This window comes from Mercenaria mercenaria, chromosome 5 (assembly GCF_021730395.1).
Source record: "Mercenaria mercenaria strain notata chromosome 5, MADL_Memer_1, whole genome shotgun sequence".
Lineage (NCBI taxonomy): Eukaryota > Metazoa > Mollusca > Bivalvia > Venerida > Veneridae > Mercenaria > Mercenaria mercenaria.
Genome location: NC_069365.1, coordinates 4,217,042 through 4,361,220, shown reverse-complemented (window position 1 = coordinate 4,361,220; position 144,179 = coordinate 4,217,042). Strand labels below are relative to the sequence as shown.

General features: G+C 34.9%; 5 protein-coding genes across 7 annotated transcripts; 3 read left to right on the top strand and 2 right to left on the bottom strand.

The window, feature by feature from the left end:
- The first annotated feature begins 10,008 nt into the window (after positions 1–10,008).
- On the top strand, positions 10,009–20,520 carry LOC123556304 (probable G-protein coupled receptor No18). The gene is made up of 2 exons (XM_045346907.2): positions 10,009–10,224; positions 18,944–20,520. The coding sequence occupies exon 2, from the start codon at positions 18,998–19,000 to the stop codon at positions 20,219–20,221; it is 1,224 nt and encodes a 407-aa protein (XP_045202842.2). The 5' UTR covers positions 10,009–10,224; positions 18,944–18,997; the 3' UTR covers positions 20,222–20,520.
- Positions 20,521–52,716: 32,196 nt separating this feature from the next.
- On the top strand, positions 52,717–63,361 carry LOC123556301 (metalloproteinase inhibitor 2-like). The gene is made up of 5 exons (XM_045346906.2): positions 52,717–53,891; positions 54,244–54,341; positions 54,707–54,812; positions 61,887–62,023; positions 63,217–63,361. Exons 1-5 carry the CDS (start codon positions 53,777–53,779, stop codon positions 63,235–63,237), a joined length of 477 nt encoding a protein of 158 aa, XP_045202841.2. The 5' UTR covers positions 52,717–53,776; the 3' UTR covers positions 63,238–63,361.
- A 1,115-nt stretch (positions 63,362–64,476) lies between these two features.
- Positions 64,477–104,759, bottom strand: LOC128556838 (uncharacterized). 3 transcript variants are annotated; one of them, XM_053542534.1, is made up of 12 exons: positions 104,623–104,759; positions 94,502–94,654; positions 93,917–94,135; positions 93,376–93,576; positions 82,495–82,749; positions 82,112–82,312; positions 81,326–81,469; positions 81,042–81,179; positions 69,339–69,473; positions 68,969–69,104; positions 68,549–68,652; positions 64,477–67,067 (listed from the first exon to the last, which is right to left on the bottom strand). In XM_053542534.1, the coding sequence occupies exons 2-12, from the start codon at positions 94,521–94,523 to the stop codon at positions 67,024–67,026; spliced, it is 1,599 nt and encodes a 532-aa protein (XP_053398509.1). In that variant the 5' UTR covers positions 94,524–94,654; positions 104,623–104,759; the 3' UTR covers positions 64,477–67,023. The 3 variants fall into 3 exon arrangements, with proteins under 3 accessions (XP_053398509.1, XP_053398510.1, XP_053398511.1); XM_053542535.1 differs by having other exon boundaries at positions 68,969–69,101; XM_053542536.1 differs by having other exon boundaries at positions 69,348–69,473.
- Positions 104,760–113,034: 8,275 nt separating this feature from the next.
- Positions 113,035–116,235, bottom strand: LOC128557435 (uncharacterized). Its single transcript, XM_053544807.1, has 4 exons — positions 116,156–116,235; positions 114,632–114,865; positions 114,099–114,190; positions 113,035–113,245 (listed from the first exon to the last, which is right to left on the bottom strand). The coding sequence occupies exons 2-4, from the start codon at positions 114,860–114,862 to the stop codon at positions 113,050–113,052; spliced, it is 519 nt and encodes a 172-aa protein (XP_053400782.1). The 5' UTR covers positions 114,863–114,865; positions 116,156–116,235; the 3' UTR covers positions 113,035–113,049.
- A 17,240-nt stretch (positions 116,236–133,475) lies between these two features.
- LOC123558750 (metalloproteinase inhibitor 2-like) lies at positions 133,476–142,637 on the top strand. Its single transcript, XM_053544806.1, has 5 exons — positions 133,476–133,642; positions 139,237–139,334; positions 139,564–139,657; positions 142,190–142,323; positions 142,519–142,637. Exons 1-5 carry the CDS (start codon positions 133,528–133,530, stop codon positions 142,546–142,548), a joined length of 471 nt encoding a protein of 156 aa, XP_053400781.1. The 5' UTR covers positions 133,476–133,527; the 3' UTR covers positions 142,549–142,637.
- Positions 142,638–144,179: the final 1,542 nt, after the last annotated feature.

The following is a 144,179-nucleotide window of genomic DNA, read 5'->3' as shown; positions in this document are numbered from 1 at the left end:
TATTGTAGCCACAACTTAGCATCTTGTGGCCACAAGTAAGTAAATTGTGGCCACGAGTTATTATATTGTGGCCACAACTTAGTAAATTGTGGCCACAATATAATAACTTGTGGCCACGACTTAGATTAGCCAATCGAAACGACCGTTTTATCCTTGCCGCTGTATAGAAAGGGTAGGGACAGAGTGCGAAATGGACGCGCACAAAAGTGTCTACGTCCCAGCAAAGGGTTAGACAGGAATGGAAGATAGATAGATAGGATGGATGGATGTATGGATGGATGGACAGACGGACGGACGGACGGATTGGATGGTACCTACCTACCTATTTATTTGTCTGTCCATCCGTCCGTCTATTTATCTTCCATTCCTGTCTAACCTTTTGCAGGGACGTAGACACTTCTGTGCGCGTCCATTTCGTATGCTTGTTGATTTCTGCCATAATGGAAGATAGATAGACGGACGGACGGACAGACAAATAAATAGGTAGGTAGGTAGGTAGGTAGGTACCATCCAATCCGTTCGTACGTCCATCCATCCATCTTCCATTCCTGTCTAACTCTTTGCTGGGACGTAGACACTTGTGCGCGTCCATTTCGCACTCTGTCCCTACACTTTCTATACAGCGGCAAAGATAAAGCGGTGGTTTCGATTTGCTAATCTAAGTCGTGGCCACGAATTATTATATTGTGGCCACAACTTAAAAAATTGTGGCCACAATTTACTAAGTTGTGGCCACAATATAAAAACTCGTGGCCACAATTTACAAGGCTGGGCCACAATTTACTAAGTTGTGGCCACAATATAATCAGTCGTGGCCACAATTTGCTAAGTTGTGTCCACAATATAATAACTTGTGACCACAATTCATAAGTTCTGGCCACAATTTAATAAGTCGTGTCCACAATTTACTAAATTGTGGCCACGATTTATTAAGTTGTGCCCACAATTTAATCGTGGAAAATTTGTGGCCACAACTTAGTAAATTTGTGGCCACAATTTACTAAGTTGTGGCCACGATTTATTAAGTTGTGGCCACAACTTAGTAAACTGTGGCCATAATTTCCTAAGTTGTGGCCACAATATAAATAAAGTGTTGCGGATGTCACCTTTGTGCCACCGCAGAGGCTAGTATCATAACTTTCGGAATATCTTTCGAACGAGGACCGTTTCACTATGATCTTGCGTATGATTCATTTCGTTAAAATTAAGAAGTGGATTTGTTTTACTGAAAAAATCTTAGATAAATTACCTTGAATTTTCTTGTAACTATATAACAGGTGTAGAACACTCTTAAATAGTTAAGATAGTCTTAAACAAGATGGCGACATCAAATGAAATTACTGGCCAATAACAGAGCGTTTTACAAACTGCAGATGCAACAACTATGTCCAAAATAGGAATGATTTCTCTTTAATTATAATACCCTTAAACAATACTTAATGCAAGACGGGGATGATACGTGTCCATATGAGAAAATAACTAACGATATGCTCTCGATTCTCTTTAATTATAGCACGCTTATACCTCACTGTCTGCTTTATCTGGATACATTACAAGTGGGAAAGTCACGAAAGTGCATGTTATTATAATTAAAAGAAGGAAGTATCTGAAGGTGTTCTATTATAAAAAAAAATGTTATCAAATAATCACGATTGATAAATAGTAATAACAACGCAGTATTGATATAATTGTCAATTTTCTGTAAATATATCATGTCTGTATGTCAAATTTGGTACTGACACACGCAATTATCAATCTATTCTCTTATTCATTCATTCTAATGTTTATTAATATCATGCTGATTTTTATTGGCAACAGAATAATCAGAATAATGTAACGAAGACTGAGGGACAAAATAATAGCTTACAAATATTAGCAAGACAAATGCTTAAAGATGTCCTGAATTGGCTGGCAGCATAACTGCAAATTTCCAGAAAACCTCCCCCAAAAGCCTTGTACCCTGAGTCTGTTCCTCATACACTTTTGGTAATAATTAACAGGTGAACAGGTGTGAGCTTGTACTATCCCTGTATAATGTAAAAATTATAGGGAAAAAGCTACAGACATTGTTTGCTTAAGGTAGTTCTGCACGTTTGATAAACCGGAAGTGGTGGCGTAACGTCATTTATCCGGAAAACGTAGAATAAAGCCTGGATTCGGCCTACGGAAATGAAAATCAATTTATGAATTAATTGAATTCTGTGAGTAAATTTAATACAATGGCACTGTTGTTATATTTCTAAAGTCAAAATATGATAGTAAAACATACGGCACGTTAAAAAAAATTCAAAATAATGTGTTAAAATTAGCGTGAAATGTCCGGTTCACTTTAATCATGGTCAAATATCTCAAAAATAAGCACACGGACCTATACATTTTATTTCACCAAATTATAGTCAATATGTTTATTAACAACCATGGGAAGTTTCATCAAAATCTACATTTTATAAAAAATTCTATTCGCGAAAATGTTATGAAAGTTATGATTTTCCCATAGACTCCCATTATGAAATATTGCATGAGGTCCAAATTTTTCAAAGCAGTCTAGCAAAAAATCAAGCACACGACCCTATCTTTTTTATTTGCTGAATTTTCTAGGTATATTCTGAAGTTTTGAAAAATCAGAGTTTAATCAAATTCTACATTGTAGAAAAAAATTCGAACCAAACGTGCAGAACTACCTTAAGCGAAGATGCACGGTAGCAACATGGCAACGCGAAAATGCAGAAACTATTCAAACCAACGCGAAGATAAGAAAGCTATGAATAGCAACGCGAAAATACTTAAGATTTTGATTATAAACGCAAAATACATTGTACCTATTCTTACTATAGAGCAAACGCGGCGAAAATGTACCACGATATCCCTTGAAAATGTTTGCAATTAGGACGCAACAACACAAACGTACAAAGCAAAGTCAAGCTTAAATAGTTCTCTGATTATAATTGTTTTATGTATTACAGTAAGATTATGACTAAATATTTTATCTTATATACACGAAGAGCATGGACATGTTTCAGAAAGAAATTATAAATGACTATTTACGCACTTACTTGGACCTAGTAAACGGCCCGCTGATTGCTTACGGCCCCTTTAACGGCCGCCTGATTGCTTACGGCCCCTTTAACGATTGAATTGTGTATGTTTCAGTATTGTTAAGAGATTGTCTCGAAATTTTAAATTTATATCATCTGGTCGGTCATGTAGGTATAACAACTAATGGTATTAAGGAGTGTCAAGTGTGTCAGATTGCTTTTGGGGGTAATAAACTAGAAAAAACATTCGACAACATCTGGGCTTCAGCTGTATGAAGAACATCTGTCGTACTAAAGTCTGTCCCATCCCATCGGTTAACATCAACTTGGATGCACGGTGACAAAACTGGAGCAGCTATCGGTAAAGTAAATAGCGTTAGTTAAACTACAAAAAAGTCACCCTCGAGAATTTCAAGGATTTTTCTCTAAGTACTCGAATTGCTAAATGAATGCCACATATATTTTTCCAACGGCAGCTCACTGTTGTAAAAGGTCGGCCGCCATTGGCGTTTACTCTCTAAAAAGGAGGAGAACATGAATGTTCACGTGAATTACTTGGGGAGCCACTCAAAATGGATTTAAAAATGAATAATCGTCGTTTTGTACTGAAATACCTTGAAAGCTCAACAGATTGAACAGTTCGTATATTCAAAACAAATTTCAAATGCGAGGAAGACAAATTTACTCACATGCAACTTTCAAATTCCAAGTTAACTGTATGCTGTATCCCAAGGTCCGATTTAGATTTCTACAAATTATCAATTCCCAATTTATTTTTCCAGTCCAATCGGAATACAACTTCATTTTTTGTTCAATGTCAAACAACTACACTCAGTAAGTGGCTCCGGCACTCTAGATGATATTCAGGCACCAATTGCACCATACATATGAAACAATGCGTTGATTACACCATTTTTCATACGCATGGCTCAAAAAATAACCTGTATTCTACGATTTAAAAAATCCTTCCTTCCCATTGAATGTATTTCAAAGAATTATCCTCGATATATCACCCTTTCCAAAATTAATTTCCATAAAACTACTGCTTTGAAAACACACTACACTTTTCTATCGCGTCCGATTTGAAAGTGACATCACAAATGACATAAAACTGAATGACGTCACAGTAGACTTGCCTTAAGTAGTGTTCATCTAATCAGTGGCGTACGCTTCTATAAGGCACGACAGGCCTGGGCCTGCAGATATCAGAGAAAACGAAAAATAAAAATGCTAAATAAGCAATAAAAATGGAATGGTAAGGTGGGTAAGGCTATAGGAGCTTATGATAACCTAAAAATCCGTATTGAACATGTAATTAGAGCTTATTAATTTTATTTCCATGATTGATAAAAACAGATACCAGTAGTTTAACTATTCTCTCGCTCGTATACCACGGCCCCGCAAAATATCGCCCTGCAACTTTGTTAATGTCGGAAAATAGACATTGCTTGCAGCTTGTAGTTAACATTTTATAAGCGCTTTTTAACCCTGCACTAAATATTTTGGCACCAAATTTGAAAATGGCATCATCGGGTCCGCCTTATCCTGACCAATGAGAGAAGAGAGATGATTAGGGCCTAATTACGACGCATATGAACGAAAAAAATGTTTTATTTGCCCACAAAGCAGGCAAAACTAAAATCTATTTCCATTGAAGGGATTTCAATCTGGAATCCTTTTTAGGCGTAAATGGACGCATTACCAAAAGTAGGTCATTTTGTGAAACATGTTTTAATCGGCAAAACACTACACGGTAAACAATCCTTCTATGTTTATAAAAAGAAAATGTTAAAAATATTAGAATGATCCTTAAATCACTTAAACTAGAATTTGTATAATTTGATTTGATACAAATAGGGGCCACACTTGTAAGTCTGCATTATTGTGCAACTTTTAAAAAATATGAATACAATCTCATAATTCTAACATTGAAGTTAAATTGAGAGGGCGCCGGTGCTGATAGAAAATTGTGTCAGAGAAGGTTCCCATACCGGGTGGAGGGAGTAAGGGAGATCCTGTGAGGCAAAGAGGCAAAATTTTGTCGACTGCATGTGAGAGGGATCCCGTGCATTAGCGAAATCGAAAGAGTTTTTAAGGAAACGTGATGAAAAAAAAAAAAAAAAAAAAAAAAAAAACACATGAAGTGTATTTGTGTATTTAAAAATAAGATGGGATCAACGGCTTCACATCTGAGATACTAGATCGTGACTAACAGCAAAGCATAGTTCTCTCCGTCTGCATTCCATCTTCGTTTGAACTTGTGACAACTGATAAAACAAATTTAACGATAAAAAAGCAAAGGTATATGGCTACGTCTTCCCGTGGTTCAGATTTATCTTTTATGCACAAACTTTTGTTCAGGACGAAAAGCCAGCTACGCCCTTGCCAACTATAAATCCGTAATGTTCAGAGCGTGAATCGCGGGTCAAATGCTATAGAGCCAGATCGATTTAGAATGTAGATCTACATCATTTAAACATCTCTAAGGGTTTTGAAAGTTGACAAGAATTTATAATTCTATAGTTTTAATATTGCCAATTTTTGTCCTGTGTAAATACCGCTCTAAAGTCACAATTTCGAAAAATTTTAATTTTACCAAAATGTTTAAATGGAGCCGAAATTTTGTTTTTATGGTAAAAAGGTAAGCTTAACTATGCGCGGTCCAGGTAAGCTTAACTATGCGCGGATCCAGAGGGGGGTGGTCTGGTAGTCCGGACCCCTTGGAAAGTACTAAAAAAAGGAAAGAAGAGAAGAAGGAAAGATAATGATTTTTCGAAAAGGCAACATTTGGGACCGCATTCAAAGTGTATTCACGTGGAGCGCTAATTCATATTTATGTTAATTATCTCAAAGATATGAATAATTCTACCTTTTAATTTAACAGGTGAGCTCATAAAAATGTGAAAATAAGGGGTATATTGTATATACAATGGCAATGGAAAAGATGTTATTAAATGCTTCTAAAACGTCCCAGAATGCAGGAAATGAAGCGCTGAATTTCAAAATATACAGGGGGTAGTATGCCCCGCTATTTCCTCTTTTAGCCTGTTTAACAAATACTTATTGACAACTCTTTATTTGTAAACGGCTAACATCCACATGAATAACCTCAAATTATTAAATATATAAACAGACACGCTTGCCATGGTAAGGGTTCGGTCGGAACACCACTTGAGAAAAATGGCTCGATCCGCGTATGATGTATACGCACGGTGTTCCGGTAGGGCCATCGCCTCATAACGTATGTGAGCTCGAAGCAACGTCAGAACGAGACTACGATGTTTAAAAGTCGAAACCACGAAACTATGATGCTGAAAGTCGAAATCATTTTGTATTTTCACCATCGTGGTTTCGCGGTTTCGACTTTCCACTATCGTAGTTTCGAGTTTTCATCTTCGTATATTCGAGTTTTCACCATCATACATTCGACTTTTCATCATTGTATTTTGGACTTTTCATCATTGTAGGTTCGGCTTTTCATCATCAAAGTCTCAACTTTCAACATCGTGTACCGCTTTCCTGATACCCATGCAAACCGGTTTACGAGGTTGAACGTAATCGGGTTCTTTTGAATATGAAGGATAATTTTTGTACATGCATTAATATGAAATTTTTTTTGTAGATATTTCGACCTTCATGAATTATAGACTGAATAGAACTATAAAACTTATGTATCTAAAGTCACATTTACGAACCAACATTACACATACAGTGGTAATCCGTGTATTTACTTCACAACAGCGGGTGTTAAAAGTCGCCCAGACTTCATCTCAGTGTTGTTATATTTTCTGGTCCTTCGGGATCATTGATTTCAACTCATTTAGATTTGAAGATTATATACTGCTTAAGCCGGTGCTAGGGGGCGTGGGCAGTGTTGCATTTTCCATTACTGCTCATGAACAGACTCAATCAAACCGAGTCTGCAATTTTCACTGTTTGCATTATTCTCGGTGCTTCCGAGGGATCTACTTTCCAGATTTTATTATCTCTCAATGATTTCAAAAAGAGGGCAATCTTTATATAATATAAGAAAGCAAGTTATAAAACACAAATGAGTAATATTTTTGCAAGAACTTAAGCATGACAGTTACTATCATAATAATGAACTTGCCGGCTACCTTGACTTACATATCCATATCTTACATCCCGAAAATAAGCCAATTTATCGTAGTTACTAAAAAATTAGCTGATGAAAGTTCTGCAAAAATGTTGTAGGGCCTAATGACAATTTTTAAATCTTAATTCAAAACAGACGTTAAGATATCGGGTTGTTTTCACGTACATTTCAATTTATTACGATTATGTCATGCTAAAATCTCGTATATGTGCGATAATTTAAGTACAGGCCTAACCGATAATGCTATTTTTACTTAAAGCACGTGTTGTCATGAAAAAAGGATTGCTTTGTATATCCTAAACGTTAAGAAACGAGATTTTTGACGCCGGCAGACGATTTGTGTATTCAGTATTTATTTTAGAATTTTATAAAAAAAAAGATTAAATGACAAAGTTATCAAGACAAACTTCATGATAAAAATATCACGTAACTGATATCCGCTATTTAATTCGGAACTATAAATACCAGTGTTTCTTCCACTATGTCAATTGGTTTATCCCAGAAATCGGGAATCTTGTTCGTATTCTGTTCATGAGAATGTTCAAAGCGCTATCATCTAAGACATGTCTTTTTATTGATATGCAGGTAGATCTAGGCAAGTTATATTTAAGTATTTTTAAAAAATAAAAACAATTCATAACGCAAATGCTGGCGACCCAGATACGCATGAGGGAAAATTAAGCTGGGCATGAGAAAGGGTAAGATATTCTACCTTTTTCTGCTTTACGGGTAACATTAATCTTAAAATCGACCCAAATTTAGGGAAGCTCTTAAAACATTTTGATCTACTAACGATTAATACTCAAACATCAAAAATATGTTTAAATTACTCTGTAACACAGAAAGTTAAACATGCCAACTGTTCCCCGTATCATCTTTTATTAATAACATTTGTTTGAATTCATAAAACAACAGTGAGACTTTTTTAGCAATACAGAGTGAACTCGGCCCGAGTTTTATTTTCTAATACATTTAAACGTCGATAATTTTGAGTTGTCCCCTAAAAAAAGTATTACAGGGCGCCGCCATATTGTTTATATACAAGAAGCGACGCGACGTCATTTAGCATTACGGTCTATGGAGAAAAATACAAAATTGAACATATCAACTTCAAAAAAAAATTTTTTTGAAAAATGAAAAAAGTGCCTAGAGATATGGGTCTGCGCTATATAAAAACATATTTTAGGGCATCATAACGCATATCATAATTTTAGAAATGATGTTAACCAGATAGGTGGGACAGACTTTAGTACATAATGTATTTGAAACCATATAATCTTTTATGTTTCTCCCGTTCTTTTTACCATCATCCATACAATGTGGTAGTGCTCGTGGAGGGTACTTGACCAGGTCATTAGCTTGAAATATTATTTTAACGTCTCCTTAGATCCATAAGTAGCTCTTCTGGTCATTGTACTCTTGCAAGTGTGTTAGTGAAAACGGCTAGACGCATTCGCGTCCCCTATATCCAGCTATAAAAAACATGATTCTAATCTGCATGGCTATATGATGTATAGTATGCTACCTTCTATAACATGCAGCAATGACTGTTGCATACAACATAATTCGCTCTCTGGACATATACATGAATCGAACTTGTGTCCTTCTGGTCATGGCAACAGGGTATATCCCAGTATCTATTTATGGTTGAGTTAGTATATTCGTTACGTATACAGTTATGCTATATGTAGCCTTTTACCTTTCCTATACATGCAGAAATAAAGGTTAATTTATAATATAGGTCTGTTTGTCTGAACGCCAAGGGATATATTCCTCCATAAATGGTTTGCTTCTTTTGGTATATATATTATGAACAGGGGTATGTAACTTATAGCATGCTACCGAAATATACAGGCATACATGTATCGCAGAATAAATTAGCTACATTTTGTTTGTATTTTCGCTCTCTTCGCTAATATGAGAATCGAACTTTGTCCCTCTTTTCATGGCCAAAGGATGTGTCCCGTTTATAGGTATGGTTGTGTAGGTATGTCCGTAACCTATACGGGCACGTTACATTCATCATACAGGCCTCAATAAGGGTAATATACACAAGAAAGTATGCTACACTGGGCATTATGCTTTCCGAACATATACGGGGAACTACTTTTTGTAAATTCTGTTGTAAAGGGGTATTTTTTTGTTGGGTTTAACGTCGCACCGACACAACTGTAGGTCTGTGGCGACTTTCAAGCTTGATGGTGGAGGAAGAACCGGGTACCCCTTCGTGCATTATTCATCACGACCTGGGTTTGAACCCCCGACCTTCCGTAAACCAGCTGGATGGCTTCCTCATATAAAGAATTCAACGCCCCGAGTGAGGCTAGAACCTACATCGGTGAGGGGCAAGTGATTCAAAGTAAGCGACCACTCGGCGACGGAGGCCCCGAGGTATAGTTGAGAAGGGTATATCATCTACCTACACTGGTACGTAATATATTTTTGCACTCCAGCCAAATACGGGATCAGACTTTTGTCCTTTAGTCAAAAACTACAGTGTTTATCTCGCTATTGATAGTATGGTTTGGTAGGTATATCCCTGAAATTCACTGTTTGTGATACATAGCATGCTATACTTCCAATAAATGTAACAACATGGTAATATGCAATTTACCAAGGCTATTTAACTCACTCGCTATTTTTGTTCTCCAGTGATATACGGGAATCGAACGTTTGTCAAAAGCCTTTACTTACGCGGGTATGTAATATATTGCATGCTACTCTCTTTAAAACCTATGTAAAGGGTAAAATCTATAACTGATACAGTTTTATCTTGATTCATGATAAACAGTTTTATCTTGATTCATTATAAAAGAAAGGACTCATTATTTGCTTTATACGAAAATATTTTCACTTGTGCAAAAACGTAATGTGTCTTATTTTCCCATGAATTAAAACATAAACAAAATATCATTAAGGAGCATCAAAATAGAAGACGCTATGGCGATGGGGAAGTTTTAAATATCCAACCAACGTTTACATCAGTGAGTTGTAAACATAGAATTTGTATGATATAAGGTAGAGGAGTTTAACAAAGTTTATAACAGAAAAGAGGAAGACTGTACAAACAAGGTAATATTTTTGTTTAGTTATTTGTCTCATTTTATTTCGTCTTAAATTGTGCTTGGTTGATACAACGTTTTAATGAATTTTATTTATGACAGAAGTAGTGAAACATTTATGTAAAGAAGTAAAACGTTTGAATTCAATTCTTTTGTACATTTGAGTATATGCTCTATTTAAACATGCCCATTAAACCATCCAGCTAGTGTCCACACTATCAATAAGTATTTCATGATTTAATTAACAGTTTAAACGTAAGTTTTTGAACACTGGTTTTAAGGAAAGATTGTTAAGTGCGATAATAAAGTTTGAAAAAGTCCATTTACTTTTACTTCATAGATACTTTTGTCATATATTTTTATCGCAAGCGGTCTAAACCCGCTCTGTAATGACATACGAAAAACAAAGAATGTTTCGATACACCCGTAGTGAATGTTTTTTTTTATCTTATTTTTATCATACATATATAAGAGACGTTTGTATTTTAGCAACATTAAGACTGCGTAATCGGTCAACTTCCGGGTCCGATCTTGCTAATGAAAAATTGATTTGTTATTTCCTTTCAAAGGAAGTTGATGCTTAACAACGTAATGAAGAAATGGTTGAGTCATAACTGAATTCGGCAGCTTGTGATATCAAATATATGTAATATTTTATAGACAAAAATTGATTTGTGCACTTCGTACGTCTTTTCTGTGTGAAAAAGGGTAACGAGTTTAAATGATAGGAGAGCTAAAGAAACATTTTTTATTAAAAAAGCTGCATAAATACAACCTTTTTCGATCTTGCTGAGAAAAACTATACAAAAAGAGAAGAGAAAAATCGATGTGTTGGAGCCGTTGATTATGTTTTTGTCTCTATCCACTGATAATTGTTAATGTTTTAATAGCATCTAAACGAAAACGTATTTAATAGTTTCCTAGGTTGATTAACAAAGCCCTTTATTAAATAAACTAACGTTTGCTTAGAGAATAGGCGCATATGTACACAAACATCAGTCCCTCTCTGCAACTTTTTCCAGGCTTTCTCATATTGAAGTCTGTTTCAAGGGTTTAATTCTCATAGATAAACGATAAAGCATTACAGAATAATTGGAATGTTTTTTTTTCAAAATCAGAAGTTAAATCTACTCACACGAAATGTATAGCGATGTAAACAACGAGTAATTAACATACCCGGGAAATGGTTGAGAACAGACTTTACATGTAGCATTTACATTTACATGTCGTGTACTTACTATATCATTTTTTATCATGCCAATACTATAGCAACTGTCTGTTAAAGTCTGTCTGAGAAAAGCAGGCTTTCTCAGGTCAGTGACTTGAGAACACTTTACACTGTTTAAACCTATGATTAAATCCAAGGACATCAGATTGGGGCCATTTAGCATTTAAAAATTATTACGCCTCATACGACACTGAAAAAGGTCTTTAAAATCCCAAAATATAAAAAAGCGGAAAAAAACAACAAATGCTAACCTTGTGTTTTGTAACCACATCTCTGTTTTGCTGAACACGAAAGAATAATTTCAAATCTGTTCCAAGTGAAATTTTATCCAAAATTCAGTTGCTAGACGGACACCCATTCTCACCAAGCAAACGTTTGAAGTGAATTAAATACACACGCCATAACGCCGCTTGGCAGAAAAAATAGGCAGTACCGTTTCATCTACCGTTGTTTTCATTCCATGAAAGTTCATTCCAGATGCAATAGTCCATGATGTAAATGCAGAGAGCTAAAGGGGCAGTAAACATTTTTTCTGAGCTTCTCGGCCTAGAGTCGCCTACCTAACTTTCAAACCTCACACGAAAGTCTGTAACCACACACCTGAAATAAAGATACTGCAACATTAACATCACTATATGTCTACCGTTACAAACCATTGCAATACATCTCTAATATCTAGTCTCTGTTTACAAGACCTGGTCGCGGAAACTGATGACGAGAAAAGCTAAATTTGCCAATTAAATTTTTAAATCGCTGCAGAAAATTCCCTGCAAAGGATAGCCCCAATTGCTACACTGTTCCATACTCCAGTAACACTGTAAAATCTGAAAATAAGCTCAAATATATGTGCCATCCGTACCGTTTTTTCACTATTTCAGTTTTCCTGAGGCCCCTGCTAAAATGATAACCCCACTTTAAGCTAGCTGAGAGGAAGCATGTATACGCTCCTTCAAGTCATTACGTCATACTATCAAGATCAAGGCTACTCAGCTGATTTTCTTTAAATAAGTGAAACTCAATTCTAGCCGCTGAAACTTCAATTCTAGCAATATCCTGGCCAATTCGACACTAACAGCTGAAAACTGTTTACTGTCTCCTTAAGGGAGACAAAAGTGATCCCAATAGTATGACATTTGCTGTTTATTTTGTAATTTAATCAATTCTGACCAAAAGAAACCCAATTTCATACATATCCAACATATGCTGTTGAAAAAGTTTGACAACTGGAATACATCATGTATGCAAAAAATCTACCAGGAACGCGTACCGAAATTAACTAGTAACATTATAGTTTCATTTAAGGCCCATTGCATATAAAAATGAGGTCTCAACCATGTTTTTAGTATCTAGATATGTTCAGCTGCCAAGCTGGCTGAATATTATAGCAATTTTAAGTCACTGGTACTGTGCTGGACCTACTCCAGGAAGCTACAAGCACATGCATGAGCACCATATGTCACCGTCTTAACGTTTCACAAAATACCACTACCTGCTAATTTGTCTATTCCAAGACACTAAATGGTGTCTATTTGAAGATAATTATCTGCACTGTGATATTTAGCTATGATGTACATGACTTTCAACCCATAGAACTGACTGCATCAGACCACGAGTCTATGTTAAGACCTCAATTTGATAATGATCACTTTCCGCGAGTGATGAAATATGAGAAAAACGTTACTTTTGAGACAAACCTTTCAAAACCTATCTATATCAGGGGAAAAGATGTCATTCTCTAAACTTTGTGTGCTGTGACTGGAGTCTATGTTATATGCAATATGTACATAAATTCTAAAAATGAAACGAACAAAGAAATACTGATCAGAGGACATACTGCCGAAAGTAAACCCCCCAGGTCTGTTCCACAGTCCGAGCCGCTATTTTGCTGTTAAAAGCTTACTGAATTAATAGAAATCAATGAATTTGCATTTAAATGCCTTATCTGACGACTCTAATGTCACAGTAAGCATATGTTTAAGTAAAATGGTGTCATAACAAATATATTTCATTATATCGGCTCGGAAAACACTGTAAAACTGACTTTCATGTCTGAATCGCGGTTATCTCCCCTTAGTTATTGCTCTTAAAACTCTCATTTTGCTTCAAAATGATCTTTAAAACTCATATTGCTTCACAAATCATACTGAAAAACCTCTAAGACATCGAATAAATGCACATGGAAGAACTTACAAATTTTCAAGATTTGCTCTTAAGGAGGCATTAAAAAAGTTTTCTGAGCTTCTCGGCCAGAGTCGCCTACCTAACTTTCAAAACCTCACACAAAAGTCTGTAATCACACACTGAAATAAAGATACTGCAACATAACATCACTGTATGTCTACCGTTACAAACCATCTGCAATACATCTCTAATATCTAGTTTTCTGTTTACAAGACCTGAAATTTTTTGCTCTCCCGGTCGCGGAAACTGATGATGAAAAAAGCTAAATTTGCCAATTTTTAAATCGCTGCAGAAAATTCCCTGCAAATGATAGCCCCAATTGCTACACTGTTCCATACTCAGTAACACTGTAAAATCTGAAAATAAGCTCAAATATATGTGCCATCCGTACCGTTTTTTCACTATTCCAGTTTTCCTGAGGCCCCTGCTAAAATGACAACCCCACTTTAAGCTAGCTCAGAGGAAGCATGTATACGCTCCTGCAAGTCATTACTATCAAGATCAAGGCTACTCAACTGATTTCCTTTAAATAAGTGAAACTCAATTCTAGCCGCTGAAACTTCAATTCTAGCAATTGTTATTATTTAGAAGTTAAGAATATGCACTTCGTTCCGTAAATTGCCTCTTATTTGTAAATTTCACCCTGGCCAATTCGACACTAACAGCTGAAAACTGTTTACTGCCTCTAAAATCCTGAACAAACGCTTTGGTTTGCATGAGTCATTTTCCGTTTCTACGAGCGTTTCCGTTATAAAAACATTTTTGTGGTAATTGCAAATATGGTAGGCATACGCTATACATTATTGGCACGGTCTCACATACCTATTAAGAGCGCGTTTATAAAAATATTGGCGTAAATGTCTTTTAGCAGTTATTCTAAAAAACAAGATGGCGTCATTTTTAAGAAAAAAAAAAGAAGTCCGGCAAAACAGCAAAATTTGGTCCACCCCTATTTTTGCACTTCATTTCGCATAATGGTAGGATAAAAGTTGTTTAAAAAATTAACAAGCCTCGCTCCTTCCAGGGACCATATCTAGCCTCGTCTGAGAAACCCTTTCTCAAAAGACAGTAACCTGTTATTCTCTATATATCAGTGTATATCATCACTTGACATTTTGCACAGATTCTGTCGTTAAAAAACCGGTCCATATTTTGTGCTATATGACCGGTCTGTATTCACATACTTACTGTTACATCGAAAACAATTTTCTATATTTACGGTGATGTAAATAAAGTGACTGTACAGTTTTAAACAATGTAGTGTAAACAGAAAAAAAGATGGTTTTTTTTCGATAAAACTATTTGTTCGTGGTATCAAAATACCAACATGTCAAATGCCATTTTTTTACCATATACTTACCTGTTGATGTGACCTTTTAACAACCACACCCCGGTTAGCTATAGAAATATGTAAAATCACCATATGACCAACCTTTTTGGGCAGAAAAAACACCACAAAATAAAATTTGCCTTGACTTCAGATGTGACTAGGAATAGATTACCCATCTTAATAAGCATGTGCTGAAAAAACTTAAATCACATATCACATATTTGATAACACTGTTAATTTACGCAAGTATGTGCATCCTGTTTGCAGTTTTATCACAGCATGATACGGATATGCATTCATATAACTACAGAATTATGTAAGAAACGTGACAATCACTGAATTAAAATGAACTGAAGAATAGTAGTGAAATGTTTAAGCTTCGGTCATTCTGTCGTGATTTCATTTGTTCGAACGCACCTAAGATAACGACTGTGCTTCCTGAAGTGAAAATAAGGGTATATTAGAAATCTATAACAAGCCATGTTGGGTATTATTGTCCAATTTCTTTTGAAATATCAATACAATCTGTAAAAATATCCCTTGGAAGCATAGAATGTAACCCAAAAAGAATAAAAACAGACTCGGTTTGACTGAATCTAATCATGAGAGGTAATAAAATGTTCAACACCAAAATCATATTTGTTCCTATAGTCAAACATTTGTTTAGCTAAATTATTCCCTCTAAGTTCTGAACGTTCCATTGCCAATAAAATCTATAAGAAGACCTTGGAAAGCATGAAATGCCACCAAGCAAATAGTAGCAGACTCGATTTTATTGAGTCTGTTCAAGAGGAGTAATGGAATGTTCAACCCCCCCTCATATCACATAGCACAGGCTTAATCCAAATTCTATTGCACAGATGTTGAGTTGACTCCATGATCTCAGAGGACCAGAAAATATAACAACACCGAATTTAAGTATTGGACGACTTGCCGATTAACGGTTAGACTTTTCGTAACACTTGTTCTCAAAATGAAGAAAAGTGTCATCCAAATTTAATTACTTGACAGTGGTGTAACTGTTAGATGTTTGATCTCTTTACATTTACATCTTTCATGTCATTTGGGTGCTTTTTGATTTTAACAGATTCTGAACTATTTTCTCAAAATATGAACATTTCAATTTCCACTTTCAGCCTAAACCTGAAGACATAAAATTATTCCTCCCACCATTTCCTTTTTATGAAGAGAAATATTTAAACCATAAAACTGTTTTAATAATGTTTTCTGCTCTTTCCCTTCGGGTTAATTCATTTTAGAAATATATGTCTGTGTCAACATTAAAACGGTTTTGTTTTTCGTCAGTTACCCATTTTTTTTCTCGGTCAGACAAAAGTTGTACGGTAGTCTTTCCTGCACTTTCATGATGTTTCCTTTTACATATAGCAGACTTTAAGGTGTAACTAGTGATGATAATCGGACAGCATAATGATAATCGATTAATCGGATATAATCGGAAGGCCTTCCGAGCGATTAATCGGAAAATAATCGGACATCAGCATATATTTAGCAGGAGTAATCTAATTTGTGTGTGAAGTTTTAGCCCTTGTATGCAGATATCAATGTGGCTAATTAAAAAGTATCTTTAATTTATTGAGGTAAACTGTAGCATATTTATATGATTTGCACCCGAAAGTCTGTGGGACTATCAGGAGTCCCTGAGCAACTGACCATGCTGTCAGACCTAAAACACCTCAAAATACGTTATTTTTGTCACTATTTGTACATTTTATTATTAATTAAAACTTCAATGCCCTCAAAATTTTATTTCTAATTTTCTATTTATAACTATTTCTTGTTTATAAAAATATACATGTACAGTTGTATATCAAAAATATCTAGAAGCACAATGCTGACTGAAATTATGAATTAAATCAAAATAAATTACGAAAGTGAGTGGGGTACCATTATTTGCGGTCTTTATGGCATAATCGGCAAACTACACTCCCCAATTTTGATTTTATTTCACTGCTGCACCTTCACATATCTTGTAGAATCCGAACTACTTCCACACTGGTGGTATAATCTTCCCTGGATAGGGTATATAGCTTTGATTGCTTTATTATTTTGATCGAACGCAGTATGCTTTGCCTCCGTTTTGAACAGTGGAAAAGAAGTGAAACTAAAGAAGAAATACCACCAAAAAGATGCGTAACTCCCGAATAGGCTTTAAACTTTCCTACAATTTGTAAGTGCCAAATAATCGATTATGCAAGTTCATAATCGATGTCGGCGACTTTGGCTCATTAAATGATCGACAATCGATTGTCGGCGACAATTGGGACATCTATAGGTGTAACAGCTAGGGTGAATTTTATTGCATTGTTGTATCTCGACTTGGTTTATTGTATATCTTACTGACATATAACGACTGCGAGGTACATTTGTGATACATGTTTGTGGTGTTTCCTTTCAAATAAACTCATGAAAATCAAAGCTACTTGGAAAATCCGTGTGTCAACGACAGGCAGTGTTCGAAAGTATTTAAAAGAAGTAAAAGAAGCTGAATGATTTGAAAATAAAAATGGTATTTTGTATATCCCTTCTTATGTGTAGTAAAATATCATCGGATGTAAGTTTTGTTGCAGTTTTCAGTACAAATAATCAAATAAAGACTAAATTATCCATTAAAGACTAAAACAGTGTGTATTTATAATTCTAATATACTTGTCTCTGTTAAAATACTCTTACGTTAGGATGACGTCACGTTAACGTTCGGTGACGTCAAAGCTTTTGTTGCGATCAAGAAAGACCGCTTCTACATTTTATCTGCTGTTTTAGATGCATATTAGAATCGAAATAGATTTATAGCAAAAGAGTGTTTTAACACTTTTTATACACTCGGGCGGTAATACGTCGTACAAATAATTTCACTCGGGCTGCGCCCTCGTGCAATTATTACGCCCGACGTATAACCGCCCATCGTGCATAAATAGTGTTAAAGCACTCTTTTGCTATAAATTATTTCTTAAATAAGCAAGGGCAGGCGGTGAAAATGCATTCATTTTGAAAGAATATTTCAGACGGTGAATGTTTTGCAAAAAATATATTTGTTATTCTGTAAGTAAGAATTCCGAATATGTCAGGTTTTTTCCAGTACTTTTCAAAATGATTAGCAGCAACTTCAGCTACCATCAGTACTTTGAGCGCTTTGATGTAGAGGAGGACCGAACAGTGTTTATTTTTAAATATCGTTATCATAAGTGACTAACTGACAAAAATCAAGATACCTAGTTAACGTAATTGAATATGTAAATGGCAGTAGTTGGCAATAACAGGTATTGAAACATTCGTCATTAGCGATTTAGACCGCTTGCGATAAAGATATACGACAAAAGTACATCCTATATCTGAGAAGAAAAAAGTAACTATGGTATAAATGAAGTGCATACCTGTAATAGTGCAGTTGAAAATGAGTGAAGGAATTTCGATATCATTACTGTTTACCAAAGGACAATTGTCATGCTTTCGGTAGATTAGGCATGCATACATGAATACAGGTTAAGGTAATTACTTGAGAAAAAGTAAAATGATAACTTTAATCTTATATGCTGACATGCGATTCAAACTTTAATCTTATAGCTGACATGCGATTCAAACTTTAATCTTATATGCTTACATGCGATTCAGTCGGATTTTATGCTGACCTGTTAAAACACTTAAAATGTGTTAAATGTTTATTGTCTTTTTTGTTTTAGATCTTAATTAAATAAGGAAATAAGCCATCTTCTCATGCAAATTAAAGGGAGATAAACCTACTTGTAATATCGATTTATGCTTACAAAATAGTTTCCAGTGTAAATCTTTGCAAGAAGAAAATCAGTATGTACGAGTAGATTTATTTCCGATATTACTGTTTTATAGTTTTATTTTACGTACACGGTCATACGAGACTAAAATAGATAAACAATATGATACCAGTAGCGAACTTTTAGGTGATGCACTCGTGATAGAGATAAATTTTACGGTGTATTGTTTCTTTTATTTCAGGTTCAAAATAGACATACATATGTAGAGGCATTGCTTTGAAATCTATGCGTCAAAATGGTTAACGAAAGCTTAACAACCACTGCTGCAGGGGCACTAACGGTAAACGATACCAGTGGATTTGACAAAACGGCAGTAGTTCAAAGGCTGAATGATGAAATGGCACACTTGATGATCCCAGCTACAGTCTACATTTCTGTTTTGATGGTCTTAGGTCTTGTTGGAAACTGTATGGTGTGTTATTATTATGGATTTAAGACAAGACGAACAACAAACAGTTTCTTCATTGTAGTTCTTGCTTTATATGATATAACGGTATGTGCATTTTGTATGCCTACAGAAATAGCTGATATAGAACTGTTTTACACGTTTGAAAACAATGTAGCATGTAAGATCCTTAGGTTTGTGAACTATCTGGCAGGTATCGGATCTATTCTGACCTTAATTGCTATAGCTACGGACCGGTTTAAAAAGATATGCAAGGTGACGGCCCCTCAAATGACTATGAAAACAGCAAAAGTGATAGGCTCAGTTGTTTTCGGGGCAGCACTCTTGTTGTCATGGCCTTCCTTGATTATTTATGGTTCTATTAAAGTAAATATTCCCACAGATCTTGACATTGAATTAAAAGGTTCTGATTGTACTTCTACGAAAGACAGGCAATACAGAAAGTATGTATGGGCATTCAATATCGTACACTTCGTGATGTTTTTTGCCTGTTCCATAGTTCTGATAGTGTTGTATTCTATTATTGGGAAAACAATATATCAACACCAGAAAGGTATGAGACAATATGGAAGTGGAAATAAGACTGCTTCTTCATCAAATGAAACGTCTTTTAGCACAAGTTCTGCCAGAGACGACAGTAAACTGGAAGATAATCACGATTCAAATAGAAATACCAACGGCCAAACAAGTGACAAGGCTACTGAATCGAAATCTCAGAAGGCAAACAGGGAGATATCAAGGAAATCAACGGTTAAAAGCAAGGACAAGTGTAAGACAATCGACAGTGAAACAATTAAACTAACAATTATTATGATCGTTGTGACCGTGGTATTTATAGTTAGTTTTCTACCGTATCTGTCTTTAACCGTTTGGAGGGTGTATAAAGGGAAACATGAGGCGGAGTTCTTGTCGGGTGGAGGTCTAGTTGGTTTCAAAATTGGCTCAAGATCTTTTCTACTTAACAATACATTGAATCCCTGGATATACGGCATCTTTAATAGCAACTTTCGCCGTTTCTTCTTTGGATGGTTACATTGCAAAAGATCTCCCTGATTCATTTTAACTATTCCTTATTCTGACGCTTACTGATACCTTCCTTTAGTGCGGAAGACAGTTATAATCAATACAAAATGTGTCAATTACGTCTGCTGCCTATATAATATATATGTACATACATTTGTATTCACATAATGTCGTGAGATATAAACGTAATTATTTACAAATTCCTAAAGGTTTAAGTCTTCATTTTAAATGTTAAAAATCGCCTTTGAAGGCACTGGACTCCAGATTACGGCTAAAATGATATTTCTTTAAAACTGAAGTTTGGTGACTTAATAAACATTGGAATATAAGGTTTTGTTTCTCACTGTAACTATTTTCAAAATGATAAATCAAGAAATAGATGTTGAGTCAGGAACCGAAACCGGGTTTTATCAGCAATAAAAACATTCCTGTTATACTTCATACACCTCACAGGAATTCGTACTCAACGACAGTTTATATAAAAAACAAAGAAAAATATCAAACAGGGAATGCCACGCACCAAAAACGTAGCCTCCTCAAAACGAAACCCCCAGCACGCAGACGCGTGCACCACACACACACACACACACACACACACACACAAACACCCAAAGCCAACACATAAGGACAAAACGAACAACACACACGCACACAAAGCCAACACATAAGACGAAACGAACAAACAAAGGAACACAGTGGGGCACCGCCTTGGAACAGTCAGTGGCAAAAACACCACTGGGGAGCTTAAACCGGTTTATGGTGCACCTAACCTCACTCTTACCCCCACCATGTTCCAAAGACATGGGACAGTGTAAATAAAAGTAATCCCCTCCAGGTGAATCTCTTACACACGTAATGGAAACAAAAAGGCATGGCATGTAAAACACAAAAAAGCTCGTGTATAAATATATAAAAAACAAACCTTAAGAACCAAAAACGTATGTACTCAATGCCTTTTCAGAAGACAGAGCAACAAGAGAAACACCCTTAAGGGCCCGACGAAACAGGCCAGAAGACAAATATCAAAACAGTTCAGTCCTGGTAGGATTTAAAAACTGCTTATCATAGAGTCCTCCCCCTCTTCCGTCAGACGCAATCAAAGAGGGAAGCGTAGTGTCCAACTGTAAACGGGTTTGAACACTAAACATGCGGTATGTCTCAAAACAGTTGGGTCGTAACCTCTTTTAATAAAACGTTTGATAATCTTTCCAAATACATTTGGAAAATTACCGTGACCCAAGATCTTACGAAGTTTGTAAACCACATCCCCATAAAAAACGGGTTTAGAAATACCTTCTCGCAGAAGTGTCTTTAAATTACTATTGGATTTTAAAACTAAATCAGAATTACGATAATAAAATTTAGCAAAATATTTACGCAATTTGTAATAACGGTAGCCTTGCTGAAGAAGTTTACCTGTAATATATTGATTACGTTCATTGAAATGCTTGACATGACTACACGCTCTGGCAAACCGAATTAATTGAGAAATATATACCCCATAAGATGTAGCCTGAGGTACATCCCCATCCAAATGGGGAAAATTTACAATACTAAAATTAAAATCATCCCTCTTGTCATAAATTTTGGTATGTACAAAATTGTCATAAATAGAGAGATGTAAATCTAAAAATGAAGCATCAGTATCCGAATTGTTAGTTTTAATTAACTGAAGCTCCCTAGGATAAATAGTACCCACCAATTGACCAAAAAACGGATTATCCATATTAAGAATATCATCTAGATAGCGTGATGTATTATTAAATGCCGTTATAATATCTGCCTGCGTATCTGGAGAGAGGCTCAACATAAAGTCTCTTTCATAACAATATAAAAACAAATCTGCGACAAGGGGTGCACAATTTGTTCCCATGGGAATACCAACAACTTGTCTAAAAACTGCATTCCCAAACCTGATGTAAATGTTGTTCAATAAAAAGGAAAGGGCTTTACAAACTTCGTCACAGGTCCACATTGTATAATGTTTAATAATATTGTTAGTAAAAAAAAGCTTTATCAAAATTGCAAGCAATAAATGTAGCATTCTCTCTGGCAAAAGTCTTTTGAATTAAGGCAGTTAATTTGTCATTTATTAAGTTATGTGATAAAGTGGTATACAAAGTAGAAAAATCGTATGTACTAACTGTAGATACCTTGTAATTATTAATTTTCAACTTATCCAGGATTTCACCATTCAGGATTAAAGTGTCTTTGTCTTAATTTAGGCAGTTTATCATCCATAGCAAATGACAATTGCTCATCCATTAAATGGAAAGAAATTGTAAAAAAACAAACCCATCATTATTCTCATGTGTGTTCCATATCAAATAATCTATCAGTTATTGTAGCAATAATTTCCTAAAATGATCTTAAAATTATTAGTTAACTTCCCTTACACTTGCAAAATTGAGTGAAAAATGAAAACTGTTTATGATACAATGTCAAAGTTTTGTCATAACATAGACAATAAGGATACATTCATATGCGTATGATTTACCTTACCGCTCTACTTCAGATGTTTTGTCAGCTTATTTTTTTAATACAATTAACTCTAACAATCCGGTTTGAAATTAAACAAAGAAGGCTGAAAACAGTCAATTATTATACAACAATTCACTGTTCTGACGTCACAAGTATTACGTCATAGCGTTAAACGGCATAGCGGCGCGCTGGAAAAGAAACAAATTCAAAACGGGCAAATATTTAATGAATGGCGTCAAGGATTTACTTTAAAGTCCTTGGTAACGTGTTAGAATCGAAAAAAATATATCTCATTTAGTGATTTGCTCTTGAATAAAATCATTGTTTGTCGTTCAGATTCATGCGTATTATTATATCACTCGGGCTGCGCCCTCGTGAAATAATTCCTTTGCATCTGAACTCCAATGATTTATTCAGCGAAAAACCACCAAATAAAATTTTGGTTGTAAAAATGTCGCATTTATAAACAGCTGATGTAATACATGACAAGTACGATTACCAAAGGTGTAATTATTTTGATCTGTTATACCTATGCCTACAGTGGGTTTAACATGAACGGGTGAAGTCATTGGCATCGTGCAAAGCCAGCTTTTGGTATAGTTGCAAACGTTTTGTTCCTAATCTTGATATGTATTCCATCTATACACTTTTCATTTAACTATCTATGAAGAATTGATGTACGAGTTTGTAAACCGACATTGAAGACACACATTTTTAGGAAAATTTCCACAAATTCTGGCGAAATCCTGGATAGATTTAGAATTAATAATTACAAGGCGTCTTCAGTCAGTACATACGATTTTCGTACCTTGTATTCCATTTTACTACGTAACTTAATAAATGAAAATGTTTTGGGAATGCAGTTTTACACCAAGTAATTGGTATTCCCATGAGAACTAATTGTGCAGCCCTTATCACAGATTTGTTTTTATATTGTTATGAAAAGAGATTTTATGTTGGGCCTTTCTCCAGATACACAGGCAGACATTATTGCTGCATTTAATAATACATCTCGCAATCTTTTATTTTATATTATATTTATAAATATATTAATATTTATAGTCCGTTGTTTTTATTTTTGCTCAGTTGGTAGGTACTATTTATCCCCGGGAGCTGCAGTTAAATAAAACTAACAACTCGGATACTACTGCTTCTCTCTATTTACGACAATTTTATACATACCAAAATTTATGACAAGAGGGTATTTTAATTTTAGTAAATTTCCCCCATTTGGATGGGGATGTACCACAGGCTACATCTTAAATGGGATATATATATTTCTCAGTTAAAGCCCACCCACTCAGCTCAATAGGGCGAGCGTCGGTCTACGGATCGCGGGGTCGTGAGTTCGATTCCTGGCCGGGGCGTATGTTCTTCGTGACGATTTAATAAAAGACATTGTGTCTGAAATCATTCGCCCTCCACCTCTGATTTATGTGGGGAAGTTTATACTGGTACAGAATCCAGGAACACTGAATAGATGTGCACTTCTAAAAGTTCAAAATGACATTCTTCAATCCCTGGATCAAAGCGAAATCACAATTTTGGTAATGCTTGATTTATCAGCTGCGTTTGATACGGCCGATCATGAAACGTTGCTAAAACGCTTGGCAAAGGACTTCGGGATCATTGGCAAACCACTACAGTGGATGACTTCTTATCTGAATGACCGCTACCAAACAGTCTCAGTAAATGGCGAACTGTCTACTCCATTCCACATGAAATACAGTGTACCACAAGGATCTGTCCTAGGACCGAAAAACTACATCATGTACACAAAATCCGTTGGTTCAATCTGCAGAAGCCATGGACTGGATCATCACTTTTATGCCGATGACTCACAACTATACTTGTCGTTTAAGCCAAAGAATATTTCCTACCAACATGAAGCCCTATCTCGAATTGAAATCTGTCTCAACGACGTAGTCTCTTGGATGCATCAGAACATGCTGAAGCTCAATACTGACAAAACTGAGGTCATTTTGTTTCACACAAATCACACAAAAATACCCGAAGATATCTGCGTGAAAGTATGACCCTCTCAGATTAAACCTTCAATTTATGTGAACAATCTAGGTGCTAGAATGGATTCAAACATGGTCATGACACAGCATGTTAACTCTCTTTGTAGAGCTAGTTATGCACAACTCCGGCAAATAGGCCACGTCAGGCCACTATGGGGAATCACATGATCAAAATAATATCTAAACCAAAGTTATGTTTTGAAGAATATGAATACATTTCCTGTCATGATAAGATATGAAATTTAAACATAGCCTATCATGTGACTAATTAAATTGTTAAATTATCATGTAGTTGATAATAATGATAGATATCCAGTAATTACAAACACTAGGAAAATAATAAGTATCCGTTTCTTGAAGTGTTCCAGATAATCAGAAGGTGATTGTGATTGAAATCGTTGTAGTTTTAGGATACATATATGTTGGCATATGATAGGCTATATTTTAGATTTTCAGCAAAAGATTCTTCAATATTATCCCATATTATTCATAAATTTATTTTGGTTTAGAGATTATTTTGATTATGTGATTCCCCGCAGTGAGGCAGTACACCACAACTGATGCTACCAAGTCTCTTGTGAACTCTCTGGTTACATCGAAAGTAGACTACCGTAACTCGCTGTTTTATGGAATTTCCAAAGCCACACTGCAAAAGGTTCAATGTGTACAAAACACAGCGGCCCGCATCATAACCAAGACTCCACGATACGATCACATCACGCCGGTATTGAAGGAGTTCCATTGGCTTCCGGTTCAGCACCGCATTGAGTTTAAAATCTTGACACTCACATATAAAGCCATGCACAGTGAATCTCCCAAGTACATTGTCGATATACTGGACATGTACAAGCCTCGTAGAGACTTAAGGTCGGAAAGTGGCCCTGTGTCTTTGGTTGTACCGAGGAGTCGAACAGTAAAGTGTGGTGACAGAGGTTTCAAGCTTGCAGCTCCAAAGCTTTGGAATGCCCTCCCAGCAAGCATCAGAGATTCAATGTCACTGTCCGCATTTAAAAAATCTTTGAAAATGCATCTCTTTCGCACATGTTATATAAAATAAAAAAAAAAATGAAATACTGTTGAAATATAAGTGTGGTATAATAATAGGTTACCTGCCGACGTTACATGACTGAAATACTGTTGAAAAAACGGCGTTAAACTTCCAAAACAAACAAACAAACATTTCTCAGTTAATTCGGTTTGCAAGACCGTGTAGTTATGCTGACGATTTCAATGAGCGTGATCAATACATTACAAATAAGGTTCGTCAACGGGGCTACCGTTATTATAAATTATATTACTACTTTGCTAAATTTTACTATCGTAATTCAGATTTGGTTTTAAAATACAATAGCAATTTAAAGACACTTCTGCTAGAAGGTATATTAAAACCAGTCTTTATGGGTATATGGTTTACAAACTTCGTAAGGTTTTGGTTCATGGCAATTTTCCAAATGTATTTAGTAAAATTATTAAACGTTTTATTAAAAGAAATTATGATCCAACTGTTTTGAGACACACCACATGTTTGGTGCACAGCCTTTTTACAGTTGGACGCTACGCTTTCCTCTTAGATTGTATCTGACGGAACAGTTGGAGGACCCTATGATAGGTTAGTGAAAGCCTAATAGTTTATGATAGCGGTAACCTTTCCTGTAACTTGTAACTAAAACCGATTTCAATAACCTAATTCCTCTAACATTGAGGAAACTCGTTCAAATAATGGAGCGCAGTTAGCCCATGCTTGTCTATATGTTTATTGCCAAATTTAACGGAAATGTCATTTAGTTCATATAGATGATCGCAGTTCAACAAGATGTGAAGGTGAGATGGCGAACTACCATTCCTGTGGAAGACACGTAGGGTGGACGTACCACTGTGACATTATCAAAGCGTTACACATTTTGAATAAATACTAACCTTTACATTCCCTGACGGTGCTCTTCATATCTTTAAACATAAACAGCCAGGGCTCTACCCGTACAACAGCGTACTATCACCCCTGTGTTGAAGCTTCATTTACTTCATAAAATACCAAACCTATAAAGCCCTACACGGTTATTTTCAAGCTTGTACGAAGAATATGACATAAGTATACTAACCGGCCAGGAATCAGGATTGTGAATACTGCGCGATTAGTTCTAAAGGCTAGAATCGTGGGGCTTTGTTCACACTGCTCCAAGGCTATCTCTCATTCAAGATCAGAGATACCGCTTTACTGAGTGATATGAAAACCCCATATGTTTTTGTTTTAAACTTTTCGCAAATTCGCCTTTTATGTTAAGGTTAAGGTTATGCCGCCACAATTATATATCATTTGGCAAATTTCTAGCTTTTCATGGTAGAGGAAGTCCCGAGCTGCCCCTCAGATACCTGGGTAGAACTACCGACCTTCCCAAGCCAGCTGGTTAGCAAACCTAACAGAATTCTATGTTTCGAACACAGCGATGAGGAACAAGTAATTCGGAATCAACGGCGTTAACTACTCCGTCACGGAGAGCTGAATGTCAACTGTAATGAATGTTTCAAAGCAGAGATGCAAGGAATACTTTATAGGTGTAGTGTAATAATAGAAATATATAACAATGCAATGGTGAAGATCTAGTGTACAGCTTTTGACGTAGTTATAAGCTTAATATGTTCATTAATATGCAAATATATATGTAAATATATGATCCTAGATTACTTCAGTGGTTAATGGTACATTGTATTACATACCTTATGGTAACATATGGTTTACCATATAGATCGGATCACAAGCCGTAGTAATTAAAGATATCCATAGACCATCTTTCGATAATTTATTTTATCTTTAATATTTACTTCTTATCTAGAAAATCCTCATCAAAATGTATTTAAAGATTTACTAAATATATAGAGGATATTTGTTTGTTTTGAGTGAATATGGAATATATCTCACTGAGAAGTGAGAAAATTTCAAATATTTTCACTAGCGTGAAAATTTTCTCACTTCGAGGTGAGATATATTCCATATTCACTCAAAACAAACAAATTTTCTTTTTATTTTATGCTCAATTACGTTGAGAAATGTATTTTGCAACTGTTTTAATCTCAGCGTGGGAAACACACGCGCGTAAACAGACATGACGTCAGACGTGCTGTGACGTTATAAAGACGCATGCAACATAAAGTTCCATTTTGTTTTATATTTTACTGCATAACGGTATGAAATTCTCTTTAAGTAAAATAATTGGAATCGAGAAATATACTATAAAGTGCGACTATAATTTTAATCCTGTTTTAAGCAAATAATTTAAAATTCATACATAAGGTATGAGGGGGCGGAGCTCATATCTCTCACAGTGTGAAAATATAGATTTCATATTTTCACAGTGTGAGCGATGAGATACGAAAATATTTAACTGATAGAATACAGTATTTCATTAGTTAGCATAAAATAAATCAATATATTGTCTCTGTAGACATTGATTAAAAATCTAATATCATGCAGTAACAGTTTATTGTTGAAAATCACTTCCAGGTGGCAGTAAACGTTTATACAATATACATGTTTAAACTGTGTAATATGTTATTTTAAACCTAATGCTTAGTACTGTGTGCATATATATATATATATATATATATATATATATATATATATGCAGATTTATTCTGTCGTGCCGCTAGAAAATTGAGAGAAAAAAAAACAACACTAAAGATGTACGGTTGCTGTCTGCTTTCGTATGTGCAAACAATAATTAACAAGCAAATTCGATGAATTGGTATCCCCCGCCGAAAGGGTTTGTGGTGAGGAATGGCAAAAAAATATATCCGGCAAAAAGTTAAGGATGTTAATATTAAAGAAGCAAATAATTTCATTAGTCAAAATCAATTTAACAGAACACAAATGTTTAATTAAAGAGTACATAATAAATGTATGATACTTTGATCCTGACTAAAGAATTTATTTTGAATGGGATATGCTTACTGTAATAAGCTTAGCTTTTAAAATTAAATGCAGTTAATTGAAATATGAGCTTATAGTTTAACTGGAACGAAATATTGTCTTTGAGTGGTTTGGCACCAGGTGTTGTTGTTTAACATGTACATTTGAACTTAAAAAAACAGATGTCCTTATGGGAACACTGGTAAGATATCTTGAACATGACTGAAAAAGGAATGTAAATATATATATGTATATATATTTATTTTTTAAGGGTGTGGGGGTGCGGGGGAATGGGAGAGGAAACAAAATTTCACATGTTGATTATAAATATTGATGGAAAATTAAAAATGAAAAACAAGAGGGTCATGATGACCCTGGATCGCTCACCAGAGTAATATGAGCTACATGTTTCTAATGTCAAACTGATGATTTTTAGAAATTTTTTGGAAGATTTTCCGATGTACAATCAAGTAACCCCTGGGGCGGGGCCAATTTTACCCCGGGGGTCATGATTTGAACATAGTTTGTAGAAGTCTACTAGGAAATGTTACATATCAAATATCTAAGATCTAGGCCTTCTAGTTTATTTTTAGCAAATTTATGAAGATTTCTCTATGTACAATCAAGTAACCACTGGGGCTGGGTCAATTTGACCCTGGGGGGGGGGGGTCAAGATTTGAACCAGTTTTGTAGAGGTCCACTAGGCAATGCTACATGTCAAATATCTAAGCTCTAGGCCTTCTGGTTTATTTTTAGAAAATTTTGAAGATTTTTCTATGTACAATCAAGTAACCCCATGGGGCGGGGTCAATTTGACCACGGGGGTCATGATTTGAACAAATTTTGTAGAAGTCTACTAGGCAATGCTACATGTCAAATATCTAAGATCTAGGCCTTCTAGTTTATTTTTAGAAATTTTTTGAAGATTTTCCTATGTAAAATTAAGTGACCCCTGGAGCGGGGTCAACTTTGACCCAGGGGTAATGATTTGAACAATTTTGTAGAGGTCCACTAGGCAATGCTACATGTGAAATATCTAAGCTCTAGGCCTTCTGGTTTATTTTAAGAAATTTTTTAATGATTTTCCTAAGTAAAATCAAGTGACACCTGGGGCGGGGTCAATTTTGACCCAAGAGGTCATAATTTGAACAAATTTTGTAGAGGTCCACTAGGCAATGCTACATGTGAAATATCTAAGCTCTAGGCCTTCTGGTTTATTTTTAGAAAATTTTGAAGATTTTTCTATGTACAATGAAGTAACCCCATGGGGCGGGGTCATTTTGACCCTGGGGGTCATGATTTGAACAAATTTTGTAGAAGTCTATTTTGCAATGCTACATGTCAAATATCTAAGATCTAGGCCTTCTGGTTTATTTTTAGAAAACTTTTGAAGATTTTCCTATGTAAAATCAAGTGACCCCTGAAGCGGGTCAATTTTGACCCCGGGGGTCATGATTTGAACAAATTTTGTAGAGGTCCACTAGGCAATGCTACATGTGAAATATCTAAGCTCTAGGCCTTCTGGTTTATTTTTAGAAGATTTTTGAAGATTTTCCTATGTAAAATCAAGTGACCCCTGGGGCGGGGTCAATTTTTACCCCGGGGTCACCCCGGGTGACCAAGGCAAGTGGGCGACCAGGTGTGGGTGCGCAACTTCACATGTTTATAATAAATGTTCACAGAAAAGAATGAAAGAAATTTAATGAAATTCTGCCAAATGGCAAGTTTGTTATGTACAAATATGTGGATTTTTAGACAATTAAAGGGCAATAACTCTGCAGTTACAAAAGAAATCCATACGAAATTGTGTGTGCACAACCACATTATAGTGCTCTAAATTCTGTTAAAGTTTCATAGTTCAAGGTCAAATATATCAAAAGTTATGATGCAGAAATTGCCATATTTATAGTACCCTATATAGTTAACACTAGAAACTTCTAAGGGCCATAACTCTGGTGTTACTTGGGCAATCTGACTGAAACTTGACGGGCCACAAGAACTCATAGTGGTGAACAGGTACATGAAGTTTTAAATAAATATTCCCAACCATTTCCTAGATATGGCTCCGGACGGACGAACGGACGGAAGGACGGATGGACGGACGGAAAGACGGACGGAAGGACGGACGGACGGACGGACAACGCCAAAACTATATCCCTCCGACTTTCGTCGGGGGATAAAAATAAAGAGTGCATTCTTTAGAGGCCTTCTGAGCACACCAAACACAGACAGAGCCGCACGCCGCATATATACATATACACTATTATGTTGACAAAAACTACATGTAGTAACTGTTGCCATTTCCAAATATGAATTTTTGGGTTTTGTTTATCTTTAAGCCTTAGCCAATACAGCGATCAGAAAAGAAGAAGATATATAAAACATATATATGTACTGTTTCAAAAGTAATAGAGTACACAGCAATAAAAAAAACAACAACAACGATAATCAAAAGTAATATATTTAGTGTATATTTTATTTATCTATTTATTTACAGAACTTAAAACAGAGAACTCAAGCTCGGTGATACGAATGTCTTTTAAGGTTTGAAACATCATTTCTAGTTTTAAACTCATTTCAGTTATATTCTGTTACATTTTAATTGTTACATTTTTTGTTTAGGTCATTGTGAATATCCTTGCTTAGTTACCATGTAAATGCAGAAATATTGTTAAGTTCTAGCATGGAGGTAATATATCTCTATATTACCTCCACATTGGGGTACGGAGAGCGGTAACAGTTAAAGAATGACGGTGGCACCGGCGAGCCGGTTGGGGTTAGGTACGGAAGGGGGTAACCCCTAATGTTAGATGTGTCAGGGCGTGTCTGCCTCTAAATGTTTGAAATATATATATAAAATGGTGGCCTCTGCTTCAAATTTTGAGGTACGGGAGTTAACCCCCTCCTGACATTAAAGTCACAGGGTCTTTCCCTTGTCATTTTTGTGCCCCTCCCCCCATGAGTGATGGGGGCATATAGATTTGCTCTTGTCCGTGAGTCCGTCCGTCCGAAGTTCGTGGCACGCCTAGCTCAAAAAGTATTTGATATAAATTAATGAAACCTTGCATGAGTCTTTATCGTGATATGAACTTGCACACCTCCTATTTTTCGTCTGGCTCCGCCCCCTAATTTTAGAGTTATGGCCCCTGAAATAGTCAAAAATGCACATTTTCACCTTGTGACACGCCTAGCTCAAAAGTATTTGATACAGATTGATGAAACCTTGCATGAGTCTTAATCATGATATGATCTTGCGCACCTCCTATTTTTCATCTGTGTGAATAAGTTAATCTTCATTGAGGCCCACGTATATACGTAATTATTTTTTCATTTGTACAGGCCCGGGTCCTGGGCCGGGGCCGATGGCCGTGCTATCTCACCCCCCCCCCCCCCCCCCCCAAACCCCAAACCCCAACCCCAAAAGTGTCCTGTACTAGTCAAAGTGCACCCAACCAAACTCTTTTGGCACATTCTAGTTGAAATATAGGTATGAAATGGTGGCCTCTGCTGCATTATCTTCCAAAATTTGAGAAGCGTTAAGGGGTTATGCCCTCCTATTCAGGGGATCAGTGTATCCTCACGGACATTTTTGAAATATAGGAACAAAATAATGGCCTCTGATACATTTTTGGGTCTAAATTGTGAAAAAAAGTATTATACCTTTGCCAAAATAGTTTGGTTGGGTGCAACTATGACGAGTACAGGACACGTTGGGGTTTGTGGGGGGGGGGGGGGGGGGGGAATGGCACGGCCATCGGCCCCGGCCCAGGACCCGGGCCTGTACAAATAGAAAAGCAATAATGTATATACGTGGGCCTCAATGAAGATTAACTTATTCGCACGGGATACCCAACCCCCGTATCTCAAAATTTGGGCTCAAAAATGCAGCAAAGGCCACCATTTTATACATATTTTTCAAACCTTTAAAGACAGAAACGTCGTGACCCACATAACATGAGGGGTTACCCCCTTCCGTACCTAACCCCACCCGGCTCGTCGATGCCGCCTTCATTCTTTAAATGTTGCTGCTTCCCGCACCCCAATGAAATATTTCCAGAACCAGGTCAGTTATACATACACTTCGTATTACTCTACATCTGAAAAGAATTTGTCACGAAAACACGACAACATGAAAACTCGACAAATAATGTATTTGTTGTGTTGTCGTGTCGATGGGACGAAAACACGACAGCACGAAAACACGACAAATACCTAATTTGTCGTGGTTTCGTGTTGTCGTGTTTTCGCCCCGCCGACACGAAAACACGACAAATAAAGGGCGCCGACACGACATATTTATACCCGCCAACATGAAAACTCGACAGATAAATCTGTTGTGTCGGCGCCTTTTAAACGTCGAGTTTTCGCGTAAACTTTTTTGTGTTTCCGCCCCGCCGACACGACAACACGAAAACTCGATAAATTAGGTTTTTGTCGAGTTTTCGTGTTGTCGTGTTTTCGCCCCGCCAACACGAAAATGGCAGAAATCAGCCACCATACACCTTATAGACCACTTAAGAGGTCTATAACAATTCCAGACCTGTCCCACCTTTACTGTAAATGACGAAAAATCTCAAGTACCTGTTGCGGGAATCGAAGCCCAGTCGCTCGGATGATAGTCCAATGCTCTAACCGCTAAAACAAATTGTCGACACACTTACGCAATTGTCAGAGATTAAATTTAAAGTTATGTGTAAGCGACCGAAACAATGCAGTGGAATCATGAGAAATCCGTGCCTGTCATTTAAAGTGAACGCGTGACTGACTCCGTAAATATAGTATCACTTGTTTCAAAATAAAGTACGTTTAGGAGGACAATGCTTCATGAAACAGGACATTATATTTTACAAAGAAAAATAATGACAATGATATAATTGCAAAAAATACAAACAACACAAATTTCGACCAGTTAATGCGGAAGATAAATTTAGAAAATAGCCCAGTTTAATGATCATAATACATCCCAAACGTGTCCGAAATAAGATTGACAGTTTAAAGACATTTAAAGGCAGTTTTTAGGTAGTGGTAATTGGTGGGAAACTGGTCAAAGTATATTTCTTGTTTTGTGAAAAAATATTAACAGTTGACATTTTATGCCTTTTTAAATATCATAAGATATTTTGCACAGTACAAAGTTTTGTCGACCTTTCATTCATGAAAACTGTCAGTTTCCTGGATTCTATACTTGTATCTACATCCACTAGTATCTGACAACTTCTTCACGTAAATCAGATGTGGAGGACCAGAACGACTTTATACTATATAATATTTTTTTTCAAATCGTTGCCATGCCATTACCAAGAAGACTGAAGGCTTTAATATCTTCCCGATCGTGTGCGCGCAGTTTTTAGCACATTTTGTTGTTTCTTCTTGGCGTATGCCTAATCACGGTATATTATGATAGCATTTCTTGTGATAATGTAATGATAAATCTATATCCATACCTTTTTGTACGGCAATGTTTCTTTAGGCAGCAAATAAAAGAACTCAATAAACTTAAAAGTTTCTTATAATAATTATGAAAAATAAGAGCTGTCACTGTTGGTAACAAATGCCCCCGAACTAGGCCCAACAGTTGTATGCGCAAATAATCATATATCATTTTGTGACCTTGGCCATGCCCTAAGAGGCCTCAGTCTTAAACGTGACACATCTCTTCAATATGGTTAACATTTGTGTCCAATTATTTTCAAATCCCTTGATTAATGGCAGAGTTATTGACCAGACAAGAAACACCTTTGACTTCTAAGTATGACCTTGACCTTGGAGCTAGAGGTCTTGGTCCCGCGCATGACCTCTCATCTCATTATATGGAACATTTATGCTATGTCATTTCAAAATCCCGTTGTCAATGGGAAAGTTATATATGGACCTGACAAGAAACAAACCATGTAAACATTGTGAACTAGACCTTGGAGCTAGGGGTCTTGGTCTTGCTCAAGACACGTCGTCTTAATATGAGGAACATTTATGCCAAGTATTTTCAAAATCCCTTAATAAATGAAAGGGTTATGAGCCGGACACGAAACATACCCTGTTTACCTTTGACTTGAAAGTGTGACCTTGACCTTGGGAGCTAGGGATCTGGGTCTTGAGCATGACAAATCGTCTCATTATGATAAACATATATGCTAAGTTGTTTCAAAATCCCTTTATGGATGGAAGACTTACATCCCGGACAAGAATTTACCGGACGCATACACGGACGGAGGACGGTGCGATTTTTATATGTCAATCTTGGGGACAAAAGTTATAAAATACCATTCGCGTCAAATTCTGACTGACTAGACACACATTGATGAAAGAGACTATAATCTTCCGAATATTTCCAAAATATGCACGGATTTTTCATGCAAAACAGAATGTCATGTCATAGTTGCTGACAAATATATTTACAGTTGCTAAGCCCTATATTAATAGTATCCGATAAATTGTAGCACATATTGTCTTGTTCCCTTTTCTAACTATTTGTTTTTAATCATACATACACTTTCCAAACGTTCTTCAAATCCGAAACCAATCTGGACTAGATATGGTGCTATTTTAAACATTTTTCAAATTTTCTGTAATCCTAAAATCTCTTTCAAAAGAACATGATTTTGTAAAGAAAGGAATACTTGTTCAGCAGACCCAAGGGCTATTTTTGCATATTTTTGTCAGTTTTAAGCTGGTACTTCTGCTATTTTATTGAGTTTCACATAATAGAATTTAATCAAACTCTGTACATACCTTTGGTTATGTATACCTAATCTAAAACAAAAAGAAAATTGATAGGTCACCATATTAGATTTCGCTTAAATCAAATTACAACGAGGTGGGGTGTGGCGGGCATTTATACAACGCAGGTTGGTACGAAATACTCTTTCAGTGTTTGAGCAAATGACTTAGAAATATATATATTAAATTATCAAACGGCAGATTTCTTTAATAAGCGGATTTTAAGGTGTTTCGGAAGCATTTTGATGGCATAGAACGATGAAAGTTTCCGCCCTTTTTTAACAAAACCTGCAGTTTACGATTGTACGGTACGGGATTAGAAACAGCTGTGACTCAATGCAGAGTTTGAGCGCTGGTATAAATAACAGACTCCAGTATATGTCGGATTGAAGCAGTTTGAACTAAAAGTACTTTAAATGTATATATTTTGTAACCATGGTGATACTTACCCTAACCTTTAGTCAGTATATTATACATTTTGTACATTAAATGCATGCGAACATATAATAATTTGCCGTACGCGACATTAGATAATCACTTCCGGGCATGCGCAGAAGACCGCACCAAGTCTGCAGTGAGCTATAGCGAAACCAAATTGGCACGGTGTTGGGGTAAATATCGTCCCGTCCGGAAAAACTGTAGCGAGTGCCTTTAAAGACCAGTGAGGTGATTTGAAAACCTCGCTCGCTCGGTTCACAAATCAGCCACAGGTCTACTGGCACCAGATCAGAAGGAAAATGCCTCTGTACACGTTATACCCTACCCACTGGCACCAGATCAGAAGGAAAATGCCTCCGTACGTGTTATACCATACCCCTGGGTATTCTATAAGAACCATGGTCATGAACGGGAAAGTGCACTAACCCGTTTCAATCGTACATTTCTCAACTTAAATGCACAGTTCGGTGAATAGGTACCTAGTATATTGAACAAGCGATAATTTATCTTCCATCGTGCACCAGTCACATTATCTCAATATTCCATATTGCTGAGATTATCAACATATTTTATGCTTTCGTCAACGTTACAGAAAAAACTTGCTTGACCTTCCCTAATGAACATCCGGTCTAGAGGTCACGGCAGTGTGCACAAGTTTGGCGAAATGTAAACAAAGAAAAACAGAATCTAAAAAAAATCACAATTTTACACTAAAACTCAAAATGATGAATGTAATTCATCTTGTATATGATCTTTAATTTGAAATCGTACATTGGTCTGCATCTGTTCTGTTTATTTTATTCATTTTGCACATTTTTGCAGCATTTTCACATTTTAGCGAACACGTGTAGTAAAATGACGATTGACATACATTTTCACAACAGCCAATCAGAATGGTTTTGTAATCTAGAACGGAACTTCACCAGGGAAGTTCAAGCAAGTTTTTTGTGTAACGTTGAAATAACTGTAAACTTCGCGTTGTTTTTCTAAGATAAGATGTATTGAAAAAATGTGACCGGTACACAATGGAAGATAAATTACCACTTGTTTGATATCCATAGTACACATTTACCGAACTGCGTGTTTTAGGTATGAAATGCGCGATTGAAACGGGTTAGTATATTTTCTCGTTCATGACCATGGTTCTTATAGAATACCTAGGGTTAGGGAATAACACGTAAGGAAGCATTTTCTTTCTGATCTGGTGCCAGTGACCCTACCCCTAGGTATTCTGTTAGAACCATGGTCATGAACGGGAAAATATACTAACTCATTTCAATCGCGCATTTCATACCTAAAACATACAGTTCGGTAAATGTGTACTATGGATATTAAACAAGTGGTAATTTATCCACCATTGTGTACCGGTCACATTTCTTCAATGCTTCTTATCTTAGAAAAGCAACCCGTAGTTTATAGATTTTTCAACGTTACACACGAAACTTGCTTGAACTTCCCTTGTGAAGTTCCGGCCTAGATTACAAAATCATTCTGATTGGCTGATGTGAAAATGTATGTAAGTCGTCATTTTACAACACGTTTACGATAAAATGTGTATATGCAGCAATAAAATGTGCAATAAAATAAATAGAACAGATGTATACCAATGTACGATTTCAAATTCAAAATCATATTCAAGATGAATTTCATTCATCATTTCGAATTTTATCGTAAAACTGTGAATACTTTGCATTCTGTTTGTGTTTGTTTACATTTCGCCTAACATGTGCACGCTGCCGTGACCTCTAGACCGGATGTTCATTAGGGGAGTTCACGCAAGTTTTTTCTGTAGCGTTGACGAAAGCATGAAATATGTGGAGCTCCTCTGCACTATGGAATATTGAGATGTGACTGGTGCACGATGGAAGATCAATTATCGCTTGTTCAATATACTAGGTACCCATTCACCGAACTGCTCGTTTTAGATGAAAAATGTACGATTGAATTGGATTAGTGTTTTTTTCCCGTTCATGACCATGGTTCTTATAGAATACCTAGGGGTAGGGTATAACATGTAGAGAGGCGTTTTCTTTCTGGTCTGGTGCCAGTGCACAGGTCTATAAACACAATGCAGGCCTATTCCTCGAACAATAACTATTACATACACGATGTTTATAGTAAAGATATTAAAACGCTGCTTTGAAATTAAAGGATAAAACAACCAGAGAATTTCCACGAGTTATATTATCATAGACACGAAGATTAACACCTGGGTAATAACTGAAATGCATGTTACGAACATACCCTCTAATATACATAACAATCTATTGTTGAGCAAAAGAAATCACTTTTTAGTGGCATTTGAGCCGTAAACGAAGACGATAAATAAATGAGTGTTACAAGAGCTATTGAAAAAGGATCTACTTTAATTGTTCACATGTATCAGTTGATACATTCACTCGTAACATAAAAGCTAACTGATTGGTACATGATAGAGTATCACATATCTCTATGCATTACGACAACATGGTCCGAAGTTAACTATTCCGAAACCGGTCCAATGGACCGGCGAAGCTTAAGATCCAACATTAAAGATTGAAACAACCTCTTCCCTAAAAAGGAAGAATGAGTTCATGCACTTCGTAATTCGTTAATTTTACTCTTAACTTGTGACGCAATGTTTCACTTAAAAGAATGTCTTTAAGACCAGCGGGTCTTCGGACTGGATGCCCTTCTTACTGACGGACATTCGCACGATTGTCAACTAGGATCTACAATGCAATATTGACTTGTGGACTAGCTGGTCTTCGGATAAGCGGGCCTTCAAATAAACGATAGACTGGGTCTTTGTTCAGTGTTGATTTTCAAACTAGGTGTGGGATTTTAAGTCCTATTATCTAAAATGTAGGTTCTAAATTGTACATTTGTTTCGTCTCTCCTAAGGAACTGCCGTTCTTCAGAGGCCATCACCTTCGTAAACGTGTCTAAATGACTAAATGACGTAGATAAAGGTAATAGAGTCATGTCAAGTCAAAGATTTTATTTGCATAAACATGTATAATGTTCACCGCCATACACACAATGTGGCGGTTCTAAATGATGGTAGATTACCCAGAAAAGCATGATACATGGTACGAATAGTAATTTTAGATAGTACATATAATATTATATATACAACATACAAATCTTGCAAAGACATGAATATTTCTTTCAGACACAATATTAAATCGACAGTTTAGTGGCAAGTTAATACTTATCAATTTGTCTCGTTTCTCTTAAGAGTAGCTATACATATAAATAAAATTTCGTTGTTTTAGTGCAAAATACTTTTCAAAGAAATTTAACTGTTTGTATCATCAATCAATGACAATTAATTTTAGTTTTGGGGGTTTAATACTATTGTCAAAGCTGAATGGTGTTTTATTCCCCGTAGCTTCGTCGAATTAAAAACCGAAAATACAACGTCACTAAATGCTTAAAAAATGGATTTTCTGCAGGGCCCACGATAAACTCAGTGGTGTTTATGTTTTTTATTATTTTTCGTCTCTACATAATAAACTACTCATTTCTTGGCTAGGGAATACACTTAAAAAAACCTTAAAAAGGTTGGGCGAAAAATAATGAAAAGCATCAAAATAAATGAATGTTTCAAAGGTATCAGCTGTTAATACAGACAAAAGTATCAATAATTATGACATCTAACATATTTTTAAAACATATTGTAATAGACCCTTTAAATTTAATTATTAATACATATAACATCATGTATATTACAAATACTTTAAAAGATATTTTTTTAAAAACATATAAAATACAAAGATTTTAAAGGGAAACATTACCAGTATGGTCAATATTTTGGGCGACCTAACTATACTTTTAACAGTTACATACTTTTTACATTTACATCATTTCAAATTTTTTGTAATGTATAACATGTATATAAGTAATACAAAACATAAATGACAACCTTATGTGTAAACAAGTCCCCCTTTGTTTCCTCTTTCTATGAATTGACCTCAACAAACACACTTTTTTTTGCAGAAACTGTATTAACTGTGTGAAATGTTAAGATCCAAATATTATGCAAGGTTTAAAAGAATGGGCGGCGTTCGTAGATACCCATTACAAAAACAAGCGCCAATTCAAGAATCAAAAGAACGCGCACAGATGAATAAACCGTATTCAAAAAACCCCTTTAAAACAAATCAATCCGGAAAAGCATAATAAATGAAAACAAAGAAATAAATACCTGACCAAAACAATCCAAACAAATTTTAAAAAACCCAGTAAAAAATATGACAGCTCCCAAAAGCATGTCACTATAGCTGATCATTGTTCTGCACAGAATACTAGTCATTGACCACCCTTTAAACCAATGCGAAAAAATTTATTGGCTGTTAACCAAGTAACATTTAAAAAAATAATGCATAAAAAAAAAGCATAAAAATGCTGAACACATTTAAAATTACTTTAAAAGCCCAGAAAATTTGTAGCTGTAAATGTTTAAAGAACCATAAATTAAAAAAAAATATTAAATTTTAATAAAAAAAAATAATGGCATGTTTCATTCTCCCTCCCCCGGAAAATGATGTCCCACTTTCAATCTAAAAATTTTTTTTTAATTTTTAAACAAAAATTTAATTATATTTAAAATTTTTTCCAATACTTAAGTAAATAAAAATACAAAAAGCAAAAATCATAATAAAAAGTCTCTTAATTCTTTTTTATATTAAAACAAACCACTGTGCTTTGTTCATCTGAATGCTGCATTATTCAATTTTTTAAAAAAATTTTGTGTTTTTTATATGTAAAAAAAATAAAAAAAAAAAAAATAAATCCTCTTTCCCCCTGCTCGAAAATTTTGTGCCTCAAATTCCTTAATACCCCAAAAGCTTCGCTTTGGCTTGAATAAAACTTTTTTTTCAAAATTTTAAAGTATTATCTTATATTTAGACTAGCTTAACTTTTTAATTATCTAAAAGTGTATATTTTTTTGTCACAATTTAAACTTAACTTAACTTTAAAATTCTGAGTTTTGATTAAAAATTCTGTCATTGTTTAATCACTAAAATAGTAATTTCATCCCCGTTCAATTTTTTTCACACTTATTTCTCACTGTTCCATAATCTTTTTTCTATTTTCCTATGCAGTATTTAAAACCCTGATTCGAGTATTTGGGTTTTTTAACTTTGTTTATTATCAAGGTTCTAAAGTGATCTGTTATGTGATAGTCTTTCTTCCATTCAGGCTTTTTAAGTGTTTTTTGGGGTCTTTTGGAGGTGGTTTTTGGTGGTTTTTTTAAAGTCAATTTTCTGTTTCTGTTTTTGTTTCTTTTTTTGTTTAGTTCAGTATTCCCTTTTTGGCATACACTATATGTTGTCCCTCCTTTGTTATCTAATCTTTTTTCTTTTGTTTCTTTTTCTGCGAAATTACATCTGCGCTATTTTGTTTGTCTGCCCTAGCATCCTTATTTCTAATCGATAAGAACCTCGTTTTCTACAACAGTGTTGTTTACTGCTGCACTTTCTTCTATTTCAAATGTTTCTACTCTTCATTTTCTTTTCAGATGTAGGCGTCCCACCATGAGTTGTGGGTGCACAAACTCAGTTCTGATTTCAGACTCACTGTCTGTTTTGTTCTACCAGTACCCTCTTTTTCTGTTATTCAATCATTTTATTCTTTCAGAGCTGCTTCTTTGTTTCTTTCCCTAGGCAAAGGGAATAGGCTTTACATACTATCATTTTTCTTATTTTTTTTCTTCTTTGTTCTCTTTTTGGGATCACTGTCTGTGGTTCCAATGAGTGTAGCTTTTTTCTATGTAGCACTTTTGTTGTTCCATTTTTGATGTAACTTCATAAAGGGGGAATTGAATTTTGGTTGCCTGTTACTATTTTCGGTTGTTCTTCAAATTTGTCTGCAATTTTGTTAGCCCTTCATTGCTGTTTTTTAAACAACGTTAATCTTTGAAGCCTTGCAGCTTGTCTTAGGTTCCTTTTGTCTTTCACGAGTTTGTTTGCAAAGAAAATCACTATTTTCTTGAGGTCTCGGTGTTTTTAAAGTTTTTCTCTATTCAGTTGTCGTTTGTTTCGTAATTTCTTCTTTGGGCAGTTTCAAAAACAGAATCTAGGGTAATTTTGGTGTTCGTCCAAAAAAAAGTTGAAAAGGGGAAATTTGGTACTTTCATGTTTAGTAATTTGTCGCGTAAAAAGTGATGGTAAGGTTTTTTCCAGTTGGCTTCTTATGGGATTAACGTTCCTAACATATTAAAAGTGTTTTTTGTTCTTTGGGAAAATTTCCCGTTTCCGTAGGGGGTAATTTTGCGCCCTTATTTTTTATTCCAGGGTTCCTATTTCTTTTGATAATTGTAGAACAAAATTTTCCTTGGTCTGAATGATTCGTGTGGTACCCCATAATGGAAAATAAAAATTTTCGTAGAAGGTTCTGCTGTTGTTTTGCAGTTTTTTTTTGTAAAATTGCAGAGTGTTTGTAAAATGGTCTTTTTAAACTAGAATATTTGCTTGCCCCCTTTAGTGGTTTCAACTGTAGAAAGCCCTAAAAAACAAGTTTAAAGGGAAAGTATGAAAACTTTTTCAAGCGGAGCACGTTGTGTATCAGATTTTCTACGAAGGCATCTGTCACAATTTTTTTCACCCATTTTTCACAATCTGCAGCCATACAAGGGCAGAAGAATCTATCTCTCAAAGAGCCATTTTTTCTGTCTCTGCCGGGGTGTCCAATTTCATTATGTAAACCCAATAATGCAGTCTTTCTATATATTTCAGGAAGAACTAACTGTAAAATCTTTTCTTCATTGATGGAAATTTCCCAGTAAAGCACACCTCTAATAATTTTGAAACTGTTGAAACTTTTCTTCATAATACTGTCTTCTTTTGTGAAATATTTCATACGTGGAATTCTTTTATCAATTGTAGCTGTGACCATTTTCCTATGTGTTTGTCTTCTCTCTGACTTTTTCTAATTTCTCTCATTTCAACTTGCGCTAAAGGTTTTCTGGTGAATCTGTTGCCTCGATGTTTTAATAGATGCTGATGGAAATGTTCTAGGTAAGGATTGTCTTGTATACAACTACAGATGGCTTTAACTGTCTCATTAGTTAGCTTCACATATTCTCCTTGTTCATCTGTTGCTTTTTCATGAGGGTAACGTGACATGGCATCTGCATCAACATTTTTGTGACCTGGACGGTAGATGATGTCAAAATCATAAGCAGCTAATGCGGATGACCATCTTTGACCGGTAGCATCTAACTTTGCGCTTGTCAATATATGGGTCAGCGGATTATTGTCAGTATATACAGTGAAATGATTTCCTGTTAAGTAGTCACTGAATTTGTCTGTAATTGCCCACTTCAGTGCTAAAAATTCAAGTTTGAAAGCTGGGTAATTCTTTTCAGACTTTGTCAAACTTCTGCTTGCATAGGAGATTACTCTATTTGTTTTTTCATGTTTCTAATAAAGAACAGCTCCAAGTCCTTTTCCACAAGCGTCCGTGTGAATCTCGAATGGTTTGGTAAAATCCGGGTAAGCTAAGATTGGAGGTGATGTCAAAATTTCTTTCAAGTGTTCAAATGTCTTTTGCTCTGTTTGTGTCCATTTCCATTCTTTCTGTTTGGCTTTATTGTTTTTCTTGGAAGATGTTGGAGGAAGAAGTTCATTCAGAGGCTAAGTGGTCTTTGAGAAGTCTTTAACATACCGCCTGTAGTATCCAGCAAAAGCAAGAAACGAACGGAGTGAATCAGCATTTGTCGGTACTGGCCAATTTTTAACTTTTTCTATTTTTTCGGGATCTGTTTCTACTCCAAATTCACTGACAATATGTCCAAGAAATTTGATTTTTTTGTGTAGAAAATAGCACTGTCTGCAGAGGTTTCAGGTTACATTTTTGTATTTTGTTAAAAACTAGATCCAGTCTTTCTAGTGTTGTTCAAACTGTTCAAAAAGATTATCAGGTCGTCGAGGTAAATTACACAGATCTTCCTGTTATAATCACCCAGACATTCCTCCATTAACCTCTGATATGTTGCTGGCGAGTTACAAAGACCAAAAGGCATGGTGTTGAAAATGAAAAAACCAAGGCTTCCAACCGTAAACGCTGTACGTTCTTTGTGTGTTTTTCAATAGGTACTTGGTTATAACCACTCTTCATGTCAATGACGCTAAAATATTTGGACGACCTAGACAATCAAATACTCCTCAATACGTGGTAATGCTTAGGCGTCTTTTATTGTCCGTTTATTTAACATTCTATAGTCTGTAAACATTCTAAGTTTCCCGTTCTTCTTTCGTACTAATACTATGTTTGATGCCCAGGAGACTTGACTTTGATATGACGCCACTAGCTAGTAAACTGTTCAAGGTGTGCTCTGACTTGTCTATCATAGCTGGTGGGATAGGGACCGATGACATTGTTTGAAAGGAGTATCATTAACCAGATCAATTCGATGTTTCATCTTATCACATTTGCCTATATCTGTATCGTCTTTTGAAAATAATTTCAAATGTTTTCTCTAATGGGTTGTGTATCTGTTTTGTTCATCTTCAGAAAGTTCAAAACTCAATATGTATTTCTTCGAAGCTTTGGATTTGTGTTCTTTTTTCCTAGTTTTTCGAATACAGTTCATCTATGGTCACTGGCTGGATTTCAAAGTATTTCTTTAGGAGAGATGGTTTACGGGAATTTGTAGTAATGTTGGATATGTTGACGAGCAGTTCATTATTTTTCTTGTAACTGTAGTGAATAACTGACGGTGTAATGTCAACAAAGTTCGGTAAGCTAGTATCTTCAGTTTCTTGAAGTATTGTACGGGTGTCATGAAAGTAAAGTTTTTTATCTGTGTATCCTTGATTTTGACAGACTGGTTTGGACCGATAACTATCATACTTGGTTCGGCTGATCTGACTATAGCAATTCTGTCCTTGTTGCGTTTAAGTTCTCTTGCTGTAATGCAAAACCCCGGGAAATTTGCAAGATACCATGGTGTATGTAAATTTTTACACTGTAGAAGTAGTTCATTCAAATGTTTGTGCCTAAAAGTGCTGGTGTTTTGAACTGTATTTGGTTTCTGGGGTTATCGGGAAATTTAAACATTGTTGTTCTGAAGATTTTGGAATTCCAAATTTTGAAAGTGTCGCTTCAATGTAGCCTAAATACGGTAATTCACTTCCATCGGCACTTCTACTCTTAAGATTTCTGTAAGTGGTCTAATAGGTAACTGTTCAAGTGTTCATCATAAAAAGTTTTGCTGATACTGTTTAATGCAACTTCCACTATCTATCAAAAGCTGTGGTTTCAATGTTGTTGTTTCTTAATATTAGCTTCTGTTGATGTTCCAAACTAATTTAGGATTTTCTGTATTGTTTTCTTTAGTGCCTTTTATTCGACCCCGCAATTGAGGCACTTAGAAGTTTGGGCAGTTCCTTGCTATGTGTCCCTTTTTGTTGCAACTGTAGCATAGCATAGCATAGCATGTAGGTAGCATATTCTGTGCACCAGTTGGACGAGTTGGTTGGTACTGTCCACGACCTCTACCTCTATCGTTAAAAGTTCCTCTACCTCTATCACCATAACTTTGTCTGTATCCGCGACTAAATCCTCTATGCTGATATGCTGAACCATAATATTGTTGTTGTTGTTCTGTGTGTTGTTCTTTCTCTTTTTCTAGCTTCTCTATCCTGGCATTCATTTTCTGTAGTAACTCTTTGACTTCCCCTAGTTCTGACTTCTGTTCCATCTTCATCGCCACATTACACCTAGCTTTACTGTCTTTCTCTTTCTCTTCATTCATGCTACACTCTATTTTTTCTATAGTTCTATCTTGAATTTGTCATAGTCTTTCCTGTCTCAAATTTGTAGTTAGATGCTTGTTTAAGGCTACTTCTCAACCCTTTGTTTACAGAACATTTTCAAATTTCTTTGTGTGCTATCAAAGCTTTTAAACTCGACGCCTGTGAGAAAATATCTTCAACTCTAGCTGCATACATTGTAACTGTTTCATTTTGTCCTTGAGTGCAGGCAAAAAAATTTTCGAAGTATTGATTCTCCAGTTTCTAACATGGAGTATGTAGCACTGAATTTCTTAATAATATCTGTCAATGATGCATGGATTCCTAGTCGTCGTAAGATGTTGGCAGCTTCTCCTTTGCATGATCGTCGTATTCCGTTCAATATTTGTTGTTCTGTGTACATGTCTTCAACCATTAAACAATTCACTTCATACTGTCAAGTGAGAAAAATCACTTTTCCTTTATCAGGTTCTCCATAAAAGACAGAAATTCTAGGCACAGATGTACTCTTAGTCTTATCTTTGTCTGGCTTGTGATCTACTTCTGAGATGTAGAATTTCATGAAGTGTTCAAGATCCTCGCCTTTTTCTATCTTAGTAGGTGCTTTCATTTTTAGATCTTGAAATGCTCCAAGCAATTTCAAGTCTTCCTCCGTAACATCTTCTTTCTTCACTTCCTTCGACATCTTGTATTCCATTCACTATCTTTATTCAGTTATGTATAAGTATTCACTTCAAAGTTTCTATTGTTGTCTATGCCGGTAATAAATTTGACTTTTCCAAATTAAAAGTTCAAACACTTTTTTCAAAGTGTAACAACTGATTTGACTTTTCACAGAAATAAAAAGTTCAAATATAATTCTCTTTCTTCCTTCAAAACTTTAAAGTTCAACTTTCAATTAAGTTACTTCAAGTTCAATTTCAAATTTCTATCTTGTTATTTCTCTATTTCATCCAATCCCGCTGATGGAGTAATTCAAAACTGAAATATTGTACAAAATATTTCAATTCATTCAACCATGTACCAAGTTCAACGAGTATCTGTACACAAATTAAACTAAGTCTATCTGTGCACTATTTCAAGCAAAGTCTATCTGTGTACTATTTCAGACAAAGTCTATCTATTTCAAACAAAGTCTTTCTATTTCAAACAAAGTTTCTATGTGTACTAATTCAAAGCAAAGTCTTTATATGTGCACTAATTCAATGTAAAGTCTCTATGTGCACTAATTCAAAAATGTCTATGTACACTAATGGCTATGTGCACTAATTAAAATAAGTCTTTATGTGCACTAATTTCAGAAGTCTAACCCTCTCCTCTTCCAAGTCTTTGAGATATTTCACTAATACTGTGTAATTTCAATTCAAATTTCAATCTACTCTGTATCCGTTGAAGTTATTTCAATGTTGAACAACTTTATTTCACTTCATTCAATTCAAATTCATTCTATCCAAGTCTATGTTGAAGTTTCTTCAAAATTCACGAAGTTCATATTTCAACAAATTATCTCCCTTTATCATCAATATCTGCCGTATTTCTCACCTGAAATCTATCGATCCTTTCTCATTCATATAATTGCAAGTATTTCAATTATTCAGTAGTGTTGACGCTCTTTTTTAAATTCAAATTCAAGTTTCAAATGTTAAACCAAAAATGTCTAGCTTAAGCATTAGGCTTTCTCACAATTTACTCTTCAGTGTCTAAGTATAATTCAAAACAATGGAATTATATTTAAACTATTTCTTTAAAAAATATTTCAAAGTTCATGACGACTTTCAATTCACACTTTTAAGTTGTACAATGTTGATAAACCTGTAGGCTTTCACATATAATTGTAATATTCAATTCAATTCAATCCAGTATATTCTACATGTAATACTGTATATGCTAAGTCGACAGAAACGCGACGGCCGTTTAATTATTTCACTTTCACTATGATATTTTTATTTCACATTGTCTGTTCAATTCAATTCAATTCTGTGATTAAATTCAATTCAATTCTCGTTTCCATTCAATTCAGTTCTCTGTTTCAATTCAATTCAGTTCCGTGATTCTTCACTATAAATTCTAAGTACTAAACTAAACCTTTAAAAATCTAAATGTACGAGAAATTATAAAGTTCCGAAATCAATTGAAATTTCAGCAATAGAAATTAATTTCAGACTTTCAGTTCCTTTTTCTGACAAATGAATTTTTCAAAAGTCAGCTATGGTACATAAACGGACAAAATCCACTATGTGTGTTTTATTTCTAACTATTTTACCTCTGTCTGTTCTGTACTTTAATCTTTATCTGTACCTTTAATCTTTATCTGTTTCCTAAAAACATTTTATGATATACAAATATCTGCTATCTGTAATTCTGTAAATCTGTAAATTTGCTATCTTTTCTCTCTATCTCTGAAATTAACAAATACATGTATGCACTGTGTAATACAGCTGCGTGTTAGTCAAAAATATAGGTCACTAATGTCAAACTTATTTTCTGAAAATGAATATCTGACAACCCTGTCCCCATGACTTCAGAACCAAAAAACACAAACTGAGATGAGGTCAGAACCTCAGAACCAATCAAAATCTACAACCTTTTTATATAGTAAACTTTATGAAGGTCAACTGAACTACATTCCAATGCACAAAATGTAAACAAAACACTGAACCACTGAATAAATTCACTGAGAGCTTAAAACACTGAAAATCTGAGCTGTAATTGCTGTCTACATTGAACTGCTAATTAATGAAGAGTAAGAATAGATAAAAATGAAGGAAATGTTATGAACGATATTAAATTAAAAAAAAGGAGACTTTTACATGCAGAGTACCTCCACCATGTTATTTAAAATTGTGATTTCTCTCCATACCTTACAATTTCACACTAAAAAAATTACAGCCCTGGGTCACTGCCTTACTTGAATGACTTAGAAATTACTTTTAAATAACTGCACAACTTACTGTTTAACACTTTACTGTTACTGATCAATCTATCTGTTACAAAAATATGCTAGCAGGGGTTTAACTCCCGGGATCAAGCTATTAAAAAAAAGTGAACTTGTGACAAGCCTTTCAAAACAGTATTTCTTACTGAATGTGACAACGGAACTTAATAACGGACAACCTCACTGTTAAATACTGTAATATTCAATAAATTAAATTTCTGTAAAACTGTTTATACTATGTTAAAAATGACACAAAATTTGTGACCCAGTGTGTGGAAAAATTTATATTTAGGGCTCCCAACAGTTGATACAGCACTATAACACATTTTTCTGGTACATGCCCACTAGGCAATTGTCCTAATCACACAATCAAAATGTTTACAGAGTTCCACAAAACGTCACCAATGATGTTCTTCTCCCGACGGCGAAATACGTCTCCAGATAAAGCGTAAAAAGAAAATTGTTTGTTTCCGGTATCCCGACCTACCCTAAATTTTTGGCCCGACCCTAAATGTTTTTATGGCCTTGTAGAATATTTTTTTCAACTTTTTAACAAAAAGATGCAAAACTGCACTTTTTATGCTTAAAACATGGCCAGTGATGTTAGAAATCAACTTACTGATGCTCTAAAGGGGATAACCCCCTTATTTGGGAATAATTTTTTGACAAAAAAAATTTAAATTTTCCCAAAAAATCTCCCTTAATTAAAAAATTTCCAAAAAAAAAAATTTCCGACCTACCTACCCTAATTTTTTTGAGCATGTTACCCGGGAAAAAAAGAATTTTTTTTAGGCCTAAACGATCCTAGCGACTATTGTACACCACACTTCCACAATACACACGTCACCACGATTCCATAGTACCACGATTAACGATTCGACAGTACCACGATCCACGACTACCATGCTTCCACAACACAAAGATCTACCACGCTTCCACAACACCACATGCCATCGTTCTACACTACCATTCCACATCCACGGCGGGTTTTTTACGTTGGGCGCCAATCTAGCAGGGCCACACGACTGAACTCAGTGGTAGTTTACTAGATGTTTATTACTTTTCTGTCCATCATACAATAATACAAACAAACATCATTCTCTTGGATAAAGAATTACACTTGAAAAAACTGTAATAGAGTGTTGGGTCTGAAAAATACTGTAAGCATCAAAATAAATGAATGATATCAAAGGATATCTTGCTGAAAATCATCAGACAAAAAAATGTCAATAATTATGACATCTAAAATACTTTTAAAACTACTTGTAATAGACCCCCTTAATTAATTACTTAATCACATATTAACATCATGTTATATTACAAATACATTACAAGATATCCTTTAAAACATATAAAATACAAAGATCTCAATGGTTTAAAACTTACACAGCCTAGTGGTCAATATATCTGGCAGAACCTAAACATATCACATATTAACAGATACATACTTTATCACATCTTACATCATATTCTATATTTACGTACATGTATAACATGTATATAAGTAATACAAAACATAACATGACATACCTTATGTGTAACACAAGTACCCCTTTGTTTCCTACATTCTAATGATATCTGACCTCACAAAACACATGTTCTCTGTGCAGCACGTATTAAATGTGCTGTAATGTTAAGATCCAAACTTCTGCCACACACAAAAACTTGCTTTAACTTCCCTTGTGAAGTTCCGGTCTAGATTACAAAATCATTCTGATTGGCTGATGTGAAAATGTATGTAAGTCGTCATTTTACAACACGTGTACGATAAAATGTGTATATGCAGCAATAAAATGTGCAATAAAATAAATAGAACAGATGTACACCAATGTACGATTTCAAATTCAAAATCATATTCAAAAAAGAATTTCATTTATCATTTTGAATTTTATCGTAAAACTGTGAATACTTTGCATTTTGTTTGTGTTTGTTTACATTTCGCCTAACAGGTGCACGCTGCCGTGACCTCTAGACCGGATGTTCATTAGGGGGGTTCACGCAAGTTTTTTTTTGTAGCATTGACGAAAGCATGAAAAATTTTGGAGCTCCTCTGCACTATGGAATATTGAGATGTGATGGCGCACGATGGAAGATCAATTATCACTGTTCAATATACTAGGTACCCATTCACCGAATTTCTCGTTTTAGATGAAAAATGTACGATTGAATTGGATTAGGGTTTTTTTTCCCGTTCATGACCATGGTTCTTATAGAATACCTAGGGGTAGGGTATAACATGTAGAGAGGCATTTTCTTTCTGGTCTGGTGCCAGTGCACAGGTCTATAAACACAATTTCAGGCCTATTCCTCGAACAATAACTATTACATACACGATGTTTTTAGTAAAGATATTTAAAACGTGCTTTGAAATTAAAGGATAAAAAACCCAGTATACAGAGAATTTCCACGAGTTTATATTATCACAGACACGAAGATTAACACCTGGGTAATAACTGAAATGCATGTTACGAACATACCCTCTAATATACATAACAATCTATTGTTGAGCAAAAGAAATCACTTTTCATTTGAGCCGTAACGAAGACGATAAATAAATGAGTGGTTACAAGAGCTATTGAAAAAGGATCTACTTTAATTGTTCACATGTATCAGTTGATACATTCACTCGTAACATAAAGCTAACTGATTGGTACATGATAGAAATATCACCCCTATCTCTATGCATTACGACAACATGGTCCGAAGTTAACTATTCCGAAACCGGTCAATGGGACCGGGGAAGCTTAAGATCCACATTAAAGACTGAAACAACCTCTTCCCTAAAAGGAAGAATGAGTTCATGCACTTCGTAATTCGTTAATTTTACTCTTAACTTGTGACGCAATGTTTCACTTAAAAGAATTTCTTTAAAACCAGCGGGTCTTCGAACGGATGCCCTTCTTACTGACGGACATTCCACGATTGTCAACTAGGTCTACAATGCAATATTGACTTGTTGGACTAGCGGTCTTCGGATAAGCGGGCCTTCAAATAAAACGATAGACTGGGTCTTTGTTCAGTTTTTGATTTTCAAACTAGGTGTGGGATTTTAAGTCCTATTATCTAAAATGTAGGTTCTAAATTGTACATTTGTTTTGTCTCTCCTAAGGAACTGCCGTTCTTCAGAGGCCATCACCTTTGTAAACGTGTCTAAATGACTAAATGACGGTAGATAAAGGTAATTTGAGTCATGTCAAGTCAAAGTTTTTATTTGCATAAACATGTATAATGTTCACCGCCATACACACAGTGTGGCGGAGATTACCCAGAAAAGCATGATACATGGTACGAATAGTAATTTTAGTTGTACATATATATTAATATACAACATACAAATCTTGCAAGACTGAATATTTCTTTCAGACATAATATTAAATCGACAGTTAGTGGCAAGTTAATACTTATCAATTTGTCTCGTTTCTCTTAAGAGTAGCTATACATATAAATAAAATTTCGTTGTTTTAGTGCAAAATACTTTTCAAAGAAATTTAAACTGTCTATGTATACATCAATGCAATGGCCAACTTAATTTAGTGTTGTGGCATATACTATTGTGCAAAGCTGAATGGTGCTTTATTGCCGTAGCCTCGTCGAATGAAACCGAAAATACGACTGTCATTCGATAGCTTGAAAACGGGACTACTTTTAGTAATGATAGTTTCTACCGGGAAAAATGGTATTTAAGCGCCTTTGCGTGTCGTAGCATAAAACCACGTGACCGATGCTGTAGTACAGTCACACACTTGGATCTAAATTTCATATTTAAAACCATGAACAATTTCTTCATATTTTTGTAAACAAATTTATATATGTTTACAATTTAAAATAGTAGACACTGTATAGATATATAGATAAATACAGTGTAAATGTGTTCCACCATAAAACAGCTGGCTGATGTTTTAACAATCAGCTGTTTCTGTATGACATTTAATTATGAATATATCTGTCAGGATTGTAGGCTTGTCAAATGATTCCAGACTATTTCAATTAGTTTCACACTCTGTCTGTTTCTCTAATGGCTTAACGTCCCATGAATTTATTTCAATATCTGTTATCAAATGGTCATGTGCAGGCAATATTTAGGTTCGTTATCCTATTGGAATCGATAGCCATCTTAGTATGTTCTTTGTATAAGCGTCAGTAATATATCTTTCAGTATAGAATTTTGGAAATGAGCAAATGCATTGCTCCGAATCCTGAATCCCCTACAAAATAAATGAATTTTTGTGAAGACTTAGTTTTCATGTCGTCGTTTTCTAGTAATAACATATATTCGAAAAGTTTATATGATGTAAAAACAAGAGACCACCCGAATAGAAAAAAAAAAGTGTAATTTAGTGAAAGATTTATTATGAACACTTAGATTCAGTAAAGTATATTTTGTACAATTTCAATTGTATGGAACTATTGATATAAATTTTCGTGTTTTATATTTGGGAAATATATGTAAGAGGGGTTAATTCAGTAGAATATGACTTGAAATAATGTGAACATTAGAAATATATTCGAATTATATTGATATCATTCGAACATATGTCACCATATGTGTATATTTGTTGTTTACTCCATGAAAATAAAGTAAATTTTTAAACGTGTATATTAAAAAGTTCACAACTTTCTATTTTTAAAAGACTGTAGAAGATCATTTGGAAAATCAGAATGCAGTAAGCAAAGAAACTCTATTACAAAGATGTTGAACGGACTCCATGATCCCAAAGACCAGACAGAAATATATCGACACTGAATCAAATCCGATCTTCTTTCATATCTTTAAAAGTTAACATTCGAAAAAGAATGCTTTCCATTGCCTTTACCTTTATTCTAGCACCTAATAAATGATAAAGAAAATGTGAGCTGTATCGTTTTCAAATATGATTGTTAACTTTAAAATGAATATTCTAGTCATTTAAACACGCTTGAAAGCTTCATTAACAGCAACAAAATATGAATATCTAACAATGCCAACGAAGGAAAATGCGCAGCCTTATATCTTTTAAAGATACAAATTCTTTTTACTTTAAATATCTTGTCTATTTAATTATTGACATCTGACTCGGAATAAACGAAGATAGTGAAAGTCAATATTGAATAAAATAGTTTTAGAAGTGTTTCCACATGTTACATCAGTTACGTGTATTCTAAGCGCTAAATAAGTTAATAACATTAGCTCTATGACCATAATTAATCTGATATTTATACGATTATTGTCCATCTGGTGCCAGAACCTCTCATATCTCTCACTTTATTGTTGACAAAGAGTGGAATACATATAGCCCTTTCAGCTTTAGCTATTTCTTTGGACAAGAACTGACAAATTTTTACTTCAACCTAAATACATGTGATATGTACAAGAAAGTGTTATTTTGCGTCTTTTACATTAGCTTGTTTTACGATGTCGTTAATTCTTGTTCGTGCCTGCCAATGACGGTGCCAGAAAAGTACTGTAGGGCAGATTTTGGTAAGTCTGGTTTATTTTATATTACAATGAAATGCAGTAAAATTACTTCTTTTGAAGCTTTGTAAACCGTTATTCTTTCTCTAAGATGTACAGCAATGTACAGATTCTATAACTCAAAATCAAATTTCTGTTGTCTAATGCTATCCGTATCTTAAATTTATTGAATGTTACAGATAATTTTCCATTTCCCGCATATTTTGTTTTGTACCTACACACTATGATTAATTAAGTTTGAGGTCATAAGATTTAGGGGCATAACTGCCCGAAACTCATTTGATCCACTTCTATCAGATACGAATAAAGGGAAATAAATGCTATGTACGTGTATAATTTAAATTATTTCACATTGAAGTGATGAAGGTGAGGGTTCTTAGTAATTTGAAGAACCCAAGCGGGGAGCAAGGTTTTGATGCTTTCTACAGGATAAAGATAAAGGGAGTTCCTTGGAAGGTAACTAGTTTATAAATTTGGAGAAATATCATACGAGTGACATGATCAGAACTTTTTCTTATGTACTAGCTCTAGTAGTAAATAAATAATCTTATTTACATTTATTTTTACCATGATCCTGAAAAGTGTTAAGGTTCATGGACTTAATTGATAAATATTTTTCTATTAGACTACTGTAAATATAGATAATACAGAAACTACTTTCACATACCATTTTAGAATTGCTATTGTACGAGTAGATAAACAATAAGGATCTTAAGAGTGTTCAAACCTTTTTGTGTTGCTTATTTGACTACAATTGTTAAATTGTGCTACAATTTCATCGATTTTGATATTTAAAATCATTAACCTTTGGTTATTTGCAGTTTAACTTTGAAAATGATGTTTCTGACATGAAGAGGGTGTACACAGCCTCCAACAGTGCTTTGTGTGGTGTATACCTTCAGAAAAGAAAAAGATATCTAATTTCAGGTAAAGAACTCTGATTTTAATTAAAGTAGTTTACGTGAAAAGTTTTCCTGAAACGTGGATCTAAATCTGCAACGAATGAAAGTGTGGGAAAATATGACGCTGTTTAAGTAATGAATATTCAAGTAGACATTGCCAAACTATGTACATGCAGTGTAGTAAATTACAGCAATTGAGCTACCATAAGATAACATAAGATAAGATACTTGATATGATATGATATTGACCTTATCTGTGTGAACATATAAATGTGTGAACATATAAACCTAATTACATATAATATCTACTAGACTCAGTACGCTTCTAGGTCATCAAAAAGTATTATACAGAAAATATGAATCGTGTTACATTACATGAACAGTTATTTATTTATTATTTATACAACCATAAACCGTAGATGATGAATAACACAGATATTAAAAGTAATAAAGCAAGATACAAAAACATGCATAATGTCATGTCAAAGCACATATTTACCAAAACAAGTGAAGCAGTCCATTCCCACAAACGTTTATGTATATAGCACAATAGTAAGTTGTTTACAATAATGTATACACGTATCAACTGGTTAAGTCAATGTTTCCTGGTTGGAAATGTTATATGCAACTTTGAACTTGAAGCTGCTGAAATCGAACGCATGTTTCAATCATTCGACCGCTCACAGTAGTAGAATGTGCAGGCAATTGTTTACGTTAAGGTACCTCTGCAAGTTTGAAATAAATATTGATCTACAACGTGTTTATAAATTCATATTTTTAAAGGGTTAGCTCTTACTTAATCTGAAGGAAAGTCATCCAGTAAAAAGAGGTTCGTGGTCATGATTTTTTTTGTCAGACCGATTAAAAGCATTGGTCCTACAATCAATTTTTACATTGGAAATATGTGGGAAAATCGCATTACGAGATTTGATAATTCGAATGTGATGGATATTATCCTTTAACCCACAGGGGTCCGTCACATGAGTGGATTGAGTTTAATGACTTATTTTTGAGTCCTAGAGCCATAATTATGAAAACACCCACCATACTAATATAACTACTCCCTAGACAATGGTTTTAACCCCCCAGATACTATGTTTTCAACTACTTTCTTTATACGGCCAGGAAACAAATATTATCAGCTATTTTCCCATTCATTGCCTTAAATTATTCAAATGAATCAAGTTTTAAAACTACTTCAACACATTTTCATATATTCATCTGTGTTTCGACAATCAGACATCGCATCGAACAATACACAAGCGAATCCTAAGTCTGACAACATCGCGTAACAACGAATCAAGCTAAGCAGTCAGTAAATAAAATCTGAAAAGTAGATCCCTCGGAAGCACCGAGAACAAGGCAAACAGTGAAAATTGCAGACTCGGTTTGATCGAGACTGTTCATGAGCAGTAATGGAAAATGCAACACTGCCCACACCCCTAGCACCGGCTTAAGCAGAATTCAATCTTTAAATCCAAATGAGTTGAAATCAATGATCCCGAAGGACCAGAAAATATAACAACACTGAGATGAAGTCGGGGCGACTTTTTACAGCCGCCACACAGCACTTAACACTTAAAGACAACATTCTGGACCTTCCGCGTTCAAAGCAACCATATAAAGAAAGTAGTTGGAAACATAGCCTCTGAGTGGTTAAATCCTTGTAAAGGGAGTAGTTATATTAGTATGGGTGAACCAACATCTCATTATTTAAAACAGTGTCATCAAATAATAATTGGTGATAAGAAAAAGTTTTGCCGCAATGCTTAAAATACTCATGCGATTCTATCATCAGAATGATTTGTTGTGATTACACGTTATCCTATTAGCTATTCAGCAAGAAGGCAGTAGGTATTGTTTTGCTAAATCTCTTAGGCGTAAAAAAGACTCCTATCAAATACAGTTTCTGAGTATCCACACATGATTTGTCCATTCTAAAATGTTGATCAAATTGCCAATCAAAATTATACTGGATTCGAGTGAATTTCAACTTTTTGTATAGATGGAAAGAATTAAGTTCTCTTTAATACCTTCCCTCAGTCCATCAGTCCATGTTGTGCATAAATTACCTTGAGACAGAAAATGGGTAAAATCATGTGATAAAAATTGAACAAGTCTGTTGTCTAGTCTGTTTGTGCATTTTAAGACAAACATAGCAATGGAACTATATGCATGTGTTTGTAAAATAAATTCTGACTTTTGTAAAATACATGCTTTCGAGTTTATTAAGGGTTCAAGCATTTGACATCCGCACATTCACTTATTCCAAAAGTTATGTAAAGCCAGAGACATAAAATAGTTTATGTTTTTCCTGCTTTTTACCCTTAACTTGTAAGAAATAAAGTGTTGTTGATTTTAAGAAATGGTATACTAGTATTGCTTCTATCAGCTATGTAAAATGAACACATTTTTTTTGGCGGAAAAGGGGTACGCACATGGAACCCCTATGGAAAAATAATCCTACTAGTAAAGAGCTTACAAACTCTCCATCCAAAAAAAAACATGCATTAAATGCTAACTTTTTATTATTTTCAAGTAGAGCTGAAATACAAGAATATTATGATAGTGTTTATAGATCTTTTCTTTTCTGATTTGTTTAATGGGTATCATCAGATTTATTTATATAAAAAAATGAACATGGTAATGCGTTTATTGTTATGACTGGCAGAATCAAAAGTATGTCTTTCCTTATCTACCAACGTTAAATGTTAACACAAAGAACAACAGAAACTGCAAAATTTAGTCATTGAATTTACAAGTGAATAGGGTCATCAGTGGATGATGGGTTTCCTGGCATCTGGCGAAATTGCATTGAAAGTTTACAGACACTATAATATATAGATCATGGGTATCTAATGTACTGGTGAGGTGTTTGCAGTGTTTTCCATATATTAGAGATAGTACCTAATTTTTCAAAATCATAGGTATGAAGTTAAAAAGCTTTGCAATGAAGGCAAATGTCCATATATTTCTTAAAAATAGATATATTGTTAGTATCTTAACGAGAAGCGTAAAGTTATGAGCATTTAATATTTTCATGTAAAAGAAATTTTTGTGATCAAGGAAATATAACACTTCTTGAACATGGAGAGCAGAAACATCAAAGGGACATAATATAGTCAATATTTTCTAATTGGGTGCATTTGATTTAACATTCAGCTGTTATCTGGATTGCTAAATAATCATCCATGATACTGTGTGCTAAAAATATAGAACATCTGAAACATTAAAGCTCCAACCGGGACTCGAACCCAGGACCTCTCACACCTAAGGCAGACACTCTACCACTTCCCTATAAAGAGTAGCTATAGCTAGGTAGTTTTAGTGCACCTTATACATTACGTGAATTGGGACAATTTGTGACAGTAACATCATAATCTGTGTACTCCGGATACGGCGTATTCGCTTTGTTACCTAACGGCAATTTTCGTGTAAAGAAAAAATATAATCCAATGTTGCCAACGTTTCAATCGGTCAAAAGTGCCCAAATTTCTCTGACGTGTTTTTTAGAGTATGAACTTAATAACTGGTAGTACCAGTGAAATATAACTTACACTGAATCTTTCATATTTGCCTTTTTAGCAGCTGGCGAACGGCAAGGGCAGTAAGCTTTGTCCAAACATAAGCAATCATTTTACCAGTTTTAGAGGATTTTAATTGATTGGAAACTACAGTTACAAACTAAATACCTTTCTACAACACATGAAGTCATTAGCATTCGCTGTCAATCAGTATTTTGACTAAGATTGACTGTCATTCATTCATTCCAATGATTCATTGAAAGAGTCTGTTGTTTACATTTTTTATCGTAACCCGTGCACTTGTAAAAACCAGCCCTGTTACGGTCTCTTCATATATAATGATTTCTATTCTAAACTACATGAGAGTATGTAGTGCGATAAAATCCCAGGAGAGACACTTTGTTAATGTGGCTAGGGCACTGGATTGTCTAGGATACAAACTTAGCCAACACATTAGTTCTTATACACTAGGCATAATAAAGAACCGAGGACTCTTTTCTCTAGAAGTATAGTTAAACTGTCAGGTTTTCTTGTATCCGCCTGATGTCACTTCAGCTTTTGTGCATCTCTCATTGCTTGTAAATATTACAATATAGCCTGTCCCGATAAACATACATATAGATATATTGGAGTCAGGTTTTTAGTGGCTGTCATGTATTTTGGAAAAGTGTCATTATGCAGAGATAGTACCTAAGTTTTTCAGATCATAGGTATGAAGATAAAAAGCTTTACAACGAAGACAAATGTCCATATATTTCTCATAAATAGATATATTGACAATATTTCAACCAGACGCGAAGAGATATGACTTACGAGCATTTAATATTTTCATGTAAAAGAAAATTTTGTGATCAAGGAAATGTAACTCTTCTTGAACTTGGAGAGCAGAAACATCAAAGGGACATAATATAGCGAATATTTTCTCCCTGGGTGCATTTGATTTAACATTCAGCTGTGATCTGGATTTCTAAATAATGATCCATGATACTGTGTGCTAAAAATATAGAACAACTGGAACAGTCTGTAAACAGCAAAAATATGCTGTAGCAGAATGAAAATTGTTAAGCTCTAACTGGGACTCGAACCCAGGACCTCTCACACCTAAAGCAGACAACTCTACCACTTCCCTATAACATCAGTAGCTATAGCTAGGCAGTTCAAGTGCACCGATTACATTACGTGAACTGGAACAGTTTTGTGGCAATAACACATAATCGGCCTACTCCGGATTATCGTCGTATTCGCTTTGTTACCTAACGGCAATTTTCGTGTAAAGAAAAAATATAATCTAATGCTGCAAACGTTTTAATCGGTCAAAACTGCCCAAATTTCTCTGACGTGGTTTTTAGAGTATGAACTTACTAACTGGTAGTACCAGTGAAATATAACTTACACTGAATCTTATATATTTTCCTTTTTAGCAGCTGGCGAATGGCAAAGACAGTGGGCTTTGTCCAAATATAATCAAGTACTTTACCAGTTTCGAGAGGATATCAATTGATAGGAAATTACAGTTACAAACTAAATACCTTTCTGCAACACATGGAGTCATTAGCATTCACTGTCAATCAGTAGTATGACTAAGATCGACGAACATTCATTCATTCAAATAATTTATAGACAGAGTCCATTGTCTACATTTTTAATCGTAACCGGTGCGCTTGTAAAAACCACTTTTTTTAAAAATAGAAGAATGCGAAGAGCTATGGTACGGTCTCTACATTATTCCTTTAATATTTAAGGATATTTGGTTCTTTTATGTAATTTCAAGCCTTTTTGGTATGTTTTGGCAGTGCTTGTTGATTCTTGTGACAAGGTTTTTTTTCTCTTCAGATCGCTCCTCGCCCGGTCCAAAAATAGGTGAAATCCAAAAAAAAATATTTTTATTTTTATTTCGCTCGCTCGCTCCTATTTTTTTGGGGAAAATTCCGATGACCAAGAAATTAATTTGATGTGTCCTAATAAACAAATAATATTCATCTTTTTATATCCCACGAATTTGAAAATGAAAATGAAACTTATGTTAAAGCAGGACAAGAATAAACACCATTTCTAGGGATTTTTTTTAAAAGTTCGTATATTTGCCTTACGTACCACCCACGTTGACAAGCAACAAATTGGTAAATAATTAGTTGATAAGAGGCAAGTGAATGAAATTCCAGAAACACTTGCTCAAAAAATAAACACAAATCTGAATATAAAATGGCTTCCAATGCATAATAGAAAAAGGATGACACTGAAAAATTAAATGATTTGAGCCGCGCCATGAGAAAACCAACATAGTGCGTTTCTGACCAGCATCCGCGCAGTCTCGTCCATGCCTTTCGCTAACGGTTTCTCTAATTGCAAAAGGCTCTGAAAGCAAACATCATTGATCCTAACCAGACTGCGCGGATGCACAGGCTGGTCTTGATCCATGCTGGTCGCAGAGCCACTACGTTGGTTTTCTCATGGCGTGGCTCATTAGTGTCATGCGTAATCAAATTCATGGGACATAAATATATTTTAGACGTAAATATTTTTTTTATTATTAATGGTTACATTCTTTTCAGTACCTGATGCACTATGTTTACTAGGTAAATCTCTGTGATTTATATGGAAGTGGAATACTGTCTGAATGTGAAAGATGTACAAGTTTAAAATTGTACATCTTTGAGATAATTAGTGTTGTACAACTAGAACCTACCGTCTGTTGAGGCCTTAAATAGATTTTGATTCGAAGCAGCACGCTGTTGTACCAAGCATATATAATAATCGGCATCTGTATCTAAGTAATAACAACGAGGATGGCTAGTTTACGCGGATTTATTTCAGATTGCTTGTGAAACAAGTTATATGGCTTAAATAAATCATTCTCCACATTTCGTGTCTGGCTGTATCGACGCCACAAGTGTTTGAGAGGATAGGATTCTTTTTTTTCTACACAGTGCCACGCGAACGATCTATTGGTACTATTATGTAAAATCTTTGATATGTCTTAATCAGTGTTCACATAGGCCCCTGATCACATACGTATGATACAGTATTCGAGAAGGCCCCTCACCAATATTTTATGATATAATATTCAAGGAGGCCACACACCAATATTTTATGATACAGTATTCATTGAGGCCACTCACCAATATTTTATGATACAGTATTCGAGGAGGCCCCTCACCAATATTTCATGATACAGTATTTAAGGAGGCCCCTCACCAATATTTTATGATACAGTATTCGAGGAGGCCCCTCACCAATATTTCATGATACAGTATTTAAGGAGGCCCCTCACCAATATGTTATGATACAGTATTCATTGAGGCCCATCACTAATATTTTATGATACAGTATTCATGGAGGCCCCCTCACCAATATTTCATGATATAGTATTCATGGAGGCCCCTCACCAATATTTTATGATACAGCATTATTATTATTATTATTATAATATTATATATAATAATATAATAATATTTTATGATACAGTATTCATGTAATTACTAAACAACTATCTGTAACTAACTTGATAACTTTTAAAAGATTGTATTTTAACATATAAAGATATGCTAGAAAAATGAAACAATTGTTTGTTACAGGACGTGTCGACAAGGAAGCTGGGATAATGAGAATGAACTCATGCTTGTCAATAGCAGAGAGAACAAGACTTGTACGATCAACAAAAAGGTTGAAAAACAATCCACCAAATTGTGCAATATTGACAGCTCCTGATAAGGTATTGAAGTATGATTTTTAACGTGTAATCAATCCTTTAATGAGGATACCTAACTTAGTACAGCTCCTGATCAGGTATTGAAGTATGTTTTTTAACGTGTAATATCCTTTAATGAGAATACCTAACTTAGTACAGCTCCTAATCAGGCATTGAAGTATGTTTTAACGTGTAATAACCTTTAATGAGGATACCTAACTTAGTACAGCTCCTAATCAGGTATTGAAGTATGTTTTTAATGTGTAATATCCTTTAATTAGGATACCTAACTTAGTACAGCTTCTAATTAGATATTGAAGTATGTTTTTAATGTGTAATATCCTTTAATGAGGATACATAACTACCAGCTCCTAATCAGGTATTGAAGTATGTTTTTTAACGTGTAATATCCTTTCATGAGCATACCAAACTTAGTACAGCTCCTAATCAGGTACTGAAGTATGTTTTTAGCGTGTAATATCCTGTAATGAGGGTACCTAACTTAGTACAGCTCCTGATCAGGTATTGAAGTATGTTTTTTAACGTGTAATATCATTTAATGAGGATACCTAACTTAGTACAGCTCCTGATCAGGTATTGAAGTATGTTTTTTAACGTGTAATATCATTTAATGAGGGTACCTAACTTAGTACAGCTCCTGATCAGGTATTGAAGTATGTTTTTTAACGTGTAATATCATTTAATGAGGATACCTAACTTAGTACAGCTCCTGATCAGGTATTGAAGTATGTTTTTAGCGTGTAATATCCTGTAATGAGGATACCTAACTTAGTACAGCTCCTGATCAGGTACTGAAGTATGTTTTTAACGTGTAATATCTTTTAATGAGGATACCTAACTTAGTACAGCTCCTAATCAGGTATTGAAGTATGTTTTTAACGTGTAATATCCTTTAATGAGGATACCTAACTTAGTACAGAGTTAAACCGTTTGCCCATGGAAGTAAACTTTCAACAGGAACCTTTCCATTTTTTACAACAATTTAAGTCATTAAGATATTTTTTTTAATTTCATAAAAATTCATGTAATTGATTTAAAGTTTATTGAGCAAAAAAAAAACAACACTTGTGTATTCTATTACCTTCATTCTATATATGTTTCTTCATTGAGAGCTACAGAATTATATACTAACATTTTCGTAGAATCTTGGAGTTTTAATGGCTAAGTTAAATCACTGTTACTGTTTTATTTTTCAGTTTCTGCCTGGACCTTCTTAATAATTTCATCAGCAGCCCGTCCGGAAAAACAACATTTTATCCATATTGTAGCCAATATAACGCCTTAATAAATTGTATTGCAGAATAATTCTTTGTTGAGTTATCAAAACGCCGCTAAACCATGTGTTGTAGAAATATGCTGTATACTAATGATGTTCCTATTCTCGCCGATGAAGTCGAAAAGTCCTTACCAAAGTTTCAAATTTGGGGACATTGATTCTTACCACAAATAATCGATTCGAGCAGCTAATTATGTTGAACAATTAAAATCCAGTTTCACATTAGACTTTTTCTAATACCTTCGGCTAATCAGCGCTCACATCTTTTCGCGCTTTATTCATTTTTCAAAATGTCTGCTCTTTAAAATGGAGAAGACCGATGTATGACGAAGCGTACCATTACATAAGCGTGTACCATTTCAGTGCGAAGTGTACCAAATATGAAATATATAGCATTGTTTTCTGTAGTGGAATCGCCCGAGCTCGCCTTTGCCCGAAAAAAAATGACTGGAGGGGCATCTTGGATCTTTCCCTATCAACAGATGCTGGGAAATTCGCTTAATTAAGTCGTTTCAGTGTTACTCTAAACCCAACAAAATAAAATAGATAACCACTGTTCCTGTTTTTGAGTTTCTTTTTATTTAATTGAATGAATATGCAAAAGGTTTTTGTTTGTTTCATTTTAACGTCAAAATATATTTCATCGGCGGTGAATGTCACATGCAATATTTTCACGAGGGATTTAATGATTTGATCTTACACGTTAAAAAACATTTTTCCTTTTTATTTATTATTTTCAGTGGTTTTAATTAAATTTTATCGATTTTATTCTTCCGTGTCTATAAAATGTCTATCCAATACGTGCATTGTCCCTGTAAAATTACCAGATATATGTTTCAGATTTGATATTTGAATGTTAATTGAAAAATTGTGTTGCGTTTCTCGTCGCACCGACACAATTTAGGTCATATGGCGACTTTCCAGCTTTGATGGCGGAGGAAGACCCTAGGTGCCCCTCCGTACATCTTTTCATTATGGATGGGCATCTGGGTAGAACCATCGATCTCCCATAAGCTAGATGGATGGTTTCTTCACAGTAGATTTCAACGCCCCGAGTGAGGCTCGAACCCATATTGGTGAGGGACAGTTTGACGCGGACTGCTGACTACGGACTGCGGACTTACAGTAGGGGTTTTCTCAAAATATTTAAAGGTCCGATAGAAGGAAAACGAACTTAATATGTAGTGTTTGTTTCTGTTATTTACATGCATAGTAACTTTTGCTTCCACTGTAAAAAGCAATGTATTGTGAAATTATCCGTTACCGTACAGTTCTCTGCTAATCCAATACATGTGTTTGAAAATATATTAAACTTATGAAATATCAATTTATTTATTTTTTCTAGAAATCAGATCTTGAAATTCCGCAGAAATAATACCATGTACCCAATCCACCTAATTAATATATTTCAAAATAGCATAGTCCTTAAATGGTATAAAGTGTCATAGATATTTTGGTAAAATTCCATTTCTGATTAACCCGCATGCCAGGTTATTCCAACTAGTTGCAGCCAGTGGTTAAAGTGTCGAGGAAATAGATGTGATATGTTAGATCATGAAAGATGACACACTATAAAGATTTCTGTTATTTTTATGTTACAAAACAAACATAACTGATGAAATAATATACAAACTCCGATAGTCTGATATAGCAACAAAAATATGGCAAAAAGATCGAAAAATTATTAACACAGTTATTTAAGGTAGATCTGCACGATTGATTAACCGGAAGTGATGGCCTAACGTCAAGGTTGGATTCGACGTACCGAAATGAAAATCATTTTATGAATTAATGGCAACCTGTGACTAAGTGTATTTCATCGGTAATATTACTTTTTTTCTAAAGTTATAAGTATGATATTACAGCATTTGACACTTTAAGTGATTCAAAATAATGTGAAATGTGTGCTGTTCACTTTAATCATGGTAAAATATTTCAAAAATAAGCACGGGATCCTATAGATTTTATTTCACCACATTATAAAACACGTGTTTATTTACAACTGTGAGAAATTTCATTCAAATCTACATTGTAGAAAAATTTCAATTTACGAAAATGTTATGAAAGGTATGATTTTCCGATAGACTTCCATTATGAAAAGTTGCGTGAGGTCCAAAGTTTTCAAATCAGTCTAGCGAAAAATCAAGCTTACGACCATATCCTTTTTATTTGCTGAAATTTTTAGTGTATTATGAAATTTTGAGTTCAGAGTTTAATCAAATTCCACATTTTAGGAAATATTCGATTCGAACGTGCAGAACTACCTTAACAATTTCCATAACAATATTTAAACAAATGATATATTTTAAATATTGATGAAATATAATTTATTGATGCCTTCCTTATAATTTCAAATATGAGTGTGAGTGTGAGACGACGAAAAATAATAACAATATAATAAATATAACAATTTAAAGTAATTATAGTCATTATATAATGAAATACAAAAAATGGCTAACGAACATACACAGATTAATCGTACATGTTTATTTCTGCATCAAAATGCATTCAAAATTACGTAAAAATAAATACAAATAATAAGTCAATTATATCAATAAAATTACCATTTAAAAAAAATGGTAATGATGATGAGGATGAGGATGTAAACGTTAAATGATTTAACTGATGAAAAAGATGGTGATTAAAGATACGGATATGATAATGTTTACGAGATTCCGTTAACGATAAAAGTTTTCAGTAATAATTATGAAAATATTGATATACATTTATACTAGGTAGGAAGTTCTTTCAAACAATTTCTTTCTCAAACCTTTATGAAGAGACTGATCTTGAAACTCTCTAAGCTGGAAAACGTAAACACCATTTAATGGTAAATACCATGTTCTCTCTGTTTTCCAACTTTAGTCCCTCAGAATACTGCATATGTCAACTTCAATAGTTTCAGAAATTACCCAAGTACTAGAAATAAACATTGTAACACTCAGTTTTATTTAACGCATTCCTTCCCTCTACCATCAACAAGTGAAATCAGCTACCTATAGAGAGAAAAACACAGGCAGTCTTGAAATATTTAAGAGTGATCTCAATTCTCACAACACTGAAGTACCTTCATACCATTATCATGACACTCGAAAGTCTAAAATCTCTCATTCACGACTCAGAACCAGCTGTGCTATTTTCAAGGAACATCTATTTCAAAACATCTTATTGAGGATACATTAAAATTGAAGATTCATGTCATGTATTCCTGAACTATCATTTTTTTCTCATACGCCAGCTTAGCAAAACACAACAGTTACTCTATCAACATTGCTCTTCTGGTATCCCGGTCTAAGCGATGACACAACTGTCAAAATATTCAAATGTGTGCATGAATACAAATCTAACACTGAACAGTTTGAACAAATATAAACTATCTGACATGACATAGTAAAAACCTCACTGGCAACAAAATTATCTTAAAAAGCCTGCGTCTCTGACAAAAATATGACCATCAGAATATACTTCTACTTCCACTCTTACTTTTCGTTCCCTACCTATTTTCTTGTTTGTTGCACTCATTCTGTCCAAAAATATATTACATGATAATGATTTAAAGTCTTTTGACTTTCTACTTAAACATGATGATATATTGTTGTTAGTAATGAATGTATGTATATATAAATTGAAATAAATATTGTTTAAACTTATCATAATATAAAATAGATATCATTATGCACGGGACACTGTTTCATCTGGATTATATATTCATCTTCCGTCTACTTATTCACACAACACTTTCATAAGTTCTGAGTTCGGAGTAGTACATCTCTGAAAGAGAAACATAATATTTTAATCGAAATGATGGGCTTATCCAGAATTTGAATGAATACCCTGTTGGACTGACTTTATACAGCGGGCAACAATGTGCTTCTTTACGTGAATAATAAATTACCTTTACAATGACAAAGGACTAATCAATGATTCATTTATGATAAACATATATGTGTGTGTGTTTGTGTGTGTGCGTGCGTGCGTGTGTGCGCGCGCGTTTGTGTGTGTGTGTGTGATATCAGCATATTGTATTCTATATTTAGTCGCTATTCTGTCATTTTTGATGGTACGATGACTAATAACCTGTAAGACTCCTTGGTGGTTTTCTCCTAAATCCTACAAAAACGGCGAGAGGGAGTGGAATTTTGTCTTGCAGCTTGCTTAGTTGTGCCCTAAAAAGGCTCTTGGTGCTCCGCCTTCAGACAAGTTGTTGAGGACATTGATATAACTATACCCTAGACTTTTTATATGTTTTACTTTATATGATACGGTATTTTGTCACTTATGTTAGAGAAATTCTCATTGGGAGGGGGTGGGGTATTTTATTTACTTGTTTTGTCTAACTTGTTGAAAATAGGGTAAATTTGAGATTGGAATGTCGTAAACCTGATTAAACCCCAAGTTATCGGCCGTTCCAAGGCAAAGCCTCTATTTTCAACTTGTTTTTGTCTGTGTCGTTTCTTTGTGTTGCGTATGTTGTCTTGTTTGTTTTGGCGTTTCTTTCCTCTGTCTTCTCCCACTCCAACGCCCCTTCCATTTGCACCACCTTGTAATTGCACTCCCTTTTCTCCTTTTACTATTAGTGCGTTATCGTGCCAACCCACTCTGTTGTTTGTCTTGCTTGTATGCTCTTTGTGTGTATAAGTGTGCATGCGTACGTGCGAGCGTGCGTGCGTGTGTGTGTGTGTGTGTTTGTTAGGCGGTGCCCAACTGTGTTGTTTTTCTTGCTTGTCAGTTTGTTAGTTTTTCGTGTGTGTGTTTTCGTGTGTTTGCGCTGCTGTAGTGTTATGGTGCAGGGAGACTAGACTGCGTGTTAGGAGCATGGATTTCCCTGTTTAATATTCATCCTTGCTTTTTCCCCTTTGCACCAACACCCAACCCTTTTGTTAACCCCTTACCCCGTATTTGGGGTGCTCTGTACTTCTTGGAAATCTACCTTAACTTTTTATTATTTACCAATATCGACCTGACAAATCCAATGTTAAGATTAACCTTCTGTCCTTTACTGTTGCCTTCTTGTCACAACGTCGCTCGTGTCTATGTTCATGAGCATTTTACAGACGTCCATAACATTGCGTTGCTAGTATTTTCATATCAGTAACTAATATATATACTTCTATCAAATTTATATGCTAGTATAGTTATCATGAAATAAAAGTAAATAACGTTTGTGCCTGTAACAGTTTACGTTGACGAGACGGTACGTTTTCTAAATTCCCCATTAAGTGAATTTTTATAAAAAAAATCTATATATTTACCCTGGTTTCCGTCCACGCGGTTATGATCTAATGTATTGTACTCGCTTTCATTTCGAGCTCCACTACGAGAATCTGGATTTGAAGAGACATTTTGGTCTGTCATTCTGAAATATAAAAAATATTTACCAAGAACAATCGGAAAGTATTGTCTTACTTTACAAACGGACGACAAATCGGTATTGATGAGAGATATCGTAATATGTCTAATATTATATGACTCTGATATAGGTACCTTCCGCATGGCTTTACATATCTTCTCCTTCACATTTTCTCATAAGGACTTATAGAATTTAGTTAAATCTAATACGTTATTCTAAAGATTGGCGACATTAAGACGTGTACAATAATACTACTATAAGAACAAGAACTATTCCTTACAAATTACTGACCCAATCATTTCATTCAGTACAAATTTCTTACCTTATCGATCTCCTTTTCCGAATGATGATAACACTAATAATGAGAGTCAGTGCAATGAACACAACAGCAGCAACAACGGAACCGATGATAAGGCCAACAGTAAATGACGGTCCCTGTTGCTCGTTTGATTGTGCTGCTGAAATGGGGAAGAGTTGAAGCTTGTGATGCTTAATAAATCATTATATGTGATTTCTAAATAGGTTAAATCATTCATGCAAAGCATTTGTTCAAATGATTAGATGAATAATGGCATAGTCTCTATACGTCCTAATTTCATTCATCACATACGTTCTATTATTTCAGAAGTAAACATATATGCACACAACCTCAAACATTCTTATCTAAATCCCACTTTAGATCTAAGAAATACCGTATATACAATGCGGAGAAATCCATCCGGACTGACATTCTCCAGGGCAGCTTCCTGTGTATTTACTGCAAGTCGCGTTTAAACAATGTCCACATGTTGATTCACAATTCGGTCCCCGTTGGTTTTCGGGACATTCTGCAGAACAAACGAAATGCTTCTGTTTGAATTAAATTAATTTATACCAAACGTTTTGCTGACAACCTATTAAGGTGAAACATAATTGTATTTTGATTAGACTCACTAGGTAAATTTTAAGTAGCGTTTGTAGAAATTTTTTGATCGACATATCAGTATTACGGTCCTAGGAACACTTAACCCAAGGAACCAAGTGCAGGAAAACGCTCGGTTTAAACTCAAAGTATGACCCTTGATTTAATATTTTCCTGTTAATTCCCTGGTAAACTGATTGAGAAGAACCGGGTTTACTAAAACAGAAAGAGAAAATATCAACCAATGAGGATGCAACCGAATTGTTTCTCCAAAGGCATGTCCAAAGACATACTTAGTTAAGCCCACGAGACTCCCACGTCAGGACATTATGGTGTAAACGAAACCTATCAAATGATACCGGCCTCCTCTTAAAATAGTTGTTTCTAGGTTCGGGGGAGGGGGATCCGAATTTTATGACATTAGCCTCGTTACTTTGTTAGAACTAATCGATATATCTATAGAAATAAAATCTGGAAAGTAGATCCCTCGGAAGCACCGAGAACAAGGCAAATAGTGAAAATTGCAGACTCGGTTTGATTGAGCAGTATTTAATCTTCAAGTCTAAATAAGTTGAAATCAATGATCCCGAAGGACCAGAAAATATTACAACACTGAGATGAAGTCGGGGCGACTTTTTACGGCCGCCATACAGCACTTAACACCCGCTGTTGTGAAGTAAATAAAATATGGAAAGTAGATCCCTCGGAAGCACCGAGAACAAGGCAAATAGTGAAAATTGCAGACTCGGTTTGATTGAATCTGTTCATAGGCAGTAATTGAAAAAGCAACACTGCCCACGCCCCCTAGCACCGGCTTAAGCAGTATTCAATCTTCAAGTCTAAATAAGTTGAAATCAATGATCAAAGGTCATTTTTAACGTTTAAAATTATATTATGTATGTAGATGGATCTCTGTACTGTAGAAATTTACACGGGTACAAACGTGCTATATTGGCACACACTGCGAATATCAAAATTTGGTGTCGTAATCTTTCCATTTACGAGGCTATTAAAACGATAAGATACAGTTTGTGATAAAAATAGTTATCAGCAAATGTACAATGTCGGATATTAACGTGCCAGATAAAACATCAAATTGTTTAGATCCCTGTCGTAATTTGTGTTCGCATGCTTGGCATATTTCATTTAAGATTTATAAACTCTAAGTTTTAGATCACATTAGATTAAAGTTTAAACAACATTTACATTGGTCTGAATTATCAGGATAAAATGACTGCTGTAAGTTTGTAACTAATTCACTTTAGTGTTGATCAACATTGACCACTTTTAATACAGCACTTTTTCAATGTACGTCATATCAATTTAATGTTTTAAGATTATGTCATAAGATATTCTGATTATCATTTTCGATGACACATAATCTATTAGCTGTGCATGTAAATTGTCAAATGGTATTACAGTACCGGTTTTATAAAGCCATATATATGATTTTCAATAAGTTGTACAGTGGCAAAAAAGCCAACATAAAGATGCATGCCTCCTCTGATGTCATTTAAAACGTTAAAAAACATTTTTTCTGTTGATTTACATAACTAATGATTCCAATCTATGTGTTTTAGAACAACCAACCTTCGTACTGTAAATCTTGCTAAACTTGTCAAATGATAGAGAAACCTAACCAAACTATACTATTTACAGAATATTCCTGCTTTTGATGACTCTATAAATATGATCACAATAGACTAGGTTAGTGTGCTTTAACACGCTGTTTGACTCAGAAATCGCATTGATGAATGCATACATCTATTGCTGTTTGTCGTCAGAAAACCTGACAGGAATTTCTTGGATTCAGTCCATTTGAATAAGTATTTGATCATTCTGTCAGAGGCCCTTTAAACCTCTCAAAAGAGAAGTGCTTGTCTGAAGTGCATTGAATTTACTTCAATATGTGTCTGACTTTAAAAACAGATTGTCAAATGCAAGCAAAGTAAGTTGGTATAATCTTCAGTCAGCCCAAAGCAAAAATGAAACTTATTTATTAGAAAAACTTTGAGACTTCAGATACGATCCTTGCTCTTTTGCTTATCTCTGGAAGACCATTACAGACAAAATGTTCGCCAGCATTAAATCGCCCCTATTGGATATAGCACGTATTGGGTGTATTATATACTGACTAAAGGTTTATTTATATTTATGTATTATACCAGATTTATATAGCGCCCTTTTCATGATCAATTTCACGTTCAAAGGTGCTTTACATAGTTCAAATGCAGCCACACAGGGCGCATAATTCATCCTCTACAAGTACAGACACAGAGCGATCTGACCAGCGGGACAGAGTGAGACAAAGCCCCCACGACAGAGAGATCAGAAATCAGATACAGGCTTGACCGGCTAACTTAGCCTAGCTCGTTGCGAAAAGACAGCCTGGTTCTTTTACGTGCCCAGTGTATAGCACTGATACACGCAAGGATTAAAAGGTTAGGGTTCGGTTTAACATAGCTTTAACAGTGTGCGTTCAATGTGTGCGTACTCAAAATGAGGGAGATGTTATGCCGGCCCAAAATGCTTTTGAAAATGTACTTTTCTAAAATCTAGAACAGAAACCAGCTTACTTGGAATCGTTAAAAGAATATGAATTGAAACAATTGATAAATATGTATGAATATATGTCCTGATTAAACAAGGACTGAAAAAAAATATCCTGATATTATTGTGGAAGACTCTAAACGAACTAAATAACATCCATTTTGAATGAATCCTTTAAAACAATATTTTCTCTACAGATAAAACAAAATATATTTGCTGGACAATGATTACATTGAACCAAGCCAATGTAATTACAGTTTTCCGTGTATATTTGTGCAAAACCCAAATGGTACGAACCGAACGTGCACAATTTACCGTGAAGAGAATTTTGTGACGAAACAGAGATTGGATAAACAATATATGTGACAAAGTTTGATCTTCAAAAGATTCCGGCAAGTTACACTTGCTGACAGCGCACAAGAGGTATCAGTAAGCGTTACGCTCGGTGGCTTATATAAGTACAAAGTTATGAAGAACTCGCCAGCTAGATTTCAGTGTCTTTTAACTATGGTAATATCTAGTATGGATGGCTGTGACGTACACACCGACGATGCCAATATATTCTCCGAGGCATGGAACAGCTATCTACAGATAATCACGACATTTTTCGACCGACTCAGTGATGCGAAGTTAACAGGAATATAAAAACGACGTTTACGAATATGGATTTATTGTACATTTCAGCCATGGTTAGTCGTTGAGGTTTCTAGCTGCAGTTTCAAAAATGTCTTAAATAGGCAAAAAGCAGTATATTAAATCAAATTGTCGCAAATTATATGAAAAACTAATTTCAAACAAAATATCACACACATCTCTTTCTACAAAATAAATACTCAGTCTTCCAGAAACAATAATGATAAAGTAGTTTTGTAAAATCCAAAAGACGTATAACTTACATAGGGTTCTTGCAAAAAAGTAGATATTGTAAAACCTCTGACAGTGTCACAATGTTAGTGAATCAAAACCCTCATTCATTCTCATTGATCTTGAAAAATACTGAAACGACTCTATTGTGTAATTTACACAAGTTTCACAATCGTATCTGTGGTAATCATATAATCATGTAACTATTAAGTAGTGACAAGAAAAATATCTGTTTTGCACACAATTCCGTGAAAACCGGAAGCACAGCCATGTAAACGTGATCCATTCTCGTGACTGCAAGTTTCACTTGTCAAGCAATATCCACACGTTGCTGCATCCGTCACCATAAAACCCACTATCACAAGCGGTAATGTTCAGCACATGTAACAGAGATTTATATAGTCGTTTTGTATTCCTCTTTCCTTATGTCTCGTATGTCATTTGCAGGATATCTTAAAGCTACACGCCCTCAGTTGGTGTGGTGTGGTGACATTTTTCAATATATTCATTTCCACCAAGTTTGACATAGAAAGTATATATGAAACTGATAAATGATACAATGAGTGAAATTAAGTGTTAGATATTGGCAAAAAATAAGAAGAATATTGATTTTCTACATAATTTCAAAACAGTTGTTATAGTTTACTCCCTTCTGCATTTTTTTTCGGGGGGATTTATTAGAATATCTTGCATAATTCATGTGTCAGTAAGTTTGTACAACTGATCACTTTCAAAGAACACTTATTTCACGAATTTTTAAGGGAGAAAAAGTGTCATCGGAAAATAAAAATTAAAAAAAAAAATTCTCTCTCTATATATTGCATTAAGGGATATAATCATATTCAGAACAGTTAACTTTCCCATACGTGAGATCCGCTAGGATGCAAGTTCGCATTATTATATAGTAGAGAGAATTTATACGAACTAAATCACCACCACAATATACCAGACCAATTACGGCAAAGCGCCTAGCAGTACAAACGAACACGCACATGCCACAGCAAGTCCACTAACCCAATAAGATTAGTTTCGATGCTGCTTTATATACGATCCCGAATTGTACTACACATTCGCACTGGTTCAACATTTGCATATTTATACTCAAATCTCTGTTTTCATGTCTCACAAGTCAGTAGTGACATTTTAGTCTTTTTAACTGATTGGGACCAGAGAAGCTATATTTTCTCTCTCTGAAAGTTAACTGGATCTCGAAGATACATTGAATATATATATATATATAGATAATTTGCATTAAGGGATATAATCATATTCAGAACAGTTGACTTTCCCATACGTGAGATCCGCTAAGATACAAGTTCGCATTATAAATTATTATACGTGGATCAATATGGGAATCATTCTTCGTCGTCGGCATTTTTCTTCGTCGACATTTTTAGTCGTCGGCGTTCTTCGTTCTTGGTAACATTACTTCGTTGGCAGTTTTCGTCGTTAGCATTCTTTGTCATCGACATTATTCGTCGTCGGCATTTTTCAACGTCAGATGTTTTATAATCTTCGGCTTTCTTCTTCAGCGGTATTCTTAGTTGTCAGTTATTATTCGCTGACCATGACATTCTGCGTCATCATTCGTCATCGTCAGCAAATTTCGTCGGTATTCTTTGTTCTCTCCAGCATTCTTCGCAATCATCATCATCATCATCATCATCATCATAACAATTCTTGCCTTTATTATTATACCGAAATAAAAATATTCTAGTAAGGCATAGGATTGGAAATGTAAATTATAAATAACAAAAAATATTTTTTCATCGGTGTATTTGATTATAAAAAATTACATTGTAATGTAATAAAACACTTATTGACTAGTGGGCTTGTATTCACAGGCAAAAGGTCATATTGTTCTCACAGATAGAAAGTCGAATGACTTTTTGCCTTAGAATATCTAATATAAATTGTTGTGTAACTGGATTATATACATACCAAGGGACACAACAACGCTGTATCAGCAACACTACTAGGACATTGAGTTATTGTTACTGTGTTATATAATAGGCATGTTTTATTGTCAAGTATTCAGTATTGTAGTTGCACATGTATCATGCAGATTAAAATGTATTAACCTTTAAGAGTGTTATTCATATTGGGTCTCGAACCCTAACTTGGTTTATCTTGACAAGTAAATGACATAACATGGTGTCAGAAGTTAAAAACTGACGCAAAGTGGACTTACATTAAATTGTAAATTAATATGGATTAACATTAAATTGTTTATAACAGAGTGCAACATTAAATTGTTGGAATAATGGCGAAATTATCACCTCCAGAAAATTTCGATTTTACAAACCCGAGCAAATGGAATGAGTGGAAACAAAGATTTTCGTTCTATCGAACTGCATCAAAACTGCATAAGGATGATGGAGAGATCCAGGTGGCTACATTAATTTATACAATGGGTCAAAATGCAGACAATTTGTTGAAATCCTTCAATCTATCAGCTGATGATAGCAAGAAATTTGAAAAAGTCTTGGACGAATTTGATAAACATTTCAATCCAAAGAAAAATGTTATACATGAACGTGCGAAATTTCATTCAAGACGACAAAATCAAGGGGAGACCGTTGAGTCATTCATACGAACACTTTACGAATTGTCTGAAAATTGTGCATTTCCAGGAGACACCAAAAATGAGCAAATAAGGGACAAAATTGTGATTGGAATATTAGATACAAATTTATCTGAGAAAATGCAATTAGAATCAGAACTCACACTTGAAAAGGCAGTTCAAATGGCTAGACAAAGTGAAATCGTAAAACGACAGGTCAAAGATCAGCACGGTAAAGACCGAGGGTCAGCGGACGAGGTCAGCCGCGGAGCCAGACCAAAACAGTCTTTGGGAGAATATCGGGCGCCGAAGCAAAATCCAACAAAAAAGAAACAACATAGGACTCCGATGCCTAAAGGACAAAATAAATGTACTAGGTGTAACTGGACGCATATTCAGGGAAAATGCCCCGCAAAAGGGAAAAACTGTCTCAATTGTGGAAAGATGGATCATTTCTCTGTGTGCTGCAGAACTAAAACACTAAATGAACTCGCAGAAAAAAGTGATTATCTGGGAACAATAGAAACAGGAGATGGTCAATGGAGAGCCAAACTAAAGGTGAGACATTTGTTAGTCTGTTTTAAGATAGACACTGGGGCTGATGTTATGGTGATACCTGAAACTGTATACTTATCTCTAGGAAGTCCAAAATTAAAGAAAACAAACAAAAACCTATTTGGCCCTGGAAATAAGAAATTGAATGTCTTAGGTTCTTTTACCGAAACGTTATCAAGCCAAAACAAGTACTCAGTAGAAGAAATATTTGTCGTGCGTGGCATTGATCGTAGTCTATTGGGTAGACCGGCAATTATCGGTTTAAATTTGGTCAATCTTAACATCGATGAAGTTACTTCGGTAGATTCTGTTAAGCGCACCCATCCTAGATTGTTCAGGGAACTAGGACAGTTAGATGGAGAATACCGTATTTCCCTTAATGAAGGAGCGAAACCGTTTGCTCTAGCAGTACCGCGACGCGTACCTATTCCATTGCTTCCAAAAGTAAAAGCTGAACTTGAAAGAATGGAAAAGTCAGGTGTCATTTTCAAGGTCGATCAAAGCACTGACTGGTGTGCAGGCATAATCTGTGTACCAAAAAGCGATTCTAACGTTCGTATATGCGTTGACCTTACCCAGTTGAATAAAAATGTACGCCGTGAAAATTATCCCTTGCCCATTATAGATCCAAGATATGGGGCGGATGGCGGGTGCAAAGTATTTCAGCAAGCTAGACGCCAATAGCGGGTTTTGGCAAATAAATCTTGCACCAGAAAGTCAGTTACTCACAACATTCATAACGCCATTTGGCAGGTTTGCATTTAAACGACTGCCTATGGGGCTTAGCAGCAGTTCTGAATATTTTCAGAAGCGAATGTCGCAAATCCTTGAAGGCATAGACGGTGTTTTATGCAAGACTGACATATTCTAGTTTATGGACGGACAAGTGAAGAGCATGACTCGAGACTAGAGACTTTCTTAACTAGGCTAGAAAAAGCAAACTTGACTCTTAACCAAGACAAATGTGTGTTCAAGAAAACTCAGGTAAAGTTTGTTGGACATATGGTTGGCCAAGATGGCATAGCTGTAGACCCTGACAAAGTCAAGGCTATTAGGGACTTGGCACCTCCTAAGGATGTGCACAGTGTTCGAAGTTTCATGGGCATGGTCACACAGCTAGGAAAGTTTTCCCCACTTCTAGCTGAGTATTCAAAGCCAATTAGAGATTTGCTGAGTAGTAAAAGTCAATTTTACTGGTGTAGTGACCAACAGGAAGCATTTGATAAGATCAAGTGTATTTTGACAGAAACACCTGTTCTTGCACTGTATGACCCAAACAGAGAGACTACTCTTATGACGGACAGCTCCAATTATGCAATTGGTTGTGTAGTGCTCCAGAAACAAGACAATGGGAAATTCAAGCCAGTTTCATATGCTTCAAGGGCTTTAACTCCAACAGAACAAAGGTATTCAACCATAGAGAAGGAAGCTCTAGGGGTCACATATGGATGTGAAAAGCATAAGGACTTCTTAATAGGGAAATCCTTTACTATAGTTACTGACCACAAACCATTAGTACCACTTTTGGGACAAATGACTTGAGTGAATTACCACTACGAATACAACGTTTCAGACTGAGACTCATGCAATTTTCGTACACAATTTCACATATGCCTGGTAATGAGTTAATCATACCTGACCTACTTAGTAGACATCCAACGTGTGACAGTTTGACATTTGAGGATAGGCAAAACTGCACTGAAACTCAAATGTATGTTGATTTAGTACTTAAAAGTTTGCCAGCCACAGACAAAAGACTACAGGAAATAAGGTCAAAGCAAATGTCAGACTATGTCTGTCAAAAATTAATTGAATTTACTCAAAATGGTTGCCTGAATCAGAGTCATGTGAAATTTCAAAATTATATTGGAAATTTCAAGGTGAAATTACTGTAAACAATGGGCTGTTGATGAGAAATGACAGGCTTATTATTCCATCTGAATTGAAAACAGATATTTTGGCTAGGTTACATGAAGCCCACCAAGGGATCAATAAATGTAGATCAAGGGCAAAAGAATCTGTTTGGTGGCTAGGAATAAGCAAAGACATTGAAAATCTTGTTAAAGGGTGTGATACTTGCGCTAAAATGCAAAACGAAAAAAGAGAGCCATTGATTGCTACACCGTTTCCGGACAGGTGTTGGTCGAAGTTAGGTTCAGATTTGTTTCATTGGCGCGGTTGCACATATTTGCTGGTGATAGATTATCATTCTCGCTACATTGAAATAGCTAAACTCAGTTCACTGTCGTCTGCGACTGTTGTTGCGCATCTCAAATCAATCTTGTCACGTCATGGACTATGCGACACTATAGTCACAGACGGAGGTCCGCAATATGCTTCGGATACTTTCAACAAGTTTTGTGCTGATTACGGTATTGAGCACATAACCTCAAGTCCGAGGTACCCTATGGGTAATTCAGAAGCTGAACGTGCCGTACAGACTGTCAAACGTCTGCTGAACGCGTGTGATGATCCGTATCTCGCTTTGTTGACATATCGGGCTACTCCGTTGCAAAATGGGCTTTCGCCAAGTCAATTGTTATTCGGGCGTCATATTAAAACTACACTCCCTCAGGCGCCACAAAAGCTTGATCCGAAACCGGTAAATTCTAGAGAGATACAGCAGAAAGAAAAGAATTACCGTAATTACTCAAAAGAAAATTACGACAGGTCTAGACGCGCTCAGTACCTTCCTCCACTGAAGCAAGGGGATGGGGTATTTGTGAAAGACATGAATATTGAGGGTAAAATAATAAAAGAAGATTCACGACCGAGATCATTTGTTGTAGAAACACCTAAAAGTACTATTTCAAGAAATCGTAGACATTTAGTTAAACTGAACAAAACAGTAAGCTTTGATAAAGAAATTGATATCCCATTCCAGTCACCAGTGTCTAACGAACAATCAGACTCGCAACTGTCTCCTAATCAAAACACATCAAATGCTAAAAGTTCAAACAGTGTTGTTACAAGGTCTGGGAGAATTTCCAAACCGCCAGATTGTTTAAACTTGTAATTGTTTTAGGCAGTTTACAATTATTGATTTAATTTAGCTTAGGTTAGCAATAACAGTGGAATGTACGATGTGACATTTCAATTATGTTTTACCATGATGTTACAGACAAACTTCGAGTTAAAGATCAACAGTAAATTTCATACTTTGGAAAAGGGGTGTTGTGTAACTGGATTATATACATACCAAGGGACACAACAACGCTGTATCAGCAACACTACCAGGACATTGAGTTATTGTTACTGTGTTATATAATAGGCATGTTTTATTGTCAAGTATTCAGTATTGTAGTTGCACTTGTATCATGCAGATTAAAATGTATTAACCTTTAAGAGTGTTATTCATATTTATTTATTTATTATATATATTATTATACCAGATTTATATAGCGCCCTTTTCATGATCAATTTCACGTTCAAAGGCGCTTTACATAGTTCAAATGCAGCCACACAGGGCGCATAATTCATCCTCTACTAGTACAGACACAGAGCGATCTGACCAGAGGGACAGAGTGAGACAAAGCCCCCACGACAGGGAGATCAGAAATCAGATACAGGATTGTCCGGCTAACTTAGCCTAGCTCGTTGCGAATAGACAGTCTGGTTCTTTAACCCTAACTTGGTTTATCCTGACAAGTAAATGACATAACATAAATCACCGTTCCATAGTTTGTGCTACTAACTTTTGCCGGGCTTAAGTTAAAACTTGAAAAAATATGAAACTTTCTGACTTCATGTATTAAAACACTTATTGGTCTGCCAGTAAATCGTCAATACTATTGCCCGCGGTACTTCCGACCTCGGACAATAATTTTGATTTTTGATAGGATACCCGACCCGGCCGTATGGGTCTCTTATAAAAAATGTATAATAGTGCGTATCACTTTGAATACATAACATAATTTTGGTTTGAATAGTATGTTAAAGGCAGTTAGATAGCATTTTGATAAAAACAAGAGAGCTTCGACAGTCACATCCTTTGATTTCTCACCTGAGTTTCACAGCTGTCTTGAACAATTTTGGTAGAGGACCGCTAGAGGGGAAATATGTATGAACTGGCCAGCGTTTTCTAGCAATATTTATTTTTTTAAATTTACTCTATAGTCATACTGGAAAAAGTGACATTAAGTTTTACAAACTTTGAAAGAACATTTCTGTTAAATTAATATTTAAAAATTGAACCGGCAATTCTTGACTGATATATACATATATACAACCATGACCACGCCCTCTGGCTAGTTAAAACGCTTTTTGAAAGGATATAAATCTTGTATTATATGATATAATATGATGTATGAAAAATGTGGTGTGATGGCATGGATATGTCTGCCTGTCTGTGACAGATGATAAATGATTATATATGGATTTGAACTGTGGTGTTGTTTTGCACTTAATGTATTATTCGAACCTTTATAAACTTTTGCACTGCATTGTGCATTGAATAGTGACTTTTCTTTTACTGTGAAAACTTCTTTACCAAATAATAATGTCTTTGTACTTATGGGATGATAATGGCTTGTGTCTATAACCAGCTGATGTCTTTGATCTTGGAAATGATCGCAATTAAAAAAGATATGCTGAGCATCTTCAATCAATAGCCTCATCAACACTGAGATTAATCTCTCAAATCGGGTCAGCGTTTTTTAAGAAGATGTTTTAAAGAATTTCCTTCTGACATGACAATCAGAATTCTACACGGATAACCTAGATTTGAAGACATACGAAAGGGAAGCATCATTGGAATACTCACTTGATGATTCAGGAGATGTTCTTTAAAGAACTTGTGGATGACGGACGGACGGACGGAAGACGGACATTCAACGATCCTGAAAGCTTAACATGAGCACTACTTGCTCAAATGAGTTAAAAACTGTTTTGACTTTAACTCAGCCTTATATATAATTGTTTGCAAATGCGCATACATAATACACAAAGGTATAGTATATTTACCATGTATACATAAAGGAGGAATAAATCCAGGCTTACACGAATCTGGACACTTGCCGTTAGATACACTGCATAGATCGTTGTTCTTGCATTGACCGCATGTTTGATTACAGTATGGTCCCCATGTCGTATCAGAACATTCTGGAAATACCATAAATACGCCTAAGTGCAACATGATCGTTATTCTCATGAAAACATGTGTACGTTTAACGTGCGACTGGTGTGTACATGTAATCAAATTTCATTTGATATGTCATTAATATTGAGATTAACGTCATAACTTTTACCGATATTACACGTTCCGTTCTGGCCACTCCATCTTCCGCTACATCCATACGGACATATGCCCCGAATCTTGTGTTGCCCGGTTGTCTGACTGTTGCACATACAGGTTTCATTACATTCCCAACCACATCTGCCAAGGGGGCATTCTGTTTGTGAAACAATAAATGATAAAAATTCATAGTTTATATATTATGTTTTACGTTGTTAAGGATTGTATCTTCGGAATACAAGGCTTTTTCTTCCAACTGCTCCAGTTTTTAACTATGTTTTTATGTCTTTAGGACACGCAAGGAAGTTGTCATTTATTTACCATAGAACTAGTTTCTATGGTGACTGATAGATGCCATTTTGTCTTTTCGCCCCGCGACCCCACCAAACAAAACTCAAGATTTAAGAAGTTTAAATAGCGCGGCGAGAAAAATCGCTAAACAGTAGTAGTGCGGGACAAAAACCAGCTAATCTGCAAGGAGGGGTGGGGGCGGTCCGAACTCAAACGGTCGGTTGGCAGGGACAAAATTCAACGTAAACTAGACGCTCATTAGTGTGTTTTCGCTCTGCGCCCCACCAGTACGTTCCTTAAATCAAGGATTTTCGCCCGCGACCCGGCCGTTTGAGTTCTAAAATCTCAAGTTTTCGCCCCGTGCCCCGCTGATTAGCAGGTTTTTGTTCCGTATCTATATTTAAATGAACTAAATTATTGTAATTCAATGAAACGTTTATGTTTTAAAAATATTTTTTGCTCTGGCATCTGTCTCTACATGCTTGTAAAGATGTTTAAAAATGTATACCTGCATATACTTCAAATTCACATAAAATCAGAATATCCCCAGATCTTTCAACTCGTACAGCGCTACCAAGGAAGGGTCTCGTGAAGTTTCTTGATTTAGGGTTATAATCTTGTCGTCTGTCTCCAAACCCATTGTCAGTGAATATAAGATTTGTTTGAGAGCTATAACTACTGACCAGTATTTTGTACGATTTATACTGACCTGAAAAAAATATACATGTGTATCATACTTGTGTGAGAAAGATACTATATTGTGTAATACCTTGCAGATATCTTTTGTTTTTTTGAAAATTACAAATTATACTTGGATGACAACTGAATGTATCAAAAGCAACCGTTTTCATTTATTTAACTCATCAGTAAAACAATATACCTTTCACTTACTTGTTCCAAAATCTAATCGACCAAAGAAGCTGATTCCTTGGATGTCATAGAATGTATCTAAATGTACATTCCACCACTTTGCTTCACTCGGATTATAAAGCTTTGTTGCACTGCAAGTTCTCTGCGACTCATCATTCTGATTTTCATTGCGAGACAGCATTGGCCTTCCGTCTACGGCATACGAAGCATTCCATCTACCATTATAATTTAGAACGCTTTCTATTGAAGTATGCCTATTGAACGAAACAAGGCGACCTGTAATAAAATTTCTGAATGTCACCATGATAGTTGAAGTAAATGTTTTATAAAATAAATGGAGTGTATGTAGGTCTCTGAAAGTAAAAGAACCTTTGGATGCATCTCATATCTTACTCTCTCATTTGACTTTTAGAAAATAGGTACAGTACTGCTATACCGTAAACATATTGTAATGACAATGCGTATCTCCCTTTTGAACACCGCTAAATGAATTATAGCCGACAGTATTAACACTCTTAATACTGTTTTCACAAATCACGAATAAATGACAAACTTTGTGGTAACTGAAAAAAAACACAACAATATTCCTATCTTTCTAAATACTGAATATATGAACAAAAACTGACACGTGAAATCATCCAAAACTGGTCATAAAATCATCTTGAAAGTTGCAGATCTCTTTTATCATGACAAAAATATATAAAAAATATACACACAGATCTATGCATTTTGTATTTCATTTTACCGAATGAAAGATAATCAGACAAATTACAACTGTGAGAAGCTTCATTAAAATTACATCATAGAAATGTTTGCGATTTTCCCATAGATTTTCATCACGAATCCATAACTTATTAATAAGTTTGGTCTGAACATGTAAAACTACCTTAACTAAAACACTGTAAATAAGGAGAAAAAAACTAAACCCTTAATATAAGACACGATTGCGGTTTGAGAAATTTTCATCAAGGAATACAATGTGTTATTGTGTTGATGTTGTTCGTAGATTTGATAATGTGTCTACCCTGATGATTTTATTTGAAATGTTCGTTTTTCATACATTTGGAAATATGTATGTTTTAGTTAATTGGTTAGGCAGTAGCTGCTTGGACACCATTCCATACTTTGAGATGATTGGATGTCCTAAAGGTTAACTTGATTGAGAATTTAAATCCATCTACCTGTTCCTTCGAAAATAATGCACATGCTCCTCAGAGACTGTATATAGATGGATTCACCATGACATGTGACAAAGTCTCATGACGGTACACTCTACCTATGAAGCAATATATAGTAATAATTTTACAAAACGATGATAAACACTTGTGTATTGCATCAAGTTTGTAGAAATAATTCATTTCAATCATTTTCGTTTGTCTCGTTATGATGTTATCTTAGAAAATAGTTGTGGCGTTTAACTTATTTCGAAATATTTCGAGGTATATTAATACGTTATCGCTGCTGTATGTTAATTTGTTTTGCACCAACAGTCCCGTGTTTTGTTCCTAAATAAAAAAAAGCACTATACAACCGTGAAACAACAAATGAACAAAATATAAATATTTCTTTCGTGAATAAATATGCAGTTTGGATGCGTAATTATGGTGGCATATTTCTGCCAACCACTTAATCATTTTTTTTATGCAGACAGTTGTCTATAAAAATGTCACATATCCAGTTATCTAGTTATTACTAGGCATGTTGAAAAGTTGGTTTCCTCACGTGAAGAATTCTACACCCCCAACCTCCCCCACACACACCCACACATCCACAAGCGAGGTTTCGAACCCACATTGGTTTCGATTCTGTGAACTTAACCTATCGTCCACAGAAGCCCCTTCAATGAGGTAGAGGAGGACGGAACAGTGTCTTTTTTTAGATAAATGTTTACTGAAAAAATTCTAGTTATCATAAAATAAGTGACTTACTGACAAAAGCAATATATCTAGTCTACGTAAGTGAATATGTGGATGGCAGTAGTGGGCACTGGCAGGCAGTTTTATCCTGCGGATAACATGAAACTGTTTATTTGCCAGATAATTACTGAATAAGTGACATTTTAAAGAAAAGTTTCGGGATGAATTAGTGGATATGTGGATGGCAGAAATATGCCACCATACATAACAATTTGATTATGTCATACACTCCTCGGTTCACAAATGAGATGCGCGCATAATCACTGGTGATATTTCAGTGCGTTGCAAAATCTCAGAGAGGTCGGAAGTGGTCTAACCTTCTCCTGGTGATATAATATATCATTCCGTAGCTACGCGGTAGTTACAAAAGCAAAATTATATATATATTAATACGCGGTAGTAATAATAATAAATTGAATGATATTTAGTACAAGTTTTCCACAACGTGCTTGCGGAAATAAAACAAAAATAAATTTTTATTATCGGTAACGCGTTTAATCGATAAATTTGTATAACCAGTCACATACATGTGCTGAAAAGACAATCAAAGTGGTAACAAAAACACGCCAACTAAATCATTGTCGGGTAAAGCTTCCGCTGGAAGTAATAAAGGGTCTTCTGGGTGTGTGTACGGGAGTGTGGTGGAGTCTCAACCTAAACGGGACAGTAGCTGCGACAGTACGTCTTCCGCTAAGAATCCCGAGCTGAATTTAGCCCAGTTCACAGCGGAAATGGCCGGTATAATGAAAGAAATGAGAAACAGCCAAAATCAACTGTCTCAGCGAGTAGAATCCATTGTCGAGAGATAGTTTGACTTATGATTATAATATTTCTGGGGTCAATGGTGATTATGAAGCTCAGCAGTTTTGTAATATAGGTGATGACAGTTTTGGTATGCCCTGTTCTGTCCCGTCTGCATTGCCGTCAGATCATGAGGATAGTTCATGTGACCAAGGGCTGTTCAAAGGTCTCCTAAACAAATTCAAACAATTGGAAGAAACAGATAATGAGGTGAATGAGGATTAAGCCTCGTTTATCAACGAAAGTCTACTTGCACCGGTCTCATCAAAACCTCTGTAAATCCGCAAATATGGTCTGATATAAAACCTTGGACTCAAACTGCAGATGTCAAAATGCAAAATATTCAATTAGCTATTGTGAAAGGGGCAATAAATTTCAAAAAATGATGGACAAAACTGCCAATTCTGGTGCTAGTAAGGTCCTGGAGTGGGGTTCAGATGCACTAGGCATATTTGGTCATGCTCATAAGTTGATAAACGTACGTCGAAAAGAAATGCAACAGGCAGATTTAGACAGTAGATATTAACAGTTGTGTTCAGCAAGTGTTCCATTTACAGACAAGTTGTATGGAGACGATGTCTGTAAAATGTGAAAGAGATTCGTGATATGAGTCGTGTTAGTAAAGAGTTATTTGTTATTTCGAGGAAATAGGAGAGGTCGTCCTTACCCTCAAGGACCATATGGCAATTTTCGTGGCAGAGGCCGTGGTCGTGATGGAAGGTGCCATCAACGGCTAACAAGTAGCTATGGTCACATGGCATCTTTGGACATCAGACACGCTTATTATTCAGTGCCAATAGCTGAAGACAAGCAAAATGTACTAAAATTCTGTTGGAAGGGAAATCTGTTTCAGTATGTCTGCCTCCCAAAAGGTATTTGCTGTGCTGCCTTACTATTTACAAACTTGTTGAAACCGGTGTATGCAGGTTTGAGGAAGGAAGGGCATAAAAATAGTGGATATATTGATGATTCAATCTTGGTTGCGCTACAATTTTAGAGCTGTAAGAAAAATATAGATGATCCAGTGAAATTGAAGAATTAGGGTTTATTAAACATGATAAAATCTGTTTTAGTGCCAACACACCAAAAAATGACTTACTTAGGCAATGATACTGATTCTGTTAAAACGACTGTCAAATTACCACAAGAAAAAGTAAGGAAATTGGTACTTGCTTGCTCAAGGGTGTGTTATAAAAATAACACGAAAATAGCTCAAACATTAGGGTTAATGGTGTCCGCTTTCTCTGCAGTTGAATATGGACCACTTTCTTTATAGAAATATAGAACGTGAAAAAAATAGCAGCTTTAAAACTTGTTAAAGGTAATTTTGATGCAAACATGTCCATCTCGGATGCTATGAAGCAAGATCTTTTATGGTAGATTGAAAACTTGCATTTGCAAAAAAAAAAAGAAATTTATCATGGGAACCCTGAAATGACTATAACATCAGATTCGTCCCTTTATGATGAGGACTGTAATGAAGAAAAAGTCCAAACTGAGGGTTAGCGGATGAGTCTGGAAAACATACCAAATATCTGGAGTTAAAAGCAGTCTATTTTGCTTTAAAATCCTTCTGCAAAACTAAAAGAAATATACATTTCATGATACAAGATGGGCCGGTGGTCTAGTGGTAATACGCTTGACTATCAATTCAGAAGTCCGGGATTCGAATCCCGGTCCAGGCACTGGAAATTTCTGAGGTACTCTTTAGTGTCTCCCACCTAACTAAGAGGCCTGTACTGGTTTTTCCAAGGAAAGATGGCGTCGCGTGTATCGTTGCTATACACCGGGCACGTTAAAGAACCAGACTGTCTATTCGCAAAGAGCTAGGCTAATCAAGTTAGCCGGACAGGCCTGTATCTAAAAATATCTCTATCTGTTTTTGGGGCTTTATCTCACTCTGTCCCTCTGGTCAGATCGCTTTGTGTCTTTACTAGTAGAGGATGAATTTTGCGCCCTGTGTGGCTGCGTTTGCTATATGTAATGCGCCTTTGAACGTGTTTATCATGAAAAGGGCGCTATATAAATCTGGTAAAATGATAATAAATGTGACAACACGTCAGTTGTTTCCTAACTCAAAAGGAGGAGTAAAATCAGCTGATATGAATGATCTAGCTAGAACTATTTGGTTGTGGTGTACAAGTAGGGACATTTGGTTGTCGGCAATCCATGTTTCTGGCGTACAGAATATAGCTGATCATAGTTCACGAATACGAGGGACATTCAGTATGTAATGCAATTACGCTCATAGATAAACAACAAACAATTAAACTACCAAAATCTTTAATGATTTCCTTCAAAGTATTCTCCACCAACTTTAATACAAGTTTTCAGGCGTTTAATCCAGTTCTGAAATGACTTTTGATAGTCTTGTTTGGGTACACTCTTGAGGAACTGATGCACTGCAGACCCGACGGCATTCCTGGACTTGTAGCGACGACCAGCAAGAAACCTTGTCAGACGTAAAAACAGGAAAAAGTCACACGGTGCTAAATCTGGCGAATACGGTGGGTGAGGAAGCACATTGACCTTTTCCGTTTCCAAAAATTGCTTAACAGCGTGGGCCTTGTGTGCTGGAGCGTTGTCGTGCAGCAGGCAAACATTACGAAAACCTGTTGCTGGGCGACGTTTATTATAAAACTTCTCAACTTTGCGCAATATCCTTGCCTTATAGTTTGTCCACTGACCGTTCGACCTTTACATACCGGAATAGCTGCCACAACACCCTGCGGGCTATAGAAAATAGCATACATAATCTTATTTGCACTCTCAGTTCTCTTTGCAATACAAGGCCTACGAGCATGTTTTGTTGCCCGTATTTTATTGTTTACTTTGCGATGGGAATCAAAGTAATGTTCCCACGTTTCGTCACTAGTACAGATGTCAGCAAAGTTTCTCGAGTCGTATTTGGGGTACATTTTCAGAAGTTGTTTAGCATTTTGTACACGGTGGCGTTTTTCTTTGTCGGTCAGCAAATGGGGGACCAAGCGAGCTGAAATCCGTTGTACTTGAAGATGCCTCCTCAGAATTAAATGAACTGACCCTGTTGAAATCCCTGTCATTCTAGCTATGTCCTCAACTGTATATCGGGATCTTGTTTCACAACATCATTGACTTTAGCTATGTTCCTTTTTGTCACAACTGAACATGGCCGTCCACATTTCTTGGCATCTTCAATTGACTCCGCTTTTAGATTTTTTAATCTACCTGGTTATTGTGGAATAGGAAATTTCATTATGTCCATAAACAGCACACAATTCATTAAAAATATCCTTCGGACATAAACCCTGTTTATAGCGCATTTGAATGTAGTTTCGAATTTGAACACTTTTCAGTGAACGTTTTCCTACCATTTTAACAAAGTGTATACGAGTAGGACTTTTCAAATACAAAAAGATGTATTAAAATGAACGGTATATATACATGTATGGTATCATTGTAAAGGCGATGCAACAAATTTCATTTCATGTAAATTTCTTCATATTGACGTGCAACATAAAGAAAAACGAGAACCAGTTGCATTACATACTGAATGCCCCTCGTATTCAATGACAATGTGGAATGGATGCTTGATAAGTCAATTTTTCAGAACATTTTGTCCTACTGGGGAACTCCAGAGATTGCCATGTTTGCCAGTGGAGCTAATAGACAGTTGAAAAGGTTTGCTTCATGGCGTCCGGACCCTGAGGCTAAAATTATTGATGGTATGAAAAAAAATTGTCTAATATCTATTTCTATGCTTTTCCACCTTTCAGTTTGGTAGGCAGATGTTTGCAGAAGGTACTGCAGGACAGAGCGGAGTGGGAAACGCAGAACTATTATTCAGTATTAATGAATTTGTAGACCACCCGGTGATGCTCCCTCAAAGAAACAGTCGGTCAATAGTGAACACCAACAAAATACATCCACTAATGGAAAAATTACGTCTGATAGCTTGTCGACTATCAGGAGATCTTTCAAAAGTAAAACCATTTCAGTTCAGTGTACCAAAATTATACTCGCATCGTGGAGACAAGGTTCGAAAAAAAAAACAATAGAGAGTTGGAGATTTCAACCTTCGCCTTCCCCTTCAACGTCTCCTGTGAAGTTAACGTATGAAGTTGAAGTTCGATTAAAATTCCTTGAGATTTCAAACTTTAGAATGAACCTTACTTCTTTTAATCCGCCCATTCAATTTATTTGTAATTATGATCGTTTTTCTCGTGCATTTTGATATCAATTGTCCGAAAGTGCAGGACTTTTACAAGAGGTTTTAGAAATGAAAATTAAATAAAAACATTTCAATTAACATAATCATCGCATGGATATTAGTGCGAATACAAAAAGAAAATATATATAAAATGATGTCAGTATACAATGCACGATTGTAAATCATGCATGAAAGGAAATAAAAATCATAATCATATCAACGTATTCTATTGATGATGGTGTTCTTGAAAGATATTACAGATACTATTTTTTAAACAAAAACATGAGACATCAAATACAACAAATGCATTTCTCGATATACTTTGAAGTTAAGTTAAATATATGAGATAAAGCAAACACAAAAGGCTGTTGACTAGTATTTCATAGTTTTTCTTAAAGTTTTTTTTTACTTTGAATTGGTACTTTGTACATCGAATTCCTTAAAAGACGCGTTTTACTTGTAGACTTTTCCTGTTGAAAATCTAACCTTTTAAAAGATATGTTGATAACACGAGCCAATATACACAATTTATGGATACATTTAACAAGCGATTTGAAACAAATGTAAGATACTTTCATGATATCATACGTTTCGGCATCATGACACCCAGTTTGACTCTGTATAAGGCCAAACTCTCAGACAGCACAATATAATCGTGCCAAGTCACCATGTGTCTAGCGAAACAGTCAAGAACTGTTAGGTGGAGACGAAAATTGTCGCACAAAATAACATGTGGGCATATACACGTATTTGTTTGAATATACTATTTCATAAGTAAGGCATGTGCAGATCAAGGAATTATGGTTAGAGGGACACCAACTTTAAAGAGGGGGGTCACCCATTCAGGGTGGTGGGGGGTAGTCACATCGAGTTTCAAGACCGATTTTCTTTGTAAAATCTAAGAATTAAAGGGGGAATGACCCACAATGCCCCTCTGCCATGCTCTGGGTCCGTGCATGTAAAGAATGGAGTTATCCCATACGGCTAACAGGAGACCTCTCGCATCATGATATATAGATCTTAAATTGTCTGATACTTCAGAAAAAAAATCCGTTTTACTAGTACCATTTTATGTTTATAATTAAAACGCAATTGTCTTATTAAGTGTCCGGCAGAAACGGATTGATTCTATTTGGAAGTTAAAATAAAATGTTCCACCAAATGATAATCGCGCGTTATCATTCATTTTTCAAGTAAAAGGACTGTCATGCCATGTGCCTCTATCCAGATTTCAGACTTTGATGCCGAGTATGTGGACAGAGTAAATGTACAAACACTGAAGTTTTGACTTTCGTGATATCACATCTTCGGACGTTCAAAACTTCTTCTTACGACAAAAAGGCCCATCTGGTATAATCAATACCGCCTGAGGACACAAATATGCCGTAGAAGTTAAAGTTTGAACAAAATCTCAAAGTTTCTCAAAATCAGTTGATAACTTCATACTTCCAGATTCAATTCAATGTATTTAGTTAAAATCATTACCCAAACAAAACTTCAATATTCTTATACTTATTGATAGTGTTTCGCATCAAATTTAGTCCAGTTATACATATGGATAATCGAATAACTTAATAAGCAGAAATCCTGAAACTAAGCTTTTTATTTCACATAGTAATAAAGCGAAGTCTTAGGCTGACTTGAAATTACATGGAAAACTTTAGTAGCAACGTCTGATATAAATAAAATACACGCATATCGGTGACGTTTTACCCCAAATATATATGAGAGACGTTGAAGGGGAAGGCGAAGGTTGAAATCTCAAACCCTCTAATATGTGTCATATATCAACCGTTGGACCAGAGTCTGTAATGACAGACAGATTGATTCAGTTCAGACAGATGTAAATTTATTTTATTAGATTTTCTTACAAGTTTTTATGAAAGCGGATGTGGTTATAGTGCTATTAATACAGCACGTAGTACTCTTTCTGTTATAGGTATTATAAAAGATGGATTTTCAATTGGATCTTATCCAATAGTAATAAGGTACATGGAAGGTATTTTTAACCTTCGTCCTACAGCTCCAAAGTATTGTGAAACATGGGACATACCCTAAGTGTTGACTTACTTGAAAAAGTTATCTCCAGTTAGTAAACTTTCGCTGAAATTATTGACTCTTTAATTGTGTATGCTAGCCGAGTTCAGTCTATATATTTACTTAGTATTAAAAACATGAGGAAGTATTATTCTTCATATGTGTTGTACTATTGTGGGTTATTGAAACAGACACGTGCAGGGGTTGAAATCTTACTCTCCAGATAGGAGGCTTTGTGAAGTTTTTGTGCTTAAGGAATATCTTAGGAGAACAAAGACAGTTCGAGAAGGAAAACATGTTTGTTTATAAGTTACATTAAACCACACATGCTGTCACAAGACATACAATAAGTAGATGGCTGCGAAAAGTTATGACAAATTCCGGTATAGACTTCAAAATGTTTAAAAGCCATAGTATAAGAAGTGCCAGTATTTCAAAAGCCAAGCTGAACTTTGTGCCTATTGAAGATACAATAAAAACAGTAAGACTTTCCAAGGCGGTGCCCCACTGTGTTCCTTTGTTTGTTGGTTTTGTCCTCGTGTGTTGGCTTTGTGTGCGTGTGCGTGTGTGTGTGTGTGTGTGTGTGTGTGTGTGGCATGCAGGTCTGCGCGCTGTGGATTTCGTTTTGGGGAGGTTGCGTTTTTGGTGCATGACATTCCTGTTTGATATTTGTCATTGTCTTTTTTCCGCTCATTTCTATGACAAACAAATACAGAAGACTACATACAGTAATGCAGTTCTGGAATGTTAAGGTAAATTCTTTACGGAATGAATTTCATATTACATTTTAAGCACATGATTGGTATATGTGTTTTTCCTTTGCAAACAAAATGGCTTTGAAATCTCATTTGTGAACAGAGGAGTGTATGACGTAATAAAATCCCAAAATAAACGAGACTTACTTCCGAGGGATCTACTTTCCAGATTATATTTACTTCACAACAGCGGGTGTTAAGTGTAGTGTGGCGGCCGAAAAAAGTCGCCCCGACTTCATCTCAGTGTTGTTATATTTTCTATATTTTCTGGTCCTTCGGGATCATTGATTTCAATTCATTTAGATTTGAAAATTAAATACTGCTTTTCAAAGCCGGGGCTAGGAGGCATGGGCAGTGTTGCATTTTCCATTACTGCTCATGAACAGACTAAATCAAACCGAGTCTGCAATTTTCACTGTTTGCATTGTTCTCGGTGCTCCCGAGGGATCTACTTTTCCAGATTATATTGCCTTGGAGTTGAAGTTTTGTTTTAATTTTATATAGTCATACACTTCGAAGGTGATCAAATGCCCACCCACATGGTGTATCCTCTCCTTTTTTCCTTGTATTTAGTTGTTGGAATTTTATCGAGGGGACTTTTTGCAAAGCTAGATTTTGAACTTTGAAGACTGAAGTATCAACAGTGATTATGCGCACGCATCTCATTTGATCACCTTCGAAGTGTATGACTACATAAAATCCCAACCAAACTTCAACTTAACCAAGGTAGGTCTCGTTTATTTGGTGGATTATATGCGGACTATAGGAACACATTTATTATCTCGATTCTAACTACGCAAGCACTTTGCACTTAACTGTAAAACTACATTATAGCCTGTTACAAATTGCATAACAGCCTTTCGACGTGGCAAAGTGCCTGTGAGTAAAATAATCAAATCCAAGGTTTTGTTATTCAAGCCCCTTAACATATGTGTAGCATCACATTATAACACAATTTATTATTGTCGTCAAGACAATGGGAATGAAAACGAAAATAGGTATGATTTAACATTGGCAATGTTTGTCAGAACTGTGTTGACCTTAAATAAGACAGAACTTTCTCCTTTCTGGCATATTAAATTTTGTTGTGTCTAAGGATATGTCAGTAAAATACCACCACCTTTGAAATGTATTGTCTATTTACCTTTGAATTTCATACTGTACATGTTTTCCCAGATGATTGCTAAAACATATAAAATCAAACCTCCAAATAGTTCCACTTCACACAGAACTAAAGGCGGTGGCATATTTTCTTTAAGTTTGATTTCCACTATCTTGCCAATAATTGGTCTCACACAATTTACATTCATAACAATTTCTCTGTCGGCACCGACTCTGTGTTGATAGCAGACCTCATAGTTATTGGTAGTGTTTCCTATTTCTACAGAAAAGCCTTGGAAATTTGCTACAATAAAATAGGCATATAATTACCGATCAAATGTCAACAGTTTGATCCTAGCAGTAAATATTGCTTTATGATATTCAAATAGCAAAATGAAAGAAATGCTGTTTCCATAATAAAGAAATATGAATACCACATGATATGAAAATATGTTGTTAAAGGTGTTACAGAACCCTTTCCGCCCGTATCAGCCGAGCCTGATGACATTAATGCGAAAAGACAGTAGTCTGTTTATCACCAGACTCGCTTGGCTGCGGTCTATGCTTCCATATATATTCCATATGCTTGTTATATATTTAATTCCCAGGCTTTAAATTATTGATTTGATTTATAGATATATAACCTTTATCTGAGTCCCGAATCTTGATGACTAATCCAACGATATAAAACTCCGTCGATAATTCAAGACGCCATGATTGTTGTGATGGGTCACCGGGTCGTCCATAAAGGTTTGTACTGCTGCATGTGTTCACATCTCCATCAATTGCTTTGTTTGCCCAGTGGGCTTTGTATTGCGTTCTATAATTCTGTCCAGTACCAATGGATGCGGTTACAAGATTCCCTAAAATAATAAATTTTTACTTTATGACACGTGTATTTCCTGAAATCGAAACTTTTCAAACTTTAAGATGTTTGCTGTGATTCCAAAAAGAGAAACGAATCATTCAGGGTAAACTATACAAGTACTACATTTTAGAACAAATTATAAATTTAATTGAAAATCAATGAACTTTATAAGGTATAATGTGATACTATTACCAATTATTCTCTCATTAAACTATGTAATGATAATGTATTTCAATAACGTGTGATTTTATTGTTACTTTATTTTATGGCTAGATATTAAATACTTGATTTTATCATAATAAAACGTCAGAAAAAAGCAACAGCTAGATACATTTGCGTCATGTAATAATTTAATACGAACGGTATTGGCATCCTGGTCCCATCCATCCGAACAAACAACCATCAGGACACTCGCCCGTTACAACGTCACACTGTACATTGTCCTTACAGTTACATCTATATTTACAGTCTGGTCCAAAACCCTTGATTACAGGATGTACTGTATCTGGACAACCTACGTAAAATAATAATACATATTACATACTCGTTTCTATTCCACGTTAGGTTACAACTGTACCGGAAACGTCAATACATGTATTTTTTCATACACTGACGCCTGAATTTCATAACTGGTGCGTGACGTAACCGTATGTGTGTCGTTGCATTAGTTTTTCTTTTAGTTCAGTATTGTCAATCTTATTCAGGTGATTGAACAAATTCATATTACTGACAAACATGTATACGTGCAGATACGTTTGTAATAAAAAGATTCGGATGCACTCGTTCTTTAGCTGAATAATATTATATGCTCCTAATGTCGCGCAATATGTCCGCTGCAGAACTACTGCATATTTCCCGATACACAGCTAATAACCTATAAGTATTAAAATGCCCTTCCATGCAAACCATTTACTTAAAAAGTAATTTTACCATATTATGTTTTCTAAAAGGGAATTTTTGAACTGCGCTGACAACTTTGACATTTGTGTTATCTTTTTGTACTGTATTAAATATAGTTTGCATGCTTGGGGGAATAGTGTCACAGAATTTCCATATCCGCCTTTAAATTGATTTTATGCCCTTGATAATATATATGCAGATATACAGTCGAAACCACAGAAAGGTAATAAAATGGAAACATCATTCGACTTTGATCCTACATATAGTGAATGTTGTAAAAACTTCATATAGGAATAACATCTGTTGTAAGTCTTGTTAAAATTGATGATGACTGTGTAGATAATTTATTACTTTTCTCTTATGCTACCTATAAACACTTTGATCAATGTGATTTCAAAAATTGGTTAATCTACCTTGTAAAATTTATAAAGAAGACGCAAGCCCTTGCAGACATTAGCAATAAAATATCAGAAAATCGTTATGCCACCTAAAAATTTATACTTTTTTACCTTTATATAATAAAGCTGTTTTAACCAGTATAAGAAGCCTTATAGACGGTGATTTACATAAACATGTAATGGTTTTAACCCGCTATCTTTGATATGTATGATATTGCACATATTATCACATGTAATAAAATATTACATCCCCTTTAGACTGCAATATGTATGACAATTTATATTAACTAACAGTGAAAACTATCACTGTAAGTGTATGGAGCTACGTAAGTTATGGTAACGGATTAAATAGATATTAACATGAATATTACGGTATTGAGTGTACCGGAGTTAAGCAGGCCCTGATTTGTTGTCAAAAAGTCATGTTACATTATGAAGCTATGTAAGAAGTTTGCAATAATTAAACAACCGTGAAAAATATGCCCAAAATTTATGTTAAAATTGCCAACATATTAATTTCCATCGATTCTGGCACAAAGTGTGTTATGACATTGAAACAATAGTAAAGTGAGTGAAAGTGATTGTTAGATATTGTTAAAAAGCAGAAAAAAATGTTGATTTTCTCCTTAATTTGAAAACGGTTTACAATTTATCTAATTTTTTATTGGGGTGTTATGCGCAAATTATATATCAATAAGTTGTACAACTGGCAACTTTTAAGGTACCCGCATTTCGTGTTGAGAGAGAAAAGGCTAAGAAAACAAAGATTTTCTAAAATGTGAATGTGTCGCCTTAATAATATATTCATATAAACTTTTCTGGTAGCACACTCCGATTGCCAGAACAACCATAACTTTTTAATATTTTTTTTTATTAATAACTGAATCAATTGAACAGATACCGGCATTGTCAAAGGAAAGATATATTGGGAAGTACATGTATCTGCAAACTTTTCGAACAAAATTGATGGCATTTTTTCAAAATGAAGTATCTATGTATGACATTGGAAATTCCACTTTTCGATTGTCAACCTATGGGTGAAGTTCACAGTTTAATTGGCATAGGGTTATATCTACGCCAGGATTTGTCAAATGCATGTTTAAATGTTTATCATAGATGATTCTTAAATGTTTTGTATTTAGATCCAGCTTGAATGCCCTTACTTCAAAAAGAGAGACCGCTCATTTCTTTCACCACAGAGTCATTATATGACAAGCTTTGGAAGCATATTTCAAAGAGTACGTGTAACATTTATACATCGTACAATGTACAAAATCAAAACCATGCCATCTGCAACGTTTCGCGAGTTCGTATTATTATTGTTAAATATACATGCATAAAGTACCAAAAAAATGACACTAAACTGTTTCATCTGACATGAAAATTGGACAGAGCTTTGTCTTAATATGACCTAAGACTAAAATATCTAAATGAAATAAATTCCAAGTTTCCATTCATCTAGTTCTAATAGGGTTTTTATAACAGTAGCTTGATCTGGGATGCTGTATTACGCTTGAGTGGATATATTAGATCGGATCTGATATAATGACCCTTTATCATATACCCCTATCTTTTTGTTTGTTGTTTTGTTATCGAATGAAACTTCAACGTTAATCCCTGAGTGTGCGCTATTTATAGCACTGTGTCAGGTCATGCACATCAAATGAAAGTAGTCCGGCAACACACAATGCAAAAGGTATAGTACGGATTTTTAGGCCTGTTCGTATTTACTGTGAAATACAAGTTGTATTTGACAGAATTTATATAGGTATATAATAAAATAGGGTTATCATAATAGTAGCTCGATCTGGGATGCTGTATTCAGCTCGAGTGGAGTTTGCTAGACTGGATCTCACGAGGCGCGTAAGCGCCGAGTGTGATCCGACCTTGCAAAATCCACGAGAGCCAAATACAAAATCCCAGATCTAGCTACTGTTGTAATGACCCTTTTATTATATAACTCCACCTTTTAGTTTGTTGTTTTGATATCGAACGGAATCTTCAGTGTTTAGGAATGAGTGAGATTTTTCTATGCGCTTTTTATAGAACTGTGTCAGGTCATACATGCCAAATGAAAGTAGTCAGACAACATACAATACAAAAGGTACAATACGGAATTTATTTCTGCCTTTTCACATTTACTTGAGAAATACTAGAAGTATTTTTGACAGAATTTGTATAGGTAAATAATAATCTGTTTTATCATTGTTTGCAATTTATTCATTACTCATTCAACGTTACGTGTATGGGTAATTTTCCTTTTAAAATATTCTTTTTTAACAAATCTGACATTTTCAGTACGAACACAGCTTTTGACAATAACCAAAAATAAACATAAATTTTGTTAAAATAATTTCACAAATGGTCAAAGTATATTTGTTGTCCTTGACTGTGTTGCCAATTAAACAATCCCATATGGCCTTACTATGGAAACAAAAATCCTATTTCCTCAAGAGTCTGTCTGTGACATTAGCAATATTCTGTGACATGTTTTGAAGAATACAATAATTCTACAAAAAAAACAACAATAACTAGATTTAGAATAGAGTATAAACAATTGAAATTTTGTGAGCCTTGTCCTTTACACATGAAGATACATTTTTTTCAATGATTTCAGAATATAGTTTTCATTATTCCAAATATATCTTGGTTTAGCAATCAAATAATATAGTAAGGGAGATAATAAAACTTGCTAAAGCTGTCAAATTGTTTCAAACTTTCGCAAATAAACACAAATATCATTTTCCTGTGCAGTCTTTTTATTACGGTTATTACATTTTACATTTACACTGTATGTTGAAAATGGCTTTGATATAATTTCCAGATACTATCTAACTAATCTTCTAATTATTCAAATACTCTGCTACAAAAAGGGTAGGTTGTCATTCTAAAAAGTTACACACACATTTATGACATGTCAATAATCATATATGTTAAATTACATCGTCGTTGTCTGTATAACATTATCGGTATAGATAAATCACAATCATTTGATTTAACCTTTACCTTGCTATATTTTTAAAATGGACTGATCCATCATTCAATTGGGTAGTACCACATACTATTCAGAGGGGTGTTTACTGAAAATTTACTGACTGAATAGCGCATAGTGCAGACAATGATCAACCTTCACGACCGCAAAGGCAAAATCACATGCCGTCAGCAGGCTAAAGGTTAAATCCGTAAGGTCAATTTCCGATAACCGTTACTGCATAATTTATCTTTTTTTGTAAGTGTTATATATGAATTTAAAAGTAAGATCACTTTCACTGACATGGCTTTTTGTATAATTATGATATTGGTAGACTGTTTGTCAATGAAACCAAGTTATCGAGTCTTCACTATTGTCAATGGAATATATAGTTCTACTTACGGCAAGTGATACTTTGTATCCAGTATATGAAAGTTAAAAGTCTACTATATTGAATATTTTCCATAATGATGTGCTCATAACATTGATAATGAAAAAACTTAATTGCTTGTACTGAAAGTGCTTTCCGGACATCAAGGGCAATGCTAGACATAAGATCCGTTTTGAAGTGATTTATAACTCATCAAGCAGAAGCTTTGTATACGCATAAGGAAGGTAAATAAACAATTTGGGCTATGTAAATGCACAATTAATGTACAGTTTTATGCTTGATTCGCATTCAGTATACAAACAATATGAACGTGGGACATGTTTATCATACCTCAAATATATTGCGGTATAATTGATTAAGAGTTACTCAAATTTTACAGAGAACGTCGGCATTAGTTTTCTGATCAACGTTATAGAATGCCTCAGCAAATATTGATCAGCCCATCTGGTTAAGACTTGTCACATATTCATTTATATCTGTTAGTAATCAAATTATTACTATATATTTAGAAAACTGACCGTACCGCAAGTTTAGGAGAAGTCAAAAATTAAAAACAACATACAAAATAACATGCTGTTATTTCATTGATATCTAATCTAATCAAAATGTTCAGAACAAAAACAAACCATAAAACTCCTAGTTAATGGTTTCTTTTGCATTTTATGTTCAAAATCACCTTAAAACAAGACTGATTTATTAAGACATTATAGCCTATTGATACAATAAATGTCATGTATACACAGTAAAGTGTGGCTCTTGTATAACTTCCAGACAGGTTTCAGGCATGGTGTTTCCACCGATACTTATTTATCTCACTGATTATATCCGTTTTCAAATAGACAAAGGTTATCTTGTTGGCATGGTTCTTTTGGATCTCCAAAAGGCATTTAATACAGTAAATCATTCCGTTCTCTTAATGAAAATGAAAGCTATAGGTCTCTCTGCAACTTCCATACAATGGTTTTCTTCTTATCTTTCAGACAGACACCAACTAATGGGGCTCTCATGTGTTCTGTCCTCAACAGCCAATGTATACTGTGGTGTCCCCAAAGGGTCAATTTTAGGTCATTTGCTTCTTTTAATCTACGTGAATGAGATGTCTGCCGCTATAAAGAACAAACTTTTACTTTATGCGGATAATTCAGAAATCCTTGTCTCGGCCAAAACCAAGCGAGACATCGAAAAGACTTTGAGTCTTGACTTGAATATTGTCAGTCAGTGGCATGTTTGTAACAAGCTGTCTTTGCATCTTAGCAAAACAGAATATATTTTATTTGGGTCCCCAAAAAGGTTAATATCCCAGTCCAATCTTGATATAAACTGCAATGGTCAAACAATTAAATCCAAAAATCAGTTAAATATCTTCCTGCCACCCTTGATCAGTGTTTGTCCTTTGATTCTATGGCTAGATCTGTAATCAAGAAATCCAATGCTAGGTTAAAATGTTTGTATCGTAAAAGGGAATTTCTTACCCGAAACACTAACAAGCTTTAAATCTCTTGCCTTATACAGTGTCATTTTGAGTATGCTTCATCTGTTTGGTACAACAGTTTAACTCAAGAGTTAATTAAAACACAAGTTACAGGTCACTCAAAATAAGCCCATCAGATTTGTATTAAGTTTACATCCTAAGTCTTATGTAGGTAAAGAGCATTTTTCAAATTTTAACTGGTTACCCGTTGCAGACAGAGTGAATCAAATACCTCTTTGTCATGTTTTCGAAATTAATCTCATATATGAGTGATAATTTTACCCCCGTCAGTGTTGTTTATAACTAGGTTCAGGGTCAAGGTCGGTTCCAACTCTGATAGTCTATGTGATATAGTGTCAGATAGCTAGAGATATGCTATTCCTATTGTCAAAGGCAATGGCAAAAAGTCTTTTGCCTATATGGGGTGCACCTTGTGGAACAGTTTGCCTTAATATATTAGGGATTCTAGAAACACCTCTTCGTTTAAATCCAGGGTCAATGAACATTTCTTTAATTCTGTTTAACATTTACAACATGTGCTATAAACATTTTTTCTAGTAAGTTTCAACTTGTTCAGATACATAGTCTAGTCATTTAAATGTTCAATATTTACAACATATGCTAGTAAATTTTCAATCTGCTCAGATAGATAGTGCCATTCTAATGTTTCACGGCAACTCAGAATAATTCTCACTCAATGATATCTTCCTATGTCATACAGCACTACATCTCAAGGACCACAATGGAAATAAGTGTCTATTGTAACTCTTTTTTTGTGTTATCCTTGACATATAATGTGGATTGACATGGCTATATTAATTCATACATTCTTTATCGTTTGTTGTATCTATTAATATCATACTTGCCATGTAATTGTACATTTTATATTGAAATAAATCTATCTATCTGCACTATATACGCATAGTACTGTTAAGACATATTAACCTGTAAATTTTAAGTAAGCATAAACTATATCAAGTAATTATTCATATCTTCAGATATATAATGTGGATCTAATACTGCAAAATCATTAATATTCGTGGGGGACTAATTTTTGTAGATTTCCTGGTTGAGTCAATGCACGAAATTATTCCCAGCGAACAAGTAAACTTCCCATTCATTTTATATTCAAAAGTTGAAATCCACTAATTTATATTCCCACGAAATTGCCGTTTTGACCAAAACCAAGAAATTTCATGCCTACGAAATTAAATCATTTTACAGTATACCTTTAGTTGGTATATATAGAGCAATGTTTAACCTAATGCTTGTCAAAAACACAAAAACAGAGTAGCATGGAATTTACGAAAATGAATTACGGAAAATGTTTGAAACTCGGTTGACTTTTTGCAATATATTCATTGCCACACTGTAAGTACTATGTGACAGAAAGTTTGAGTGTATCAAGTAACATACAAGTTTCCAGTAGCACACCTGTATGTTCCTATACAATCATACAAACATATAATTTCATAAACTAAAATCTTATACATACAGCATCTATCAGCATTCGTTTCATGCGTGGAAAAGAGCAATGAAGAGACGAACTAGTTCAATTGGACGACCGGAGTAAAGCAAGATGACAACATTTCGCCTACAAGTTTTTCGACTTTATCAATAACCTTGTGAAAGTGATCAATGACCTTGATCTCGGTTTTGAGCTAGAAGGAAGAAAAGTGATCATGTAACTTTATGCAGATGGCATGGTGATGTTTGCTAAAATCGGAGACGGTTTGCAAAGAATGTTAAACTTCCTTCACAACTGGTGTAAACATAGTCGTGTCCTTATGAATACTTACAACTTCAAGTGCATGCATTTCCTTTTAAGGTCGCACTTTACTGTCTGTCAAAACGCTCTAGAAAGTGTTGAGTTGTACTTCGGTGTTGCTTTTCATTATAAAGGTGATTTCTCCACAAAAACTGAAATTCTTTCTAAGTGCGTGGGTCGAGCAGTCGGAAAGATTATATTTGGGGTTCATCATTTAAAACATTTTATTTATCGGGTGTTACCCCATTTTGGACTACTACTACTGGTATTTGGGGTTTGGGAATTTATACCATAACATCTGTAAGAAGATCTTTTGGAAGCATAGAATGCATCCAAACAAAATAGCAAACTATCGATAACCATCATCTCATGGCAATAAGTTGTTTGGTTTGCACTCTTGGCTGCTTTTAATGGCGATATTAGACGGCTTAGCAGTAATTACCGATGATAGCTGAATATGAAACATGATTCGTTTCTAGAACAGATTGATAAACTCAATGACCATTGTTTAACTAAACGCGTTGTCAACTAAGACTATAGATTTGTGTAGTTATTAAGAGACATTTTAATCAAATAAGACTACAGTGTTATTGCATTTACAACTTGTCTGATCCCGTTTTTTACGTGAATGACAGCAGTCTCGTGCAACTCGTGCAAACAGAAATATGAAAAAGTATGGTGGAGATTTCAAGGACAAATTATAAATGACATTAAAGTGAGGATACCTGTATATTCGTCCATTTTTTAATCTTTGACATTCCTGCTGTGTATTAGTAAGTTTACATATGCAAAAATGAAAATAAACACAGTGAACTTATTTCACTTTTTTTCTTTAAATTAGAATCTGTAGGATATTGATATATGTTTGGACAGGGTAAAACACTATTATTTTCGCACAAAGAATATTAATTGTTGACTTTGAATATACACAATAAGTCATATGTAATTCAACAATAACTTTCTTCTTTGAGTTCTTCTCATTTTTATTTTAGTGAGCAATCCTTTGTGTACTTATAACAGTTGAAACAATATCAATTTCATGTACCAAAACTTTGTACTTTTTTGCAGGTAAATGTTATCATACCCCACCCAATTCTAATTTCAAAGTCTGCGTCCCCTTAATGGTTCCTTGGGAGTAGGTTGTTCACCTTCTCAATCACTGTTTGCGTTGAGCGGGTTTCCTATAGTATTTTGAATGCTGAATTCACATAATATACGTACTAAGTTGCAGTCAATTAAGGCATGCGACTGATATGAATTTGGCAAGACGATTTAATGACGTAATTCTCTCATCTATGCTTTTCAAGCGATGAAGCGGTGTCTAATACAATAAAATAAAAACAAAACATATCATTCTCTTCAGATGTAATATTTTTACTTAATGGCAAAATAAATACCTAGTGTTTAATATTTTGAAATACACTACTCTTCTCATGTGTTCTTTTTATGCTTTGTTCATTAAAATACCCCTTTAAACACTAACGGATTCGGCCACAACGTAAACGCAGAAATCTACCTCTGAGATACCCATTTGGCAGTTATTTCAGGGGTGTGCTTACTGTAACAGATATAAATGCCCATAAATTCTTTACAATAGTAACTAAAACAACTGAAATATGTGAAGTCCGAAATGAAACGATCTTCATTTTCAATAAAATCTTAATATATGTAATTGATTTACCGGTTTATTTATTTATTTCTTTGTTTTTATTGATTTTTAAATGTTTATAGACAATATTAAAATGTAAAGACTTGAGCATCTTTCTCCACATCTTTTTTCCCCTGTATTTAATCCGTATTGTGCTTTTCAATTCGGATATATATCGTTTTCAGTGCTTAGTATGACAATCATAACACGCAAGTCACAAGCATCATGTATAAACTATTATCATTCGTTCTAAAAATAACATGAATTTCATTGGCCGAAACCGTTCATCATCTTTCAAAATATATTTCATGTTTAATGGTTAGTAGGTTTTTCCTATTAAACAATACTTTCAAAAAAAAAATAGAATGGAAGTAGCTCTAGTTACAATATGAACAGTGGAAAAATCAGCTACAGGTGTTACTCTAGCCAATGATAACTGGCCAAAATGCTCAGATTACAATCAACTACAATATATTTCAGCGATAACTTAAGAAACTGTATATGCACTGAATGATTCTAAATAATCTTTAATAAGATTTCACACAGTTATTTTTACTTTCAAACATTAAAAATGTTGCAACAAATTTATGTTACTTATTTATAAACCTTAACCCATATAATGAAACCCATATAATAAAACAGTTATCGCCTCGGTCAATATTGCCATCTTCTGGTGAATATCACTTCATATCCAATGGCTCAAGAGTAAATAATTGTATAATGTTTCCTTTCTTGAATAAAGTCTGTTCAAACCACATCCACCTTCCACTCCCTCCATTATCAAGTACTAATAATGAAAATAGTTATATTGATACTTAATGGTTAAACATAATTAAAACTCATAAAAGGTTATCGTGCGTTGAAAAATAAAATTAGTTTAAACCGAATTTATTTTACACAATAATACGTTCTAAAGATAGATAGGTAAATCTTACCACCGAACACGGTTTAGGTCCATCTAATTCCTGTGATCAGAATGGAAAGTAGGACTCTTTCAATCATATCAATTTCACTGACATTACATAGAATTTAAACAATATCAAATTTACAGGACATCTTAACTGAAGGAGCAACTCAAATGGTGTGATAATGATTATATTAATAGTTAAATATTAACATATTGGCCACACCAACATCCGTATGATTTAGTCATTTAAATGGCTTAATACGTTATCAATGATTATCACACTTGTTGTTATATTACAAACTCATCCGATTTGCAACATCCTTTATTTTATGTTTATTTTCATGTTGACAGAATATATGTGAATAATGCGCATTACAAATGATGAATTGCGTACAAAGTTTAATAAAGTATTTGTTCTGTTCCGTTCTGTTCTATTAAACATACCTCTGTAGAATGTCACTTTATCTTTCCATTTTAACACAGAAGTTATAATTTGGGAAGGAAGATCTCACAAATTGAAAATATATTTAGTATTTTGGCATTCATTGAATTTGGGTTTTCACAAATTATAGTCTGTATCAGGTTTCTACAGGTAAGTACGTTCAGTAGAGTACAGTGTAAGTTTAGACTGCTTTAGGTTATACTGAACTTTCTTCTGTTTTTTAGCAAATTCAAAATCTAAGACTAAAACTCATAAAAACTTCTGAGTGAAAGAGAATCACATACACTTTATTATAAGCTTTCGAAAACCATGCCAAAATTAACATGAAAGAATTTATCAAGCGTTTTAGTCTAAACTATAGACGAATTATACCCCAACAATACGGCCTTGTCACAGACGTAAGCCAATGTTAAAGTTGAACCACAAAATCAATAGGGGTCATCTCCTGCAATTTCAAGTTATCGTCCGGAAACGATTTAACTGTTCCGGGTCACTGTGTCTTTGACCTTTGACCTACTTACCTTAAAATCAATAGGTTTCTTTTGCTGGTCATGACTAGATTTCTATCAACTTTCATGATCCTAGGCCCAAGCGTTCTCAAGTTATCGTCCAGAAATGTTTAACTGTTCCGGGTCATTGTCACATTGACCCTTGACCTACTAATCTCAAAGTCGAACTTGACCTGTATTTTATGATGTTATACCTGTGTACCAAAATTTATGATCCTAGGCCTAAGCATTCTCAAGTTATCATCCGGAAACCGTTTAACTGTTCCGGGTCATTGTGACCTTGATCTTTGACATACTGACCTCAAAGTCAAAGTTGACCTGTATTTTATGATGTTACATCTTTGCACCAAAATTTATGATCATCGGCCCAAGCGTTCTCAAGTTATCATCTGGAAACCATTTAACTGTTCCGCGTCATTGTGACATTGACCTTTGACCTATTGAGCTCAAAGTCGAAATTGAATTGTGTTTTATTATTTTACACCTGTGTACCAACAATTATTTAAATCTATCAAGCCTTTCATGAGTTATTGTCCGGAAACCATGAAAACCAACGGACCGACAGACCGACCAACATATAAGCTCACTCCTAAATACTCCCCAAACTTCGTTTTTTTTGGGTTGGGGAGTGGGGGTGGGGGGTATAACAACTCCGTACAACATTTTACCAATTATGATTGCACTCAAGGCGGGTAATTGTTGTTATAATGGATTGTGAGGCCCCGACAAATTATTTTTGCAAGCTTAAGTTGTAAATGTGTGTGAATTTCTAAAACTGCCTTTGGTAAGAGACATTGGACTTACATATTGTCCGTTAAAAAATCCACCAATCATGGATATAGAATGATGTTAGTGCCCATTATAGATCAACTGTTCATTGACATAACAGTAAATGAACTTAGAAAGAAAATCGGATATTCAATACAATAAAACTCGAAAATCTATATGTGTTTTCTTGAGACATACCATCAAATATACATCTATATTGTGTTTATACTGCGTGGAGCTCATTTATCACTGGCAGGCTAGATAGAATTTGCACAGTGATATTTCTTCTGGAACACTAAACCCTCTGACGTCTGCGAAGATTTACAAATGTATAGTGCTACCAAAGGCTCTATATGGGTGTCCCACATGGAATTATATGACACGATCGAACGTTGTAAAACTGGAACGTGCGCTTAGATTCTGCGTAAAGTTTGTTCAAAAACTTCCACTTAATGCCAATAATGACTTCGCATTGCATTCTCTTGGATTTACATCAATAATGACCCATGTTGATTACATTAAACTTAACTTCCTAGGGCAATTGTGTACACTTCCTTGTAATTACTTTGCAAAGAAGATCTTCGTACATAGACTCTTCAGATTTGAGCAATGCTGCGAAAGACAGAGTTTAGGCTTTATTCCTGATATTTTTAATTTGTTGAGGAAATATAACCTTGTTGAAGTCTTACAAACATTTATGAAAACAGCTTGCTTTCCATCTACATTTGCGTGGAAAAATATGCTGATGAAAAGTGTTTTACGGTGTTCAAATTGATACAGTAAAGACCAGACTATGTAATGGAACGTTTGAAGGGTTCTATCCAGGTATATTTATGGAGAATGGGGCGTGCTACCTATGGAACCTATGTCGTAAATTTCCAGCTTCAAAAGGATCTGTTTCAGTGCCGTATTTATACTGACAAAGCTCCGGTCCTATTCTGGTCGTTAAATATGTGACAAATGTGATTCTTTGGTTGAAAATGTAATTCTTCACAAGATTCAATATTGTACATCAAATGGAACTCTGCGGAGACAACTTTTGGTGAAGTTGCTTACGTCGACGAATGTTGAGTATCATAAAAGGTTCATGTCACACAATCAAATAGATCAAATATTTGAATTACTGGCTGGATGTGTTTCATTTGAATGTAATACTCTGGACAAAGATGATATAGTCCTGTACTGTGCAAAAGTGTTTCACTGCATGATCAAGGCTTGACAAGTGAAATGTTAGGAAGGTACTTTTATTAAAATGCATGTACTATGTATTTTCGTTTTACTAGTAAGTTAGAAATAGTCTGTTAAAGTAAAAGTATCTGTTGTTTACTTGTTTACATTGAACACCATACTTATTTTATGTGCTGCTGAAATATTAACCGTAGAAGATTTCTCTTATGTTTCTTATACTTCTCGTTCATGTTTTATATGTTTGTATGCTCATCATTATATGGTGGTAATAAAGATATCTATCTACGTATACTACAAAAACATGGTCATGAACGGGAAAATGTACTTATTGCTTTCAATCGCGCATTTCTCACCTAAAACACGCATTTCTGTAAATGGGTAGAATGCATATTGAACAAGTGGTACTTTATCAGTCACATTGTCTTAATACTTCATATCGCGGATACACTCGACGTTACGGCAAAAAAAATCTTGGATGGACTTCCATAATGAACTTCCAGTCTAAACGGCACTGCCGTGTCCACATGTTAGACTAAATGTTAACAAATAAAAACAGAATATGTAATACATACAGTTATACAATACACTCGGTATGTTGAATGAAAGTCATCTTAGAAATGATTGCGAATTCGAAATCATACTTCGGAACACATTTGCATTTCTTAATAAAGTCACATTGTACATTTATGCGGAATATAAACATTCTAGTTGCACGTGTAGTAAGCGACAACATCAGCCAATCGGAATAATGTTGCCTCTAGATCGGAAGTGGAGTTTAGTTAGGGGAGTTTCTCTCCGATAATGCGACTGATAAATTACCACTAATATGTATAATATCCATTTACTGAACTGCGCGTTTTAGGTGAGAAATGCGCAATTGAAATGAATTAGTACACTATTCCATTCATGACCATGGTTTTATAGTATACCTAAGGGTAGGGTTTAATATGTATTATGGCTTTTTCTTTCTGGTCTGGTGCCAGTGATAAATAAGCTCCACGCAGTATTCTGTCCATTTAAGGACATGACATGTAATTAAGATATTTCCATAAAAGATTGATTTTTTAGCTCACCTGAAGTGCTCAAGGTGAGCTTTTGTGATCGCCCTGTGTCCGTCGTCCGTCATCGTCAGTCGTCCGTCGTCCGCCCGTCGTCGTCAACAATTTGACTGTTAACACTCTAGAGGTCACAATTTTGGCCTAATCTTAATGAAACTTGGTCAGCATTGTTACCCTCAATAAAATGTTGGACGAGTTTGATATTGGATCATCTAGGGTCAAAAACTAGGTCACCATGTCTAATCAATGGAAAAGCTTGTTAACACTCTAGAGGTCACAATTTTGGCCCAATCTAAATGAAACTTGGTCAGAATGTTACCCTTAATAAAATCTTGGATGAATTTGATATTGGGTCATTTGGGGTCAAAAACTAGGTCACCGTGTCAAATCAAAGGAAAAGCTTGTTAACACTCTAGAGGTCACAATTTTAACCCAATCTTAATGAAACTTGGTCACAATGTTACCCTCAATAAAATCTTGGATAAGTTTGATATTGGGTTATCTGGAGTTAAAAAAAAGGTCACCAGGTCAAATCAAAGGAAAATCATGTTAACAATGTAGAGGCCATATTAATGACTGTATCTTCATGAAACTCGGTTGGAATATTACTCAAGATGATCTCAAAGTCCAGTTTGAATCATGGTCATGTAGGGTAAAAAACTAGGTCACCAGATTAAATCAAAGGAAAAGCTAGTTAACACTGTATAGGCCATATTTATGACCATATCTTAATAAAACTTAGTCAGAATGTTAATCTTGGTGATCTATAGGTCAAGTTCAAATTTGGGTTAGGTGGGGTCAAATACTAGTTCACCGGGTCAAATCAAAGGAAAAGCATGTTAACATTCTAGATGCCACATTAATGACTGTATCTTCATGAAACTTAGAGAGAATGTTAATCTTGATGATCTTTAGGTCAAGTCCAAATCTGGGTCATGTGGGGTCAAAAACTAGGCCACCGGGTCAAATCAAAGGAAAAGTTAGTTAACACTTTAGAGGCCACATTTATGACCATATCTTAATGAAATTATCTTGATGATCTTTAGGTCAGTAGGTCAGGTGAGCGATACAGGGCCTTCATGGCCCTCTTGTTTATATAAACGTTAAAGAATTAAGTTACAATACAATGAAGTATAGGAATTTAGAGATATTGTATGGTTTTTGTTGTTGTTTTTTTCGTTTGATTATCATTGATGGACATGACATTGGACTTGCGTATTGTCCGTTTAGAAACCAACCATTCACTGACAAAGAATGATTTTAGTGCCCAGTATAGATCAACCATTTATTGACATCGCTGTACAAACTTAACATAAATGATGAAACATTCGTTGATATAGCATGAATTTATTTAAGTTCAATAAAATATCTTTTATTTCCATTCAAGAACATTCAGTTTTAGAAAGAACATTGATTAAATAATCCGTGATCAGTATACCGTGTAATCGTTAAACAGACTAAAATAGTTATTGTTCATGAAAACAAATAATTGAAAACAAGATCATTTATTCTTGGGTCGATGTCACTGCTGTTGTTGTTGTTGTTATCCAACTTTGGTTGGTACCGGTGTAGTTGTTTTGACATGCTCACGGCTCGAAATAAACAATGTTCGGACAGTAACAGTGCGTGTACGCAACAAGTGGGCGTCCTTGATGCAAAGCTCGTGGCATTTTCTCTGACTTGCATTTTTGTCTTGATCATATTCAAACCCGCGAGGTACGCCGACAATGGCTGTGTCGCTAAGTTCAATCTGAGGCTTAATTTTCTCTGGAAATATATTGCTTTGCCATACTGCGTTTTCTGTTTCGGTTTTCTCCCCTCAAGTAGAGTATCCTCTTTCTGTGTACATATAGCAAGTATTGTATACATAATTGTCACTCTTGCCAGTAATACAAGTTGTCACTGCAACACATTCTACTTCTAGACATTTCTCGATACATTCCGAACTCAAAGAAACCTGCATTTCTTTGTAATGATTGAATAATCTTGTCTTTGCCAGCTCAAGTCCGGCAACCAAACTATCACATGACTCAACTTTCCCTTGTGTCCGAAGATATAGGCACGATTCATGTTTCTTAGTGTCTATATTCTTACGGATACGTCCGTAATCTACATTCAGTTTCCCCATGTATCTGTCAGTAAACAGAAGTTCGATCGATGATAATTTATACGCTGTCGGCACTGGACTTGTCTTAACCTCTGACGCCCACGTCACAGCATCGCCGTTTGAAGGCGGTGCTGCACCAACAGTAATTGTCTTGGTTTCAACTGATTTCGAGAATTCGGACGCTGCCTGTCGCTGCCCGGAATCTAAACTGAAACCAGCGCCTACACTAAACAATCCCGAGTAACTTGCTTGAACAGCAACATTCTTCCCACTTTTCTTTTTACTTTCATACTTGGAAGACGACATTTTATGCTCGTAGATAAATCGTGCGCCAAAAGTAACCTCGGTTGGAAAATCTGTTCCGTATGTCTCGAAGAATTCGAAGTACAGGTCAGGATCACAATCCGTTTCATTCAATTTGTGAATCCATTTGACAAAGACTTTGTCAAACTGTGGGACCTCTTCTGTTATCATCTTACTAAAGTAATAATTACAATGAGCAGACGATATAATGTAGACTGATTCTCCAGCGAACATTTCTGACGAAGACTGTTTGTACCCTGCACTTGCAGAAAAGCTCGATCCCCATCCACCTCCGCTTACACTAGCGGAAACTGACAACGCCTTTGAAAATTCGTATTTTGTCTGTATTGCTGTTGATGAGAACGACGTTACGCACCAGACATCCGGGATAACTACAAGGCCACGTGGTACACTGTACCGGCAGTCGGCGGTCATGCCGCCAGAAGAGTAATCATGCCGAAATATTGGGTATGTGAAGCCAGGGTCATGACCGGTGGCGGGCGGGATGCCCTTCAATATTTTATAGCCGAGCAGAGAATAATCCACGTCGGGGAAAGATTGTTTAAGTTCTGATCCTTGACATTCCTAAGTTGGTAGTCTTGATGCAACCCTAAAACAGATGATAACGTATTATTCGTGAATGATTAAGCTTTGCAGCTGAATCTTACTTTCTTTAAATACATATTTTAAAAGCTCACATAACAACATAGAACAACAAGAAAACCGCTGGATGGGGCATAATACACCATAAGCAAAACGCATATCAATCTTGAAAATCATAGAAGTAATTTACTAATTGAGCGAAAACTAAACGGGAAACAAACAGATGGATATCAAGTTCCATCACATATAATACGTCTGTATGATCACTTTACATGACGGACAAGGCTTTTTAACAGTCGCTATGACCGTGCCCTTAAACGATCTTACCTTAATATCAATATAGTTCCTTTACTGTCAATGTGCTATGTGTACATTATGTTAAAATCGCTCTCAAGATATCGTAAAGAAGCGGTTTTTCTATTAACAGTCATTTGACCTAGACCTTTGACCATATGCTTCATAAATCAGGAGTCACCCACTGCAAGTGTGCAATGTGCCTAACTAGTAACAGGATCCAAAGGAAAATTGTTTTTAGATATACTGTTTTAGCGTAAAAGACCTATATCATTGGCCCACTGAATTTAAAAGCAATAGAGATCACCCACTTAAAATGAATAATAAACATATTAAGTTTGTGGATCTTATGTCAAGGTATTCTCAAGGTATCGAACGGACACTATCTTTGTTAAACTCACACCGTGACCCTGACTTGTGACTCACTGGCCTTAAAATTAATGAGCATATTTAACTTACCATGAGCAAAGTGTGGAGGTCATTGGTCAAAACGCTCTTTAACATTAAGCGGAAACAGTCTTTGCAAGAACAGTCATTGTGACCTTGACCTGTGATCAAGAGACCTTAAAGTTGATATCATGCACTGTCTTTGGGTTATATACCTGCCTGTTGTGAGGATGTTAAATCAAGGAATTCTCAAAATATTGAGCAGGAAAAGTTGTACTGACAGTCAATGTGACCTTGACCGTTCCATCTATGACCTCGAGATCAGTTGGAATCATTGAATGCCCATGAACAATATGCATGTAACGTCTGTGTGTCACAAGCATTCTTAGGTCATTTAGCGGAAACGATATTTGCAAAATAGTCACTTTCACCTTCACCTTTGACCCACTAACCTCAAAATCATAAGAGGTCATGCACTTCCCATGTGCAATTTAAAGCTTTCTCAATTTACTGAGCGGAAGTGAATTTCAAAATGATATTTGTACTAACAGTCACAAGGACCCTGACCTGTGACCAACTGACCTTAAACTCAACACAAGTCATTTAATGCTTATTAGGAAGTTTGTGATTCATTATCCAAAGCAACTAAAGTTATTATTGAACATATGTACAGAGAGACATTCGTACAGACAGATGACACGAGCCTTTGCATAATACATCTCTTCAAATGTATAAAATTGAACGTAGTATTTTATACACGAAACAAGGTTCTATTTTCTTGATACATAAGGGAATGCTATATACTGTAAGTATCTGCTACGATTGAGTACCGGTATATTGCAGTATACAAACCGATGTTTAAGTAATTCTTCTGTATGGTGTCTTGAACTGTGTTTCCAGCTTTATTAGCGACGATAGGTAAAATGCCACCGTAAACTCCGGTCGACTCTTTCTTAGACGATGTTGCTGTGGAAACCAAAGCTTGCAGTGCACTGAAAAAAGTAATGTTTTGAATTAAAGGGAGATTAGTATTGCATTTTACTGAAACTAAATATTATAATCGTAGACGTTTTAAGATAATGGAAGAGAAAGGAGGAACCCGGATACAAACGTTATAGTTTCTGATGGTCTTTATGAGCAAAACTGATATCAATATTGAGTTTGGAAACATTTGACCTACATAAATAATTAACACTGACTCCCGCGTCTTAATTCAGAGAAACGCACCGATGCACGTAGTAAAAAAAACTGCTTGTACAACATTTCACAGCATGTACGAGCAATACAAAAAATAATAAAGCAGTTAACCTAAGGGATGTTATACATAATTACATGGTTAGAAAATCACTACTTTTACTAATTAATACACATGATCAAATACGGTTAGGGTAATGAAGGGCATTAATCATAAACATTGGATTCAATTATATTTTCTACTATGTCATCAATCAATATTCAGACATTTGCCAAAATTTGAGGAAAGAGTGTGTTGAAGCTAGGATTTAAAAAGGAACTAGGCATGTTTTAGGTTCGTAACAAAAATTATAAACAAAGGCATTATGAGCCTTTACATTCAAACCAGTACCAATATATATGAAGTAAAATATTTTAACATTTACGTGCATATTATATAAATAGTTACAAGTATATGTATCAAGAAATTTCATAGTTGAAACATAAATACATTCAGAAGTACAACATCTATATCATATTGTGAATAACGACCATACAGAATGTCGCAATTTGAAAGTTAAACGCTAGAAGAAAATGACAGTATTCCTTTTATCCTATCAACAGAGATTAGTTTACAATAAGAAAATACAAAAATAGAATAACTCTGACAACCTTTCATGTCTTCGTTCTGTCAGCATATACGCAGTTATCACACAAGCAGTAACCAGGACTACCATCAACACTTTAAACAGATTCTTCAATACCTTCAATAAATTTATATTTTATTCATTAGAGACATATGAGAATCTACATTGTTATTTTAAAAGTAACAAGGTGACAGTGACATTAAGCAGACTTAACGACTTTGCTGTTTTACTATCTAGTTCGTTTATCTATTACAGTATATGCACAGTGTTGAGAAAAGGTTCCCTGATACAAATTTAAAATATGCTGAAATCGTAATAACATTATCTATGCTCTACACCTACGCTCAGTTCGCTTTAAAATGCTAAAAGACGAGATGTGGACAGCGAAGTGTCTGTGAAAAGTGACTTTATACACAATGGAGCCAATGGCAATTATTGCTGGAATAACCCTCGTATTAGCACAATTACCGAAACGAAACAATATTCACAAAATAACAAATATTATAAGCAGAATTATTATTTATGAAAGCCGACTTAACGAATCCAAAGAAAACTCACAAAGTGTGTGCAAAATTTATTGCACGAAGGGGTTCTATCTATAACAACTCTGGTATCTTTATCATACAAGAAAGACCGCAACCAAGCTTCCTTTTCATCTGTGACTGGACTTTCGTATGCAAGGCCAGGATGTCGCTCAACTCTTTCCTTAAACCGTTTAAGGTTTTCATTTTCTTCCTTTAGTTGAATGTTCTCCATAAAAATTTCTTGTGGTTTTACTTCTGCCGCCATTTCCTAAAAGATATTACATATGAAGTAAAGCTTATTTTCAGAGGAAATTGATATATACATTTTTTGATACAAGTTTTTCTGTAGTTTGCGTTCAATCGCCATTCCAGTTTAATATATATCTCATATACATGTATGCTATTTTCACATATAATTTATTAGAATAATAGATTTACGAAAGTGAACAAGTTTACTTTCTGGTGACTAAGATTTTAGTATTACAGACCGGACCTACCTAATTAGTGTGCTAGTAATAAATCAAAGCCTTGAGATGTCTGATGGTTGCCGGTTTTAGAGTTATTTTCATTTTAAATGCCAATCTATAAATATACATGTATAAGAAACAAATACTAATGTGCCTCATATCTAAGATAAACTCTGCCTGACCTTACTTGAACAGCTGGAAGTCAGTGATGTAACCATGGGCTGGAATACCTAATCATTGACAGATCTTATATAATCTAAATGGCCAGTGTGAATGGATAGAGGATGAATAAGAACTGCTTGATCATTGATAATTCATCCGCATTGTTCATGAATGGGACTACTTTGTGTAGCACATGAACAAATTCCTTTGGATGTGATTTGGAATCAAATAAAGATGCTACATGATTGTCAGAAATACACTTAACTTTGGCAGCGGGATAAACCCGCAACCAAAAATGAAACGCAGATTCGTTGCACCGAACTAATGCTGATATATTTCATGAAAAAATTATTTCAGTCTTTATTGAAACGTTATGACATTTTTTGATGAATCTCCGGCATAGCTTATCACACATCACAAAGAGGAACTTGCACCATTCAACAATACTACAATTTAGAAAAAGCATAATGAAAAACATTTATTTATTTAAGGTGCTGTCTTCTACTTATACGGATAATATTCAAATGCTTTTTGCTGTTTAAGTGTTAAAGTTTCACCAAGTTGCAAATTCCCCTTTTGTAGATGTATATTTGTTATTTTCAGTATTAGATCGAAATAATTGCAAATTCATCTCTTTTAGATATAAACTGAAATATAAAATTATGTTTTCATAAGTAAAAGATTATTTAATATGTCAAGTTAAACATATATATTTTCTTGTTACTTCCCAATGAAGGCATAAAACGCAAGTGTATAATTTCCGACATTTAAAGTTTATACTAAATATAATATACATGTAAATAAAAGATTAAAAATTGCATTGTTACAAGAGCGTTCAGAGACTATAAACATTCCAATATTTTATTTATAATAGTGGTGTTTAAATACAATATATTAAGTTATTTTATAAAATATTCATACAGGCATACCTGTCAATTTGGTATTCCGATATGTGCGCTGAAGATGTGGATAAACCATAAGTAATGACTAAAACAATGTGTTAAGTAGCGTTATATCCGTTATCAGTAGGGGAAACCACATTTGGGCAGTCAACAACTGGGTTTCCCTACTTTCTGAATGGGAAACTTTATATAAGATATAGTTACTTGATTCCCATTTGGGAAGTAAAATCACCTTTTTTTTAAAAAATCCCGATGGATAAGAATATGCTTGGTATCCTTAACAAAAAAATATGTCTAAATTTCTACCGTTCGTTCAATTTTTCTTAAATATCCTGATAAAATTTTTTATTCAACATTAATTTCAAAATGTCCTCAATTGGAAACTTAACTTCCGGATCGGGAAGCTCCTTATGTAGGCTTATATTGAATTGATTGTCTTTAATAGAGTACTTCTGTTAGACAAATGATACTAATATAACACTTTTTGACATTTCCCTGCCTGATGATTTCTATTTCTAGATGCTTCAACACTTAATTCTGACAAAGACACAGTTAATACTCGTGCATATAAAGTTCTTGTTTTAAATTTTATGTTGCATAGAATTATACCGGCCCAAAATGATTTTATGCAATAGTATGCATCATTAAAAGCTTCACGCGCACCTGAACAAAAACTTGAATTTTCTGAGTGCAAAAGGAGTTATAATTCTGACTGAATGCAATTCAATGTAAATATACATACCGGTACCTGTGTTTTCCGATTTGGAAGTTATGTTTCTCGTTCGTGAAACTTTGAAATTAAAAATAGAAAATAAAAATTAAATAAAAAATCTGTAAAGACAGTAAAAAATATAAACTGTAGACATTTAGATAAAGTATCTAACTTTACATTGCCAATTTGGCATATTTCATTTATTGACACCATGTATACTCTTATGCAGCGGGCATTTTGATGCAAATTAAAATATCAATTTTACGAAACTTTTCACTAAATATTCCTTAGAAAATAGGCAGGCATTTTTGCAAAGTTTAGATAAAACTTCAAACAGTGACAAAATATACTGAGAGGAAGTTCTGTGTATAGGAGATTCTGCCATTTCCTTTACTATTCAAATTATCTCCTTTCATTTAATTTACTCATAGCATTTGCCCGAAGTATAAATCCAGATTGAAATAAAGAATTCGTTACACCTTCATACAATGACAAAAGACGTTAAGTGAAAGTGTACAGGAACCCGTTTGGCGGACTCAATTTTATTTACATTTAAATTATCTCCCTTAATTTAATTTATTTGCTCAGAACATATATTTTTAAATGCTGCATTAGTTTTATTCGAACTGCACACACAGTTTGGGGACATTCAAAGTAAATGCAGTGTGCAAACATGTTGGGATTCTTATCCCACTGTCTCCATTTCGCCAGATCTGAAATAAAAAGCCAGTGCTGATGTCACCATGGTAAAATCAATTATTGAATACTATTTCATCTGTTTGGCATCCATACCTTAACAGAACACATACATAAAGCTGAAATGGTTTGAAATGGTCCGAAATGAGCAACATGATTCGTTATCAGTAGACATATTCACTTACATGATTACACTTACTGGTTTGGGAATCAGTTGAAAAAAAGGCAAACCAAACAACCCACGGTGGCGATACCCTGGGTATGCAGGGGTGCAAAATGGCGGCGGAATCTCTCGATTCAGGTAACATTTTTTCATTATTACAGTCTTAATACTTAACCAATTATAACGAAATAATGACGAGTGCCCGCTCAACAGAATACTACACCCTCGGCTATAAAGCTTGGGCTCCTGAGTTTCGTAGTTTTTGTGAAAAGTGCAACGGCGCATTCTGACAGAAAAAATGCAACTGCTATGTAGGGGTGCATTTTTATGAAAATGACTAAACCAGCATTCCCCGTGTATTTCGAAAAACGGCTTGTAGGGCGGAACCGGGCTTGACATGTTCCAAAGCTGTTGTAGAACTTTAGCCAGTAAAATCGCCAATTTTCGGCAATTCCGAGCGATTGAAAGGAAATGCTATGTGGGGGAGGTGTTTTCATTATGTTATGTGGGGGTGCTTTTGACATGTGGGGGTGACTTAACTGGCTGCTAGAGACACGCAATAATACGGACAAATAAAGCCAGCGAAAAATACTTTTAACTGTTAAAGGCATATCATATGTCAATATATATTGTGATGATGTCCGTCCGTTTGTCCTTGCATGTTTCTTCTCATACATCGTTGGCACTAGAAACTTGAAACTTGATCACGATACTGCTATGACCTTTGGAGAGTACATGTTCATACGACACCTACATTTAAAGCTATAGGTGTCATAAAGGGGTCTGGATCTATTATATCATTTTTGGCCATAACTTGTTCTAAATTAGTACTTGACCGAATTGGCTAATAATCAAATAACAACATTGTTGACACATGACGTTCAATTATATTCTTTGATATTTGAACTTTACCTTTATTTGACTTTTCACCTTTACTTTTAAAAGTCGGAACATAGTCATTTTGATGTCCATGTGATATTTGACATCTGCTACTTAAACGCTAAAAACAGTTAGTTTGCTGTAATGTTTTTTATTACTTCACACATTTGACTTATATTCACAAATACCAATTCTTGTGACAAGATGTTCACTTTGATGTATTTAAGTACGACAGTGTACTTCATTTTACTTTGATCTTTGCGTTTAAAACTCGGAAATAATTAAATTCCCAATAACCTTTGTCAGATTTTGTAACCAACTTGGCTGTAATGTAAACTGAACAACCAATGCGACAAAAAAGCGGCGTAAAGATACGCGATGGTATCAATTGACAAATTCTAGTGATTTATTGTAGCCTTCCTTTAACACGGTGGCGATACCTTGGGTATGCAGGGGTGCAAAATTTAACCTTTTTTTCATGGTAACTTTATTAATTAATACTTAACCAATTTAAATGAAATAAAGACGAGTGCCCGCCCATATGAAAACTACAGCCTCAGTTGTAGGGTACTCATCCTTATTTCGTTTAAATTGGTTAAGTATTAACAAAGTTATCATGAAAACAATAGAAATTTTGCACCCCTGCATACCCAAGGTATCGCCACCGTGGATATAGCTGAGGTTGTCTGCATTGGTTTTGTTTCTCTTAAGATTGGGATAAAGGCACTTTACCAGTTCAGTTTTTTAAAACTTGAATTTACCTGAAACGCTTTCCCGCAACAATGGAAGTTTCCCTGATTTGCGTGAATAGCAAGATGCGGGTCAAGCTGTATTTTCGCGAAAATGTTTTCCCGCGTTTCTGGCACACGTGCTCGGTCATACCTGAAACAGAATTGCATTCATTTGGAAATGTGAAGTGATTACAACTTTTTAATACAAGAGCCATGTTAGACATGGCCAATCCCCCCGCCGGGCATATTATAACTGAAGGCTAAAGTTCCTGGCAAGTTAGTGTCTGAAAGTATTAATTTTGGGGAAAGCTTTGAAGAACCATTTAGTTGTGGTCCGCATCAGGGGTTTTAAAGATGTGGAAGAAAGAATAAGTCAGTGGTGAGGTGGTTTACTGCTAAATTTTATTTATTTTCATGAACAGTATAGCTATGATGTTTTTCTATATGGCTACTGTAAAAAGAAGGAATGGAAAGCTAACAGGGAACACGAGTGCCAGAATGTCACAATATATGCCCGTCACAGCAAATTTCTTTACTCTTGCAGCTGTATTTGCAAATGGAATTTTAATTTTGTGGTTGTTTAGTAATCATTGTAAGTCTTTTGTTTTTCTAAGTCCACAAAAAACTCCTTACCAGGTAGAGATATCTTAAAATACACGTAAAATTGGAAAGTAACATCCATGTTGTACCACAGAAAAGTGGTCTTGTTTTTTTCCCTATGGTCAATTATAAAAATGTTACAATATAAGTTATTTATAGTAACAACTAAGGGAAGTTAATCTTAAAAAAAAAAAAAAATTGCAAGTCCACAAAAGAATCTTTACCAGGTAGAGATTGGTCAAAATACACCTCAAAATTGGATGTAGCATGCATGTTTTACTACAGAAAAGTGGTCTCGATTTTTCCCTACGACTAGTAATGAAAAAGTTACAATAAAAGCTATTTAAAGTAACAACAAAGGGAGGTAATTCTAAAGAAGGGAACTGCGCATGACACTTCGTCTCATGATGGTGTATAATTGTGCCAAGTTACATCAAAATCCCTCCATGCATGAAGAAGAAATGCTTCGGACAATGTCATTCTTGTATCTGACTTTTGGCCTCTAAGTGTGACCTTGACCTTAGACCTGGATCTTGCGCATGACATTCTGTCTCGTGGTGGTGAACATTTGTGCCAACTTATATCAAAATCCCTCTATGCATGAAGAAGAAATGCTCCGGACAATTTTTTTAAGAAAATATGATAAAAGGGAATAACTCAAAAAATAGGCAAGGCAGAGTTATTGTTCTTGCACACTGCACTTCCTCCCAATGTGTTCTATCAGTATATGACGCTTGAAGAAAATCCCTCCAGTACTTTTGGAGTTATGCTCCGGACAAAATTTTTTAAGAAAATAAGATAAAGGGGAATAACTCAAAAAATAGGTAAGGTAGAGTTATTATTCTTGCACACTGCACTTCCTCCCAATGTGTTCTATCAGTGTATGAAGTCTGAAGAAAATCCCTCCAGTACTTTTAGAGTTATGCTCCGGACAAAATTTTTTAAGAAAATAAGATAAAGGGGAATAACTCAAAAAATAGGCAAGGTAGAGTTATTATTCTTGCACACTGCACTTCCTCCCAATGTGTTCTATCAGTGTATGAAGTTTGAAGAAAATCCCTCCAGTACTTTTGGAGTTATGCTCCGGACAAAGATCGTTGCGGACGCACGCACGCACGCACGCACGCACGCACGGACGGAGAGCATTTCTAATACCCCCTTCGCCTTTGGCGGGGGGATAAATTATAGTATTGAGTATGTAACATTACTATAAATGACTTACTATTGTTATTTTGTAGTTTTATTGACCTACCTAAAAGTAATATGTGTTTTCGTCCACTGCCACAATGTGTTTAAACACGGTGGCGATACCTTGGGTATGCAGGTGTACAAAATTTATATTTTTTCATGATAACTTTGTTAATACTTAACACATTTAAACGAAATAAGGACGAGTGCCCGCTCATAAGAAAACTACAGCCTCGATTGTTAGGCTTGGGCACACGAGTTTCGTTGTTTTTTTTTAAAGTGCAAACAGTTGGATTTGTTTCATCAGAATGCGCCGTTGCACTTTTCACACAAAATACGAAACCCAGATGACCAAACCCTACAACCGAGGCTTTCGTATGGGCCGGCACTCGTCTTTATTTCATTTAAATTTGTTAAGTATTAATGAAGTTACCATGAAATGTTTTATGCAGGGGTACAAAATTTATATTGTTTTCATGATAACTTTGTTAATACGTAACCAATTTAAACGAAATAAGGACGAGGAGTACCCGCTCATAAGAAAACTAAAGCCTCGATGGTTAGGCTTTGGCACACGAGTTTCGTTTTTTTTTCTTTTTTTTCTTTTTTTTTTTTTCTTTTTGAAAAGTGTAAACAGTTGGATTTGTTTCATTAGAATGCGCCGTTGCACTTTTCACACAAAATATGAAACCCAGATGACCAAACCCTACAACCGAGACTGTAGTTTTCGTATGGGCCGGCACTCGTCTTTATTTCATTTAAATTGGTTAAGTATTAATGAAGGTACCATGAAAAGAGGTTAAATTTTGCACCCCTACATAATTAAGGTATCGTCACCGTGTTAAAGGAAGGCTACAATAAATCACTAGAATTTGTCAAATGATACCATCGCCTATCTATACGCCGCATTTTTGTCGCATGGATTGTTCAGTTTACATTACAGCCAAGTTGGTTATAAAATCTGACAAAGGTTATTGGGAATTTCATTATTTCCTTTTTTTAAACGCAAAGATCAAAGTAAAAGGAAGGACATTGTCATACTTAAAATACATCAAAGTGAACATCTTGTCACAAGAATTGGTATTTGTGAATATGAGTCAAATGTGTGAAGTAATAAAAACATTACAGCAAACTAACTGTTTTTAGCGTTTAAACAGAAGATGTCAAATATCACATGGACATCAAAATGACTATGTTCCGACTTTTAAAAGTAAAGGTGATAGGTCAAATAAAGGTAAAGGTCAAATATTAAAGAATATAATTGAACGTCTTGTCAACAAGGTTGTTATTTGATTATTAGCTAGATCGGTCGAGTATTAATTTAGAACAAGTTATGGTCAAATTTAATATAATAGATCCAGGCCCCTTGTGACACCTATAGCTTTTTATGTAGGTGTCGTATGAAAATGCACCCTCCAAAGGCCATAGCAGTATCGTGATCAAGTTTCAAGTTCTTAGTGCCAACGATGTATGAGAAGAAACATGCAAGGACGAACGGACGGACATCATCACAATATGATTGACATTTAACTTTAACAGTTAAAACTATTTTTCGCTGGCTTTATTTGTCCGTATTATTGCGTGTCTCTAGCAGCCAGTTAAGTCAGCCCCACATGTCAAAAGCACCCCCACATAACATAATGAAAACACCTCCCCCACATAGCAATTCCTTTCAATCGCTCGGAATTGCCGAAAATTGGCGATTTCACTGGCTAAAGTTCTACAACAGCTTTGGAACATGTCAAGCCCGGTTCCGCCCTACAAGCCGTTTTTCGAAACACACGGGGATAGTTGGTTTAGTGATTTTAATAAAAATGCACCCCTACATAGCAGTTGCATTTTTTCTGTCAGAATGCGCCGTTGCACTTTTCACAAAAACTACGAAACTCAGGAGCCCAAGCTTTATAGCCGAGGGTGTAGTATTCTTATGAGCGGGCACTCGTCTTTATTTCGTTAAAATTAGTTAAGTATTAAGGCAGTAGTAATGAAAATTGTTACCTGAATCGAGAGATTCTACCGCCATATTGCACCCCTGCATACCCAGGGTATCGCCACCGTGCAACCACTGTGATGCAAATAAAAATTGAATCTCGGTAGAACATAAATTGACAACATTTGCTCTTTATAGTAATTGGTTGACATGAATAAGGAAAGCAAATTTATATCATAATTAAAAACTGAACAACTTCTTTGAGATTCACCACAACAACTTAAAAGTACTTAGAAAGATCTCAGTACCTCGACCAGATCATTATGTTTATTCTAGAATAAACAGCACCCTTCAGCAACAGATAAATTTAAATACAGGTTCTTTCCAAGAATAATAGAAATATGAAACTCTGTCAGCCGCTTCTAATGTGTATTCATATTTCAAGACTTGAGCTGTACCAGCAGGATGTTGCATGTGGTGCCACCAAGCAAGCCGTTCAAGAGGGGATGGGGATGGGTATTGGGGAGGGAGGAAGGTTGTATATGTAAAAGTAGTTGTATTTATCAAATTAAAAGGTTAGCCTATGTAATAAGGGTAAATTTCCGGAAGCGCAGAACACTCCAAAACAGCCATGAAGCCATGTATCGCAAAGAAGGCACGCAACAAAAAGAAACTGTAGTGGAAAAATATTGCAGAGAGGTGTTATATAGGTATAAGTTATATTTACGACAAAGGTTAGTGGCACTATCTTTTTCCCTTTGCGGAGATAGGAAGCCTAAAATTAGGTTAATTTGCCTGAAATAACTTAACACTGCGTGGTTTAAAAAAGTATATATGTATATACGCCTTCCAAATGCTAATGTGTAATTGAGTTGATTTACTTTCCTGTTCACAACCATATTAACCAAAGTTCAATGGATTGTGGTGTAATCATTAGTTTATTTAAGAAATAATGTGTAAAAAAACGTGTTTAACGTTATTAATGCGCAAAAATAGGTTAAACGTCCGCGGAATAATTTCACGAGGGCGTAGCCCGAGTGAATTATTCTCGGACGTATAACTGATTCGAGTGTATTTATTTAAATAAAACACGATTTTGCTATACATTATTTTGATTCTAACATGCTCTTAAAATAAAACAGTAGATAAAACATAGCAGCGCTCTTTCTTGGTCGCAACAAAAATATTGACGTCATCGCACGTTAACGTGACATCATTTTAGCGAAAACGTGTTGTAACAGAAACAAACATATTAGAATCTTATTTATTTCAAATCAATTCTGAAATAAATTTCCAATTTATTATAACCATTTTCAACACATCATTAGTATTTTTAAACAATAACCAAGAGGTTACGAAAAGTCAGCATTCAGTTTCTCTTTTAGTGCTTTACAAGGGAATATCTTTTTTGGAAAACGTCCATGGTGAGAACAAGCTAGCACCCGTACTCACAAACTTGGCAACCGACTCTTATACAGTGCATTATTCTGTTTTTATTACAGAAGAGTATACTTTATAAAGTTTATTAAGTCCTGTCCGTGACTTGTACGTACGGTATTTTAACGATGCCCGCCTTCGTTACTGAGTAGTTTTAACGGTTTGGGTATAAAAATGTTTTCGTCGTTCAGACATTCTGCATATCTAAGACGTATGATATAGCAAATCATCCGAAAGTTTATGTAGCAATGTGAAAAAGAAAGATTAAACAGTTGTTCAACATGATATGGCACTAGAATAAAAGAAAAATGTTCAAAACAGTTTCAGAACTACAGAAATAATTATATTTAACTTCTTTACAATGATTTTATTCACTAGTGTCATGAGGACACCGTCCTCGTTTCACTTTCCTTTTCCACTTAATTAGCTGTCAAAAGTTTCCGCGGATGTAACGAAGTGGTGTAGGCGGTAAATAGAAGGATATATTAACGTCGTTCTTGGAAGTACTTGAGCCTTTGCAATTCTTCCTGAATAACGTCACGTTTATGCTAAAATTAATTGTATTAGGAGGTAAACACTCATAAATCAAGTTATAAAGAATGAGCTTCAAATGCGTGATTCATGGTAACAACAAGTACTTTTGTTTAAAATGACTGTGTAAAATAAAGAGTGGGAAATAAAAAAAAAACCTGGTTAACATTATGAAAGTACAGACTACAAGGCCATAGAACAGGCTCGGTAAAAAATATGACTATCTGCCTTGTATGACCGACTATTCAATAGGTTTTTCTCTCAAATGGCATTGTTATCTTTTTATATTCCTATTGGTCAACGAAAGTAATAAAATTATTTATTGATCATTGTCATTTCGTATTCCATGCCTAATTTAATGCCGGCAATCATTTTGATGATGATAATGATAATGATGATATGATATCATATGAATGTGATATGATATGATATGATATGGTATGATTGCTAGCAACGAATGATGACGAAGAATGCAAAGGAAAAATGACTAACACAGACGACGATTAATCCTGAAGAATGCCGCAGACGACAAAAGCCGACGAAAAAGAATGCCCATGATTGATAATGACGACGAAGAAGAATGCCCCCAAAGAATTATTCTTACGAGGAAGAATGCTGGTGAATACGAATGCCGACGACAAAACATTCCGATAAAGATAATATCAACGACAAAGAATGCCGACGACGAGGAATGCCGACGATAAAAATGCCGACAACGAAAAATGCTGAAGACAAAGAATGCTGACGACGGGTATTTTTGTCGAAGAAGAATGCCGACGACGAAGAATGATGATGGAGAATATATGATTCCAGTGTCGATCCGCGTACAAGTATTGTGTCAGCAAAATAGGGTGCCAGTGCATATACATGGCTATTTAGACCTTGAAAACCGAAAACAATGAAATATAACATATATTTTGCGTCGCCAGTCCCGGCACCCAAGGCCATGAAGTCTGTCGGCAATGCAATGACAAAAATCCTAGCAATATGTCAGCGTGGTTCAATGTATCCACAAGCCCCACTAAACACTGTGTATTGCCATTGTTACAAAGATACAAGCCCTTTTCTAACACATGAAACATGACAAAAACCTACGATTTTAAACAGAACTGACCTCATACTGTTCCTGACGAGGACCTAAGTTGATTGTAACGTTACAGCAGTATCAGTAAGAGAGGTAATAATGCTCTGCTTTTAGCTTTAAATTTGTTCTGCAAGTTTGATAAACTGGAAGTAATGGCTTAACGTCATTTTCAGGAAAACGTAGAATAAAACACAGACATGAAAATCGCTTCATAAATAAATGACAATCCGTGAGTAAATTTACTTAATTAACCGACTACGTTACTATCCTTCTACAAATAAAATATTAAAATATTAAATATTAAAACGTCTGACAGGTTAAGAATTTCAAATGATGTCTTAAAATCAGCATGTTATGTGCGGATCTCTATAATCACGGACAAATGTCTGAAATCAAACACACGGACCTATACATTTTATTTCACCATATTATAGGCCGTGCGTTTCTTAACGACTGTATTAGCGAAAATTTTATTAAAAATGTGATTTTCCTATATTTACCTATTATCAAAAAACGTTCTATTCTCAGTGTCCTATTCTAAAACATTTAATGTAGTATTGAAACCTTGGATTAGCATTGTGACTATTATTCACACAGTAATGTAGATGTCAATAAATAGTTTATTAAAAGTCTCTTGTAATTCAGTTATGAATGACAATGTACTTTAGTTATAATTATGTACATTTTAAGTATAAAATGTTTCAACATGGGAATATGTTTTTATTCCATGTATATTGTACATTGATGAGACTGTAATACCATAAATAAATATAATATTTAACTGCTGTAACCCCTAAACCTTGTAGCAGTTAAGTAATGGCAGTTTTATCAGTTTACTGCTGTAGTAATGATGTAAATGCTAACTGCCAACTTTCTCTTTTTGTGTCGTTTCATTTTTGAACAATCAAAGGACCGATAACGTTTTTGGAAGAAATATGGCTAGTAAGACGAAGTGATGTGCTGAGAACCACGTTTTCAGTATTGCTTATAAAAGGCACCAGAATTTCATTTCGTCCATTGAAATTCCGTATATAGTATAAATATTATTATCATATCGGCGGTAAAACCTCTTAAATTGTAGATCACAATCTTAATTTCAAAGATATATCTTTGTCAGGATACGTGTTATATGACCCAGGGAAGTGCCTACGCCTTTAGTATCTTAAACAATGAAATAGGTCTAGTCGCTAAGGTGACTATTTATTAGAATACATGACAAACGAAATAGGATGTCCTTTGTTGAAACGTATAGCTGGTGTGACCAAATATCTCGTATATAAAATTTTCCTCTGGCTACCTTGCCTAAATGATTCGTGTACCAATGGTTCGTAAATGATTTCAGTTATGAGCTAGACAATTTCAGGGATCAGGCAAATCACTAAATGTTTCAAACTAACAGTCTTCAGTTAAGCTCAAACTCCTATAGGCTGGAGACTCTATACTTGACTGGTCTTTTTGTTGAAGTTCCCGTCAGACAATGTCTTTGAATCAACAACATACGAGTCCTATCGCATAGGTGCTCAAACTAACAATCTTCAATTAATAATAATTAGCTCAAACTCCTATAGGCTGGATACCCTATACTTGACTGGTCTTTTTGTTGAAGTTCCCGTCAGACAATGTCTTTGAATCAACAACATACATACGAGTCCTATTAATTGAAGTTACAACTCTGTATAATTGCCCAGACTCCTGGATGCTCAGCCCCTATATGCTATCATATGTAGCATACAACTGAACCGCCTATAAGCTGGAACTCTTCTAACTCAATAGATTACCAAACTCTGGGTCTCTGTCTCAGCTTTCCGATGCTCAGCCTATATAATTGCTATCGTCTATAGCATTCAACTACCTTTAAAGTAAAACTCCTATGCACTGGCCCTATAGTTCGAAACCTTGTTGAAATTCTGTGCACTCTTCTTTAGTCTATGAACTTCAAACGTCTTCTTTTTAATAATTTATCCGCCCTGACAGAGTAGTTGCAGTAACTTCCTTATCAAGGTACTGGGATGAATTATTAGTTGAATCCTCGATGTGTCTTCTTCAATCACTGGATACCGATCTCTCCTTATCCATCTTTCTATTTATACTATACCAGACGTGAACTTTGATTGGTGCTATTTATCGAACTTGTTTCTCATTGGTCCAAATTTATACATAGTATTTTACAACGAGTACTTGCTCAATCAAATATCTGGTTCCCTTTAACTGTTTTATATATAAAATAATGGACGCATTCGGCATACAAACCCGTGTTACTCTGACTAGATCACCCGAGTTCACCTGAGTGACACGAGTAACAACTGTAGTCTGAACGCTTTATCGGGTAACTGAAAATGATGGAGAACGTTACCTATATGCTAACAGTTCAAAAGCTTCCGAGCTGTAACAATAATATAGAATGGTTGCTACTTTTGACACATATTGAGGACAGACAGTCTGGTATCGTTGTTAGAGATGAACTGGTAAGACTTCTGTCAGAGTGAAAAATCAGACTGGATTATTATCAATCGACTTTTCAGATTCTGGGATCAAGTAACACTTGGAAAAATGTTCAGCCCATAATGTTTAACAGACTAGAAATTTCTATTTTATGTTAATTTATACTTTAAACTATTTCCGAAGCAAGAGCTACAACTTATATTAATCCTCTTATGTCTACACATGACTCTACTACCCCGAACCATTTCAAATTAAAAGGGTGTTTGGTATAATTATTTCTTTTTTTTTTCATTGTTGTGACTGAAATTCATTTAAGGAAACAGTGGAGACCCTGATCACATGATCCGTTTTGCGGTGTTCAATCTGCACTGTTTGCCAAGACCCGTTTATAGGACACTCGGCATAAAAATCACTCTGGACGGTAACCATTGCCATGCAGGTGTGAGATAAACTATTTTCCACATTTGAGCTGAATGCCAGGGACAGTTGCTGATATCTTTACCATTTTCAGCTATTTTTGTATATCTTGACAGGTGATCGAATCCACAACCTTCCATAGAAGAAATATGTTACGAAAATGAATAAGCTCAACTCTGCTGTCTCTATTCCCCCATGCTTATGAATTTCTTTTTGTTTTGCTTTTAATGAAAATGTCTTTGTTTATGACATAACTGAATTCACCATGCTCACAAATAGCACATAACAAACAGTATGCTTTTTCAAACTTTGTACGTAGTACAGCCATGAAATGTGCTAAATGCTAGATTGACTTTTAAAAGAACAAGTTCCAGTTCTTGATGTTGTTCAATTGGGTTCATCACCATTTCCAACAATCATATTGCCATATATGACTGACGGTCACTAATGGTAACAAATGTTCACTCCCCCTGGCAAGTTTAGCAACGTAAGTGGCTTACCAGTATGCTTTCATAAGGACCTGACAACTATACATTCGTATGAACTGAGGTAGATTGCAAATGGCCATGGAAATAATTTCTTCGCTAACCGGATCAAACCCGTGACCTTTGGCCTGGCAGTACAGTGCATCAACTACTGAGCTAACTAGAGAACAGTACTATATGAGTATGAAAGAAGGTTTGTCGACAAGTAGGGAGGTTGAATTTTTTACTTATAACTTCAACATTAATGTGTGGCTTATTTTGTGGATTATTTGTCATATCACTAACTATGTGTTCTTAAGCCTACATGTTTTTCTCAAAGTTGTCCCTTTGAACCTGGAAAGAAAACTTAAAAGCTTTAAGAATCAGATCAGAACCCTCGAAATATGCTTAATATGGATGTTGCTGTAAGAAGCAGATTTCTCAACCTCTGTCCTATTCAGCAGTATTACAGATGGGGGCATAAATGCCAAAAGAGCATTTCAAAGTTACTCTGCATTTAGAAGAAAGCAAAAGGTTTTAAAATAACAATGACAGCACGCTCCACTATTCGAAGGCAGTTGCCAGTATGAATGACTTTCGGTTCTAGAACTGAAATAATGATTCAAGGATTATTTGACTTGATTCTATGATCTCGCTTTAAAACCCTAAATAGATATAAGAAGTTTTCAACCCAGTAACGCCCTTAGTTTTGACAAGAGCATCTTAATGGTAAAATTTTAACCGTCATTTTCTTACTACAAAACAAAGGGACATAACTTTGCCAAAATTAAAGTAAGTGTTATGGAACTTGATGCTTTTACCTTGCTTTACAACCCTGAAGACATGTTAACCCAATGCCCCCATTAGTTTTGGAGATAGTAACTTGCATGCAAACACAACAATATCTATGCACAAAAAAGAGGGCATAACTTGTCCAAAATTAAGGTTATGGGAATTGATGCTTTGACCTTTCTTTACATCACTAGATACATGTATGGAAGATTTAATCCAATATCTGCATTAGTTTCCGAGATAGTAACTTGCACGCAAAACTTTAACCTGCTTTTTCTAAGTTTAAACAGTGGGGCATAACTAGGCCAAAGTAAGAGTTATGGAAGTTGATGCCATGTCCTTTACAACATGGAAGACATGTGTGAAGTTTCAACCCAGTATCTGCATTAGTTTAAAAAATAACTTGCATGCAAACCTTTAACCCCAAAAAGGGGTCTGACTCAAGTAACAGTTATGAGGCTTGTGATGTGTTGATATGACCTTATTCTACAGACCCGACGAAATGTGTGAAGTTTTAACCAAACATCTGTATTAGTTTGGATATACTAACTTGCATGTAAAACTTAAAACTGCATTTTCTAAGTCCAAAAGGGGCATGATTTTGTCAAAATACTTAAAAGAGTAATGGGACTTTATCATCTGTGGTTAGTTAAAGACCTTAAAAAGTAAAAATAGGTTTCAAAGCAATATATCTATAAATGAGACCCATAATTTGCATTAGATTCGATCAAGAGTTATCTAATTTGATTTTTTTGGTAGGTCTGATGAGTGGAAAAAGTTGTTTGAAGTTTCAAATTCAATATCATCTGTGCTTATTGAGATAAAGCTTTGATAGTAATTGCACTCAAAAGTTTACAAGTCTACCAATGACGCCATGTTTAAAGTGTTAATGCATTCGGATACGATCACCCGCCTTTTCCAGCTTCAGGAGGTGGGTAGAATTCGGGTGACACAACTACTATCGCCCGGGTTACACGAGTTATACTCGAGTAATACCCAGGGTGACTCGGGTTAGCTCGAGTATGTATGCCGAACGCGCCCAATGTGTCATGCTGGGATCCAATTATCCGCATAATAAACCCAAATCAGCCACAAATGACCCAAATTCTATTATTAACAGCAATTCAACAATAATTATAGCAATGATAGCGTGAAAAGAGTGTCAAGCACTATCTATGCTTATGTGTAACATTATCAATATATCAAACATACAAATTATTCTGACAATCTTCAATAATAGAGAGGGAAAGATACATAAGTCACAGTAGCCCAAGATCAAAACAGGCTTGTAATGCGATTTCCTACCTGCGTTGAGACGTATACGGATGCGTTTTGTGAAAACTGAAAAAAAAAAAAAACATCTAGTATCACATTTTGCAGCAATTTTTCAATGTAAAAACACATCTGGGTTTATAGGTTGGGAAATAATTAGGCTAATTAAGCACTGAGTTAATTTAACAGTGTTAAGACACCCTAGCTAGAAAACAGAGATTGCTGTTGTGTTACCGTCATGTTCAGTTTGTCCAATACAGTTTCAGGAATACCGCTCAACAACGCGTTACGGTAATCGTCATACAGCCAGGTAACTGGCAACCCTATACCGCATAATACTGCATAACAATCGTCATACAGCCAGGTAACTGGCAACCGTATACCGCATAATACTGCATAACGATCGTCATACAGCCAGGTAACTGGCAACCCTATACCGCATAACACTGCATAACGATCGTCATACAGCCAGGTAACTGGCAACCCTATACCGCATAATACTGCATAACAATCGTCATACAGCCAGGTAACTGGCAACCCTATACCGCATAATACTAGATAACGATTGCTGCACATAGAGCTGACCTGCAGATCAATATTCATACTGCACATGGATTATTCACGACATTCATTGTTTCTATCACGATCACCGACATTACAGTTATTTGACCTGTGGTGAAGACAAAGGTTAGTTTTAGTAAACGTTTTATTTTGAATACAAAGTGCCAAGAAAGAAAGCTGAGAGTGCAATTTTGTATGTCATGTGAGATCTAGGTTAAGTACTGGAGCTTTGCATAAATTATGGTTAATGTTGTAATTTCAGCTCGTGTTTTCTTATATATAACATAGTAACATATGGCATCACCATGAAGATTGGATTACAGTTCGTAACAAGCTTAAACATTTACATTTAGCTGCTTGATTAACTAAAGGAAAGTTAAAGCACACAAAGACACTATTCTTAATCTAAGGAAATATATTGTATTTATTACTGAATGCCTGTACAATATTACTGATAAAAAATTAGATAACCTAAAATCTTGTGATGGAAATTTCTATAAAAAATTTAAATGTCCCTAACAGTTTTAAATTATCATCTGTTTATAGTTTCAGTCTTATTATATCACATAGACAAATAAAACTTTAAGGCTGTTTATTGTCAGATCTTTACGAAAATATTAGTTTAATTTCCATGGAGGCTTCTTTCAGTTAAGGAACCTGTAGTTACACTCGGCAATTTCCGTGTAATTACGTATTCTCATACGGCAGTTTGGTATTCTTCGGACGTAAACACATAACACTCGGGAAAAACGGGAAATGCCGAAACTGCATACGGAAAGTACGTAATAGAGGAAAAATATCTAAAATTATATTACAGATTATGTACATTCACAGATCCTGAGGCACAATAAGCTCTTTAAGGCGATAAGTGGTATTAACAAAAGTTCTACAGATATAAGACCCAATGTGGTTATGCTGCCATTTTGTAATGCCGGGGAAGAAACATTGATTTGATATTTCTTTAACTAAGTACAAAATGATTTCTTTGTTAGTAGCTGACTCATATCCCCTGAAGCAAGAGTAACCCGAATTGTACATAGTTGCAAGAAACATTGAAATAACGATTCTTTTTCTTCATGCTATTCTTAAAACTGTTTTCAAAAGAAGTATTTTTCCTGGATAACCGCATCTACTAAAATGTTTGTATATACAATGTACAAAAGTAGAAAGGGTAGACTGATAAAGACACATCTAAAGCTGAACCAAAGGTTCTCAGATCGTGAATTTATATCAACTCTAGACATATTATTTTTTCAAATTCCATACATGTACATGATACAGGAATGCATGCAATTTGAAATTTTCTTTAACTAGTAATTTTACTGGATCTTTTTCATACCAGTGTAACACCTTTTGGGATAGTATAATATGGTTTATATACATATACGTACTGAATTATACTAAGCTTCTCTCTGTATGTAACATGTGTTAGTGTCATTAAATGACGTTGGGCAAACTGAGACTCATTTGCGATTTCGTCCTGGAATATAACGGTCCGTAATGGAAACAAAAATATTGCTAGGATTTCTAGTGTTTGCGACTTTATGCCATCTTGGATATTCGTGTTCATGTTTGCCTATGAGTTTTACGAAGAAGTATTGCGATGCCGACTTCGGTTCGTTTCATTTAGTATTTGTTTAAATGATGGCGACACTCTCATGGATGTTTTTGTAAAAATAAGGTCCTCTCAACATTTCTTGATATGTTTTGTAATTGTACCGTTTGATGTGTATGTATAGGCAAATTTGTACGTTAAACTTGGTGGACAAATTATTGCATTGCACGATAAACATTTGATTTGTAAAAGCAAAACACAACTTCCCCAATTCCTTTCTGTCCTGTTGTTTCTACCTCATTGTTACCTATCGTCATGATTGATCTAGATGGTCAAGATATATTACTGAACTGTTCAAAAATATGGACAAAACACAAGATGTATTTCAACGACAATTGATATGAGAAATCTGATGTAACACGTCGATTATTTTCCAACTGTTGCTGTTAAAGCCCAACATGTTAGCAGCATTAGACTTAGACCTATTCTTCCCTTTTCTGTTTTCTTTTAGATTTTCTATCTGCCTATTATGATGCCGGTTTACACTTGGACGGAACAAGTCTAGTTGTTCTTCTGTTGCTGTTCTGTGTTTGCATTATTGTCCATGTACATTTACATGGGTAATTATGTAAGTGCGTACAGAGCGGCAATAGGGTCCTTTTATAACTGTATTCAGGGGGAACAAAAACATAAACGTCTGTATATGAGTCTACCAATACATACATTTATTAAAGTGTTTGAAAGTGTTTATTTACTTGATTGTTGGTTTATTAGAATATTTCTTACTTTTTCTTATAGTCTCAAAAACTAATTGCAGCTTCATCCCAAGTTTAGATATGTCTGAACAAAAAGTTATTGTTTCTTATGTCATGTATTAATTTCCAAAGCTGTCTTTGATAACAGACTATATCTGTTGATTGTTATCTATCTCCTTCTACTTTCAGGAAATGTTGAATTAAACCCAGGGCCGGGTAACAACCAAAATCAATGTTTATCTATTTTCCATCAAAATATAAGAAGTATTAGGCATAAATTAGACTTTGTTAAAGACTTTTTACTAGATTTTGGCATCTGTCTTATATTTCACTGAGACTCATTTAAACAACATTACTAGTATTACAGATGAATCGTTAACTATTCAAGGATATGAAATATACAGAAAAGATAATACTGCACATTCAGGTGGTTATATTGCTGTTTCATCAAAACTAATATCTGTTAGGTTAAATTTACTTGAAAATTATCTACCAGAGTCACTATGGATAGCTGTTAAGGACAGGAGTAGTCAATACTTAATAGGGACAGTTTATCGTGCCCCAAATAGTTCTGCAGAATTTTGGAACAAATTAGAATTATGTTTAGAAAAGGCATTTGAAATATCGACAAAAATTATATTATTAGGAGACATAAATGAAGATCAATTAAACGATAGTAATCATAAATTTAAGGATGTATTGATGATTAATAATATGTACAACATCATAGAAGAACCTACTAGCGTCTCAAACTCTTCGTCTACACTTACTGATCCAATAGCACTCTCGGATGAAATTATAAGTTGCAATTCAGGTGTATATCCAACTATTAATGATATTAGTGATCATTTTGGAACATACGTCCATATTGAAATGTCACTAAAGTGTTCAGCACCATATAAACGCAGGGTTTGGAATTATAAGCGTGCAGACTTCAATAAACTAAATGAACTTATATCTAATACTGACTGGTCCTTTCTATTATTAGGTTCCTTACACAATGCCAGTTCAATGTTTACTTCGACTTTTTTAGAGTTTGCTAAACAATGTATACCTACATCTTTTGTAACAATTCGACCAAATGATCGGCCCTGGTATGACAGTGAAATTCGTCGTTATTCGCGAAAGAGAGACCGCCAAAAATCAAAGTCTATTCGTACTAAACGTGAATCTGGTTGGAACATTTTTAAAAAATTTCGCAACAAAGTAAATAACCTAAAGAAACATGCAAAGGAATTATTTTTGCAAAGGAATTATTTTTCAACAATTTAGAAACAAATATTTGTGATCTCAATACAAGTAATCCGAGGCAATACTGGAAAATGGTAAAAATGTTGATAAAAATAATAGTGATAAATGTGAAAGCATACCGCCGTTAAAATGTGAAAATGATAATTATGCTTTTTCAGATTTAGAAATAGCAAATTGTTTAAATGATTAATTTGTTTCTATATCAAATATTGATGATTCAGAATCAGCCCTTCCTCCTAATGTAAGGAAAACCGATAATTTGATAGAAAATATTATTATAACCGAAGTAGAAATATCGGATATTTTACAGTCTCTAAACACAAATAAAGCCAACGGTCCGGATGAAATAAGTCATAAAATGTTAAAGGAAACAGCAAAATCAGTGTGTAAACCTTTATGTTTGTTATTTAGCAGATCCCTAAATGAAGGTAAATATCCAGACATATGGAAATCTGCTAATGTAATTCCACTTTTTTAAAAAGGGGATAGAAACTTACCCTCCAATTACAGACCTATTTCTCTGATAAGTTGCGTGGGTAAAGTGATGGAACGTGTTGTATATAAACAAATATATAATTATTTACACTTTAACAACCTAATTTATAATAATCAGTCAGGATTCTTAACGGGCAGATCAACGGTTTATCAGCTTATAGACATGTACAACCAAGTAACATATGGTCTAGATAATAAAATCCCAACTTGCATGATCTTCTGTGATATATCAAAAGCGTCCGATAGTGTGTGACACAAAGGTCTTTTATTTAAAATTAAATAATATGGCATTGAAGGAAACTTATGGTCCTGGTTATCTGATTATTTAACATTAAGAAATCAAAAAGATTTATCAATTCTAGTTTCTCACAATCAAAGTTTATAAATGCTGGAGTTCCGCAAGGCTCAGTGTTAGGCCCTTTACTTTCCTTAATCTATGTAAATGATATCGCAGAAAATCTTTTAAGTGTTACGCGACTTTTTGCTGACGATAGCTCCCTTGCTGTTACCTCAAGCAACATTGAATATATTGAAACTACGTTAAATAACGATCTAAGGCAGATCAATGAGTGGGCAAAACAGTGGTTAGTTCAGTTCAATCCCCAAAAAAAAAACTGAAGTTATGTTCTTTTCCTTAAGATCCTTTAGAAAACCAAAATTATATTTTAATGACATAAAATTAGATTACGTCCAACATCACAAACACCTTGGGTTAACTTTAAGTCAGGATTGCAAATGGCACGAACACATAAATAATATTTCTGCATCAGCTTCTAAGGTACTTGGTTCAATGAGGGCACTTAAATTTAGGTTAAAAAGAGTTTCATTAAACCAAATCTATTAATCTTACATGAGACCTATATTAGAATATGCATCTGTCGTTTGGGATGACTGCACTGAATATGAAAAACTTTCATTAGAAAGACTTCATTATGAAGCTGCAAGAATAGTTACAGGTTTAACCAAATCAGTTTCTATCAATAAACTTCTTGTTGAAATAGGATGGGTGTCACTTTCTGATATAAGAAAAATTCAAAAACTAATTACAATTTTTAAAGGACACAATGATCTATTACCAGATTACATAAATAGAATTTTTCCAAACATTGTTACAGAAAATGTACCGTACAATCTACGTAATAGTGAAGATTATATTACCATTGCTAGGAGAACCCAGATACTCGTATTCATTTATCCCATCTTCAATTTCCTTATGGAACAATCTTGAATTTGAAATTCGGAATTCACCATCACTAAGTATTTTCAAATGTAGATTAAAGAAAACATTTCAACTACCGCCTGTTCCTTCTTATTATCTTGTGGATGAAAGACGTTATTCAGTATATCATGCAAGAATAAGAAACAATTGCAGTAACTTAAACAATGACCTTTTTTTAAATCTTCGTGAAAATTCAACATGTCACTGTGGAGCCGTATGCGAAGATATTGAGCATTACTTTTTTCAATGTCCAGCTTTTAACGAACAACGCATAAATCTATATAGGTTGACACGACATTTTCATCCTTTGAACTTGGACTGTTTGTTATTGGGAAAAACATGTGCTGTTACCAGAGGAAAATGAAGAACTATTCATCGAAGTTTAAAATTATATAAAACATACTAATCGTTTTGAATAGTAATTGGATGTGTATCATTAATAGTCCTTAATTACATCCCTCGTGACTCTAAAACTCGTTCTTAATCCTTGTGTCAACTTCTTCAATCTGTTCGACCTCTTTTCTTCTTTCTTATAAGGTCTTTAAGCAACCAAAACATAAATATTGCTCATTTGCATTGTATTTTGCTCCTTTAGGTTATAATTGTCAGCCGATCAACTTTTATATGTTTTTCGTTAGGGGAGGGCATTCATTAATGTTGTAAGAACTTGTTGCCCAACCCTTTTTGCTTTACTTCTTTATGCTGTGTATATGTTCTGTTATTGTAAATATGTATAGAGCAAATAAAATATGATTAAACTATTTCAGCGACAGTTGTCGAAGCTGAAAAGTCTATATCTGGATATTAATCATTATGAACGACCGCTACAGGAGCTAAAAATTTCTAATTCTAACATAATACGACATTGATACACATTTGATATTATTATTTTATCTGACTGTCGCTGATTTGTGAAAACAGTTCGTGCTTTCTAAATTTCTATGCTAATATGTTTTCAGCCACGCTGGTGAATTTTAACTTACGGTTTATTAGTTGAAATATTGTCCATTTGTTGCTGGATAAATGTTTTTAGATCCTTAACAGTGAGTGGTACTAGTGCAATAAACCATCTGTAACAGTAAGTGGTAAAAGTGCAGTGAACATTATATCATCTCTAACATAGGTACTAATGCAATGAACATTTAACCATTTCTAACAGTAATAGGTACTAGTGCAATGAACATTAAACCATCTCTAACAGTAATAGGTACTAGTGCAATGAACATTAAACCATCTCTAACGGTGATAGGTACTCATGCAATGTACACTCAAATATCTCTAACAGTGATAGGTACTAGTGCAATGAACACTAAACCATCTCTAACAGTATGTTGTGCTAATACAATGAACACCAAAACACTATACTATCTCTAAAATTGAGTGGTTCTAGTGCAATAAACACTAAACCATCTCTAACAGTGAGTGAACTAGTCCAATAAACACTAGAGAATCACTAACAGTGAGTGGTACTGGTGCAATGAATTCTAAACCATCTCTAACATTGAGTGATGCTAGCACAATAAACACTTAACAATTTCTAAGAGTGAAAGGTACTAGTGCAATAAACACTAAACAATTTCTAACGGTGAAAGGTACTAGTGCAATAAACACTAAACAATCTCAAAAGTACTAGTGCAATGAACACTAAACCAACTCTAAAGTGACTGGTTCTAGTACATTGAACACTGGACCATCCTTAACAGTGAGTGGTAGTAGTACAATGAACATTAAACTATCTTTATCAATAGGTGGTATTAGCACAAGAATTAATAACTACAGCGAAAAGGGTAATACAAACGTTCCTTAGAAACAAATACTTCGTTTAACAGCACATGTTCGTATCATTTTAATCTACTAAGAATTTTAACCTTCAGTAATGTCAAAAAAATATGTTTTTATTTAAGATTGGTAACTTTCTATTTATTTACTTATAGTTGCGAAAGTTCGAGTAAGAAGTAATCTGAAAAACCCCAGTGGGCAACAGGACTTCAACGACTTCTACAAGATACGGAGGATAGGTGCTCCTTGGAAAGTAAATTTAAATAAAAAAAACTTTTGTAAAGTATCATTTCTATTCTATATATAAATACAGTGTAACAGCCAATGAAATGCTTACTGCAATTCTGCTCCGCATCAATGAACTTAAACAATGTATATTGCTTTGTATATAGGTTAAGCTAACTTACCTGTCATGTCAGGACGTTACATAAACGTTGTCGGTTGACAGTAATAAATGTTCCTCTTGTTAATTATTCTTTAAGGGTTCTGTCAAACGAAGAACTCGCGTGTATACAGCCAGTAATGATGCAATGTGTGGCGTATACTTGCAGAAAGGAAAAAAATACCTACTTGCAGGTACTGTAGTATGTTTTACACGTTTCAGCGTGTCAGTTATTAACGCTTTGCCTTAATTAAAGTTTGCAACATGGTGAAAGTACTTTCCAAAGAGAGTTTTCTAGTTTCGGAATGTCCTTAGTGACTATAGAGTTGTGAACTTAATACTTTATGAAGTTTCCGATTTATTTTTTGTTTGTTTTAGATTTTCAGTACATATTTTCGAGGTCGACATGGATGTATATTGACCATAACCAATGTTATGAAAATATGATTTAGTATTGGTGAAGCATATTTTATTACAAATGTACTTTACTATCAAAGACTTGGTATTCACTAAAAATCTAGTTGTCAAACAAATAATGAAAATGTGCACTAGACTAAGAAAACAATGAAATCGTTAAAAAGAAAATTTGGAACAAAAACTACAAAAAATTCAAACTAATCTTGTTCACAGTGTTGTACAAGTATATTTCTTTATTATCAAAGTCTGCCACTGTATTATGGCGGTAAAACCAAATTATTGACATTTCAATACAATTTTATCAGACGCCGCCAGCGGCGTCGAGTATATGGGATACACTTTCATTTTGAACCATGTAATGATGGCAATGAATAGTTTCGAAACGATAAATAGAACACAGTGAATAGTGTGCTAAAGGACATACGATTTTGCACAATATATTTTAGTGAATAAATTTGCTTTGATTTTGTATGACTAGTCAGTTGCTCTGGTTGTATTATATCTTGTTACTTGTTTCTTTTTTTTAACTTTTATAAATATAATTTCTATTATAGTTTATTTTGTATCTGTCCATTCCTGTCTAACTAGAAAAAAGATTTTCATTAAAACATTTCCTACACTCTGGCAGTGGGTTATAATGCTTGCTAAATTTCTTGTAACCAGACACTGACATATTTCTAGTAATCTTACGGTTCAACAAAGAGGACTTCAGGTTTACCGTTCGTCTTCTATGATATTCCAAAAGTATATAAGAAAGGTTCGTGATATTTGCTTTGTGTAGGGGCAACATAGAGATAATGCAGGTTATATTATTATTTTCTTGGACAAAATTTTTGGTTGCTTTGGCGACGGAAACAGTGAAATGCTGTGTATAATCTGAATACTGAAATATATAATGTATGTTACTAAGGTCTATGAAACTTTATCAGTGAATAGAAAACATTACATTACGATAATAAAAATAATGGTTTCTGTGAACCACAACTCTGAAACTCCATACACATGTATCTGCATATAAGAACTTTCCACAGATACTGACCTTAGTTGGTGAAATAATTACTTTAAATTTGTATGTAAAGTGACCACCTCTCCACAATGTCAATGTCATTGCAGGTAGAGGATTCGTATTGCAGGGTAATACTTCTTTATCATGTTTATTCTTGACTGTTTTTTAACAGTTTATAACATATACTGTACTATGTGCTAATGGTGATAATTTGTAACAAGTCAGTCTAACACAGTAATGATCAGGTAATTTCTCATATTGCAGTAAATGTACTTCAGACACAACATTTGGCTGCGTCTTTGATGCTTGCATCAGTTAATTTCATTGTTACATTTGAAGGATATTTATATAATAACTCCTGTTCATATTGATCAGCAAATGTGCACATTGCAGGGAAATTTTGGTTTAAGGTAATTTTGAACGTTTGATAAACCAGAATTGACGACAATGCGTTGTTTATCCGGAAAACCTAGAATAATGCTTTATATCCATTATACAGGTAGCATACATTTTGCCGAATGCTCGCTATATTAGGTGTTAAACAGTAAGTGCTACTTTTAAGTTAATTTTCATTGTAGAAATTTTCATTTTATCAAACTTAATCAATCTAATAACTAAATACAAGCAGCAATGATAGGACTTCAATTTATATTTGGCGATTTTTAAAAAAAATAAGCCCTGGGATCTATTTTTATTAGGTCATATAATTGAACACGTGCTAACAGTTTCATTAAAAGCTACATTGTTGAACCTTTTCTTTACGCAAAAGTGTCATAGAAAGTGCTATTATCCCATACAAGCCCATTGTCAAAATTGACCGGAGAAACATTATTTTCAAATCGGTCTAACAAAAAAAACATACAAAAAAAAAAACAACAATAAAGAAAAGACGAAGCACATCATGGCTGAATTTCTTAAAATTTTACATGTGTAAAAGCAGATATGAATAAGCACCTCGTAATAATTGCCCATAAAATGTGAAACGCTGTAAAATGTGCTATGAATATATAACTGGTCTTTTTATGATGTGTGTTTGCAAGTTTATGTATAGTCACCATTGGTTAGATATGTGGGCCATGTTAGTAATTTTTAGATGGAGGCTCGTACAAGATAAGGAAGACATTCCTATCCCAGGTGATTCCCTGGTTCTTTAGTGTGTTAGGTGAAAAGCACACTAAGTGCATTTTGGTTGGAAGAGCGAGGGCTCGAGCATATGAGGCCTCGTTTCGTAGTCAGACAGTGTGACCTACTGACTACTGCGTCCCTTTTTCTTTTTATTCATTTTGTAATGTTCAATTTAAAGGTAACATGGTTGGAAATAAATTGAGAATTAACCTGTGCTCGTCTATATATGAAAGGACACCACTGTCACGGCAGATCAGAAAAATGAAGAAAAACAGACGACTTTGCATACCTACTATTTTTAATGCAAACAAGGTAGAATAATTAAAGTACATTTATCTTGTAATTTTGTATGATTTTAGGTTTAATGCTTGAAAATGGCATTTGAGGAGCTATGAAGAATGAAAAATTTTGTAATGAATAAATTCTAAAATATTGTTTCCTGATAATAGCCATACATATATATTTGTTTTTTTGTTTTTTTACTTCAGTTTGATTCTTTCCTTACAGTTTAGGGCGGCGAGGACAAGCGGAAAATAGTACAACTTTCAAAGACCTCAAATACGTGTAATTCTTGCAATTTAGAAATAAATTACACCAAGATAAATTAACATCTTGTTCGTTGTCTAATTCCAGGAACTTTGAAATCTTAAACTGCGAGTACTTTTATTTGTATATCAATCGTTTCAGAAACCATTTATTGTTATTCTTCAGCTCAATATTGTTTATTTATTTATTAGTGAGACAGTAACATATTAAAGAAGCTGTATTAAACGCGATACAATCTACAAGTTTAACGTTTGTGTTAAGGTAGTGTCCGTAATTACAACCGGTAATTTCTGTTCAATTACGCTTTCTTGCACTCTTCGGTTGTAATGTAAAACCATTCCTCGTATAAGCTACGGTTGAAGAATGCTGAAACAACAGACGTGCATACGAAATCGAACTGAAATTGCCAGTTTATTTCGGGTCAACCACCTTAATTTCATTATCTTAAACAAGAAAGCGAATTCTTTCTAGGCAAGTATTTTCACAGTCTGGTTTAGATATACACATGAGACATTACTGATTGGCATGAGCAGATAAATTATGAATTAGTCTTAAAAAATTGTCTGGTGAGTAAGGTACTTGTGCGACAACACGGACCAACCATTCTCTCCTTCAGAAAGTCAATAACAGTAGTTGATAGTGTAAAAGGACATTTTCATGCAATTTAGATATATCATGTTTTGAGTTTTTCTTTAAAAGTTTAACTTTAAAATTTTCCACAAACAGATGTTCCGTCATTTGATGAACTGGACCGTGTATGCTGAAATATCGGATATATTACCTATTTCATATTGATGCTTTGTTTTGCAAAGCTGGGTCTTCAGCAAATTATCGTTGCCCAGATTTTGTTGTTTACTTTTTGTGCTGACTAAAACTTGAAGCGACGTTTTGTCCCAGATACAAGGTTTTTCAAAATAGAATGCATTTTCACTATTTTCTTTCCGTCCTAACCCTTTTGTACATAATTTATTATGTCAATAAATGAAGAATCTATCTTGCAGAGATTTGTCTCATTTTAATTTACGCCTCAAAATGCGAAAAACTCCCATGGTGATATCCCAGCGATCCCTGTTTTATGACGAACACTAAGCTGTGCGTCAGATTCCACCACATTGAAAACTGTCTTGATGATGTTTCAGACGTTGCACTAGATGGATACAGTAAGGTTATTATAGGTTGCATTTAATTCAAATTATGTCCCCTTTTAGCTCGCCTTGACGTAAGTCACCAGAACAAGTGCGATATCCTCGGCGTCAAAAACACGTCATTAGAAAAATGATTCAATGGCTAAATCTCTACTTCGTGGTGCATTTATGCACATCTCGCTAGCAACCAACAGATGCGAAAAATTGGAAATACCAAAATTTTTGGTCTCAAACATAAAAAGATTGTATTTCCTTTCATATTATGATATATATATATATATGCTTTATCTACACACATATTTGTAATTTATTTTTTATGTAATAACATACAGAACTTGAGTATGCAGTTTAAACAAAACAAATATTAGGGTAACGTCCATATATTGTTTCTGAGAGCAAGAGTGGCAAGTTATGTAGTTAAAATTTCTTTACTGATAAAATTTGTTATTTCAAGTGGCAAATCAGGTATTTTTCTAA

Bases quoted from the DNA above. Each gene is read 5' to 3' on its own strand.
- LOC128557435 (XM_053544807.1), bottom strand. From the start codon at position 114,862: ATGGCGGCAGAAGTAAAACCACAAGAAATTTTTATGGAGAACATTCAA. The intron at 114,191-114,631 runs GTGAGTTTTCTT...AATTTATTGAAG, and splicing joins ATAAATTTTGCACACACTTT to GTATTGAAGAATCTGTTTAA. The intron at 113,246-114,098 runs GTTGTCAGAGTT...TACTTTTTTCAG, and splicing joins ACAGAACGAAGACATGAAAG to TGCACTGCAAGCTTTGGTTT.
- LOC123556304 (XM_045346907.2), top strand. From the start codon at position 18,998: ATGGTTAACGAAAGCTTAACAACCACTGCTGCAGGGGCACTAACGGTA.
- LOC123558750 (XM_053544806.1), top strand. From the start codon at position 133,528: ATGGAAACAAAAATATTGCTAGGATTTCTAGTGTTTGCGACTTTATGC. The intron at 139,658-142,189 runs GTACTGTAGTAT...TTCAATTTAAAG, and splicing joins AAAAAAATACCTACTTGCAG to GTAACATGGTTGGAAATAAA. The intron at 142,324-142,518 runs GTAGAATAATTA...CTTTCCTTACAG, and splicing joins CTATTTTTAATGCAAACAAG to TTTAGGGCGGCGAGGACAAG.
- LOC128556838 (XM_053542534.1), bottom strand. From the start codon at position 94,523: ATGGGACCAGGATGCCAATACC. The intron at 82,750-93,375 runs GTTTGATTTTAT...ATTTTATTACAG, and splicing joins TGAAGTGGAACTATTTGGAG to GTCGCCTTGTTTCGTTCAAT. The intron at 67,068-68,548 runs GTAAATATATAG...TTTCTCTTTCAG, and splicing joins CCGCGTGGACGGAAACCAGG to AGATGTACTACTCCGAACTC.
- LOC123556301 (XM_045346906.2), top strand. From the start codon at position 53,777: ATGTACAAGAAAGTGTTATTTTGCGTCTTTTACATTAGCTTGTTTTAC. The intron at 54,342-54,706 runs GTAACTAGTTTA...GGTTATTTGCAG, and splicing joins TAAAGGGAGTTCCTTGGAAG to TTTAACTTTGAAAATGATGT. The intron at 62,024-63,216 runs GTATTGAAGTAT...TTTATTTTTCAG, and splicing joins TATTGACAGCTCCTGATAAG to TTTCTGCCTGGACCTTCTTA.